General features: G+C 39.8%; 3 protein-coding genes and 2 long non-coding RNA genes across 5 annotated transcripts; 3 read left to right on the top strand and 2 right to left on the bottom strand.

Annotated features, from left to right (window-relative positions):
- Positions 1–5,377: 5,377 nt before the first annotated feature.
- On the top strand, positions 5,378–28,669 carry NUCB2 (nucleobindin 2). Its single transcript, XM_068685189.1, has 13 exons — positions 5,378–5,589; positions 11,603–11,746; positions 13,171–13,278; positions 14,565–14,691; positions 17,385–17,488; positions 18,237–18,422; positions 19,075–19,165; positions 20,701–20,759; positions 22,313–22,405; positions 23,417–23,506; positions 24,049–24,219; positions 25,453–25,534; positions 27,434–28,669. Exons 2-13 carry the CDS (start codon positions 11,603–11,605, stop codon positions 27,544–27,546), a joined length of 1,368 nt encoding a protein of 455 aa, XP_068541290.1. The 5' UTR covers positions 5,378–5,589; the 3' UTR covers positions 27,547–28,669.
- Positions 28,670–39,517: 10,848 nt separating this feature from the next.
- LOC137857944 (uncharacterized) lies at positions 39,518–41,505 on the top strand. Its single transcript, XR_011097409.1, has 2 exons — positions 39,518–39,683; positions 40,007–41,505. It is a non-coding gene; the product is annotated as an uncharacterized lncRNA (long non-coding RNA).
- A 2,470-nt stretch (positions 41,506–43,975) lies between these two features.
- Positions 43,976–45,979, bottom strand: KCNJ11 (potassium inwardly rectifying channel subfamily J member 11). Its single transcript, XM_068685190.1, has one exon. It carries the CDS (start codon positions 45,853–45,855, stop codon positions 44,659–44,661), a length of 1,197 nt encoding a protein of 398 aa, XP_068541291.1. The 5' UTR covers positions 45,856–45,979; the 3' UTR covers positions 43,976–44,658.
- A 183-nt stretch (positions 45,980–46,162) lies between these two features.
- Positions 46,163–63,127, top strand: LOC137857942 (uncharacterized). The gene is made up of 6 exons (XR_011097401.1): positions 46,163–46,324; positions 46,634–46,699; positions 47,211–47,308; positions 51,736–51,882; positions 57,743–58,716; positions 59,355–63,127. It is a non-coding gene; the product is annotated as an uncharacterized lncRNA (long non-coding RNA).
- On the bottom strand, positions 50,493–124,268 carry ABCC8 (ATP binding cassette subfamily C member 8). The gene is made up of 39 exons (XM_068685171.1): positions 123,983–124,268; positions 123,378–123,519; positions 120,680–120,801; positions 115,839–116,005; positions 113,612–113,854; positions 112,597–112,785; positions 107,125–107,289; positions 105,374–105,529; positions 100,505–100,639; positions 98,852–99,014; positions 93,580–93,620; positions 93,126–93,271; positions 88,602–88,707; positions 88,273–88,383; positions 86,502–86,577; positions 86,306–86,411; positions 82,514–82,549; positions 81,333–81,368; positions 78,234–78,332; positions 77,285–77,369; positions 76,002–76,082; positions 74,033–74,170; positions 71,486–71,611; positions 70,688–70,787; positions 69,858–70,105; positions 68,705–68,865; positions 67,502–67,571; positions 66,754–66,911; positions 65,413–65,505; positions 61,773–61,875; positions 60,446–60,559; positions 59,701–59,821; positions 59,415–59,545; positions 58,609–58,687; positions 57,757–57,865; positions 56,249–56,352; positions 55,317–55,450; positions 53,893–53,955; positions 50,493–51,117 (listed from the first exon to the last, which is right to left on the bottom strand). The coding sequence occupies exons 1-39, from the start codon at positions 124,170–124,172 to the stop codon at positions 50,980–50,982; spliced, it is 4,785 nt and encodes a 1,594-aa protein (XP_068541272.1). The 5' UTR covers positions 124,173–124,268; the 3' UTR covers positions 50,493–50,979.
- Positions 124,269–124,551: the final 283 nt, after the last annotated feature.

Genomic DNA, 124,551 nt, shown 5'->3' with positions numbered 1-124,551 from the left:
TTAATCTCAAGTTTATTAAAAATACGTAAATACAACAAGAAACCTAAACACCATGAGCATAAAGCCCTCTATTTAGCCCTGATGTTTCCTGCAATAACAACAATAATTACAAGCATGTAATTACAACAGGAAAAAAAGTAGATACAATTTTAAAGAACAGTTTTTTTTTTTTTTTAATGACTGCCACAATCTAATAAATATCTGGAATAATGCCAGCTTTTTTCTGATTTTCAGGTGTTACTCATATTCATTATGACTAGAAAGGCAATATATAAACCTCAGGTGACTTGAAAAATACATAATAAAATGCTGATTTACCTGGGAAATAAAATAAAGACTGTATCATGAATAAAGAAGATTTTCTTTTAATGAGACATTTAATGAGACTATTACCATAGTACTTCTTGCTCAACATGAAACTGTTATGAGATGCATGCTTTACCACAAACCCTTTCTTCTACTTTTTAGTCTATCCCTTGATGGAAATGGGAACCCCATAAAGTGGTGTAAGCAACACACGTGTTCCTGCAACCACAGTACCCTGCCATTTACTTCTTGTTTCTCTTACAATTTATGTTATTTCCAAGCCTCCCCCATTTGAGCTTTTACAAGCTAGGAGGTCTTACCTCCTTCTTAAACAAGATATCATTCCTCATCTTTTTGCAACATTCCCATGTTGATGCAATCTCAAGTTATCCTCATGCGCTGTACCAGTATTCATTTGATTTTCCCTCCACCTTAAAGAGTGAAACTTTTTTTTGAAACTAAGCTATCTTCCTCAACTCTCTCTGTCCTTCCTTCGAGAACACATTATAGCTCTTGCCTCAGCTATAAATATTTAGGCGGCAAGATTGCACCTGTTTCTCTGACCACATTCCCTTCTTTGTTTCTAGAATACCCTGCATTTTTACCAGATTTTGTTAAACATGCATGTAAAGCTTCCTCTACACAGAGAAAACCGTCTTTGTCAATTTAAAACTAAAATTACTCAAGAAGGCTTCCTCCCCCTATTTCTAACTGTAAGCCCTGAGTCACTGGCTTGCTTGTTTTGAAAAATATGTTTTAAGTTTCAGAGAAACAAAGAGATATTTACAAAAAAAGCAGTCCTAGATCTAAACAAATGCTTGAATGTTTTGCTGCACTGTAACCTATATATTCCTGTTTTCAGATTAAGTTATTTGGCTGCTAAATTTAAGAGTTGTTGAATTTAAAAGCTGCATCTGGTTAAGCATGTTTACCTCCATAAAACACATCCAACTGCAACAGAATCCTCTTTGATCAGATCAAAAATTATTATTTTTATTCTAGAGGAGCCATCTTATTAAAATTCAGTAAGTTAAATTTTATATTATGAAAGCATTTCTTATCCTCACACTTTTCAACCCTAAGTTCACAGTATTTCGTTTTTCTTTTCCCTGAGAATACACAGAAACATCTGTAACCTTAGATAATCAGTCTAACAATGAACGCATCATTCAGCAAAATCTACAGCAGAAGGCCAACTAGATACATGCTCAAGAAAGGACAGGCAGAAGATGACAGGATAGCTTTGGACTTACAACTTGCACAGACACAGGTTTCTTGTTCTGTGTCTGAACTGTTCAGCACGTAATAGAAAGAGGTCCCAGAGTTCCTACTACTGCAAAATAAATAGCAGTAATAAGGATAACTCTTCTTTATTCTATAATTTTATTTCATTTTGGTCAGTGTGAGAAGATAAATTTCATTTCTACCTCTCTAAATTAACTAGTGTAATGAAATTTTCCTCAAGCAATGCAATAAATACATTCTTGTTATATGTAATGTAATTATAACTAACACCAGAACAGGTCAAAGAGGTATCTAATAGCTAACCAGAACAATCCACCTGTTTTTTTGTTCCAGTTAATCACAGGACATGACCAGAAGCAGACCCACCGGGAGACCAAACTGCAGGCACTCCCAGTCACGAGACAGGCACAGGTCCCAGCCCACGGCTGTGGTTGTGGTGCCAGATGTGTGAGGGGGCATTGGGGCAGCCCCAGGAAACCAAGGATACACCCTACAGTCAAACCCCTCCACCCCTGAGTTAAAGCAGGTTCCAGCCTGAAGTGAAACAGCCACGGTGTGTGAAGAAAAATACTCAGCACAACTAAGCTGAAGTACCTGTCACCTTGTCAAACTGAGCGTGAAAACTATCCTGAAACAGTCAAACCTATGATGGATGCCTTCTCCACTCCAAGCAGCAGGATTTATGACAACACGGGACCTGCAAGAAGAAAAACGAAAGATCTTGTTGTTTCTAGAACCTCAAAAGCTTTCTGCTTTTTTTCCTACTGAGAGCTGAGATCTCAAGCTTTGTGCAGAACAGCTGCCATGATGTGGGCTTCTGGGCAACTTTTAGCAACTTTTGGGCTAGCTCTATCCAAAGCCTTTTGCTCTAGATGTCATTAGTAGCCAAAATTAATATATAATGCTGCTGCTGTTCTGCAGCAGAAAGAGGTATCTTACACCAGTAAATTCACCTCAGTTGTACAGGGATTAATAAATCAGACCTATATATCAACTACCAGGGTAAGACAACTTACATATCCGTTAAAAACAGAAAATCTGGCACACTTTGAGGCAAATATTTCTCCCTGACGAGAAGACAGAATGAGCAATTACAAACAAAAACCCGCAACCCTGTAATTGCACCCTTTTAGAGCCGTGAGGTCCCACTAACAGCCTGAAGGTCACTGAATTTTCACCTAGGAATCCTGCTGAACTCCTCCGTAAATCCATAAGTCCTCTACACCCACATTAGTCAGAACATCCTACCACAGTTTGAATGTAAGGAAGTGATTTTGTTGAGAGAAAGTCTAGCCTTGTTACAGCAGGGGCCAACACTCAACAAAATACGTAACTGGAATGGAGCAAGCATCCAGAAAGCCAGGATCTGGCCATAACTGATCAACTAATTAAGCCAATAACTACATTTAGACACAGACTTTCCAACTGCACACACATATAAATAAACCTGGGTAGTATTAATCACTGAGAACATGAACTGTACTTGTTCAAACTTGGGAAAGATTCGAGGCACACGTTTATCACAGGAAGAAAACGCATGGGCCATACGCTAAGCTAACAGAAACCTCCCCCCCCATTCTAGATAAATTAGGCGTTTAACCATGACACTCTTACATTTACCATCACTACTTCATTGCCATTTCGGGCCTGTGGTTATGTCTCTTAACTCTCTGCTGTTGTGAAACAGAGCAAATTACTTCAGCAGCCGCAGCTCAGTGGCTAGCAGGTACCTGTACACGTCACAGGAAACCACACGCTGTGCTAGCTAAACATGCCTTTCCCAATAACACCACCACCACGGGCAGAAAGGCACGGAGAACAGGCATTACCCCAGCCCTTCATTTCTAGGTGTTTTTTCCCCAGTTCAGTTGGGAAGTGATATGGTTTTAATACAGTTTCTGTCACTACTGCTGCTTGTGGTGGACAGAACTGCGTGGGGAAGAAAAATCCTCAGCACCTACAGTTACTCAGGACAGCCTTGAAGTTACCATCTGACTTTGAGGCCGAAACAGAAACTAGTGCTAAAAAGTTAGCCTTTCTATGCACTTTTACTCTGAAGCAGTAAAACTTTCTGCTGTTAATGGCAAGGGAGACAGCAGAGCAAGGCTCAGGATGCAGAAGTTAGGACTCCTGCATCAGAGACATCTCACTACCTAATGCTCTACCAGTGGGAGTCGTAGTATCAATAACCTTCCACAAGATAATAAAAGAATAACACCAAAAAAGTATCGAGGGCATTCTTGTGTACAGAAGTCCTCTTCAAATTCTCCCTATTTTTACCACCATACGGGAAAACACAACAAACTGATAGCCAAAGACAGTCCTGCTCTGCCATGCTATGTCCAGTGCAAAGAACAGAGTTTCTCAATTTCAGATTAAATCAACTACTTCCCTTGCAATACCGAAATCCTAAGTGGTTTTCAGACCTTGCAGCTTCCTGACTGCTTAAACTGAAGTAACGGTTAAACACCCAAAGGCTATTTCTTAAACCACCTACAACAGCAATTAAAACAGCTTTAGATGATATGTAGCCAACCCCAGGGGAGCTCAGATCTAAACAGACCCCAAAATCCCCCCACCCACAAACCCAAAGGAATTAAATAAAAAGAGAAAAGGTTAAAAAGCAAAAGCCAGAAAAAAGTAGAATTGATCTTAAATGCATTGACATCTTGTAAATTGTAACAGAAGAAGAAACTAAATAGACACAAAGCAGGAAAGCATAACAGAACAAACTTAGTCACTGCATCAGAGCAAAGGAATGTATTTTAATCTCAAAGAATGCACCAAGATGCATTTTCCTGCATTCAGGCACGGCATATCCCATATTGATAAAGTCAGTAGTGATAGGAACCTAGCTGTGCTGTAACACTCAGCCAAGCTGCACAAGGCAAGGACGACTGCGTCCTCAGCAGCTCCACGTCACTCAGGGACACCATGGCAGGGCACCAGAACACGTAACACAAACGCTCCCCACAGCACGCAGGTGACGACACTGGGCCTCTGCCACGGAGTCAGCACCTTTGACCTTTGTGTGTGTGTGTGTATTTATATATATTTAAGCAAGAAAGCAAGAAATCAAAGCTCTCCTCCTGCAGCACTGAGGTATTCCCAGACAGACCAGGGAGCAGCAAGCTTGCGGGTTCTTTTTGCACAGATTTTTGGCACGCTTTCAACTGGACTTTTAAGCGTCATCGTGCGCTTGTTTCAGCTGTGCCATCAAAAAAGGCTGCTTGCATTTTTACAGTAAGTTGCTTGTGATTATTTGTGATGACTGAACTGCTCCCATGACCTCATGCACAGTCGAGTCCAGGGCTTCCAGGTGCCACACCAACGCTCTGCAAGCTAGTGAAGGACATTAACTAACCACAAAACCGTTTCTGAAGTGGAAAACGTTGTGGGAAAACGTAACCTCATAGCATGGAGCAGTAAGTGCTGCCTGGGCAGAGGGGGAAGGCGCGAGCAGCGCCAGCCCGCTTGGTTTCGAGCTCCCTGCCACCACAGTGGCTACCAAGAACCACTCGCGAACTCCTCGAATCCCTACACAGTTTATTTTTCCTCATTTCTACGAAATACTGTGAGAAATTATTAAAAAAAAAAACCACGAAGGGGCTGCGCACCCCTCGCTGCCTGAGGCAGCCATCAGCCCCGCCCCCTCCCCCCCTCGGCTGCGTTCCCGCCTCCCGCCGCCCAGCCCCGCCTCGCGCCGGCCGCCACGTTCCCGCTCCCCCTCCCACCCCCCCTCCCTCCGGATCGCGTTGTCCAATCGGAGCCCTCCGCGACGGCCGGGCCGGGGTCGGGCTCAGCCAATCACCGCGCGCCGAGGGGGCGGGACCTGTGCCCATGGCAACGGGGCCGGTCGGGCCGCCACCCCGCGCCGTGTCGCGCCGTGCCGGGCCTGGCGGTGTCGCGCTCTATCGCGCTCTATCGCGACGTATCGCGCCGTGCCGCGCCGTGCCGCGCCGTGCCGCGCCCCGCAGCTCGTGAGGAGCCTCCCGGGATCCCCCCTGATCACCAGGGAAGCAGCCGGCCTCCTGCAAGGTACCGGGGGGTGGGGTGGGGGCGGGCGGGGGCCTCGGCGCGGGGCAGCTCCTGTCAGGGGCCGCGGGTAACGGCCACAGGTAACGGCCACAGGTAACGGCCGTGCCCAACGGCTCAACGGCCGCGCCTCCCCTCAGGCTGTGCCGGGGCCTCCTGGTGGGGCCGCTGAGGGGCCCTCGGTTCCCCTCGGTTCCCCTCGGCTCCGCCAGGCCGCGTGAGGCGGAGGGCGCCTTCTCCCGGCCTCCTGAAACGGCCCCCGGGCAGGGAGGGGGGGACCCGTGCTCAGCATCGCGGCCCCCCGGCGGCGAGCTCGGCCTGGGGCTTGTTGTGGGGCTGTCGGGCCGCAGGGTGCTGCAGCTGGGAGCAGTGTGAGTCTCGTTGGCCTCTAACCGGGGTAATTGACGTTGAAACGGGAGGTAGCGCAGAGTTTCAAACTAATACCGGCCGCTGGTCTGCTTAAAACTTCATCAGCTGTTAGATGAGCAGGCATCTGGCGTAGGCAGCCGATGTAAACTTGCATGTGGCTTGATGCTGGAACACAGGGCGGCAGGTGGTTATTGTGGCTTGTTCAGAAAAGCCCACTGAGGAAACAGAAACTCTGCAACAACAACAAAAAGATTTGCTTTTGAATAAGAGCCAGAAAAAGTTTCCATAATTTGGCTGTGTGGCAGTGGTGCTGAACGTAAGCTTGTATTTTAAGCGTATTTAAAGTGTACTTAAGTACGCATTTTAAGCGTACTTAAAAGTTTTATTTCAAAAGCTGCCTCCAAGTGATGTGTACATAACTTAACCTGTAATCATGAAAGGGAAAGCGGTAGCTCTCTGAGGTAAGAAAAAATGTAAAATGTTATAACACCGACTCAAATGTCAGAGGTGTGAAAATATTGACCCGTGCTTATAGTGATATACTGACTAAACAAACGTGCTTTAAGAAGGAGAGATAACATCCCTTACTGTTAACTTGAAAGCCTGTATCAGTGTTGCCTTGATCTGAACGCCTTTGCAACAGTGGTGCTTTCCTAGTAAATTATTGTGCTCTCATCCTTTCGTTTGCTCAGTGAGCAGAAGAGATCTCTGTGAAGCTGCTGTAAGATGCGTACCGGACACAAGCCTTCCAGATGGGGTTATGCTTATCTGTAGCTGAAACCACTGCCAGCTACTTAAGCCAAATCAAAGCAAATTACAGGCAAAATTCACGTTAGTTTCAACAAGGACAGTTCTTGTTCTGCAGTAGGCATGGTTTGGCAGTTGGAAGAATGAAAGAAATTGCATCCTATTAGAACAGTTGTAAATATTTGTCTTCCTCATAGGTAATTCAGGCAATGTATAGTCTATTTTTGTGATTCCATTTCTTGTGCTTTATGTTCTTTATAATATGAGTGAGATGTTTTTGTACATTTGTGCTTCTAAAAGTGTAGAAATCAACGTGAATTAGGTTATGGAAATAAATCTCATTAGGCAATTATCATTAAGTGCCCAAACATTTTTAAATCTGGCTCCATACTATTAGATGTAAATTTATTCCTGTTAGCCATATTCTGTGCTCTTACCAAGGGGGGGAAAAAAAGGCTATTGAGGTCCTGATGCAATCAAGGCTTACTCTAGCATGGTCATCTCTTGCTGACTAGAGCAAAATGTGTACAAGTGGGTGATCACATAGAATAACTGAAATAACTTTTGAAGTTAGAGTAAAAGCAGACTTTTACAAGCAATCTTTCTGTTGCAGGTCGTAGCATGTTTGAAATGAGGTTGGTTTTTATGTCAGCAGTGACGAAATTGTTGCTTGCACTTATCCAAAATGAATTTGTGAGATTCCAGGTTTGCTGTCGTATTTGTTCCATATATGTAGTTGTAGTATGGGAAGCTACGTTTTATACTGTTTCTCGATTTCAAATATGCCTTTTAAGCTGATAAGAATTTTTATCTGATATGTACTGAATTCAATACAAGTTTATGCTTGCATGTTAGTTTCAGAAATCTTTTTTTCTGGGACAACTTTACGTAAAGGATTGATAAAATCAACCAAGTTTTAAAAACAAGACTAACACTCGGTATTCTTCAGTTTGTAACATGTCTTTATAGACACTGATATTTAGTTTTCTAAAACAATGATGTTAGCTTCTTGGAGACGGGTGTTATATAAATATGCATGTGTATTTGCGTGCACACAGGTTTTTAAATATATTGCCACTAGAATTAAAAACAGTTGTCTTCTCAGGCTTTGCTTCTGACAGAGCTAAGCATGTGTAGGAGCAGTCTGTATATGTTTTGCTTCTGTGCCATCCTTATTTCTGGAGAGAAAACTCTAGTTCCATTGAAAACAGTATGTGGTTCTTTCTCACTTGAACATTCATATTTTGTGTTACTACATAGGATCTCCCAGCATTTCAGTGACTCATTTAATAAAACAGCTGAACAGTATTTTTAGCATTTTTTTTTTTTAAAAAAGGTTCTATCAGCAAATGTTGTACTACACACAGCTGAGGCATGCTGTCTTTTCTGAGAAGCTGAAAAAAGAAGCCGTTCTATCACCCAACTTCTAAATGTAAAAAGGATGAAGCAGGAAAACTTCATTTAGAAGTGAGAAAAATAAATGCAAGAGTCAAAAGAAAAGAATTTAAGTAAGCATGGTGAGAAGGAAGGACTCCCCTGTCTTTATGTACTTAAATGATATGCAGGTATATCACTCAGAGGTGACAGCTAGCTGAAACTGCTAGGAGCGCTTTGTCTCCTTCAGATATATTTGTAATATAATAATATTCTAGTACTGAGTTCAGAATATTCTTAAAAACACAAGGATTAGTGGATTGGATCAATGGGTTATTGTATCTTTTTTTTTTTAAACTAGCACTTCCTATGAGGATTGTTGACATTTCCAACAATACAGCATTAAAATAGGAAGCCATAGCATAGCTGTGACTGTAGAGAATATTGCAATCATCTTTTATGTATGCGCCATTTCTCACGCAAGTTTAATTACTTCCATATCAGATACAGCAGGCGTGCAGCAGATTTTGTGAATAGGTAGGCTTTTTCTGCAGGTCTGGATTTATGATTATACTACCCATCATGGTACACACTGGTGTGGCAAGTGCAAACCTGCAATGTAACATTTATGGTGCTTATCATCTGCTTCTTATCTGCTGAGTTTCTAGATATACAGGCACTGTACACTGCTATCACTGTGTTTGCCTATTTCAGACTGTGGGCATAACTTCTTAAAACATATTTGTTGCTTTGCCAGGAAAGCAACGGAGATATCAGTACCAGAACTATGCTGTTTCCTGGGCAAGAGTTGTTAGGTGAATGAAAAGTAAATTTTGTAAAAAAGTAGATGTATTATAATCACCCAACAGCTGTGTAAAATAGGTGTGCTAATGCCATGCTTTGCTGCTTGCGTTAATGTGGCTGGAAGTAGCATGTAAAGCTTTAGAAGCTGCATTTTGTACTTCTCTTTCAAAGTTAATAGCTGTTAATGATCCAAATGTCCGATTCTTTTCCACTGGAGTTGATAGGAATTTGTGATTGAATTTAGTGGGAGATCAAGGTTGCTGGCAGACATCCTACTCCTTGTCTTTTCCAGTTGGATTTTTCTGTTCAGACAAGTACATTGGTGGCTCTTTTTCCTGCTCATTACCTCATTCTTTTAGTTCTCACTGAGAGTTTTTTTTTTTTTTTTTTTTGAACGCTTCCTACTCAGAGAAGTTTTTACTTGTTTTTTTGTTTTTTTTTTCCCAAATACTGGCTTTGTTTATAAACTACAGTATTTGTCAGTTCTGGAGCACTACATTTATTGTTAGTTCTTTCTGTCTGTTACAAGTATAAATGTTTGTTTATGTCTTTATCATTTTAGAATTTAGTTAATTTGGAAAGATGAGTTTTCTTGTTTGTGATGCAAGCAGACTAGAGTTTTGCTGCCTTTTAATCTTGGTGGGCTATGTGTCTTTTACTAGAATCACTTAATTTCCAAATGCAAATATAACAATAGCTCTGTCCATTTATCTTTAAGATAGTAACCACTGAATTATTAAAGTCAGCTGGTAAAATTTAAATTTCTCTTAAACTGTGAAATAGCAGTAGGAAGAGTAGCAGTAATGATAGGCCAGAGCAAGGCCACCATGGCCGGGCAGGAAGATCTTTGCTGTGCTTTAAGTACTGCCGATGGCAGTGCCCAAATTGACATCGCTCCCCTTCTGTGCACTGTGATTGGCTGTTGACTTGGTGGCTCCTGGTCCTTGCAGGGGAAACCCCGTCTTTGAGTCAGCATCAGTCATCAGTAGATCTACTCTAAAATGCCGGGAAAGGGATGGGCACCTTGGAATGGGTTTATCAAGAGTCAGGAACTGCTGAAGGTAGTTGATAACAGGCGGGGCCTTGGATGAACTCTTAATAACAAAGTACTTCGGGGAACAAAAAAGAGAGTCCCATTTTTCTCTCATCCTGCCTCTCATCACTTCTCTCTAGTTGCTGAGTTTGAGAATCATGCTCAGTTTTCTCCTGCAGCTGACTTTGCAAGGGGCCTGGTTTCTCTTTACTAGTACGTGTCAGAGTAACGTGTTCAGTGAGTCAGTTTGGACTGTCACTGTGACGGTCTAAAGGTTGACTTGTGTTAGTCACCTGCTTTTATAGAGGTAAGTTTTGATACTTTTTTTATAGTCTTGGACTATAAGATACCTAAATACAGTAACTCTGTCTTCACTAGGTAATTTTTTATTTTAATAAATGTATTTCCAATGTACTCATTATAGCACAGGCTGTATAAACAGGTGGGTTCCTCAAAGTGCTACTGGAAAGCCTGTGTTAGGCAAAGTAGTCTGTAAAGTCAGCTGTGATGATGGAGATGTTTTTGTTTATCCACTTTGTCTTCTCTGCTCTTAATTTTTTATGGTACTTGTAGATTTTTATTTATTTATTTTTGCCTGTTGTATCAATGTGGCAACAATACAAACATCCGATGTACAACCTGAAACAAAATTGCTGGATGGGCAGTAGATAGCCTTTTTTTCCAGAGCAGTGTCTCACATCAAATAGATGTCAAAAACAATTTGTGGTACCATCCAGTCTCTCCAATTACATATAACAGCATGAAGTTACAACGACTGGTATTTTCAAAGAAACCCAAATTGCCTGTAAGCATGAATCCCACTGAAAGCCAGCAGATCCAGTGGCATTCAGTCTGGTTAGTGCTTTTGTTCTATAAGCTCTGTGACTACTGTAGTTTAAGATGATACAGTTCCAGCTGACCATCCTAAATCTCTGTTAGAGGTTACTGATCCCTCATATGAGGGTTGGCAGAACAACATATTTGCTTATTCCTTAGTTTCAGTTTCATTTGAACACGTTACATATCAGTTTTCTTGAGCAGCAAGGGGAAGAATTCCTCAGAACTTGTGTACTCCTCTCATCTTGAACTGCTGATCCCCATCTCCACAATTCACGTGTCCCTAGAAGTCCCTAGGAACGACCTAAACCAAGTTGATCTGACTTTCCAGTGGGGACCTGACAAGCGCTGACATTGAATCCAATACACTCAATGGGGCAGCAACACTAGCTCCTGCCATCCCATCTGGTAGTGATCAGATGTTGTTTTTTTAAATTGAAAGCAACCGGTATGTGCTATAACTGAACAGAATCCATTCACATTCTTTTTGCTGAGGATGTGATTAATAAAAGAGCTTCAGAGAATCCTTGTCATTCTCAAGCCTATAAAACAAAAGCTGGATAAGTAGGTGTATTTTTACCTTCAACTATTGCCTAGTCTCCAATAAAAGAGAGAATATTATCTCTATATTTCCCTTTTATTTTTTTCTTCTTTCATATACTACTTTTATGAATAAAGCATATCAACAATTAACACTGTATCTAATTCTTTGAGTTCCAGCGTTCCCTGAGAGCAGTAGAACACGTGAGAAGAAGGTTATTATAGGTATCTATGTAGGAACGTCAAAGAATTCTAATCAGCACAGTATGATAACATCACTTATGTTATTTTTGTGACTTGGTCTCGTTTCAGATGAAGAGGCTATCTCTCCTGCCCCAGCAATGTATTCTGCTGATGTCATGTCTCTTAGTGGCTTTGGAAGCTGTGCCTATAGACATAGATAAGACAAAAGTCAAAGGAGAAGGCCATGTAGAAGGAGAGAAGATAGAAAATCCAGTAAGTATAATGAAATTAATCTAAGTTCACAGAATCACAGGATTTCTAAGTTGGAAGAGACCTCAAGATCATCGAGTCCAACCTCTGAAGTTGTTTGTACTAATTGTTAGTAATCTGGTTATAGCAGCCCTCTGTCTTGAAATTTAGATGTTTTTTACTTGAGCTATATGCAGGAAAGAAATGAATATTAGCTGATATTTTCAAACAGTCTACCATCTGCTGTAGCGGGGCTCCATTTAAATTTGTTCTCTTTTCTTAGTTATTTTCTGTGAGCTGCTAAAGGTGAGGTAGCAAAGTGAATGAATTCCCCAGTTTACAACAGGAAGCGCTGCTTATTTTTCCACAGAGACTTCTTTCAAAGTGGTGGCTTAGGAAATTCCATTCAATGTTTCCAGTTCAGTGCTTCAAATAGAACAGGAAAATGTTTGATCAGGGGAACACAGTTAGCTTTTGCAAGTATGAAGTTTTTTCAACAACAGACATACTGTGTTTGTAAGTGCTACAAGCGTCTTCAATGAAAACACATTGGAGATCTTGTACTTGCTAAAGTACTTCGCAATGTACTACAGTAATGTACTTGCAGTTTTTTTTTTTTTCCAAGAAACAAATCTCCAGTATCAGCTTTTAATAACTGAACAATACCGTTGTTCCCTGAAAGCCAAATAAACTCTTGTTGAAGCAGATTTTTTTTCCAAAATGAAATTATTGAGTCTAGCAGTTCTATTTCCACTGGATTACCCTTACTGAGAGTGGTTTTTTTTTTTTGTACCACAGCATCACAGGAAAATGCATAAAGAGAGCGCATGCCACAGGAAGATGAACTGACCTAGTGTAAAGTTTACCTAATAGGTTAAGTCCTGGTTGTAGTTCTGGTTCATCTGCCCTCAGCTGTGCAGGTTCAGTAATCTCATACTAACGTTAAATGTTTCCCAGACATAATATCTGCTTACTTTTTGACAGATACGCTGATTAAAGCCAAGTATAACTTCTTGTCGTTGATTCTGGCAGACTGGGGGTGGCTGTCTTTCTAAAAAGATTTCTAGGAAATGCAGCAAATAGTCTCTATTTTCTTTTGCATCTGAGGGAAAAGAATAGGCACTATTCTGAACTGCTCTTGAAATCATGTAATGAATTAATTGCACTGTTTAAAAAAAAGAAAACAATGCTATATTAACATGACAGATGCTTGCATATGACATGGATTGTTAAATATCTTCCTCCTCTGTCATCAGTTACTGACAAATGAATCATAAGAGTAAGTTGCTATAGGGCAACGATGCAGATCAGAAAAGTGAAAGATATTTAGGACAGCTTAATCCCTGTGTAGCTGAGAATTGGAGTTTAGTTTAATAATTGTATTTGAATGAAGTAAGATACTTGGTAGCGTATTCTTTCTTTTCTAACTGTAACCTTCTTTTTTGAAGGATACAGGACTTTATTATGATGAATATCTCAGGCAAGTAATAGATGTCTTGGAAACAGATAAGCATTTCAGGGAAAAACTCCAGACTGCTGACATAGAAGAAATAAAGGTAGGTACATAATGTTAAGTGAGTCTAATTAAATCCGTAATCATGAACTGTGCAAGACAGATGTAATCTTTCTTTGCTTTTTCCTTCATACTCCTCTTAGTTTTTGTGAGCTTAAATTTCCTCTCATTTTTCATTTACTGAGATATTCAGCTCTTGCTAGAGCTTTTCCTTTAGTAAAGAGACAGCAGGTGTTCTATTCCTTCAAGAATATTCCGTAGTATAAAATGAAATCTAGACTTGAATGCATGGTTTCTGCCTTCTGCCTATCCACTAAAAATCCAGTTTCAGACTCCATCCTGGATGTATGTTCATTTACCTCTGCAAGCCTAACTATCACTTGCTTTTTCCTGCTGAGCAATTTGGAACACTAATTCAGACAGGGATTTATATGCCTTCTGAGATTAAGATATTGTCATATTGATTAGTGATACACTGTGGAAGAGAATTAAAAGAAAGTCTGATTTTGAAGTCTGGGGAAGTTGAAGAGTTGTACTAGAGGTAAAGTCATTGTGTGTAAATTCCAGAATAACAGACTTCTGGCATTCTCCACTGCTGTCCTTTCTTCTGTGCCAATTCAAATAGCACTATCTCCAAAACTCCAGTTCATTTTTGTCTTACGGGTTTCAATTTCTAGCTCTAGGTGGTGGTTGTTCTACTTTCCCATTTCTGAGCTAGAAATTCTGCAAGGGACAGGTGGGACATAGTCTGAAGTGACAGACAGAGAGGACTGCTTTCTGCATTTCTTTTAATTTCTCATGGTGCCGTTGGCAGTTCTTGACTCTTCTTTCTTCTGTGCTACATCTAGTGCAGCTCTTGAAGGTTACTAACCATTTCCAGAGACTGATAAATATTCTTGCAGTACATGCTGGCAGCTGTCATTGCGCTTGTATCTTCTCCCAAGTCTTTCAGCTGTTATCAAATGTATGGAGAATACAGCATTGTGTGTTTATCTCACAGCCCTTTTGAACCAATTTGAGAACATTTGATCAAGCAATTTGTCACTGCAGCAGCAATACCTCATCAAGTTGCTGAAAGGTCACACTTCTGCTCTTCAGGGGAGCAAAATGTTTATAAATTCTCTTCTCAGAAAGCTTCTGGGATTCTCTGTTTCTACAACTATAAGCTTAAAAAAATTGAATATGCTCTTTGAAAAGAACTTGAGATTCTAATAGCATGGGCTACAGTACTGGCAAAGACTGACAGTAGTCTGCTGTCTTGCTGATTAATGGGAATTGTGAAGGCTACTTCTAGTTTTAACGATAACTGATAACTTTTTTTTTTGACAGAGTGGAAAACTAAGCAGAGAACTTGACTTAGTGAGCCACCATGTGAGAACACGGCTGGATGAACTGAAACGACAAGAGGTGGCAAGATTAAGAATGTTAATTAAAGCTAAAATGGATTCTGTTCAAGGTAAGAATACAAAATTTAACTAGGTGGGTTAACAGATGAGGTTGCATTGGACAGGTGTCCAAAATGTAACAGCTATGCTTTCTTTGTTGACAACATAACAAACAATCTGAAAGTAAGAGTGTCCTTTCTGACCAGGCCAAGGGACAGTAAATATATATCTTGATAGGAAACTGGAGAAAAAAGCCATCTATTTAAATAAATAACAACTTTATTTTGGCAGTGGATTTTTCAGATACTTCTAATCCTTTCTCAGTCTTTTTTTTTTATAGCACATCAATTTATAGATCACTCACTGAGAACTAGCAACATATACTAACTAGGCTGTTTCAGAATACAAGACAGAATGTTTAATGTTTTTGCAAGGTGGAAAATGATTTTTTTTTTGTAGTCAGTTAATGTTAAGTTTCCATTTTCTCTTTTAAAATCCTTTTTCCACCAATAAGAACTATATTACAGGTTTATAACAGACATTAAACATTTAAATTCAGAAGATGATTTTTCTTGTTTTTGAGGATTTTTTAAGGTTTTGGATGAAAGAAGAACATTTGGGTTGAAAAAATATATATTTTTTTACTTGCTAATGAAATTGCTTGAACATATGCAATGTCTTTTAAAGAATAAAGTATACAGGTTTCTCAAGAATCTGATTGGTGTATGTTTGTTTGAGAAATTGTGCTGTTTTCATTGCTGAAGAATTTTAAAGTTTCCATCTAGAACTAAATCTAAGATTCTTATTGGGTATTACTTTTTGAAGATAATTGGTTGCCCTTAAATAAAGATCATAATGGATTGCATGATCTTGTATCCAAAACTTTTTCACAACGAAGCTTGAATAAATAGGACTTAATTTGTCTGTGCAGATTATTTTCTTGCTCATAAAAAATGCTGTCAAGTAGGAGGAAGGGATCCCACTGAATGGAATAGGTAATGTGTCAATCTAAACTACTGTAAGAAAAAGGATCTGTCTTCTAGGCTAATTCCATTGAGTCAAATTTAGAGATGGTAAATAGGCCAAAAAAGTATGTGTATACAAATTTGTGTCTATGGGGATGTCAGGAAAAAAGTGATTAATTTGGGAAAGAAGGTATTTTTAGAATACTACTACCTTTCCAGTGTTTTTTTTTTTTTTGGTGCAGCTGTAGTACAATTAATGAATAATGATACAGAGTTACTTGAGAGCTTCAGGATAACCTTTGTGTTCTTTGTTTTCTCTTCCTGGAAGTTCTAGTGCAGAGAGTGCAGTCCACCAGTAGCTAGACAGTGCAGACCAGACCTCCACAGGAGTCAGTGCATTGCCTCACGTACCTGTCAGCCCCCATGCTTTGTCATTCTCAGGAGGTCTTTTAGCTGCTGAGAGCTTGGTCTCATGCTCCTATTGCAAGCAAGCAGTCCAGCAACATCATGTTGACAGGGTGAGCTAGTTGACAGCAGCTCATGATACCTAGTTATATTGGTAGTAACTGTATACTTTATTTTTTTAGTGATTTAATCAACTAAGTAGTTCTAGCCCTATTTCCATAAATCAAGAGTAACTAACAGAGCATGCTTTGAAAAATAGTTTTTTCCTACAGCAGATCAAGCATATAAATACATTCTGTTGCCGTGACAGAGTTTACATTTAGAAAGAACAAGAACAGATTATACCAGTTCAAAATATTCAGATGACTACTAATGTGAAAGAACAAGAATGGGAAAATATTTCATGAAGTTTGTAGTGGGCCCTACTACTGTTATAACTATAGTTATAACTACAGTTATACATGATGTGACTACTTCACATCATGCATAACTGTATGCTCAGATTATTTATAAAATACAGCTGTATCTACACACCTATGCAAAAATCTTCTCCATGTAATACCATGTAATATCTTAGCCTTCTATCTGTTAAAATACAAAAAACTTTCTTCTCAGATGGATTAGGTTTAAAAAAAAAAAAATCACAAGACTTGAACATATGCCCTGTCTATGTTGTGTCTTGATCCAGATGTATTTTGAAACATTTGCACCAAGAATTTGCTGAACTGACCAGTACAGGATGCAAGAATGTTAGGGGTTGGGTGACTTTATTCAAGGACAAGTCTTAGATATTACAGTACTGTGGCAAGGAAATGCTCTCAAACAGAATGAGTTGTTTCTCTGTCTTTATAAGGAATGAAGGAAAACAGGTTTTGGGGCTTTTTTTTTAATTAAAAAAAAAAAAAAGCTTAAAATTACACTTCCAGAAAGTGTTTCATAAACAGGCTAAGTTGCATATATTTCAGAAAAAAATATGATCTCACCAGGGAGGAATGATGTTTGAAATATGCCCCAGACAGTGTGGACTGTTTTATGATAATACAAATACAGCACTGAGTGTGAGAGAAACAGTTTACCAAGGGATAACAAGTTCAAAATGATATTTTCCATTTTTTTAAAAAACAAATATTCTTTACTAAGACATCTGGGAAAAGCTTGCCAACATTGTTGCCCAGAACATATCAAAATATATGCTGTTTAAGATAACATTATTATCTAGCTTTACCAGTTAAAAACCTTGGTAGCAGCCACATTTTTATAATGAAAAAATTCAGTCCTCAAGGAGCTTGAGGTACTTACAAAGCACAAGCTCCTTTGTGAATGTATTTAACTTCCTGATCTTGTTTGCTTTCAACCTTATTTTAATGTTTTACATTTGTACCTTGTTCTTTCAGACACTGGCATAGACCATCAGGCTCTCCTTAAACAATTTGAGCACCTGAACCATCAGAATCCTGACACATTTGAACCTAAAGACTTAGATATGCTGATCAAAGCCGTAAGTGCTAGACATCAACTACTCTGGGCTGTTTTTTATTGGTATTGTGTTTTTTCTTCTGTACTACTTTTTTTGTTGGTAAAGGTGATATGCAGTTTTCAGTTTCAGAGAAAAGTCAGTTGTCTCCATTGCACACTTGAAAACTATTGTCAGCGTACATTACACTAGAAAGAGCCTAAATTTTGCATCCTTTAATACCTTGACCTATCTGAAAGTAGTGCAACTCTAAATCCCATACAAGTACTTGTCGGAAGTTCTCCCCTCACTCCTTTCTCTCTATATAAATGGCTTTGTTGATTTAATCTGTAATAAACTACTGCAGAGTAACTCCCATTATTAATGGAGGCACTGTTCTCGTTAAGTTCTAGGGGAAGTTATGAATGTTGTTATGCTGCAGTAAACAAGGACTTAATGATACTACTTGAAGCTGTACTTAATTAGCACATACTTAACTTGAGTTAATTTATTATTAATTGAGAAAGGATACCTTGATGCAAAAGTTGTCTAAGCAATTGAACCTTTGCAAATTAAATGCTGTGAAAGTAATAGAGGGAGTGAAGAGAGATGTTTATGTTTCACTGTTGTGTGAAAGGGGACCACAGACTAGTCTACCTTGTGTTTAAAAGGGAAATGGCAATATTAGCAGCTGTGTCCCAAGACGTGAACAATGCAGGGTTATTACATAATCTTATATAATGTGTTAATGTAATTATGTGGCATAATCATGTGTACATATCTATATTTTTAGGCTACAAGTGACCTGGAGAATTATGATAAAACCCGCCATGAAGAATTCAAGAAATATGAGATGATGAAAGAACACGAGAGGAGAGAGTATTTAAAAACACTGGATGAAGAAAAGAGGCAGCGAGAAGAATCCAAATTTGAAGAGATGAAAAAAAAACATGGAGATCACCCTAAAGTTCACCATCCTGTAAGGCTACAGTCTGTCCTTACATATTTGTAAGGAAGCTTTCCTTTCCAGTAAGAAAAAGCTAGTAACAGGAAGCAAATAACAGGAAAAATCCTCTTTACTCGCAGAATTTTTTTCTTATTGATGTGGGAGCAGAGTGTGGGAAGAGCACCGAAAACATTACAAAACCCACTATGTGTACTTGCTTTTTTTTTCCTATATAGGTAGTCTATTTGCTGTCAGAACTATTATTTACAAAGAAGCTAAAATGTACAAGGAAGAGGCAAGAAGGGTATTCGAAACAGTAGGAATGCCTTCATGATATACTTGGCCTGCAAGGAACTAACTCAGAGCATCATTTTCTCTAGAAATGGCAAACCGATTGAGCCCCCTTGAGCTGTTGCTTGCAGATAAGTCAGTGTGGCCATGGCTAATTATACAAGCATTCCTTTCCCCAGAATATGCACTTTCTTGCCACTTCCCTAGGCCTTTCTGTCTAAAGGAAGTATGTGACCTGTGTAAAAGGAAATTGAAGTAAGTTCCATTAATTCTATTTGGACCATGACTAGTCAGGGAAAAAAAGAGCCTTTCAGAGAAACTGTATTGTAAAGCTAAGGCAGTAAAATTACACTTAATCATCTTTTGAATAGTTTTCTTTGTAACCAATCTACAGGGAAGCAAAGATCAACTGAAAGAGGTATGGGAAGAAGCAGATGGACTAGATCCTAATGAATTCGACCCCAAAACATTCTTCAAATTACATGGTAAGAGGTTTAGTTTAATTTAATTAGCAAATGTTGTCACTGTTATATTCTGCTGAAGATATTTATCCGGCATGTTTGTATTATTATAAGAAGTCTTAAAACTCAAGCAATTTGAATGAATCCAAAATGTATAGAGAAGATAGCTATGTTATTGTGTGAAAGTTTACTGTGGGGTTTAAATGCTGAAAATGAAATCTTGAAGTACTCATAAAAGCATAGAGCAAATAACCAGAAGTAATTGCTCAGGGAATTCTGGGTATTCACAGATCTCTCAATAACTAAAACATTCACACACTGTGCTCTAGGAATAAGTCTTCAGAGGTGCGTTTGGGAAAACCTGCTTTCTCAACACCTCAGCAGATGAGTGCCAGACACCCCTTATCTCTGGAATGGTCATAGAAGCGCCAAACCTCTTAAGTAGTTTCAAGACCTCCCTAAAAAGCACAACTCCAAATGTTCCCTGATACTTGCTCTGCGTTTCTGAGCAGTCTGCTATTAGAACAATGAAATAATAGGAGGGAAAAGTATGCATCTCAATAGGCGTTTTGTTTTAAATATGACTATATAAATTGTAACCTTATATTCTGACCTTGTTAAAGGCTTCATAATAAAGTATCCTTAAGCAGAACCTGCCTGGCACTGGACTCTGAAGGGTTGAACAGTAATTTGACTAATGCCAATGAGAAATTAATTGAAGGAATGGTCTAGCTTGAGTCTAACCTTTTATCTTGTTTTATTTATATATTTATTATATTTAGATATTAAACCTTATTCCTTCTTTCTAGAAAGATCTTGAAATGTAGTTTTTTGAAAAATTTTGCTATTTTATGCAAGTCTTAATAAAACAGCAGTAGGTAAGATAACCTTTTGCCTTAAAGCTGAGTGTATCAAAAACTTTGAAGCAATTAAACAAAAATATTGCATAATAGCACTTACTTGAAATAGACATTCCCTTTCAATTTCAGATAGCAGTAACAATATAGCTATTCAGAGTAGAACATAGCATACAAGGTGGATTGTTGCCAAGTATTCTCCTCTTGGATTGTTCATCAAAACAAACTTTAGTGATCTTTTCTTAAGCACTGCACCTTTATATAAATTTTGCAAAACATTTTGTTGGTTTTTGGAGAGTCCTCCTGCTGGTTAACAGTGCTTATCTACTGACTTATGTTATTCCTGGATCTGTTTACCATTGTAGTTGTAAAATTGGGACAAGTTGTTCTCCGCAATATTTTCTGGCAATTACACTGGTTGCAGTCCTGTTGTGACCTATTTCAGTTTGCTAATCTAACAACTAGGGAGAATGTGCCAGTATTTAACCAATGGTTAACAGTCAGGTATCCAAAACCAGTTCAGACAGTGTCTGATAAAAACCTGAAGAGAAAAACTGACATATGAAAACAGCATCTTGTTAAATGTGATTTTTAATCTATATGGGATGTGTATGGTGATACATATTCAAATCCATAGAGAACTATTAGATATATTACTTTCTGTACATACTCAGTTTGTATTTTCAACACTTCTTATTTTAGATGTCAATAATGATGGCTTCCTGGATGAGCAAGAATTAGAAGCCCTGTTTACTAAAGAGGTAAAAAAAAAAAAAAAAGTACAGGAACTTTACTTGTTTCAAAAAATGCTTGCAAGAATGTCTGTATTTTCCCCAAGTATATATAGGGGCGTTGGACTACAAATTAGAATACTCAGGTTGAAATGTATGAACCCTACATGTTTCTACAGAACTGTAAAAACATATGAGCAGGGAAAATAAAGTAGTTCAAAGAAAGGACTCTGACACCAGAGATGTATTGCTCATGTATTCCTCTGCTACAAGCTTGTTAATTATGAGATTTCATAATTAATCTGCAGAACAGCTGTACCTGTACAGTTTGCAGTGCTGAACTACACATGTGCTTTGGCTAGTTGTAGCCTGGTAGAGGTTCTGAAGCTGAGTAGCTGTGCATGCTCAGTGCTAGTCATAAGCCTATAGAGAGAAAGAGGGTCACACACTTAAATACTTAAGCTGAAATTTTTGACAAAGTTGAAATGAATTCATTTGCCTCATCAGATGTATACATCCATTGAAGGACACTTGTGCACTACAGAAGTGGATACAGGGATTTCACCTCACTTCTGTCTAGCTAGTTTGGAGCACATGGACACCTAATAAAGTAGGCAAGCTGTTAGTGTCTTTAGGCCTTGGTTCCTTCTCTGTAAAAATACAAGTATTAATGGTACTTTGCCTCCCTGAGTAGCAGCAATGTACTGAGATTCTACAGTGATGGGAGCTGCAGGAACAATGTGTGAAAAAAGGTCCTTGGCTTAATTTTTTCAGTAGGTTCTGCAGGAAAAAAAAATCCACAGCTTCCCATTTAGAGATCCATCATTACAGCTGCAACTAACTAAAGATTTTTTTCTAGATTTCACAAATCAGTAAATATAAGTAAGGGAGTAAATATACTATACACTGTATATACAAGGTGATAAATTCAACCTACTCTAAATTGTAGAAGACGTGAAATTTGAAAATACAGATTTCTAATAGTACGCTTCCATAATACTTTTCAATACTACTATATGGTAGTCTTTTTGACCGGTATGCCCCAGCATTTTACAGTGTTGTAATTTAAAAATAAGTAGCCTGGGGACTTACTACTTAGGGCTAGGAAAGATAAGAAATAAGTAGAAGCAAATAAGCATGAACTCACCAGAAGGACAGCGTGCACAAATTAAAATGGACCATTAAGCTAAGCACTCAATATGTCTTGTGATATCCTGAATGCTTACAGTGTGAGTGGCATTCTCCAATTAAAAAAAAGCTTCTCTGCCCTGTTCTCTAAACTCTGCCTGCTTTGAGTCAAATATAGGATGTCTGTGCATACTGAGGTCAATTTTACCGTGACGTCTGAAGCACTGAATTACAACAGACCACATGAATTAACTGAAAACTCAATCCTTAGCAATAACAACAGGCTTACTTGTTGCTTAAATACTATCATAAAAGAGATTTATACCTATAGAGACACTTGGAAAATGGTGAACTCATGTTTTCAGCAGTGTTTCATACTACTGTTCCAAACATGCTCAGTGATTTGAATGAGCAGCCCTTTCTCCAAAGTAATATTTGATACATTTGAATTTCAGCTAGAAAAAGTTTATGACCCGAAAAATGAAGAGGATGACATGGTTGAAATGGAAGAAGAGAGGCTGAGAATGAGAGAACACGTAATGAATGAGGTATGAACTAACACTTAATAGATCTGGTATTTTCCTGCTACACTGAATAGAACTCCTGATGTAACAGGTTGTCTAAGTACAGTGCAAGGACATGAAACTATTGTTGCTAGGATTCACAAAGCTACAGTTCTCAAGTCCTATGCCTAGATGTTGATGTAAATGCTTGCAGATTAGATTTATTTTTATTTAAGAAGTTCCAGAGGAAAAACTGTGCTGTAGCTTCCGTCTTTTGCAGATAAATTAGAATAGAAATTCCTTGTGAATTTTCTCAAACAGCAAACACTCTAAACATGCTCTTACACCTAGCAATAGGGTAAGATTTTGTGGGAAAAAAACAAGTAAAGCAATATCTTCTTTCACATGACTGGCCTTCATCCCTTCAGAAGAGGCCAGAGCGCTAAAAGCATTACTTATGGTAGTGAATACTAGTGTTGGTTCTCTCTCTTTTTAAAGCTCAGGAAACAGAGGAAAGGGAAAAGGATGTTTTGATCTACCGTTTTTTCCACTTGTATTTTTCTCTATTCAACTATATTCCTTAAGGCTGAGGAATGGAGCAAGCCTGGACTCAGATTATTTGTGAAGGGAGTCATTTCCTCCCTTACCCTTAAAGGTTTCTGACATTTGTTTTTATCCTGTCCAACAGTGGAGATTACTCTGACTCAGAATCAAAAAAATTATTACCAGAAAACTACAAACCATTTTCTCAAAAAAAGTCAGACATCCTGCTATTAGTGCTGGGGCTACAACCACACATATATTTCCAATCAATTTTGAAGTAAAATAAGAAAGTCTTATTTCCATTTTTTTAAACCACGTGCGAGTGTGAGGAAAGTTTTTAGAAGTTGTTGTAGGCATTCGTTTGAAAATTGGACAGTTTAAAAATAAAATGGTTGTACTTGAAGGTATTTACATAATGATTTTAAATGTGAAGATATTTACATCATGATTTTAGACGTTGTCTCCAGCAAAACTCATCCTTTAGGTTGAGCATGACTTTTTTTCTTCTAATAGGTTGACATCAACAAGGACCGACTAGTGACTTTGGAAGAGTTCCTGCGAGCTACAGAGAAGAAAGAATTCTTGGAGCCAGATAGTTGGGAGGTAATGAGAATGTGTTCCAAGTGCAACATGCTGCATTATTACCATCACTCTAACCAGGAAACCAAATGGCACGTCTGTGACCTTTGCCTTTTTTCAGTCTGGTTTTAGTATGCCTGTGTGGTTTTGCCTTAGCAAAATGTAATGTACAAAATGTAACACACTAATTTAACGCAGATGTAATCTTTGTGGTCCACATACAAAGAGAAAGTCTTGCGCCACCTCGTGGAGTCTAAAAAATTTTCTACTTGCTTTTTCAAACATAAAATGGGCATTTAAGATATGAATCAATCCTGAGGGAGGATTAGAGCTCAGCTGGAAGCAAGATGATCTTTTTCTCCTAACTCTAAATATGTCGTAGAGTTTTTTGAGGAAAATAGCTGAGAAATAACAATTTTTACTGTTTGAGTAAGCATACTAACCCTTTGCATTGTCATTTAGTGACATCCAGTAAGTTATACAATTCAGCTAATAATTTCAGTGATAATGTAATCAAAATAGATGTGCATTCCTGCCTAGGTATTCACGTTTGTATTTTCTTGCAGACACTAGATCAACAGCAGCTTTTCACTGAGGATGAGCTGAAGGAATTTGAAAGTCACATTTCTCAGCAGGAAGATGAACTTAGAAAGAAGGCAGAAGATCTTCAGAAACAGAAGGAAGAGCTACAGAGGCAACATGACCAGCTTCAGGCTCAGAAACAAGAGCTTCAGCAGGTACACTTAGGAGAACAGTTTTTTTTCCCTTTTCTTTATACTTATACAGACACTGTAACAGGTAATGACAATCCCCAGCTCTGGAGCATCCTTTACATTGATTTCTCATATGAATCTCATCTGAATTCTAAAGAACACTGGTACTGCAGCACATCATAGTCTATTATTTCAAATTATAGCAGACTGTAAAAGTAAGTAGTCACTTGCTCAGGCAGGAAGGAAAGGATGCTATCCAGGGGGACCTTGACAGGCTTGAGAGGTAGACCTGTGCCAAGCCTCATGAAGTTCAGCAAGGCCAGGTGCAAGGTCCTGGATCTGGGCTGGGGCAATCCAAAGCACAAGTACTTTGTGGGCAGAGAATGGACTGAGAACAGCCCTGAGGAGGAGGACCTGGGGGCATTGGTTGAGGAGAAGCTTGACATGAGCCAGCAATGTGTGCTTGCAGCCCAGGAAGCCAACCACATCCTGGGCTGCATCAAAAGCAACACTGGCAGCAGGGCAAGGGAGGAGATGCCCTGCAAGGCAAGGGAGGAGATGCAAAAGGAGGAGAGACAAGTGAGACCCCACCTATAGTACTGCATCCAGCTCTGAGGCCCCCAGCACAAGAAGGACAGGGATGTATTAGAACAAGTTCAGTGGAGAGCCACAGAGGTAATCAAAGGGCTGGAGTGCTTCTCCTATGAAGATAGGCTGAGGGAGTTGGGATTGTTCAGCCTGGAGAAGAGAAGGCTCCAGGGAGACCTCAGTGTAGCCTTCCAGTACCTAAAGGGGGCCTACAAGAAAGCAGGAAAGGGACTCTTTGTCAGGGCATGTAGTGATAGGATGAGGAGTAATGGTTTTAAACTGAAAAAAAAGGGTAGATTTAGATGAGATATTGCAAAGAAATTCTTTAATACAAGGACAGTGGGGCACGTAAACAGGTTACCCAGAGAAGCTGTGGATACCCCGTTCCTGTGTTTAAGGCCAGGCTAGATGGTGCTTTGAGCAGCCTGGTCAATGGGAAGGCATCCCTGCCCATGGCAGATGGATTGGAATTAGATGATCTTTAAGATCCCTTCTAATCCAAACCCTTCTGTGAAACAGTACAAGTGTCTCACCTCAGTAGTTTGCCCATTAACCAAGATTTTACATGACGACTGTGCATATTTCTCTGAAGTGTAAATCACTTATGTCACATCAGAGAAAATGATGTCAGAGTGAAGTTTTTAACTCTGTTTTGTATTTTTTCACCAGGTTGTAAAGCAGATGGAACAAAAGAAACTACAGCAAGGAAATCCACCTGCAGGACCAGCTGGAGAACTGAAGTTCCAGCCCCGTATGTATCTTTCTATGCAGACACACAAAATTTAAGATCTCCAATATGAGTCATTAAGAAAATTTATTTTCTGTTGAAGCTCAGTATACTGAGTTTTAATGATCTGCATCGGGAGATTCATTAAACTGTCTTTAAGGGGGAAACTGCTTTACAGCAGTTTTAATTAACAGCATAAAATGGACAGAGAGGAAGGATTGCAGTTCACTGGAGTGTTTTGCCTGTTAGTTATCCTAGATAATGTTATTTTTAGGCTAAGATTTGAGTGTGCAGAGGAGAATAGGGACACGAAAATGACCAAGTCTGTCTGATATCCCATAGCTGCATTACCAGTGCAGAAATAGGTGTGTTAAAGGTAGTTCGCCTTGTGTATGCCACTCAAATCAAGTATATTACAGCATGCAAGAATGTGAAGTTACAGTGATTTAAGTTCCATTGTTGTTGTACAACCCTGCTGTTGATCTTGGATGTTTACACAAGAACTGATGTTGATGCAGCTATCATTTCATGGCTATCTAGTTAGGCAGCCAGATGAAAGCTGCCTGCTCTTCTGCTAGCTCTTGAAATTTGAGATTGTAATCCAGAATTGCAATCCCAGGCTAAGCCTGCAGGGAAAAAAAAAAAAGCATTTAAATGCTTTCAATCTGTCTTCTGTGGTCAATTTAGCTGCAGTTGGGCACAATATGACACAACAAGTTTTAGATAGCATGAGCAACCAATTACTTAAACACCTATAGAGGATGATAAAGTCATAAATCATTGCATACAATCATGGATGACTAAAAAAGAGGTCAGGTATATTTCAACACTTCTTATCCTCTGCTTTCGTACGCGTTCTAACTTTTTCCTCCCCCTCAAGAAAGGTTGAAAATAACATCTTTTTGGCTTCCGTGTTCATATGTTAATATTGTAAGTACAGCTCAAGGAATTAACAGTCATCTCAAACATAAGGCTTTGGGTTATATCCAGACAGCCTTTTGAATACTGGATGGTCTTAACTGGTCCTGCAGGGCCAACAGTGAGACTTAAAACCTTAAATGCTACATTCAGTGATTACAGCTCACTTGGCCGAATACCCTGAAATTCTACCCCTAAGTTACCCAGTTTTGTGAGCAGAGCAAGAAATAATTGAGTTTGAGTACCAATTCCATTTTATCTTGATTTGTTTCAAAGCTGCCTGTGGCTAATTTCAATTTATGACCCTTAGTTATGAGAACCTCTCATCCCTTTGCCTCCCTTTCGTTAACATTTCACTGTGTAATAGCAGATGCCCAGGGACTTCCTATAGTGATAAAGCTTAAAAAAAGGGCAGTATTGTAACAGATACTGTTCTTAATACCTGTATTATTTTATGTAAAAACTTTTTGCAGAGACATTTAGTTAGGTATCCTAAGCTTTCATTGCCTTAGCCAGAACTAGTCAGTACACATTCACTGAATTAAGGAAATCCATACTATGAAAGTTAGCCTTATTCCAAGGTGGGCAAAAGGTGAAAATTGTAAGGATTGTCAGTGTCATGATGGGTAAAATATAGGAACGAGTCATTTATATTTTTTCCCAAGCTTCCAACGTTGGGAATAAAGGTTTCATAAACATGTAACGTTTTAGAAATAACAAATTAATCTCCCAAAAGCTGAAGCATTATGCAAATATAAGCACTTTACAGAAAATAGAAACAACTACCTATTTAAGAGTAAACTGAATATTGTAATTTTGCAGTCTATTGTGTAATCTCAATCTGATTTTGTTTTAAGTCACATACAAAATTCTGGCTTCCATTTACAAACAAAAAATAAGGTTTTATTTGATTGTTACAATACTAGAAACATTTTCTTTGATACTTTCAACATATGGGGCCAGTTTAATTGAAGAGTTGTAAGTAGTTTTATTCTTGTTTTACAGCTGGGGAGCACAAAGTTGGAGATGCACCAAAACACCCTGCAGGAGATGATCAGCCTTTACCACCAGGACATGTTCAAGAACCAGCTGCTAGAACTGATCAAGTTCACCCTTAACCACTCGTGCCTCAACTTTATAGCATCTTTATTATTTTGGGGGGAGGGTAAAAGGTAGGGAGGGAGGGGAAAAATAATCAGTGAAACAAACTCCATTTTCTTCCCCAGATTATAAAGTCATTAGGAATATTATAGGTTAAATATCAATCAGACTTGAATCATAAATTAAACTAATTTTCTTCCTGATCCATCAGTGAGAAAGGCAACAATGGGATCCTTCAGAGGATATAATGGAGGAGGAAACAATTTTAAAGGTTTTTGTGACCAAGAGAGCTGTTGCACTCTTCTCTTAAAAAAGGAGATACCTGCCATTGTGTGTTTAGACACAAATCAGAACCTTTTCAGAGAAGAAACAGGAATTGGGCTGAAATCAAGCTAAGTCTTGTTTTATGTAGAAACTCCTTCCAGAAATGCTGAGAAGCAAAGTAGGGAGAAACAGAGACCATAGGTGAAGGTCTACCATTTCCAGTACTACCAACTACTTTCTTGAGACCAAATAAAAATCAAACTTACGCCTAACCTTTAGAAAACTTGCACTTTCTAAAATCCAACCACCACAAAAATGCATGGAATACTGAATATTTTTCATGTTTACAGAAGCCTGAAAATTTCACTGTAAGCCTTCAAAAGAAATATTCAACTTTGGGTGTATTGGTCTGAACCGTCCTTGTTAAGATTAATTCTGTGTGGCAGTTGTATACTGAACTGGCTCTCGGGACAGTGCTTTTGTCCCTGTTTCTTTCATCAGGTGCCAGCTGATCTCAAAATTTTGCATGCTATTAAATAAGCTTTTTATGTTGATGGAAATATTGTGCAAAACAGAAGACGACTTACTGTCTTCTTCTGTACAGATTATCCTACCTCCTATGATAATACCAGATTTTTTCAGAATGCACCATATGCTTCAAAAAGCTCTTCTCAGACATGAATTTTTGACTTGTTAAGAGTCTCACTATTATCGCTTATTAGTCTTTAAGCAGTTAGCTGATGTAAGTTTATGAAACGTCCTGAACCAAGGGTGCTACTAGATTGTATGATTTTGGTATTGAACCAGGATAGCTCCCTCATATTGTAAGCCAGAATTTTTCAAAAACCAACAAAAAAACAACAACAAAAAAAACCATGCCACTACAAAACCACTGTAAAAGTTGATTTACCTGGGGGTTTTACTATAATGTTGAAAAGCTGTGCGATTGTCCTTATTTGTCATCTGTTGAGACTACCCTAAGGTATAAACCCTGTCTTTTTTTAAAACATGAATTGTTCTGATTGTATAACGCTGGCTTTGAACTCATGTACACAAACTTAAGCAAGCGTCCTTTGAATTCCCTTCCTGTTAACAGCAAGTGTCGGTCAAAGAGATCATTGGGGTTTTGAGCAAAGAAGCAGAGGCCAAGCCTGTGATATGAAAACTATGAAGAGATGTTCCTTTCAGAATAAGACTCAAACATTTTAAGCAAACTCAAAAGAGATGGGCAGCAATTACTAACATTTTGTATTGTCATTTGAGAAGTTTTTCACTAAAGAGTTGTGACTGATAGAGGCTAGTCATGTTCCATACACATTTAATGCTTCCATCAGGATTGAGCACATTCATGATTTTCACACAATGTAATAGAACTCACTGCTAGAATAGATTAGGTTTCTTTATCTGGTTCATCTTAATTGTTATGTCACATTTCCTTTATTTATACCACTCAAGCAATTAGATTTAACTTTTTTTTTGCTGTTGTTCTATTTGCAAGTAGTTCACATTTTAATTTAGTTTAAAAAACAAACAAAACACCATCTCCACAGTTTGTTACTTCCATGTAATTCTAATACCAGTTTAATTATGTCTTTGCCAGGAGACTGAAATACCTTTCAACAACTTTATCTGTTTGCTAAGAGGCCCAGATACAGTTACAGCTATAGCCAGAGTAACAGCGCTTCTCAGTGCAGGGCCCTGGCTTTGGGGTTGTAGCCCGACAGTTAGGAGCAGCGCAAGGAAGGAAAAAAAGGGTGAGTTACTCAAACATCATGGAAAAGGTGAAGGGAATTTTTTCTTCCTGTCCCACATGGAAGTTCACAAAGGAAGAGTGATACAGCCACAGACGTTTGTAGAGAATGAAGGACTAAAAACTTTGATCTGAGACCATTTCTACCATACAAATTATTCCTTCATGTTACAACTGCCTCATAAATGAAGGCGGCTATATGTGATGCAGTATATGCTCTCAAGTGCTTGCCACAGCTCAGGCTTCAATTTCAGCATATCTGTATCTGTTACATTTCTATCATTAAAAACTTGACTCTCCCTGATACAGGAGAAGAGCATTATATCCCCCTTACCCTGTTTATTTTGAAACATCCAGAGAGCTTTGCCCAGAACCATTGTAACATGGGTGCTGAACTCATCTGCTTGCTGCAGTGTTGTGTTGGTGGGGATTGAACCAGCTGCTTACGAGAAGCCAGAGCTTTCATTTGTCATTTCATGAGTTAGTGAGTTTCTGGTTTTACATTTCAACTAACCACAGAGGTGCATTCAGCACAAAGCAATGCTCACCTTTCCTTCAACTGCTGTCTGGTACCTAAATGTTCAGAAATGTTCTTATCAGTGTTAATTTTAGTAATAGGCTTGCATTTTATCAAAACGTACTCTTTCTCCTTGTTTTTTTTTTTTTTAGAAGTAGAAGCAGTCCATTTTTTAAACTTTAGAATTCTTGATTGGATTTATCTCTAACAATAATCAAAGTTCTAGTCCAACTATTTGCCCTAAAATTATGTGGAAGTCAACGCCTTAGTCCTCAATAGCACTTACATGACTTAACTCCTAACTGAATAGACTTTAATTTTGCTGCCTAGATGGTTATGAGATGAGAGCCCAAATTACAGCTTCATGTTTGTTTGCCCAATTCGGAGTTTCATATGCATTGTTACCTCTTCCACAGGTCTGCATAGATAGCAAGAACTGAGTGGACATCCTCTCAGAAGATGGTCCACCAGGTCTGCTCTATCAGCAGCCAAGCTTGACCTGATACTGCCTATCTAGTCCTCCTGTGTGAAGGAAGGACATCATTTTTCAGGCCCAAGCTAAAATGTGTCTCTGGTTGAGCACAATACAGTCAAACTGGTTTTGTGGATTCATTCTGAAATACAGTTTAACTAAAAGTTATCTCACTGTAAGGAACATCTGCCATAGAGGTTATGCAGTGTGTTAAAGTCACACCTACACACAAAATGTTTAACTGATTTGATGCTTTTTAAAATGTCTTGTTTTCAATGATGATTTCTTTTAATTAGGTTCTCTCTTTTATGAAAGAGACTAAAAGTGTTGTATTATTCACTTAAAGCATGTTTCTGCCATGGTACTGATTTCTCAGGAGCTGTTTAAAGTTAAAAAAAAAAAAATACAGTGAAGTCAGGAAATAGAAAGCTATAATCACGGAAACAAGGGACTGGAATACCTTGGGCACCAGCGCTTTCACCTGTACTCTACTTTTCATTTAGGAGGTGATTAGAAGAAAACTGAATGTAACTTCATACAGGCACCAGTTCCAAGACAAAGATGCAAAGAGTTGGTTTTGTACTTGGCTGGGATTTCACTAGGAGGATGAAGGGGTAAGATTTAGTCAGTGGTGTACAAATTCATATTTTTCAGTGCAATATATGTAGAAAAAAGCCCCACTCAATACTTTGTATTGATTAGTTTTTAACTGGATTAAACTGAAACTCAGCGCAGTGACAGACGTCTAATGTTTTATTTTCAAAGGGTGAGAAATGGGCATCTGCTGCTGGGCAGGTGGTGACCAGGACAGGGAGCACTCTGCCCTGCCTCCTCCTATGGGGTAAAAGGGTTTGGGGACCAGGGAGGGGCTGTGCCAGCCCCATTCCCGCTTGGGGAAATCTGCCAATGCAGGACTTGAGACAGTCCCAACACTGTTCCCAAGGGAAAACAGGTAGTGGTTCAAGGTGCTGACACTGTGCATGGTTTCCCTTTCCTGTTACAGGGTTTGTGTAGGGGGTGAGCACGTCCAGCCAGGCAGCTGTGGCTGGACAGGCTTTGGTCTGTGGGCAATGGTACAAAGTCTTTTGGTGGCTTAGATCTTGCCTGTATGATCAACTTGCCTTTCCTGCTTGTCCCACATTTTCCTTTCTGGAAAGATGTAAAAAAGATTTTATAAGAAGTTAAGTACTTTTTGTTCTTACGGGTACCAGCTGTGTCACTGCAATATCTATTCACTCACTGATTACGTATTTAAATGCTCAATTTTCTATATTCATACAAACAGAAAACCAACAAGTAAAACTAACGTCATGAGAAACTCTAGCTATGAACACCTCACACATCTGACTTGTTCCAGAGAAAACCCAGAGAAGTTCAAATGTTTAGGAGCAGATTTTGTTGTAGATTTTTTTCTTTGCTGTCACATTTTGCTTTCAAAGCCAGGTGTCAGCCATTTCAGGATGCCAGAATGGCTGTAGCAATGTGTATTTTGGGGAGATGCCTGGGACACAATGCTACACGCAACCATACGAAACTTCCATTCTGTAAATGTATTTTGAATAATAATAATAATAAAAAAAAGCAGGGTGGCATTCTTCAAGGAAGTGAAGTTCTGAGCTAAGGACTGTCCTTTTGTAATATATGGAAAAAGTAGGTAGCAGATAACAGGAACTGTCATCAAGGTTGGCCCTAGAGGTACGTTTTTGTTTGCATTCTCAATATCTGCTACTTACTGAAATTAAGAGGCAGTCGTATCATAACAGTTGAGTTAGTCCCATCTGAAAATAGAGTAAGTAGCCAAATTATGGTGTTTTCTAAAAATGAACTTGCTACAACTACAAAATGGGGAACTAGCTTGAGTCCCATAATTTACGCATCCACAGATAGCAACTACCAAAACAATTTACAGTTACCCCTATGTTTTTAATGCCTTAAAAGTGATACTTGTCAGAATCCCTTTGTGTTCAATAGTAACTTTGAAATTACAGTATCTGATGTTGTGTTCAACAGCCTGCATGCTTGCTTGTGTGGTAAAGTAAAACAATAATGACGAAAAGGACTTTTTTCCCTCCACAAAAATACTAGTACATTTTTCAGTGACAAATACGGAGAGGGAGCAGTACTACAGTGCTGACCTCTCCACTCTTTGCACCTTCTCCATTATTTCAAGAGGCTGTCAGTCTGAATGCCTACACAGTGCCTGCTGTTCAGCCTCCATTTCAAACAGCTTCTGTTCATTCAGGTATGCATTCCTTTAACACACAATAGCTCACAGGAGTTATCTTCTAGGAATCTGCCTATGGAGCCATTTCTGTGTTACAGGAAGTGACAGTGGGTATAAGATTTTCCTCTCTAATACCTCGTTTCACACCTTCCCATTAGCCTAGAACCGTTGTCAGTAGAGCACTAAGAAGAGGACTTCAGTTTCTGTGCTCCATAACACCGATGACACTGGAAAAAGTAGGCTGGAGATGCAGGCAGCCCTCCACCCTGTGCATCATACCAGGAAACCCTGCTGCGTGAATTCAGAGCCCATCTAGCAGGAGAGGATGAATTATTCAGCCATGGCATAGAACTCTACACAAACCTGTATGTATGGATATTTCCACAGCCACACAGAGACACTAGGTACTTCAGTAGCAATGAGTGAAGCTCCTGAGCCTGCATCTATACTAGAGAGTGCACAGACCTTGCCAGTGCATTTAGTGCCAGGGGGAAGTGCCACAACATCTGTTAGAAAGCAGAACGCTTTCTCACATGATCAGTGCTTACAGTTGCACACCATTTCCTCGCTAGAGGGAGTCTAAGACAAGGATTACTGAGCACTCCTAAAAACAAGCTGTAGAGCAGACTGGTGGCATAATAAAATAGGATGTTGAGAACTGAATGATCCCTCAAGAGCCAAATAAATAATGCTGCGTTTCTAAAGGGCTTTTTGTTTTGCCCTTTTCTGAGGATGCATCTCTTACAATATGCTATTTCCTTTACGAAGAGCCCCTGAAAGTGGAAATGAGCACGGAGATAATGATGTTCTTCCTGAAAATAGACATCTCCATGCTGTGCTTGATCTCCAAGTGCAGTACACCATAGCTGGATATCAACAATATGAGAGTCACTTGGTGTTTTAGACACCCCAAGAGAGCAGCCAGGAGAAGATACTGTTTACATTTACAGCTAAAAACCGGAGTCCTTCCAGAGGAGAAGCCTACACATCAGACAGTGCAATATAAAGAACAATCAATGCTGCACTGTTTCTGCCAAAAATACAGCTGGAGTAAACAGATGCCAAGTCATTGTCACTCCTGATGCTGCTTAAGGAACAGCTTTGGAGGTAGTTGGTAAGGTTTTTATTTCTCTCCATATTGGCTTTTGTTTTTCCCTTCAGGAATTCTGAACTTAAGAACTGTATATATCAGAGCCAGCTAGTTCATTCAGGCTCAGAAGCTCCCATGGAAGAACAGTTACCAGCGGGCAGCAAAGCCAACCAGTAAAATCATGATGTTAAATATAAGAACTGGGATAGAAGAGTAGGCTGTTGTGATCAAAGCCTGCCTTTTGTTTATGATCAGTTTTCCTGTTGCTCTAGTTTAATCGTCTCTGGTTAGTGTTGTGCTACTTAGTACACATAAGACTACAGCTCATTTTCAACTACAATTGTTTTACATTTATCTAAGTGCACTCTATGCATTTTTTTTTAGCAAGGAAGAAGGAAAACCTGCTGTAAGTGTTCACTTATTCATATTGACCGAGCATTACAAAATTATCAAGAACTTAATTGCATATGCTATTTATAGTCTTAGTGTGTATTTTTTGCTATGTTCTCACATATAAGAAAGTGTTAAATGTAAAAACTCCTACGTCATCATTGCATGAACCCAAGATTCAGTTAGCATATGCACACATCTACAGACCACTAATGCAACAAAAACACCACCTGCCCGTGAAGAGGAACAGGCTCACTGACTCTTATTTCCATGCAACTCGGCCATAACAAGGAAGTCACAACAGAGAGCAGCAAGGTGACCTTGACATGCAAAGTCAGAAAATACTAGCCACGTTCACCTGACTTCAGGGGGATTAAGGTTTCCAGGTTTCCAAGGACAGTCAGGTTACAACTGTGACAGGAGAAAATATCTCCCGAGAGGCCTCTCAGCAAGTTAAGGGTTCAGCTGTCTTTGCAAAACAGCAGCAGTGTTTATTAGAGGTGGTGCAAGCCACAGCACTGACTAATAGCATGCTGCTGGCTGCTACCTTGACAGCCATGGGTATTCCCACTCCCCAGTGCTGCTCCCCACACCTTCTGCTATTCACATACACAACTCAGCTGTTAGGAAGCCAAACCATTTAAGTGCATCTATGTCAGCCTGGATGTCCTTCCCCAAAGGGCTGATGTTCCAGACAAGCTGGAGAGCCGGTGCCACAGCAGTCCTTGTGGGGGGCATGGCTTAACAGCAAACCTGCCAGAACATACTTCCTTTTTTCTGCCCACAGCTAGAGAAATTGTAGAAGGCAAGGACTGACATGCAGCCGTCTGTTTCTTATGGAATATAGCACTTAAAAAAAAAAAGAAAAGATGGCTGAAGTGAGAAAAATTACGCTGAGCAAGTAGAGAACTTTTAGGACGCTTTTGCCTTGGCTTGTAACAACTTCATTTCCTCACTGATAAGCCATGTTGTCTTCACAGTGTTTATGGATACTTAAGATTTCTGTTGATTTAGACCTCGCTTCAGTTCCCAAGCCCTGCCAGCAGCATGCAGAGTGCAGGTAGCTCCTGTGGAGAGGGACAACACTGAGCCTTTATCTCTCTTTGCTATTCATTGTAATAGCATGTGCATCTAGAAATAAATGGCTTTCTTCTTCCCCTCAATCCCCTTACAGTTACTCCAAAAACAGTAGCATTCAAAGGAAGTGTAGAAATGAAGCATTTGGAAGAAGCTGCTTTGAATTTCCAGATTTTGGGCTTTCATCCTAAACAAGTAAGTAATTTTATGAAAAGTTATCCCCGAGAGAGAAAGGCGCAGGGTTTCTTTCCGAGTAACATGCAATGTAATGCTGAAAAGAGCAGCAGCAGTTCTGCTAAAAGAGCAGAAGGATCCACAGGTACTTCAGTTTCAGGTACATGTGGAAGAGATCATTTAATTTCTGGAAGACAGTAGCTATCTGGATTTACAAATTGGTAGGACTACAGCTTGTGTTAAAACAAGTTTTTTTCCTGCCCCATAGTCCACTTTAGGACTCCCAAATTTTTATCTTGCTGTGACAAGGGTGGGTGTTTCTTCAGCCCAGAGTTGTGACAATCCTTTCTTCTACCTCAGACACCCTCACACGAATACACAACTGCACCCGTGTGATCACACAGGATAGCTCCTAGTAACACTAGGAATTTTTCTACATGATCATCACAGCACACACACTCAGTTCTCTAACAGCTGATCATTTTCCTCAGAGGCCCTCAGAAACTAAGAGGATGCAAAACATTTTGGTAGATGCTATTTAAGACATTTGGAAACCACTTCCCCAGAGAAGGTGGCTATGTCCTGGCCATCCAGCTTTACGTCCATAGAAGCACAGAGAGTTTTAAGATGGCTGATGCTAAGGAAGAGCAAAAGCGCTACTCCTGGTGAAGTTTCACAGGCTTTGTCACAAGCTATCTTAATTAAGCGTTAAAAAATAAAAAGTCATCCCACCCAGGTCTGATTCACATTTTCTCCCGATTTGAAACACCTACACAGCTCCGCACTTGCAAGCCAATGCATGCAAAAATAAATAAATAAATAAAATCCAGATGCATATTTAAATCTAGCTGGAGGTCCAGATTGAGTTTGTGAACTAGAGCTAGCATGGGAATTTCAAGTGTCTGCAGTATCTGTGTTTCCCCTTGAAATCACGGAGCCAGATCCCTTCACCAGACTTGAAAGGATTTAAGAGTTTTTAAGAAACTTACAAAATACGGGAAAGGCGTAGTTATTGGAGTTTATGAAGTATTTTCCTGAGGAGATATTTTGAATAGTGTGACACTGATACTTTACCAGAAAGTAGATTGTTTGCAGAGAAAGTGCTCACACTCCATAATTCAGCACCTTTTCAGTTGTGCTGGTGTAGCTGCTTGGGGGACCGTGAGAAGGACTAGCTGACAAATGTCATAAGTCAGATTAATTTCCAAGGAAAACATGTAATTACACATTTTGTTACAGAAGCCCTCTAGCTGTTTAGTTACTAAATTACACATACACTTTCTTATATAGAGGACTAGACGTTAGTATTTAAGCTGTCTAAAGAACATCACATCTCATGCTTATTGTATTCCTCAGTGAGACCGCAACGTGCTTCCTGTATAAATACTCAAATATATAAACACCAAGGCTGTGAAGAGCTTGATAAATGAGTTTGACCTCCTTTTCACATTCTTATCTGCTTATCTAGCACTAGCAAACACTGTATCTGGTTCTTTTGATTATGTAGGTTTTCTAAAAGCCACAGATACTGTTCTTAGGCTGAGTGAGCCAGAGTCCAAAAACCACCTGTCTTTGTGAAGTGATTCAAACCCAGCGGTTACTGGAGGAGGATATAATCAAGGATAACGTCAGCCAAGTTTGCAGGTAAGCTGTTTTATTATTTGCTATCTTTCAAAGGTTAGTTTAAATCTAGATTCTAGTTTGCAAATACTTAAACTTCTTTTAAAGCAGTTGGATAAGGGGATGAAGCGCTCCCTAGAGTTATTAAAGGTATTGGAGTCTTACTTAAAAAAGACCACATTTTCAAGTATTTCTATAATGTCATAATAATGTGGAAATCATTGAACTTTCCATCTCACAGTTATGTACCGAATTATCTAGAGCCACTCCTTAAACTTCAAGGAATGAACTGATGGAGCTTTTCCCCTATAGCTCATAAAGGATCAAATCAAACCTCTCCATTAATGCCTATCGGTATTGGTTTCACTTAAGCCCTTTCAGAAAATGAATGAATTGCAAGTGCCAGCACACCATTTTAAGCAGGCATTCTCTGAACTGCATCCAGGTTTTTAGTCAGTAGACATCTGTTGAATTTAACATACTTTAGCATAGTTTCTCTGTGAGTCTATGTGAAAAACAGTGATGACTGAGAACTGGGGAATGAGAACATACTATTCAATATTTTGTGGCCTGGTGGTAATTTGGCACTACTTTTTAAAGCATGATTGGAGATTTTTCTATGAACACATTAACTCCCTTTACGATAGCTCAGTAAGAGACTATTGCTACTGTAAATCATTACAGTTCCTCCTGCTTTGTAGAAGCACTTAAAAGGTTCTTAACAAGCTACTAATAAACTATCTCTGATTGCGGATCAGGGTCACACTGAGCATGTAAAGAACAAGTATTAGCTTTAAAATGGAACAAAGTTTGAAAAGGCCATTTCAATAAGATCAGTCCAGAGCATGATTTTCTTCTCACAAGGCAAATACTACCACAGACACAAGAGATAAGACAAAATATTCCTTTTTTCTTGATTGCCTTTCCCCCCCCCCCCCAAGTTCTCTTATTCCCCTCCTTCCCCCCTTTCTTAAAAAAGGGATTAGAAAAACATAAATTCTGGTCCTTCTAGCCAAGAAGCATCAAGCACTTCAGAGATACCATATGTCATTACATATCCAAAGGCTGGTGAGTGTATTACACTGCAGCGCTACATATCTGGCAGGAACAGAAACAGCATGGGTTTTGGTAGCTGGTTTAAGGAGCCATTCCCAACTCAGAAGGAAGTAACAAATAAGGACTATGAGGACAGATCTAGTTTCATCTCCTGGGCAATTTTCACAGCAAAAAAGCAGAGCAAGAGATATACATGTAGTCTCAAATATGACGTTTTTACTGATGATCAAGCTTTTGATGAAGTCTATATATAAAGTTGACTATCTCCACTTAACAAAGGAAGCAGACTCCCTCCAACAAAGAATTTCTTTACCGAAAGGGTTGTTAGACACTGGAACAGGCTGCCCAGGGAAGTGGTGAAGTCACCATCCCTGGAAGTCTTTAAAAGACGTTCAGATGTAGAGCTCAGTGATATGGTTTAGTGGGGACTGTTAGCGTTAGGTCAGAGGTTGGACTTGATGATCTTGAGGTCTCTTCCAACCTAGAAATTCTGTGATACTGTTGTAGGAAGACCTGTGATACCACAGAAATATCTTGAATGGTAGTATCGTCCAAGTTCTGACTGCAGGCCACAGGCCTACGACACACCTTGGAACTTGTTTTTTCCCCCCCTTAAGCTATTCAAGAACACAGCAGAAATGACATACTTTGTAGGTCCATACAGTAATGAACAAAATAAGTAGAAAAATCAAACCGAGGAATAAGAATTTATCAAGAATAATAATAAATAAAAAACAAGAATGTTTTTCCCCTCAAATTTTAAGGCTAAAATAGAGCTACCAACAGCTGAAAAGAACATCAGGGGAAAAAGCAAGATGTTGAAAAAACTGTTCCCATTACCCAACCTCTCTGGGAGACAGCAGGAGCTCAACAACCAGATCTCAGACCAGGTCATGAGCATTCAAATACCTCAACAAACAGACTTATACAAGCGGTATAATATCCATATTTTCTCACATTAGAAAAAAAGAAATAAAAAAAATATATATTTTTTTTACTTACAAGACACAGCAAGAAGACCTCAGGAGCTTCTGGATGGGAAGCAAACTTTTAACCCAGACCCTGGGGAACAGCACAGCTGTAGCAATAGAAACACCATCAAGGCTTGTTTGGGTCAGCTGCATACTCCCACCAATTTAATAGTGCTCAACACCAAGAAGGAAATCCTGGTGCTAATGAACTCCCTGACAAACTCTTTTGGATTTAAAGGCTCAGGATGTAACAGGGGAGCCTGATTTGAGACTTCCTCAAGTCAAGGACTCATACTGCTACCACTGGTAGTCAGTGGCCCTCTCTATGCCTTGGCTGTGCTCAATAAGTGGTTATTATAGCAACACTTATACATTGTGCCAACCCTTTCTTTGCCAACTACAGGAAAATGGAGATCTCCTGCTGTAGGGCTACTGTTTTGAGGCCTCTGGCTCCACTCTAGTTCATATGGGGTTGCTGGTTTAGGTCTGCTACAGTAGAGGAGCTGATTAGAAAACCTCTCATGGAGCTGCAATCAGTATTTAAACTCAGTAAGTCAGGGATGTTAAGCTGCAGGAGTTTTAGTATTTGGAAGAAAACTTTTAAATTGAGTCATTCCCCTGTGCTGATCGTTTAAAGTTACATTATACATCCAAATAGCAGCATCAGTCAGAAAAACATGCAGTGTCCTGTCCTCCACGTGCACCGAGCAGGGCTGTGAGCAGGATGGATGCAGCGATATCTTCAGCCTCTCAAGAATGTCTTCTGCTCTTTTAATAGTTCTTCTTGGGGGGGGGGGGTGTGTGGAGGTTTGTATCACGTATCTTTCTCCCGTTGCTGAATCAAAAATAGTACACTGAGTCATTTGTTACAGGCAGCTAGAAAGCCACCAGCCACGCCAAGCACACGTCCCACCAACCGCCCTGCTCCAGCTTACCCAAGGCCTCCTTACACAAGGGTCTCCTCACCTCTACAGCAACTTTGTCTGAGTGAGGTCTGCAGTACTGACTAAATCCACCTTGCTGCTGCGGCGCGTGCTTTTAGCAGATCAGCAGATTACAGCCTTTGACCCAAAAACCCACTGTTTTTCTATTACCTGCCAGGAGCTTTGGGTCAGGGCTGTTGAGTTTGAGATGCTGGCTTGGAATGTGGCAGCTGGCCCTGGATGAACGCAGGGCAGCACAGCAGCATCAACTGCAAAGAGCATCGATCCTTCTTCCCCTTTCAGTGGCGACACCAGTGTTACTCTGAGGGCGGGAAGAGGGAAAGGTGTGTGCCATCAGTAGCCAGGAAGCCTAAAATGCAGCATTTCTGAATCTTCTTCCATCTTTTTGATTTCAAGATTTCTGAACCTTCTCCTCAAAAGCAATTGGTGCCAGCTGGCCTGCAAGCATTATCAAGTAGGGGTGCCTGACATGAAGAGTGGAAGAGGAAGGAAAACATGAAGAAACAAACTGAACTTTCAGAGGACAATTAATTACTCATTAGTTTGATATTATTAACTGTTAATAAGTAACTAACCACAAGGATCGGGCACCAGATCGGTCACCAGAAGGGCTGTGGCGTGGCTGGTCCCTTGCCTGACACACAGCAATATTTACCCACCAGCTTGAGCAATGCCCATCGTGCCCGGCCTGCACTCTTGCCTTACAGGGCAGCCTGAATTTTGACATTGACCCTGATGCCTGGTATGGAAGCCCTGGTCTTGTTAAACACTTTTATATGAGCCTCCCACATCTACCTTTTAGGTCTCTGCCGTCTTCCCACCACGTCACTGGTGGATTTCAGGTGTATTTACTTTGTGTCCCTGACCCTCCTTTGCCTCAGTTTGCAGCCCGCTGAGTTCGCTTCTGGTTTTCATCTGTTTTGCAGCGAGGCTTTCCTGCTGAAATGCACTGCTGTAATACTGTATTTATCATACGCCTTGGGGGATAAAGAGCGCAAATCAGCCCTTGTTATCCTCTAATTTCCTACACGTATGTTGCTTCATTTCATTAGGAAATGCTACATGAAACTGATAAGCTCAGTGGCTATGTTCTCACCAGAAGTCACTGCATATATGTTAAAACTATGGCAAATAACATCAGTGTTCTTCAGCCTCTATTTCTCATTAATGAGCTCTGTGATCCTTTTGTCCATCCAAACACCTTATCAGCCTCCAATCCGAATGCACCAAACAGTGTGAACTGTGAGTATAAACTGATAACAGTCTCCAGACTGCAGAGCACATAAAAAGCAATTTTTATGGACACAGTTGGCTTCACCAAACCCTAAATAAGGGACCAGTGAGTCTAGGAGAGTGAATTCACAAGCACTCACTTTGAACTTCACCTACAGAAAATGAAGCATTCACTCACAGCTAAGAATGAGGGTTTTTCCACGTCAAAAGCTAGCAAGTTCTTCAGAACACTTCCCACAGAGCTTGTGGGTGGTCAGCATAAATGCAACTTTAAGAAAATTTTCAGATTCCCAAATGCTTTGTAAATGGCAAAACGAAGGGTACAAAGAAGTACCATTCCCTTTTCTTCTTTGTTCTGCCCCTGAAATACTTTTGAATATTGAAATGATGAAGGAATGGAATTTTTTGTCAATTTAAAATGACAAGAATCCTGAGATTCAAAGTCACCAACAAACTGACTGAGATAATTAGCTACCATGATGTTAACAGAACAAACCCTGCCTTCTTCATAATATTGCGGTGCCTTTTTATTGCAAGACTTCAGAAAATTAGGCAGATTCTTGTCAAAGAAGTGACTTAAAAGGTAGTCCTGAAACCAGCCCAACGAATACAGGCTGTTTCCTTCCATCTTTCCCCTTCCCATCTCACAGTGAGCAAAAATTGTCTACCTCTCTGTAGCACAGATCTCCCTCAGGGAAAAGGAGGCTTGCATCAGTTCCTGAAAATAGTCGCGTGGCAGTGCTGCTGAAATTGCTTCACATATAGGTCAAATCTTGAAGAGAGCTTTAAAACACTACCAGATCTGAAGAGGTTTTAGGTGACAACATCGAACATATCTTACACACTGATAGAAGGCACTAATGAGATTAAGGAGAAGCCAATGATTTCAAGTCCTTGGAAAGCTAACTCTAAAATTTTATCTATGATGACTGTAAGAACAGAACAGTAGTATTGTGACAGCTGATAAAGAACAACGAACTTTCAGAAGAACAAAGGTGTCTAGGAGAAGCAATTAGCTCTACTTTAAGTGCTCCTTGGGTGGGTGATGGAACAGAGGCAGAAAAAGGGAAAGCTGGAAAATAATGTGTCAATTGGACTCAGAAAAGAAATTTAGTAATCAAAGGCATTGCATAATTCCTTATTTTTTTTTTTTAAAAGGATTTTTTACTATTACAAATGTAAAATATGCCTTTCCCCATTTTCCGTGCTAACTACTTGCTAATGCCAGTTTCAGTGCCCTTCTGCTGTGAAACACAGAGCACATTTTAAGAGCTGTACACAGAATAGCACCTTGGGCATTTGGAAACCAAACAGACATTTCTTCACTTAACTGGCAGCCTGATAATGCTGACACAGGCCTTCATAAAACTGAAATAGGTAAATATTGACAATATAACTGCTATTTTATCATTTCAAAACAATCTGTAATTTTACCCCAATATTCATTTGATTATAGATGCCTGTAAATATTCTATAGTCAGAAAGGATTTTTGTGACTTTTTTGAATGTTTGTTGTATTTTTACACTGATGAGGCATTAAATAAGCATCCATATTATTGCTCCTACAAACCAGGAGTGTGTTATGAACTGCTTAACACACAAGAATTTGATACTAGGAACTACTTAAATAAATGCAGTTCAGTGGTGATTTGGTGACCATCTCTGCACAACTTGTGTAACCAGGTGTTAGATCAGTTCTGTAAAGCTTATTTAGGTTTTATTTGGACAGCATCTTTTTTTACCTGAGTGGCAGCTTGCCCTGTTAATAGCATAATGTAGGTAAGGCTGCTGCTGTCCCCTAATAACACAGAAATACAATTGCTGCTGTTACAAACATCCCCAGATAGAGGATTTCACAGAATCACAGAATCATCTAGGTTGGAAGAGGCCTCCAAGATAACTGAGTCCAACCTCTGACCTACCACTAACCAGCCCTCCACTAAACCATATCACTGAGCTCTACATTGAAACATCTTTTAAAGTCCTGCAGGGATGGTGACTCCACCACTTCCCAGGGCAGCCCGTTCCAATGCCTCACAACCCTTTTGGTAAAGAAGTTCTTCCTAATATCCAACCTAATTTTTTTTGCTGTAGTTTGTTAAGGGCAATCACTCTTATTGCCCTAGTGGAACTGATGGGCTGAACATGGCTCTTTTACCTTTGCCAGTAATCACCTGCTCTTGAATTCAACTAAAAACCACGGCAGGCACCAGCTGTGTAGAGGTCAGGATGTTAAATGAGGAAAACATTTCCTCTGCAGTAGTTTTTTGTGACACAGCATCTCTGAAGTGACCACGTTGTCTTGCACATCCCTCCTGTCCCTAAGCAGCAAACCTCTGCTTCTTTCACAAAAGGGAAAGGACACAGCAGTTTTGCTACTGAATGCAGCTATATTCCAGCATACAGCTCTGCCCTTTCAGCTAAAATATCTATTTATATTCCCTGATTATCTAACAGAACTCACTCTGACCTAAAGCAGAGATTAATTTTTTTACTGGGTATCCTACTGCTGTGTGGCTCGGTGTGTGGAAGGAGGGGACATTCCTCCTCTCCCTTTAGGCAATTACAATACAGATTTTTTCCTATTTATAATTAATCTCAGTTCTGCTGCTCTTTTTAAAGGCAACTCATTGCTTCCTATCAGAAATATACAGTCCAGAAAGGTATTCTTGAATGTTTTATTCGGGAAGTGTAAAGGGTTTTAAAATAAACAAAATGAAATATTCAAATACATTTCATATTGCATGTGGTAGGAGTGGCTCCATACAATACAATATGGATGAAGCAAATCCGGCACTTAATTTCTTTAAGACATAGAGTGTAATAGCACGATCATTCCTAGATCTGGTCTTATGTCATACATAGCACTGCCTGACCTTTTTGTTGTCATTTAAATTCAGCTGACTTTATTAATTATTTTATTTTGCTATATTGATTGTTCAAGTTAGAAAAATACAGTTGAAATCTACCGACTGTAGGACATACACTGCAAGACCCTAAGTACTGCAATCTCCAAGAATAAATATACATTTATTTTTTGAGAAAATGTGTAATTACCCACAGATAAATCAATACAAAATGATCGTGCAACTGAATATGACAGTCTGAACTGAAATTTAAAGCTGCAGATCATGATTTTCCTACTCATACAGTGCTGCTTGAAATCTCTTGCACCTTTAAAAAAATATAATTAGCTTTAGATTTATCCCGCAATAAATAACACCAGAACATACCTTGTTCTACCAACCTGAATTTTAAAAAAAGCAACAGAGGCCACCTCAGTGTTTTGAGTTTATGAGATCTTTCAGACACAAAGCCCTAACAGAGTTTCCCAGTCACAAGAGGCATCAGGAAGGCTCGTCGGTGATGGTGAACTTGGGCTTTAGCTTGACGGACCTCTTCCTTATGGTGCCTTTCGGGGATAACGGCATGGTGTCCATAATGCTCCTGTCCTCCTCCAGCTGCCTGGCCGTGCACGAAGGGGTGGGCACTTTCACCGTGTTGCCAAATTTAGAATAGTCCACGGAGTATCGCCCATCTTCCTCCGCCACTATGGGCACGAACCTTTGGCCCCAGAGGATTTCGTCCGCCAGGTAGGAGGTTCTGGCTTGCGTGGTGATGCCGGTGGTCTCCACCACCCCTTCCAAGATGACGATGATCTCCAGATCCTCATGGTGGTGCAGGTTCACCGGGGAGATGTCGTAGAGGGGGCTGTTCTTGTCTATCACGTGGTAGATGATGAGTGGGGAGACGAGGAAGATGCTGTTGCCCCCCACGGGGTTCTCCATCTGGATGTCGATCTGGTTGAGGGGCACCACCTCCCCCTCCAGGCTGGCCGTCTTCTTCACCACCTGCATGCGGATGGTGGCGCTGATGATCATGCTCTTGCGGAGGTCGCCCACCCGCAGCATGAAGCAGAGCTTGCCCTCCCGCAGGGCGATGACCGCGTGCTTGCTGAAGATGAGGGTCTCGGCGCGGCGGTGCGCCTGCGAGGTCTTCATGAAGATGCAGCCCAGCATGATGGCGTTGATCACCAGCCCCACGATGTTCTGCACGATCAGCACCAGGATGGCGGCCGGGCACTCCTCCGTCACCATGCGGCCCCCGAAGCCGATGGTCACCTGCACCTCGATGGAGAAGAGGAAGGCGGAGGTGAAGGAGTGGATGCTGGTCACGCAGGGCACGAAGCCGTCCGACGCCCCCTCCCTGGCCGGGTCCCGCTGCAGCCGGGTGCTGTGGTCCAGGTCCCCGTGGGCGAAGGCGATGAGCCACCAGACCATGCCGAAGAGCAGCCAGCTGCAGAGGAACGACATGGTGAAGATGAGCAGCGTGTGCGGCCACTTGAGGTCTACCAGCGTGGTGAAGACGTCCTGCAGGAACCTGCCCTGCTCGCGGATGTTCTTGTGGGCCACGTTGCAGGCTCCGTTCTTCCCCACGAAGCGCGCCCGCCGCTCCCGGGCTCGGTAGCGGGCGTGCTCCGGCACATCCTCGGCCAGCCGGGTCAGCACGTACTCCTCGGGGATGATCCCCTTCCTCGACAGCATGGCTCCCGCAGCGCCCAGCCGCCGCTCGGCGCCTCCCCGGCCCCGGCCCCGCTCCCGCAGCCGCCGGGGGCGGGGGACGAACGGGCTCGCACGGCGCCGCCGCAGCGGGGAGGGCAGCGGGGCCGCCAGGCGGCGCCCCCGAGGCCGCCACCGGCCGAGCCCGGCCCCACACGCCGAGGGGACCTCGGCGTGTGGGGCCGGGCTCGACCGGTGGCGGCCTCGGGGGCGCCCCCCGCCAGTTTTTACCTCAGGTTTACCTCAGGTTTACCTCAGGGAAGGGCGGCGCGGGCGGTGCCCCCCCCCAAAGCCGTTTCTGTCAGTGTTTGCCTCAGCGCGCCGCGATGGCGGGTCGGGAGCGGGAGCTGAGGGGGGAAGGGGTTTGGGGGAGGCTCTGTGAGGTGAAATCTTCTTCAGAAAGGGAAAAAAAAAAAAGGTCTGGGGTTCCTGCGGTTTGCCCATGCGTTGTGCGGTGAGCTTCTGGCTAATGAGAGATTCGGGCAGGGAGTGGGAAGAAACTTGCCTGAAGGGGCCGAGGCTGGGGGTGTAATGGTTAAAGAGACCTGGGGGTAAAGGGCTCGTTCCCACTCATGAAATCTGCTGTTCAGCCCTACTAAGGACAGATTTTTCCGAACCAAAGAGCTGATGGACTGACGTGATACGTCTTCGGGTCAAGATCGTTTATCTAAAAACACTCCGATGTTGTTGTCGTGCTGTTTAAATATCAATATTCTCCATCATGTTTACTTACTCTAATTTAAGTATTTTCTTTCTATTTCAGCCTAGGCACCAAAGCTGTAGGTTTGCTAAAGCATCCTAGCATATTCTGGATAACGTTTTTAGCCAGGTGAGGAGGTTGGAATCAACTTTCACCACCACCAGCTGCGAACTGTAGCCTACCTAAGGGATATCAGAATTAGTGTTTTCTACATAATCATTCTGAGGTCTCTAAGCAGGCGTTGTAGGGCTTGTAATTAATTGATCACTGTTATTTGAGGCTATTTCCACTACTACTATTTGCTATGACTAGTTGCGTGTCCTTGGACACAACGTTCTTTCTGACAGGATTGATTTCCCAATACTCCACTTTTTCTCTTGTTCTGGGTCACCTTTCTTGCTGCTTTGATAAATAATACTGAAATGACAACAAGGTGTCCTGGAACCTGGCTGCCAGGCTGCTGAACTTGCCCAAAGGTACTTCTCTGTATTGTCTTCTCTGCTAGACCCTGTGTGTGTTCTTGCTGTGAATATGCCACCTGCACCAAACAAAACAAAAGGCTAAAATTTAAATGCTCCAAGTACATGGTTTGTATATACAATTTAACTTTAAAGATGATCTTTTGTACTTTAATTTTTAGAAAGAAATCTGAAACGTTACTTCTGAAAAGTGCAGTTCTCCACCTGAGGGCAGCTCCAGCATTTCCAAAGTGATCATAAAGAGGCTCTGCACCATCAGGTAGTAGTACTTGCTGGTAGCACGTCATTCTATTACAGAGATGGAAATAGACATGCCTTTGCTGCAATTTTTTTCTTACTTTTCTCTCGATGTTGTCTTATTCTGTACCTCTTCCTCCAGAGGGCGGCAACTACGTGAGTGTAGAATGAAAAAAATGCATTAAGGTGGCAGTGTGTTTTAAAGCACATGTGTCAGGAAGGTGAATTGCCTCCTAGGCTGGTGCTAGGAATGACCTGTGCAGCCTACTGCAGCAAGGAGTGCTGCATGAACATGTTCACCCTGATGGTTTTAGGAATCCTGAACTCTATAGTGCTAGAAGGGTGTTTCCTTGTTTCCCCTTCTGTTCTTTATTGGGGCTGTCATCTTCCATTTACCTTCTTTTCCTTTGCCATTTCCTATCCAGCAGTTGTTAGCTTAGATAGAACAGGAAAGCAAGTGGCTTCTGCTGGAGGATTTCTAAAGCAGAACAAAAAGAAGCCCTGTCTTTGTGGATCAAGTGACAGATACTTAAAGGAGAAAAGTGACAGATCTTTGGTGTGAGCCAACATATTTGTGTTAAGAGCTGCTGAGCAAATTGGGCTCACAGGAACAAACCCACACTTGAAGGCTGTAGTGTGGAATCATGCAGGGTACATTTTGTCCACCCATGAAATAGTTTTTACATTTCAAAACTTTTTTTCTTCTGCTTTTCCCTAATTTAAAGACTACCAAGAAGATATTACTATAGCTATGAATTTAAAATTTGTTTGGCACCTGTGTGAGTAGACCTTTGTTTCAAGGGTTATGTAGTGCTAGCCTAACCTGAGCTAAGCCTCTCAAATGCCCTCGCTGTATGAGCAGGGAAACAGAGCAGAGATCAGAGCTGGCCAGTCAGAATCGCAGGGGAAGGCATGAGCAGAGCTGGAAGAGGGCTAACGTAGCAGGCACACTGTGCTTCTTGGCCTTCCAAGAAAACAGCACTCCCGTAGAAATGAGTGCACCAGGATGAAGTGGCTGTGGTGAGACAAGGGGATAAAGACAAAAAGATGTTTGTGTAGTGGAAGCCTTTATAGAAGGCAGCAGGGTGCAACAAGCCCTGGTTGCATTGCCAGGGGCAGCCTATCCTGCCTACATCCTGGGGACTGAGCCAAGCCCTGTGCTAGAGGAGAAATGGGTCTGGATGTGACAGCTCCCCATCCTCACGTGGCTGCTCTTGGGCTGTCTTCTTCTCATCTAGTGCAACACTTTGCTTAGTAACGTGGTATTGCCATGCTGTGTATGTTCGTGAGCCTGATTCAACAGGGACTTCTGGACCAGCCAACCCGAAGTAGCAGGTTTAATGACTCAGGAACAGCAGCGAGCCTTCCACCTTCTCTGACTTTACAGCTCCCGCCACTGAATAATCTTTTTAGATATGGCTTCTGCTCCCTGTTGAGACGCCAAGCCTTTGGAGTTAGGGAGCACAAACTCTCTGGGATTTGGCCCCATATAAACAGATAAAAATACACCGAGGAAACATAAATGTCTTCTGTCCAAGTGGCAGCTAAGAGGCCTCTGCGTTCACACATTTATCTGGTGGTGTGATGCCGTGAAAAAGATGTATAATCTTTGGCTACCAACCAACTCTCATACCCTGCTGTCCTGCAGTGATGCCTTATGAAATGTAAGCCCCATTTACAATGGAAACCTACCTCCAATTACAGTCACTTGCGCTTTGCAATCATGTTTTATAACTTCAAGATCTAATATGGTCTTCCAAAAATCATGATGCGCTGTGTCTTTTGCTCCCTTGCAACCCTTTCCAGGTAAGTCCTGTGGAGTGGTGATTTCCTAAGTCTTTATGGGATGAGTACTTGCATTAGGCTGGTGCTGGGCAGCTAGGAGGCAGCACACGCAGTGGCTGCAGTAGGAACCTATTCGGCGCTCACTGTGCCCTTCTGCTGCCCTGGAAGGATACAGTCACCTGTGTCCAATTTCTCCTTTCCTAGCTTTCACAAGATGCCTGGTGTCTCAGGGTGAACATACACTGATACTGGGGCAGCTATTTTTTCTTTAAAGCTACTCAGCAAAACAATTCCCAGATGTCTCCAGCTACCCCTTTTCTTTCTTTAGCTGGCCATGACAAGCGTTTATGCATTTTATCTGCATGAACAGATTTTCCGTCTGCACTTTAAGCAGGAGTGTAGCACGAGCTACACTCTCCTGGTGGTCAAACGCTCTCTGGCCCAAGTTTAATGCCCTTAGGTGTTGTGCAAGTGACAGCATCACAGAATCATCTGGGTTGGAAAAGGCCTTCAAGGTCACCGAGCCCAACCTGACCTACTCAGTCCCATCACTAAACTGTTTCCCCCCCGGAGAAGTGGTAACACTGCTTAAACAGCAGCAGTTCTTCTCTCCTCTGCTTTCTGCTGCAGTGCTAGAAGAGAAGTAACGCATTAAAAATATCTGGTACCCCATGAGAACATGGAGATGTCTGCCTCTACGAACTAAACTCTTAAAAATAGATTTCAAATTAATTTAGCTGGCTAAAGAGAGGAGAAAAAAAAAAAAACACCACAAAGTACTTTCCCCAAATGCTTTGAGTTCTTCAAATAGGGGAAGGCAAAAAGGGATGTGAAAGAAAATGCTATAAAAAGAATACCAGTGAAAAATTGATCTTAATCTTCCACTGGGTCACTGACGTTCTCACTGCTTAGTCATTAATTACTCCTAGAATGATTGCCACAGTTAAGTGATTGGACGGGAATAAGTAGTTGTCCAGCTAAATTAGGATAATTTCAGTGCTTAAAAGTTCTCTTGAGTATATGTGGGTGAGGATCACAGTGAATCTAGAAACAGTGTGACAGTGGGTGAATTATGTCAAATTAGGAGAGAATGAGTCGAGGCCCCGTGGCTCTGAGCTACAGGACAAGGTTTAATACCTTTTGTTTACCAGCCTTGGAAGGATAATTTCTAGATGAATTGTTGTTGTCTGCAACGCTTTGGAAATAGTGTGCATTAAATACTGATACCTTATCACAGCCTCCGGCCTCTTCCCTTCCTCACTATGTGGGAGGGAGTCTGGCCCTTGGGAATCAATACGTGATTCAGCTGGGGGAGAGGCAAGGCAGCCTAAGAAAGACTAAGGGAGTTAGGGTGCGATTAATTTCTTAGAGGTATTAAAGAAGAGACCAAGAGACACAAGCAGTATCAATAAACTGCAATAAAAAGTTTTATAGACTTTATATTTAGATATTAAAGCTTTACATAGTCATATGATTAAAAGAGATACAGGCTTTCCAGAAATACCTTTGGTATATAATTTCTTTCTGCATTAGTCAGTAATAAGCATTATCCACAGCAGGGCTACGATGCGTAAAAAATAACATGGTAATAAAATGACAAGAGAGATTTATGAGTTACACAGAAAGTCCGTGCTGGCTAGGTTTTTGTTTGACGTGTATCCTCTCGTATTTCATCCATGAGGTTCTGTTAACCATATTTCAGGATTCTTTGGCAGCAAAATAAAAAAAAATAGTACTATACAAAAGAGGAGAGTACATGGATAATTCATTAATACTTTAGATGGAGAAATAGCTCATTTTATTAAAAAAGGAAAACCTCTGTTTTATTATGAAATAGTATTTATTTACAGGTATTTTACACTTTTAGAAAATAGGTAATACAATTTTACTTTAAAATGCTTATTTTTATTACTTATCTGCTTGTACAAAAGAAGCAAATACACTGTCTTCTCGTTCTAGCAGAACCTCAGGCTTGTCGTATTCCAAAATAACCCCTCTCTTCATGACAATAACCAAATCTGCATTCAGGATCGTGTGCACGCGGTGCTGAAAACAAATAAAATGCCAGTTCAGTGTACCTACCACATGCACATTTCAGGATAAGACAGCCTTCCAGAAATTAATCTTCCCATCAAGTTTGATTAAGATGACTTTATCCTGCCTTACATCCTGATTTACTATGCAAATATTGCAGCCAAATACAAAGATCAAGATCCATGTAGATATTCAAATACACATATAAGGCAGCCAGGAGGAGTGGGAACAGGGCAAGCGTATGGGTTACTGCTCTCAAGTACTCTCCCAGTCCCAGAGTGCTTCTAGATCAAGGGTTTTCCTGAGCCTGGAGTGATTTGTCCATTTGTAAAGCTGAAGGGATGTCTCTCCTAAGACCTTGCCCATGTTTCCCCTTGAATTTTCATAAAGATTTTCCATCCACATCCCCTGGAAAGATTTTCCATCCACATCCCTGCCCTGCCACCCCCATAGTAAAGAGGAGCTTCCTACGTCCAGACAACCTCTCCTGCCCTTTGCAGTTGGTGCCCATTGCCTCTGGTTCTGGCACTGGGCACCACTGAAAAGAGCCTGGAAAAAAGTCATGCCCCCTCCTGCCTCACTGTTTTGCAGACCTCTCTCTTACATTTCCTTATATTGTCCTTTTTCCAGACAGAAGAGGCCTGGTCTACTCAGCTGCTCCCCTTCAGGAGCAGCTCCACACCTCTGATCATCCCTGCTGCTGCAATTCTCAACGTTATTCAGTTGCAATGTGTCGATCTGAGGATGAAGGGGCTGGAACTACAAACAGTATTCAAGGTATGTGCAAACTATGAATTTATACAGCGTATGATATTTTCCCTTTTTTTTTTTTTCTTTACCCTTTTTCAAGTAAGCCCTAACATTTGATTAACTTACTTGATTGGGAAGAAACCTCCCCAGTTTCTTCCACAGTGAATACTACAAATAATTCGTTTAGTTTTTCTGCAATATCTTTCTCTTTCCCATGTGTTCCTTTCATGTACTCAACATCAAATGGCCCTACAAACCAATGGGTTTCTTGCTCCTGACGTGCTTAAGGGATTCGCTATCATTTTTAATGCCTTCTTGCTTTCACATGCTTTTTTTTTTTGTTGGCCTGCCTTATTGCAATTGCTATGTACTGTTATCTGTTATGTAATATGCTTTTGATCATTTCTGTTTTCTTCATTTGGCTAGGAGTTCAGGTTTTACAAGAATGTCTCCTTGGTTCTCATAGCCTTCTTTATTTGTTTAGCCATATCTGCTTCTTTCTACCCTTACTCAAGCCTTTCCTAATTAAAAGCATGCATTGGCTCTAGGAGTTTTGAAGAAAATCCTTCAGTAATTTTCATGATCCCCATCATATCATTTGCTTCCTTTTTTTCTTTTTTTTTTTTTTAAAAAAAAGTAAATTATAGCAAGCCTCCTCATTTTACAGAATTCCACTTTTTAAAGGTGAGTGTAACTGCACTGCATTTCTTGGTCTGTATTACTCCTGCAGGGATACTTAATCTCAGAATGCTATGGTGCCTGTTACACAATAACTCTTCACCCATAAGGTTCTCAATCTGATTTTGGGCACTCTCAGGATCAAAACAAGTCTTCCATTTCCTTCTGTGGCTTTCTAGCCAGGTGTTCTATAAAATAATCACTGATGGCATCTACAAGTCACATGGCTGCTGCAGTCTCTATGTGACATTTATCCAGACCACAGGCAGGGGGAGGGGACCGAAATGTCACATTCCTGTTATACTCACTGCCCTTGTCTGAGCACAATCAGTGCTGCCATCCTGGTAAAGTAACATAGATGGTGACATAGACCCAATACTACTTTTCTTCCTAAGCACAAACAACACATTATGTTTCTACCAAAGAACATTTCAAATACAAACCCACCTTCTGCATTTCAATTTTACTCCAAAATGCTGTTTGCTTGAATTGTGTGGTTTAAAACTAAGAGAATGAAAGGCTAATAAACAAAACTTCCTCAGCCCATCCCTAAACAAAAAGATACGCAAATGCAAAATGCAGTGCAACTCAGTATTTTCATGCAGAGAAACAAGGAAATTTTGTGCTTATTATTCCTTTGCTTTTCTTGCAAAGACACAATGAATGGATACCATGAGGTAAATCAGGTTTTCTGTTAGACTGCTGCTAAGTGTAAAGGAAAAGATGCTGTACTATTCTTGACCATATATTTTTGGCATTATGCTTGATCTTTAAATAGTAAGAAGCAAAATTACTGTGTTTCAGCTCCCTGAGATGTGTATTTTTACAAAATAGAGGACAAAGAGATGTATTACTTCTGACATATCTGTCAAGCCAACTGCTTTGATTCAGGTCAATAAACAGTTTTATTTATAAATACTTGAGATCTTTGTGTTACCATTTCAAGAACATGAAAACCTAAACTTAGTCACTGTCAACAGGGATGGAGTGGTTTTTACAAGTCAGTAAAATTCTCCTTCATTTGTTTAAATACTGAAACAAAATTGCTCTATCCTGTGACAAACTAATCACGTAATTTTACTCTTTCTTAGTTAAATCATTATTTTAGCTTGAGAAAACTTACATTTCACAATAGTCAAAGTTGCGTTATATTAGAAATTAGCCTAAAATGGGTAAATGAAAATAGAGCACAAACTCGTATGCCTTTGCAGGTAATCAGAATTAGCACCCAGCAACACATTTAGGAAACTGTTGTTATGTATCTTTAAATAAGAAAGTAGTTTAGAATGGAAAAGAAAGCTTAAACACTGCAATGAAAAAAAAAAGATTAATGGCCATATTCACAGAGACTGTACTTACTGCTATTGTAACCACAGTACGGTCAGCAAACGCAGTCATGACTACCTTCTGGAGGATGTTCTCCTACAAAAAGGAAACCATTTGTTGCTTTTCATAGAACAGAAGTTACCCAGTAGGCACACAGATACTCTGAAGAAGGCTTAAATAACCACCGATTATTACATCCTTTGTTGCAGAAATGAAAAACCAACCCCATGTCAGAACTTAAGTCAGTGGTCCCCAGTTAGCCCTGCTTGCTCCTGCCACCTGCGTTGCCTCTGGGCTTCTGTGCCATTGTGTTGCGTGCTCATGAGCTGCACTCTGGCTCCCAAAGCCCCACTATCCTGATCTCAGTTTTACAGTGTAGTAAATTAAAGACAAATTCAGGGAGCTGCCAGGCTGCATGCTTGCTGACACCTCTGCAGTACATTCTTCACTCTGCTGGAAGCCCAGGCATGTCCCTGCACACTGGGGACTGCTAATCCCATGGGGTGGCAGGGATAAGCATGGGAGTGTGCTGATCCTGGCATATTTAACAGCGAAGGACATTTTATGATAGTTTTAACGTGTAGTTCTCACTCAAGCAGTACTCATCCATTCCTGTTTAGGAAACATGTTGTGTACCAGACTGCTTACAAGCCACTAGCACAGACACCTTCGTTTGCTATCATCTGTTCTTTAGACACATATCCCAAGGGATGAACCATATCCTTACTACATCAAAATTCAAAATGCGTTTTAACTGGGCTGTGTACAGTGTAATTCCCAACTGTGCTGACATTTACCACACTAACATTTTACAGAATTAAAAATCATAACTGTTTTAATAACTGCCCTCCAATTACATTATTCACTCATAGGCTACTGTCATCACGAAGAACACCGAAACATTTCTCATAACAACATAACCAAGTGAAAAATCCTAAGAACGTACTGTTCTGTTTGGCTAAAATCCAGGCAGTGTGCTATTATTGTGTGGTTTAACCTCTGTCTAGCAATTTCAGGCAATTAATGCAATAAACCAGTATGTCTTTGTTTATGTCTTTGACCCTGCTTTCAAGACTTCCAACTTCCTGACTTGTCCTGTCCACCATGCTGGGCAAACTTGTCAGCTTGCCAATTTACCCTTCAGTGACCATTGCAGCTGACCTTCCAAAGCTTTGTTTGCTTTAGGAAATCAAACTGCCAATGAAAATAACGCACTTCATTTTCCTAAAGCAAACAATGCCGTAATAACTTTTAATTTTTTTTTTTTTCTGGGAATTTAAGAGCACTTTAGACTAGTTTGCAATGATGCACAACTACTTGGACTTACAAACAAGTCTACAATAAATATTGTATAAGCGTGTTACAGCACAGACAATCATCTTCTCCATTTTTCTTTTCCTATTAACATTTGTCTCCCCCTCAAAGAAAAAAAGAAATTGGAAACATTCCAAACTCACCGTTGCCATGTCAATGGATGCTGTGGCTTCATCCATGATGAAGATGCTGGTCTTCCGCACAAAGGCCCTTGCTAAGCAGAAGAGCTGCCTTTGGCCCTGGCTAAAATTTTCACCCCCTTCTGTGACGATAGCGTCTGGAAAGGATACAGCAAAAGCATCATTTGTGAGGTGTGGATGAGAGGGATGGATCAGAGCGGAGCATGTCTCTCGCCTTCAGCATAAAGATTTTCAAAGTAACCCTCTGAAGCTGCTGATGGCCCAGTTTTGTCTCCTTATATCTGCTGCTCAAAATAACCAGTAATTCTCTCGCTATGTTCTTTATACCTACTAGACATCAAAGTACCTAAGGATGTTTAAGAGCGAGTGTCTCTGAGGTGCGTGCAGTCTAGGGCACTGCATCACCGTCCAAGGGGCAGCCATCATTTCTTTACTCTCAGGCTTTCTAACTTAGCATTTTAAGGGTCTGTGGTTTTCGGTTTTGTGTGTGTGCATCTTTATTGGCAAGTTTTTGCTTGCTTTTGCATAACCAAATAATTCATACCTTTAAACTTTCATTCCCCCTTTGAATTCCTCTCTATGCAATAGAATATTGTAAAATGCAGAAGAACATATTCTAGATAACACCTGACTTGCTGACGTCTTATCTGAGTTCACCAGACTCACGAGCCACAATAAATCATAGCAAAGACATACTGAAGTAAAACCATTTTACCATTAATTTGAAACAGAAACAGGATTATGCCCTGCGGGTGCAGTTGGTAAGGGAATTCGATGGATCTAGCGCCTTTGCCTGCAGGCAAGCACTTTTTGTCACCTCCCATAAACCTCAGAGGGTTTCCCTTCAGCAACTGCCTTTTAATAGATAGGCAGTGTGAAACGCTGTTCTGTTGTGAACAGCAGATGCGGTCTTCGCAAGAAGGAAGTCTCATTACCTAGGCCCCCAGGTAGCGCTTTCACCACATGCTTGAGCTGTGCTATTTCCAGTGCTTCCCACAGCATGCTGTCAGTGCACTTCTTCTCCGGGTCCAAGTTAAACCTACAGTTAGATGCAATTCAAGACAATTAATTAGTATCAACCTCTGCAATGTATTTCTTCTTTTGGTGTGCCCAGAAACAAACCCACTAATAACAGGAATCATACACTAATGACCTGCCATCTCTTCCTGGTATAAATCCACTGAATTTAGCAGACTTGGGCAGCGTTTAACATCTCTCATTCTGCCATCTCTCCTTTTAAATCCACTGTGTCCCTTTGCCCCTTAGTGACAAGGAAGTGCTAAACAGAAGAGTCAAGCTTCACAATGATTTATGAAATTCAAGTCTTCACTACGACTGAACAGATCTTGGATTTATGAACAGATGAATGTTATTTGTGCTTGCTGGGGCCCCAAATTGATAGCAATGAATCTCATATCATATTAATATACAGAATGATAATCAGAAATAAAAGATTCAGTGGTATGGGACACAGTTTTTAATGCTTACTGCTACTGTATGTGCTCTGAGTAACCAATGATGGCCCTGAAATAAATTTTTGAATAGGTAAATTATTAAAACAAAGGCACACAGTCACCTTGTCATCTGACATAAATGAATCATGCTTTATTCAGGGAAGTTCAGGAGATAATCTTGGGATCTGTATTAGTTTCAAGTCAGCAAACTGCAGAAACCTCTATCATTTTCAGTGAACTCTAATGACTTTTCTTATAAAAACTATAGCTGCGGGTGATGAGACTGTACTGAGGACTACACATGTACTGTTCCTTTCTAAGGTAAGTGACACTGAGATAGGGAGTGACATTTATTGGAAACCATGGAGCTTTTTTCCATGGTTTTTACTGCATCATCTTCTCAAAGAAGAAGGAAGAGGTGGAAACAAAAAGTAAAGCATAAACGAGGCGTTTGATCTCATAGATGAAAGAATATCTCAAAGACTAGAAAAGCAACAGAGGATAGAGGCTCCAAGATAAAACACCCTAGAAGTCCTGCAGTACTTCTCATGTAGTTCTGCTGCTTCCTCTTTTTCTACTTTTTTAATTTTTATTTATTTTATTCATTATTATTTTGAGTCTGCATTTTCTCCATCTCGTTTTTTAAGGCAGACAGAAGCAAAAACACATAGGAGAAAAAAGGTTTCAGTAAGTGCAGAGAGGTTACGGGTGCTTGATGGGGTGTTTGTTGGTGGGCTAAACCGACGACCCAGTCCTGACGCAGTGGTTCTGCTCCCTGGTTCCTTCTGCCGACAGCGTGCTGCCCAGGTGCAGGCACTGGGAAGGAGCACCCCACTAGTGGCAGGTGGAAAGCACAGACAGAAAGCAGCGGTCCTGCCTACTCCAACTGAGGCAACCAAAACCAAACAGTTTGCATCAGCAGTTTTGTAAAAGTCATGACGTGGGATGGCGCAGATAGTATTTTTCTATTGCTAGGGCTCAGTGCTTACCGGATTGTTCCGCTGAATAAAATAGGATCTTGGAGAATGATTGACAGCCTGGATCTCAACGTCTGTAAGGGGAGCTTGGCGATATCTATACCATCAATGATAATTCTTCCTATTCAAAAGAAAAGGGAGAGTCTGTTGGACTCCAGTGAGCTGGACATGGCTCACTTTCAGCTTGCAATACATTACAGCAGGAACAGGCCTTGAATTGCAAATCCCTTTATTCACTAATGAAACAAGTTTTGGTTAAGCAGCATGCACAATTCTCCAAAGACTAAGACTCAGCTGTGACGAATGTGAGGTAGACCTGTACTACGTTAAGGAATGGTTAGACACACCACTTATCTGCTTGACCATTCATAAAAATGTAGCAAACAACAAGGTAAGAGGTTACTTTGATTAAGGACTTGTTACCAAGGGAAACGGTCATTTCAGAAAGCCAAATTACTATTGAGCACTTCGAAAGTTTATCTTCGAGTACAACTGTCTGGCTTTGTAATCCCCAGTGGAGGAGTCTTCCAGACCCACTGAATCCTCTCTATGCCTTGTGTGCAGATCCTTGCTTATCCTTGAACGCTTTTCTCCTTTTATACTTTGCTCCTACTGCTGTGATTTAGCAGCACAAAAGGCTGTCTCCTGTCACTCCTGAACTCTTGCTTCTGTTATGTAGAGTGAGAATTTTTATTGATCCAGCGAGTCAATAGCACAGCTGTTAGATGACACCGTACTTAAACAAGGCCAGAGAGCATCTCTCCGATTCAAGAAGTGCACTTCAAAGCTGCTGCTATTCAGGAAAGGAATATCAATGCACCTTCAGGAGCTAAGCTTGACCAACACAAAAAAGTGTAATCTTACCCTCAAAAGTGTCAACCATTCTGAAAAATGCAAGAGAGAAGGAGGATTTTCCACTGCCTGTTCGGCCGCAGATCCCAATCTGTGACACAGAAAGAAGATGAACATCAGGTGAGTGGAAATGGACAGTGCCTGTATTCGACATTTAGGATGGAGATACTTTTCAAATCTACGCGATCATCCCGCACTCCTGACAGTTCAGTCAAACTGTACTGGCCGTAACAGCATCCCGAATTACAGTCTTTGTCTTTAAAGGTCTGAGCATTTAGGGATAAATCAAGGCCAGTCCTATGTACAGAAACAAGTAGAGAGTGACACGGAGGAGCAGGAGGGCTGGCCAGTGCGGTCAGCAAAGCTTAGGATCTGGAGTTGGCCTTGTTGAGCAGGAAGGACACAGGCAAACAGGATTAGGGAGGAGAAAAACAACTGATAGAACAGAGACACAACCAGGCAGAAGAGCAAAGATGGGAATAACTGCAGGGGAGCCACATGGGAATGATGGAAAGTAGATCTAACATAAGGGGTCATTGTCACTTCTTTCATCACTGCGTGCTGACAGTAGTGTGCTGGGATACTAGGAAGTGGTGTGTAGTTCTAACTTCACATTGTAACAGACTCCTAAGCACAACAAACTAAAAAACCCACAGATCCCTCTCCACTGCACTGCATTCTTTTAGAGAAAAAAAATCTGTAATTCAGTCATTAAAACATAGTTTGTTTTTTTTTTTTAATTATTTTTTTTCCCCAAGTCTGTGGTTTCTATGATAAGCTAGTCTATAAAGCTTTTCAAAATCAATTCAGTTATTTACCTTTTGTCCTGGAGAAATGTGGGCATTGACATGCTTCAGCACTGGCTTTAAGTTGCTGTCATATCGGACACTCAGGTTCTGGATTTGGATCTCGCCTCTGTCCGGCCAGTTCTGGGGAATCTGCGAGGAAGCTGTACCAGGAGCACAGGGGAACAAATACAACCACCCTCTCATGATGAATTCATCATCTCATTAAGTAATTTACTGAGTTATTCATGGTAATAGACTGCAAAATCATTAGTATTTCAGCAAGCTCTCTCTGCATGCTGCACAAAACTGCACTTACAAAGGAGCCCTTCATAATTTTCAGCTTCTGTTTTGAGAAGGCCATGGATTCTTTTCACTGCACCCAGCTGGATCTCCATATCAGCCAGGTTACGAACCATCCAATTCAGATAGTTAGACACCTGATGTAAAGCAAACAAACTCCTAAATTCCAGATTTTTAGCAGTTTGCATCATTCGACCAGCATGCACCTTACATTCCCAAACACTTGTTCAGCCTTAGTAAGCTGAAGTCATGAAAGAACTGCGTGGTACACATCAACAGGGTGACAGCAATGGCTTCAGGTTACATTTCCTGACTGCAAAGCACAGAGAGATTGATACTATGGAGATCTACCAACAGCAAAGAGGAAAGAAAACAGTAAAGACAAGCAGAAAGACATCATTTGGTAACTAAAAAGGTTTGACAATCTGGAATGATGTATTTGGTCATAATTACGACTGATGCACGGAAACAATATTGTTATTCACAATGGAAGACATTATAAAAATATGATACAACTTGGCAATATTTGGATGACATAGTTGAACTACTGCTTCTGTGAATACTTTATCTAGCAAATGAAAAAGAGTACTCTCAAATATGTCAACCACTGAATGGAAATTGAAGTTAACACTTGGTTTCAGTGATGTTACAGTACCCATGGATAGATATACAGACACCTTCGATCTTCTTGTTCATCTTTGCACCCTGAAGAATTACAAAAAAATGTTTGGAAGAGACAAGAAGGGTCCTGAGATTCTTACCATAAGAGCATAGGTTAGTCCCAAGCCTACAAGTCCTGAAGAGAGTTTTTTATACAGGCAACTGGTAATAGAAGTGACAGCTGCTATGAGTACCACACATGCTCCAATGTACTCCTGAAGGAATATGAACAAGCTCCATCACTGTAAGTCTACAAATGATCAAAATGTTCTCATAACTTTGCATACCAAAACCCAAACCCATTGCACAGTTTGAAAATAGAGGCAGAAGACACTACATAACTCCTCTGACCCTGCAGTTGCTTCTGGGTGGCTCCCATCACATTTATTCAGACAAGCTGCTCTTGCACAGCACGTAACTATTAGTTGGATTGTGTCTACTAAGGATGGACTTTTGTCACTTTAATTAAAATCTTTAGTGATTTGACTTCTCAAAGACAAGACTTTGAGTAAACTTATGTAACAGACTAGAAAATGAACTTTGTTGGAGGGAAGTTGTTATTCTTCTATGTTTGTACTGTTTCGTGACACAGGTATTAGAGACAGAATTTGAGACTTCAGATCATCTGTGACTGAACATGTAAGACTAGTAAAATCTGATTATACTCACTAGCAGAATTCAAGTAGCAAAAGACATCAGCTAACACGGAGTCCAAAATGAGGTGGAGTAACACAAACTGTGACTTACTCTGAGCGCACATAAAAAGAGCCCACATTACCATTAGCAGCAGTACTGCACCTGTAGCTATCAAAGCCTGGTACAAACGTCATCATCTACAAGATAAAACTCTTCGACTGAATTTCAAATAATTATATTTAATAAATATTATTTTATGCCAGTCCACTTTTCTAAGCATTCTGAGGAAATGAGCAACTGAGTATGTTTAGCATCCTTCAGATGACCCAAAACAGGCAAAAACCTGTCTGCATCCTTCTGCTTATTAAGGGAGCTTCTGCGATGTTGAAATGTTCCTGGGGGACTGACAACGCAAAGGCCTGCAGTGGCCAACAGTCTCACAAATGCATTCTGGCTGGCAACACAGCCAGAGCAACTCTCTGATCACTCCTCCATGCACAAAGGAAGAAACATGACCTTTAATAATTATTCCTGTCTTGGAGGAACAGTTGCAGGCTACAGGAAAAATTCATACTCCATTCAGTTTTCTGGATGGTTTGGGCATATGATCAGTACAGATATCTATCTATCTATCTATCTATCTATCCATCCATCCATCCATCTATGGCAAAGGTATAGCCTCAGAACACAGATGAGGCTGGATAACTATGGGTAAATTCATCAGATTGCTTGGAATGAAGTTAAATCAATTCACAGTGTATACAAAAAAAAAATAAAAATAATAATACTTGCCATGCGAACTTCTAGCCATCGATTAGCAGCTGTAAGGAAAAGGGAAGCAATGTTGTTGGAATCTGTGTATTCAAGAAGCTTTTGTCGAAATTTAGCTTCATACCTGAAAGAAGAAAAACAAACAAACAAAAACAACAGAAAACAGTCAGGCCTTAGAGTATTGGAAAAATAATATTTAATTCTGGGGGGCCTGTGTTCATGGGGAGTTTGACACAGGTTTAAGTCAGCCTGTCAGTAGTTCGGAGTGACATTGCTCACAGATTTGTATTAGACACATGTAAAGTGCCCTCAGAAGTAAAAGGAAGTTATTGTGCTGATGAAACTCTGTGTAGGACTTCTGATTCACAGGGGGCAGTTTCTAATTGCCTTTTACTACGTACTAACTGTAAGAAAGACAAATAAAACCAAACCAAACCAAAAACCAAGAGAAGCAACACATGCGTGTACTTGTGAAAAGAAGTATTAGCACGTGCAGAATGTAGTTCCTCTTCTCAGTTCATCATATAAGCTAAGGTTTTAAAATGTATACTACCGTAGTGCCTAGAAATTGTAACCATTTTAAAAGCATAAACTCAGAGTACCTCTGGTAATGGCAGCCCTAGTGTTAATTACATGTTTGTCCTTCTTACTAATGACTGGAGCCCTTTGGAAAACAAAAGGCCAAGCATACGGTGCAACAAAAAGTAACAGAGTGGAAAGAACCATTTTTTTTTTCTTCACAAATGAGCTAGCCACAAAACACAACATAAGATTAATGGTAAAAAGTTCTGTTTACAGTTTATTATAGAGGATCTGCACCCACTTATACTCATGATAAAAACTGCATGAATGAATTCTGCCTTGAACATAACAGATAAGGAAAGTGATTCCCAGCTACATGTACTTAGACTGAGATCTTGGCAGGCATACAAGTCACTCCTTTAGCTGAGCCTATTTATTTGTACAGGTGTGAATTAATGTGATGTTAATAAAGTGTGTCAATAATTATGCCTAATAATAAAGGAGAAGGGTGGCACAGAAACCTTTTTCAGGGTAGCAACAGAAGCTCGAAGGCCTGAAGATCTAATTTATGCACCCAGAAGCTTGCCCTTTCCCCCCCTCTATTACGTTAGAAAATTTAAAAGAACTTGTTAACCTCTCTATAAACTTTGCCCTACTTACATCCTTTGATATTGCGCTTGCAGCAAGCAGTACTTATTTATAAACTCAGCTCCCTGTATACTGGCATGAAAGAAAGATGTGACGATGTTTTAATATGAACTACGCGGCTTAGAGGTGCTTTCCGATTTGTCCACTACAAAGTATCTTAATCCCTCTTTTGAGTACAGTATAATAAAGTTCTGACATAAATCATTTATGCTTTTCAGAAGAGGAAGTGCAACTTTGTGGAAATAATTTAGCTGCTGACAACTCAGTTATGTGCCAAGACATAACAGACAATAGAAAATGGCTCTGAGAAGCCAGGGCTGGCTCCGACCATGCTGGTGTGTTTGCACGTCGTAGAATGGTTGCTCCTGAAAGTGATGCACTAGCATCACCCAGTGCAGAGCTAGCGATCCCTGCCTTTCCTCAGGACTAATTACTCTCCCATGTAGAAATGGCTGTACTGCTTCCAGAACCCATTCGGTCATGTTTAGCTTTGGTATCTCCACACCATGAGACGTGACATGGTGTAGGTATGCCCTAAAGGATGCGAGGTATGTGCTATGAGTCAGGCATGAGTATGCACGTGGAAAGGCAGTGCAGAGTTACCACCGTTGGGGGGGTGCTGCAGAAATATCAGCGTTTCTCTTCAGAAAACACCCCCAGATTACCAGTCTCTCAGCATACAACCCAGTCTGTGCAGAAACTTGCACATCTACATTTATCAATTACTTGGCACCAACCAGTACTTTCTGAAATGCCACAGAGCACCTGCAAACTATAAATCAGGCCTGGGCATCTGCGTGAGGTGTATTTATAGCTGCAGCAGTAGCTGTCTTTCTGATCTCCCTCTGGATTTTTTGGTACATTTCTTCCCTCATGCATTCTGAGTAAGTGCAGGATGGAGAATTGCCAAGAGTAAGGACACTTCAGGAACAACTGGCACCTCCTAACTGTACGACTAGATTCCTGAATTAGTGTTATTTTTAGGGATGCTCAAGCTAGCAAGTCTGAACTCCACTCCTGCTAATATGTTAGGCAGCTCAAAAGCTTCACAGTCCTAAAAATAGCTGGGTTACCAGCTGATGCAGGAGGCTGGCAGGCAGATGGAATACAGAACCTACTGAAAGCACGTAGCTGTTTGGGTGAGACGCATGGCTTAGTGCAGGGTTTAAGAAAAAAAGAGGCACTGAATACAATTCTTTGACAGAGGAATTCATCTGAAGGTGACAGGAAGAATCAAGAGGTTCAAATGGCTGAAAATATTAACTAGATAGCATTAAGTATAACTTATTATATTAAAAATTGAAAATATAGAGCCGTAATACCCTAAAGATCCTTTTGATAAAGTAAAAGCTTATATGGGTAAATGAGAAAAGCAACAATTAAAATATAAATTAAGTATCTTTAAAAGTGAACACAGACATAGCTGCAAACTAGAGAATAATGTTGGCACTTAAGTTAAATGTATAATAACAGCAATTAAAATTGGAATTTTGCTGTTCTACCACTCTTTAAGCAGCTATCTTCAGCCAAAAAGAAACAAGATTTTACACTATTTCTTTTATTGAGCTCCCGATATCCCAGTTAGAATTGTTTACAAGTAGTATAACTTTGTGCATGACTTCTATTATAAAATAAGATCTATAGGTTAAGAAGAATAAATATTCCTGTTTCACAGAGAGAACAGTAACAGAATTAACTGGCAGAATGTGTAGACATCTAGATGAGATGGGTGTGGAAGACAGTTGACTGCATTTGAGTCAACTGGAACAGACAAGAATAGCACTAGTGCAAGGAAAGCATCTGGTTAGCTCAGCAGTACTGGTGTCAGTGTGACTGCCGTTTTTGTAACTCAGATCTACAACCCAGGCATGTCATCGGGTATTCGTAGGCTGCTCCTGTGATCTTATGTAGACAGAAAAATGAATCAAAACGGGTGATAAAAGACTGTGTCTCCGAGTCACATATTTTCAAAACCGATATAAACAACCACATTTTCAGCTAGCAACCTGGAAAATAACTTAAGGTGTGCCTGTAGCTTCTGAAGTTGCTAGCCTGCACAGTTTATCTTACCAGGACATCGACCCATACACAAATTATTCTGGCATAACACGTTGCTGCATATTAGTTGTTCCATGGAAACTGTCCAAACACAAGGTCTGCCACACCGCATGCTGCGGTAATTGCAAGCCAATTTAGCTTCTTAAATCACATTTGCCCACAAAGTTTTTTTCAGGCTGCGTGCGACTGTGTGGAGATTTACTGCAGGGCAGCTGACACACATTAGTTTGTTGTCCTACAGTAACTCCTCTACATGCAAAATGCTTAGTGGTAAAGGTCCTTAGCGTTTCACAGTTTCCATTACTAGTGCTTTTGGGACTGTGGATTTCCAGATGATCCAAATGACAGATTCTTGTAGCTACACACTCGCAGAACAGCATCAGAGATGGATATTCAGAAGTGAGGTGATAGATGTTTTCTTATACAACTATACCTGAAGGCTCGGATGGTGGTCAGGCCTTCAACAGTCTCTGAGAAATGGGAGAGTAATGGTAGCTGAGTGCTGTCATCCAGCTGCTGCAGATCCCTGCAAAGGGTTATGAAAATAATTTTGTAAAAATCAGTCTTGTTGTGCAGTTATTCTCCTGGAGCAGTTTCAGAAAGTGAAAGGGAACAACATCAGCACTATAATTATATATGTAACACTCAGATGCTTTGAAGGAAAGTGCTACAGGTCTCAGCAGGAAATGAAGTCCCCAGGAGGACTTTTCTGTTTAAATTTTAATGCACATGACCCTGGAGTTCTGAACAGGTCTTTTCCTTCACCGCCTTCCCTCCTTTCTCCTATATTACTATGTCTTACATTCAGTTGTTTATTCATTTAAACACGATTCTGGTTCTACGCTGAATATGAATTTAATGGGACAGCTCCAGTTAAGAAGAAGGCAGAATGCAAATTCCTCGCTGTTCCTTCTCTGTCCTCAAATGACAGCACAACTTCACACTGAGCTAACAACAGAACTTACACACTCAGTAAATAAGAACCTGCACTGAACTTGCTCCTCAATTTCATGTTTTTCCATCAAATCACTGGAAGCACATGTTGGGTGAAATTCTATTTGGTCTCAAGTCCTTCTAGCAGCAAGTAGAATTGGTTGCAAAGACTCCCTCTTGATCAATGCAGAGATGAAGGAAAAAACGCAGTGTTGCTGCAAAGGCTTGTTGAGCACTACCATGTGGGGAGTAGCACAACCATAGGAGGAGAAACTCACAGATATGTCAGAAAATTTTCAACTTGTTAAAAACTCAAAGACTCCAAGAACAAGTGAGGATGTTCCTACATGCAGGAGCCACTGGGAACCATGGGCAGTACTACTAGCAGGGTAAGGTAATGCTCCATTCTCCAGCCTCTCTCCCTGGCTCTACAGACCTCTGTTTCCACCTGGATGGGCAGGTGGAACACCACGTTCTCTGCTCTGTCACCACATTTCCTTGGACATGTCCATCATGCAGCCCTTGGGGAGGACAGAATATGCTGTATTTTTTGTTTCGTTATTTTTTGTTTGTTTTGTGTTCCATGAAATCTAAGAAACTTTGATCATGGACGAAGACCCTGCCCCTGCCTACCAGAAGGTTTGCTTGAAGAGCTGCAGACAGAAGGCACTTGTACAATGACACGTTTTCACTACAGTGGATTTGGCTTGTATTCAGACAGGGCCATGTCTTTGACAGGACCAAGTGTAAAAATACATGTAAGGTTCCTTAGCACTGCAATTCTGCAACTGTGCATTGCAGACGTTTCAGTTCCCAGAAGGACAATGGTCTGTGCCCTTACCGTGATGCGACTCGGAAGTACTTCTGGATGAAGTAACACATAATTGCAAGGGGAACCAGGGCAATGAGAAACATCGGTGTGACGTATGAAATTACAGCAAGAGCAGATACACACAGCAAGGTGGAGCGACTCAAGCACTCCAGGGTAGCAGGGATATGCTAGATAGATAAAGAAGCACACAGAGAAATAAACGCATAACATATCAAGATATCAACTAACATTATTTCATGTACTGGTCTCCTAATAACACAAGGAAAAAAAAGGAACTGAAACACTAAACATACAGGTCTGCTTCTGAATTGACTGCTGGCTTTGGGAAAGCAGTGCAGTCTGCGGTAAATATGGGCAATTAGAATTTTACTCATTAATATTTCAGACCTTTTTCTCATTTCATTTTCTCATATGTATCAAATTAATATGTTTACCCACTCATTAAAAAAGTAGATGCTCTTAATTTGGGGATATTAATATTGATCTACTTTCTCTTCCCTCTTCACTGAGATTGAAAAAAATTAAGCAAGGCCCCTGCAGGGCATCTTAATCAAATAAGTGTTTTTTCCACTTATTATGTGCATTTAAAGATGAGGAATTCATCCTGAACCTAGAAAGTTGTGATGCAAACTGATATAATATTAAAAATTACAGATTGTTAGTAAACTTCACTTCAACAGCGTAAGAAATGAAAATCCAGTCTTTCAAACTGAGAAAAATAAGATACCTTGGGAGCTTTAATTTGTTTATTCAGTACCTGGTCTATGGTGTTGCAATCAGCTGAAAATCTGTTCAGTATACTTCCCAGAGGTGTTGTTTCAAAAAACCTGAAATGAGACAATGAATGGGAAAGGTTACAGTACTGACATGAAAATATTTTTTTTCTCTCTTTTAAGCTGTGCACTGTGCCACAGACACAATCAATCAATCAGTAAAGTTACTTATTTTCGATGTTAACCATGGGTTTCCAATAAAATGGCAGTTTTACTGTACCCCAACAACAGCAAACATCTCCTCAGCTCCCTTTACTGCCTAAGAGCTGTAATCGTGTGATTTGCATAGAACAGAATACTTTCAGATTTGCAATCTGACAACTCTTCAGTTCATGAAAAGCACAAGCAAAATTCAATTGCAAGTCTTGCATTTTTCTGGGAACAGAAATGCATAAGAACAACTCCTGGCATAATACATTAAAAGGCCTTTCCTTTACATTTGCATATGCAAACCACAAACTTCATTATTGCTCTATAGTTAACTGTCCAATAGCTTATACTGAATCTGAAGTTTGAAAAAAAAAAAAAAAAAAGGAAGGTTTTTAAAAAAGCAATAAAATTCTCCATATTTATACTTCCTTCATGAATTCTGGGTCAAATATTGGTAGCTTAAAAATAAGAAGGTATTTTTCCTAATGTTCAGTAACAGTTGCAAGTTTGAATCAAGCTAAAACTTTAATGTGACAGCATTAGAAATAAAACTTATGCAGGACAACAAAGGCCTTTACTGCTATCTGTGCAATCCCAGCGTACACTACTGATGCCTGTGATGACACTTGTCTAGCTCATTATCTTTCATGGGCTTGCACAATCATTGCCTGGCAGTAAATATTTCCAGTGATTAAGATTATGACGCACACTCCGTGTGAACTGTACAACATATTCATCAATAATTGCGTTTTCTCCTTAATTAAAAACAGCAAAGAGAAATGAAAGATGCTAGGAAATTAGTATCTGAAGTCACAGTCAGACAGGAGAGGCACTTGACTTATTGTCCAGGAACTTGAGCAGCCTGGGAACCATTTTCCAAAAGTGCTCCGTAGTTTGGTACCTGGTGATTATCAATGATGCATTATAACATGTGATTCAGAGTCGCTTCATACTAAAAATGGTGCTTAGAAAGACTGCCTTGAACTAAGGAATACAGAATGTCTACAATACAGTTTGTATTACAATCAGAAGAATACCTCATTGGTGCCAAAATGATCTTATTTAGTAAAGAAGAGTGCAGCTTTTTGGTGACTTTCAAGCCAGTCCACTCCACTGCTATGGATGTGACAAGACATAGTACAATTCCAAGACAACAGAGAATGCTGAAAATTTTTGAATAAGGAGAATGGTTGAAAATCTAAAAAACAAAGAAAGAACTACCAATTATTCAATGTAAATTATGCTTTAAAATTACTGTAAAAACACAAATGCAGAACTGAAAAATAATGCAAGCAGTAAAACCTTCTACCTTCCCCAAATCCTCCCTAAATTAAGTTGCCAATGATTTTCACCCATGTTACACCACAATTTGTTAATCCTTCAGAGAGGGGAGCGCTTGAATGAAAAATGAGAGAAATTAGAAATTTAAAATCACAGAATACTATAAAAAAGATTGAGATTTTTTTTGGTAATTTCATCTGAAGGAACAAAACACATCTTCGAAGCATTTATTACAGCTTGGGGATTGGGTCTCATCTTTGAAAGAAAATAGAATACAATAGGTTTTATTTTGAAATATTAATTTCATATTCAAACCCAACATCAATAAAACATCTTTTAGAGATGAAAAGAATGATTCCAGTGAAATCAAACAAAAACCTCCAAACATTCATGCGAGATTACTGGAGGCACTAATTTCCTGTAAACAAAGCAATCCCAGTTCTAATAAAAACCCTCTGCTATTACTTTGTAAATACAGAGTACCCTGCTAGGTAACACCAGAATCAGTTCCATGTGAAATTCACACAAAGAATAACCAAAATAGTGTGCTCATCATAAAAATCTGGTTTACCATATATTCCAAAACTCGAATAGCAGGGAGAATGCTGCAGTACAGGAGAAAGATAAAAGAGCTGCAATATCAAAATCACTTTAGAGTCCAAGGTCTAGGCAAATCAGTCAAATGATGAAAACGTAGGAGAACAGAAGAACAACAATGAACAAAACTTAATTGTTAGCTTTATTGCACTGTGTTCCCAAACATGCATTAACCTTCAAAATGATTTTGAGCAATAAAGCCACTCCAGTGTGGAATATAGCGTGTTGCATACAAACCTTGGAGTAGATTCTGACAGTGGGAGATCACCACTGGTTAAGTCACAGAAGAAAGGTGAAAGAGACTTGACATACCTCACACTGAGAGCAGTTTTTCATCTCTGGGTTCTTTTCCTCAGAAATGGCGTCTGAGGTCCATTGTGCCAGGCAGTAGTCAATGGCCACCATCACCGTGTGCTTCAGCAGCTGGGACAGAACCAGCAGTGGCAGAAGGAGGATTCCAGCTGCACTGAGGTATTTTCCACAGGCTCTCCAGGGCATCTTTGCTCTCTGATGAAGCACAGAGGACAGGTTGTCTTCATCATCACTTTCTGTTACTTCTTCTGCAACATGCCGGGAAAAAAAGTACAACCTCACTTATTTACTCTCACAGACCTTTCATTGGAACTGGCAAGTGGCAGCCACAGAAGATGAGTTATAATAAAAGATAAAGAATGGCTTAAAATGAAATTATTTACTCAGGCAAATACATATGATTTTGCTAAAGTTAGTAGTAATACATGGTAACAAGACACAAAAAAACGTTTTTTCAGTTTAAAACTGTTAACTTGATTAAAGAAATGCATTTTCTTTTTCTAGGTAAAACCTTAAACAAGTGTGCTCAGCTACTGATAGGTTTGATGCTCACCCAACATACCAACATAAATTATTCAACGTTAATTCATCTCGTTACCAAATTGTGTTCAAGTACAATAAAAAACCCTCAGAAGTTTGACAGAAGCTACAACTTCTGAATGTTCAAAACATTGTAGTCTAGACGTAAACTCAATGGATACAGCACTCTTACAATTCATGACCCACCTAAAAAACAGTTCTCTTGCCAGTTTACAAGTTGTTAATTCATTCTAATATAATTTAACTGTAAAACAGTAACGAATTGGTACTGGGCCTAAATGGCCTTTTACCTTCATCTTCTTCATCGTCTTTCAGCAGAGCTTCCCGGGAATACATAGTCCTCCTGAGATTCGTTCTTTCCAGAACAGTTTTGCTTTCAATTATAGTCTCCTAAAAAAGGAAGGGCTAGTGTGCTTTCAACCAGAGAATTAATCAAAAAATTACTAACCGTGAAAAAGCTTTTCAATCAGAACATCAGCTAAAAGTAGTGAGAATCTTACAGAAGGCAGTCATAAGTGACTGATATCCCACCACTACGTAAAACCAAAGGGCATAAATTATATAACTGACATTAATTTCACGTTGTCAGTCCCAGCACTCTCAGAGTCTTGGGTTCCTAACTTGGACAGATATCCCTGCATTAAAAGAACTAAGATGAACATCTAATTAATTTTGTGTTGTAGTGTTAAAGAGATTTGGGATTTGGAGGGCCTATTACAAGCACATCTGGAAAAATTTCACCTAATAACATAAATTCAAGTGTATTTTATAGAAACAGTTGTCAGTATCACACATTACCAATGCTTTTCCCCTAAAATAGCCCAATTTAATATTCCTTAGACAGGAATATTTTGATAGGACTTCACTATAAGAATAGGCCAGAGTCAAAAATATCAAGGAAGTGTGAGAAGTCCAGATGCAAGAATTTTATCTTACTAAATAAAAGATAAAGGAAATGGTAACAGTAATAGTACATTCATACTAAGTTAGAAACCACACACAGAATGTCAATCCTGACTAATGTTTTCAACCTAAAAAAAAACTGTCACATTTTTTCACAAATGTTAATTGCCTAGCTCATCAAAAACCTTCTCCAGCTCTTGGTCTTGCCGATTCATTAGTGTCTTCCAGTGTTCAAAAAGCTCAGTCTCAGATTTCTGAATGTCCTTGAGTGTTCCTTCTCTCTGGATGTTGCCATCCTTCATTGCAATGATCTAAAAAGTTAAAAACAGAAGTTGTGGAGTCACATATATCTCTATTTCTTTTAAGGATATGTTGTGCATGGACAGAGTTTCTCTTTTATAAGAATACTTCTATGAACAAATTAGTCTTTTAAAAACAGATAGTTATCTTTCAACTTTATCCCTTTTACTTAAGGTGCTGCAAAACCAGAAGCTTCCTGCGCTCCAGACTTTCTGAAAGGAAGGTTGCTTTTAAGTAAGAAAAAAGAAGAATGGTGTCCTCTTCAGCAGACAGGAGAATCCATTACTCTTTCTAAATACAAGTCATTAGCAAGATAAGATTTTAGAGTTCTCTTACCTCCTAAAAGGAAAAGGCTTTTAGCAACACACTGTGTGCAATAAATTTTGCCCTCGTTCAGGCAATTAGATATGAGCATGCTGGCTCCACCGTCTGTTTGATATCATGGACTTGATAAGGAAAAGCTAGGGATTTTGAATCCCTAAAGCTTTTAAAAGCATAAACGGTAGACACAGTCTGAAAAAAAAATAATTATATATGCAAGACAAAGTCTGAAGGGTGTGGTTTCCAGGTTTATATCAGTGCAACCACATTATACACGTAATGTAACTGACTTAACTTTAGATCTGACAAGGAGAATTGGAAAATGAGGCGTGTGGATTGTAAACTCATGTGACATCATTAGAAAATGTTTAATACAGTGTTTATTTTTCTCTCTCCCTGGAAACTCAGAAATTTCAATGGAAGAAAAAAAAAAAAGGAAATATATTCCATTTATTGCTGAGAATTTGCACCAGAGGAAAGGAAGAAAAGCAAATGGATCTTTTTGTGGTCTGTTTATTCAGGAACCCCCTGATTGAATAGGACCCTAAATTCTTCTGAGGATTTTGCTATGAAGCTTTAGGGAGGCCATCACACATATTTCAGATGATATTTTTATTTAGAATTCCTTAAAATAAAACAGAATAAATTATTCCTCCTGCACCACATTGCGTAAAACTTTCTAAGGCTTAATGAGACCTTTGCTTTGGAAAAAAAACACCGAACTCTCTCTTAATAAGCAATTATTAATTATAAACTTGATTACTGCAAACCTTTCCTATCCTACAAGCTGTTTGGAACAGTTTATTTCGTAACACATTAACTGAAACCCAGTTAGAAGATACAACAACATTCTCATTGAGTATATCATATAACAAGAGCACCTAGAAATAAATCTGACATTTGGAAAAGAAAATGAAAAAGATTATGCTGACACAATACCCCAGTTGTGCATATTGAAAAAAAGAATGCTGACAATTAAAAAAGAGGAAGCTAAGCCAGAACCTGAAATGCAGGGGAGGAAGACAGAAAATTCCTTTATTCTGAGAGATGCTAACAGCAAAAGCAGAACTGTGTTGAGAACAGCAGTAATTCTTACAGGGAATTCTCATTCTGAGGGACAAGGTCACAGAAGACACCATAAAGGATAAATGCTTCCCACCAAAAACATGACGAGAGCAAGATTAATGTCTATCTGCAACTTTACAGCAAGCCAATACGAAGAACAGAAAGCAGCTGAAATATGATTATTGCTTGAGACAGAATAACTGCTGCTATAGTCTGTGCAAGCTGCAGATGACAGACAATCCTTGCTAGGAGGCATAACTGCAGTAATCAATCCTTGTGGGCAAGAAAACCTCTGATACGGGCTAGATAACTGCAGGGGAAGTAAGTACAAGGCCAGTGTGAACCAAAGAACTAAAAAAAAAATCCAACAAACCAAACAGCCTTATCCTATCTGATTTACTTCATCTTAGACATTTGCAACAGCAAAGTGTTAAGAAAGCATACCCTCATTTTTTTCTGTAAACTACAACATACGACAAAGAAACCTAACAGAACACCTGAGGAATAACCATTTCTTAAAAGTTTGTCAACATACAAAAAGGAAAGTAGTCGTTACTGTTATCTACTGCTACCAAATGCATGGAAGTACTCTTTTTCCTTGAATTTCCCTAACAGCACACCGACCATCAGAGCACCTTTTTCTGTGACACCGCAGACAACTTCATAGTAACATCGCAGCCAGAGGCAGTTCATTATGTTACTACAACATTTCACCGTTTTGAGATGAAAAGTTTTCCAATATAAGAATTGCTTTTGGATACTTGATGTATTTTAAATGTGGCCCGTTTTCAGGAGATTATTAAGTATCAATTCGAGGAAAATCAGACCTGTTTAGGCGTTCTGTAAAATGGGAATTCCAAAATTATGGCACCCCAACCCCCCTGGCTAACTTTCAAAAGACCTGGGTTATACCAAGACATCTTCTCACTAAACTACCACTTGGTAGAAAGTGGAAGTGAGAGCCTTGTGTGTAGCAGAACACATATTTGTGACACTTTCCTGCCTCCTAAAAAGAAAAAAAAAAAAAAAAGGAAAAGCATTCTTACCCAGTCAGCGTGGGGCAAGTACTGCAGCTTGTGAGTTACTAGCACGACAGTGCGCTTGTCTTCCCGTAGCATTTTCAGGATCCCTTCTTGCATGAGATGGTCACTCAGGTGGATATCCAGTGCAGAAAATGGATCATCCTGTCATGAGGAAAACAGGCCAGCTTTTGGAGTCAACGTTTATAGGATTTAAGGGATCTTATGGCTTTTAATATCAGTAAAACCAGTTAGATCAATATAGAAAATTTTAAGAGGTTATCAAAAGATCAAAACTGTTCTTTGGAGCAGTTTTCTTAAGATACCTAACAACAGACCTTGAGCTGTCCTTTTCACAGCAAGTACTGCACAATGACATACAGTAATGTTAGCTGTGTAAATGCCATGATTTCCTGAGCCTTTCTGGGAACTACTCCTCTCAAATGCCCACGTAACTGCAGTATGTGATTTCTGTTAGACTGAAGACAATGGATGATCAGGACAATGCCCTGATATTACCCAAACTGCTTCAGGGACAGTGACAAACAGCAGATTTTTATTTTCTTTATACGTTATTTCCTTCTGATTACTTTTTTTTTTTTTAAATCCATATAATTGAAATCTATTAACAAAGCATCGCAAAAGGAAAAACCTTGGTCTCTTTGATGATCCTGCTCAGATACTTGATTTCTGCCTATATTACCCTCATCTTATTAAAGCAATGAATATGCAATTAATTTAGGAATAAACGAATCTGTACTACATTTTGTGAAACTTTTTTTTTTTTTACTTAATCCTATTTATATGAAATTATAAAGACATTGTTTCTGCTTGCACTACTGATAATGGCTGTAGGATTTACTTAGCATTAGTATTTCATGTTATGTTAATACTAAAATTTATTAAAAATCAATTGTTGTTTTCTTTTGTCCAGGTATTTGTTGAAAATGTAGGGTTGAATTTGGATAAGTTCTTTCTTTGACTGACATCATCAAAATGATGATGACTTAAAATAACTAGATGTTTTTAAGTACTAATATACAGGATTCCTGATTATTTTTGAACAATTAACTGGAAAAATAAGCTTCTTTGTAAATGCTTTTATATTGTCAAACCATCAGAGAGTCTGCTACTATGATATTATTGAGTGTCCTGTACAGAAGTTCTGTTGTAATGTAACAATGGAAAAAAACAAGTTAGGGTCCAATGCCAGCCCTTGCAGCACCCAGCTGCTCTCTGCCTCTGCGTTCTCATCACTGCCTGAAATGCCCTGCCTGTGAAACACCACATCATGATCAGCCCAATTACAGGGAAAGCTCTGTCTAAGTAACCTCCCAGACTTTTAGGTATGACTTCAAATGTGCATGGCTTTTCTAACTAATCCCATGTAACTCTCATGTCTGGTTGTCATAAAAGCTGGATTCAAAGCTCCTTGAAAACAGTGTTTAAGAAGGAAGTCTTAATTGGAAAGCCAGCAAGCTCACTAGTAGTGACTGCATAGGATGCATCTGTTTTCCTACCTACCTTTTAGAGACTGCTCTCACTCCTTTTTCCCTAGTACTTCTATTGAAGTTTGGGCAGGATATACGAAGAGCAGTTCAGGGTGGGAATAAAGCTTAGTTTGTTGCAGAAAGGAAACACCTTTGACACAGGCCAACATTAATTTACGCCTGAGACAGTTTAGGAATTTTATAAATACTGCTGAGACTACTAAATTTTTGGTAACAAAAAATAAGCACAAGGCTCAAAAAGAAACTTCAACAGACTGAGAGGGAAAGCATCAACATTTCAATTTATATGATAATATCCACCTGTCTGCAGCATTTACAAAATTCTTCTTACCTGCAGTCTAGCTAACAACGGCTATAAAATAAACAGGGGGCATTTAGCTCAGCTCAGTGAAGCACAATGTTCAGTGTGTGTTATCCATGAAATACTCTAAATGCTTACATCTTGTGCTTCTGTTTGCAGCATAAGCATACTGGCACCTACTCACCAAGAACACAACATTTGTCTGCTGGTAAAGTGCTCTCGCTACACTGATACGTTGGCGCTGCCCTCCAGACAGATTAATTCCCTGGTGATAAGCAAGAAAAAAAACACACAATCAATCAATTATAAAAACATCAACAAAATTTTCATATTCTGATTGAATTATCTAGGAAAAAAGAAGATTTTTTTTCAGAAATGTGGGCCTGCAATTCAGCTAGGAGCACAGTACACTAATTGTTAGAGAAGCCAGAGGACTGCGAGCTCCATACATAACAGGGGGTGGGAAATGTGTAATGGCTTGCGGTGACACAATGGTGTAGGCAGCATAGATATTCTGTAGGCAGTCTAAACTAACCTTCTACTCAAAAGTTCCAGTCTGAAGTCTGACTAACCTATTTTTATTTTATGCTTCTATTTCACCACACTGTATTAGTTCCATTGTATACCGTATGTGTACCACGGCTACTATAGCCAGTCATTGTGAGCTGTGAGATCAGGCCACGCTGCGATGAACATTATGTGCTTGCTACTGCACTTGTTTTGTGCCCTTAGTCCTGCTACCACCCTGCTAAAAGTTACTTATCCCTCCTATGATCCGGGTGCAGCTTCACAAGAACCTTAAGCCCTCATAAGCCAATACTGTTGCTAAAGAAGCTACCACCCCTGCTCCCTGCCTCTTTTTCTCACCCCTCTACTTTACCCTTTTTGCCAAAACCCACATTTGTTTAGTGACACAATTAATTTGTTAGAACTAAGGCAGATCAACATGGTAGCCAGTGTGGAGATTACTCATGGAAACGTATCCTTGGTGGTTGCTGTTGGTTTGGTTTGGTTCTGTGTGTGTGCAAGTGCCGCTAAATGTTAGAGCACATTGCTTATGGAATTGTAACTTCTGGTTCCCTTCTCGTCACGCTCTAGTTTCCCCAACGCGATAAGGCTTGGTTTGCTCTTTATTAAACAATTTGCCATTTTTAAAATGAAGGTGCACTAAAAAATCGATGAATTATTTATTTTTAGGTTATTCACAAAGAAACCAAAATATGCACTGTCTGCAGAACTAGTCAAACATTCTGATAGCAGCACATTTAAATCATGGCATCTCACATAAATGACAGTGTTTCTATGTTTACCAAGCAACAAGCTTTCAGACTAATGACCCAAACGTACACTTAGCTAAAAGATTACCTTTGTTGCCAAATAACCGGTAAGATTTTAAGAACATGACAAAATAATAAAAAAACTCTACATATTTAAAACAAAAATAGAAGCCCGTAGTTGTTTACTGACCCTCTCTCCAATCTGGGTTTGGTCTCCGTGAGGGAGAATGTCAATATCAGGCTGGAGGGAACAAGCATCAATTACTGCTTTGTACCTGCGGAAACAAAAAAGGTAACACAAAATCCACACAGATACTGCTAAAGAAGCACATTTCCTACCTGCAAAGGAACAAAAATTAACCAGCTGGAAAAATCACACAGTGGAAAACGTGTTTGTTAGCCACTAATTGTTCTAATGGGATCTCTTTCAATCACAGGCAAGTAAATACCATTTCGGCTAAGAAAAAGCATCTTAGGTCAGCTTCCCAGCTGAATACATTTAATAGCTAAACCCAGGCAAAACAAGAACAACTTCTCCCATAGTGAATTTTTATTGTTTAGCATTTAACTTTCTTTCTGCCCAGAGCCTTTCTTGCTTCTATGTCCAAGGACGACAGAAACAAACAAAAATGTGCGTAGGATGTGAATACACAGTAACCAACTTCTTTCTAGGGTGGTGGGTGGGGGCACGGAATGGAATACCAGCAAGAACTTTTGAATCCTTTAGAATGGTTTTGGTCAATTACAAATAAAAAGATAACCCATCAGTCCTTCGTGATACACCAGATGTAGAAATCTTAAGGAACAATATTCCCACTCTCACACCATTAATATTCTTCTAAGTTAAAATTTGTCAATTTGGGATAAAAAGAAAATACTGCATGCTGCACAAACATGTAAATGAAAACACTTCCACGCTTAAGGTCAAGTGAGTCTCAACCCTCTCTCTTGTGTCCTTTAAGAAAAGCACAGTCAAAGGGGGGACCACCCAGGCCTCAGGGTCTTCTGTTGTGTTCCAGCAGGTGGATTATGTTTGATGCTGGAGTGAGACGGAGACCCACGTGTGAATGGAGGAGTATGCAACATCATTATTTAGCTAAAAGAAAAGTAAAGCACATAACAGTGCTGAAACCTGTTACCTCTGTTTGTTAAAAGAGCTTTCAAATGTGATATTCTCTTCCACTGTTGCGTTGAGCAACCAAGGCTTCTGTGATGCATACGCTACCGATCCTCGTTTCCTGGAAAAACAAACAAACCAGGAGTTCCCAGCTTAACAGTGCAGTAGGGGTAATTAGAAACCATTCTTCTTGTAAAGGAAGAAATTTGTACTAAATCTTTAAAAACGCTGCCTTTCTGTTCTGTTCTTTAGGACAATTTTGAACAGAATACTGCAATTGTTCACCTATCTCAAGAGTTGGTTCTTTTGAATTTCAGTTTGTTCCCCCATTTTCTGCTCTGAAGTGGGCTTTGCAGAGGCCAGCTCCATAAACCTGCTTCTTGAGCAATGCAGATGGCAGGACAAAAAAAATAAATCCCAGCTCTTTTTGGATAGACTAATAAAAATCACTACTTAGGCAACACCTTTCAGGAGAAGTATTTAAAAAAAGATATTTTAAGGTATTTAAAAAAATATAACAACTCCACACATACGCAAAGGCAATTCTCCCCCAAAACACATTTCTTTTCCCCACTACAAGGAGAACTTGAGTCAGAAGGATTCCACGCACAACACTTTTCTATGTCTATGTGAAGACAAGTAAAGAGAGCACAGGAAAAAAAATATTTGCTATTTACCCTTGTAGAATTGCCCCCATCATGTACCATGAAAAGGAACAACTTACCAGAGAATGGCCAACAGGATCTCTCCATGAATGTTTTATTTCATATATATTATTCTTATTGCTACTTAGGAAGTATCTGCCTACTCCTGAGGTAGCAGTGCTTTTGTGGCTATCTATGCTACCAAGGACCTCTAACGGCAGAGCTGGGAGAAAGGCGTGATTTTTTAATTAGACCAACTGATACTGGTGGACAAAATGGACAAACCCATTGGCATATCACTGTTTCTCAAATAAATGGGCCAAAAGAGGGATCATATGCCTTAAAGTGTATCCCGTTTCTTTCCAGCTATATCAGCTAATCCAATAAAAGATACGACCTCTCACCCAAACATAGCCTTTGTCTGCTAGACAGCCATTAATTACAGCAGCCTCTGTCTAGTTGGACCAGAATGCAATTCAAACAAGGAGCTGACAAAACAAATTGGGTGCTTTATCTTTTTTTTTTTTTTTTTTTTTTTTTTTTAAATCAGGAGTTGAGGTCACTCGCCCTGCTCATTTTTTCAGGTTTTCACCAAGTTTGCTTAGAAACCATTATAGGATCCAATTTTCTTTGATGACCTGAAAGAACACATAGTTATGCTATCCTGGTAGCGTGCTTCCAAGTTCAAATATCCGATCACTCATTAGAATTTAATTATGCTTTATAAATTCTCTTACTGGAGAACGAAACACAAACAAACAAACAAAAATCCCCTATGCAGCCCAGCCTGTAGTCTCAAAATCTAATTCAAAGAGCATTCATTTCTGCCCCAGGAGGAAAGCATTTTTTCAATTAGTATGAAATTCTCATCTCAGTGATTGAGAAAAAATTGCTTTGAGCATTCCAAGACGAACAAGTATTCCCTTGTCCTTCTTTTTATTGCTTGAAACTGTGCCTTTGCTACTATTAATTCTCAAAGTGATTGAAAAGTTACATCTAATTTATTTTTTTCGAAAAATATTAGCAAAGTTTTGAGGAAAAAGTTTTTAAAGTTTTGTAAAATGTGTTCCTCCTTTCAGCAAAGATACAGGTACTACCTGTAAGATGCACTCCCTGCTGAGAACCAGCACAATGGCTGGGAACATCATTCACACTTTGGCTAAAATTCTGCTTTTAGGCAATCAGTGAGAATTAATTATTGTTAGGAATTTGGGAACAAGCAATGAACTTGCCAAAATTTGTTTAAAAATTTAGAATTTAGTAAACCTATCTAGCATAACCTTAGGTGCAAATTGGATGATCAGGGCAGGTCATATTTTGGCATAAATAGGGAGCTTGCAAGTGCTTGGTTGTATAAGGAATACACAGCACATTTACAGTGCTTCGTACAGTAAACAGGCAGCCAAACAATATTTCTAGTGAAACAGTACGATAAACAGTGTCAAACGTCCAGAGAACAAAACATTCTGAAATGGAGTGTGCAACACTTTCTCTGAAAGCCTACCATGAATCTACCAAAGATTTTGCGCTCAGAAGACTTCATGCAAATAAATGGCTTAGCAGACAAAGACTTACAAGGAATTTATTATGCGGGTGCAAGTAATTGTCTCTTACCTCTGGGCTGCATAAACAAACATATTTTTAATCAGTGGACTGTAATTGTTCTCCTTTGATAACAAATGATAAAATGACCATAGCCTCTTAATTATCACAAAGAGACGGATGGCAAAATCCAACCTTAGAATAAGCAAGGAAACCTTCCCTAAGCTCCCTGGAGAATTAGTGTTTTGATGGGATCAACCCAGTTCATTAATTTAGAACCAGAGACAACATTGTTAAGGTTGCTTGTTTGAAGCTACTGATCTATCTTCACATTTCACTTTGTAAGTCCAGGAGGCTCAGTATGTATTCAAGATCACTGAAAAAAGACTAGTAATTGGACATTTGGGTGCGTATCTTGGTGCCTCAATAAACCTAGCAACGAGGCTGAAATGTTGGTAATTTCTAAAGGAAAACAGACACACTTCAATGAAGTTATAATGATGGAGGAAATAGTACACTGCAAAGCCATTCCTATGTGTGCTGGATTGATGACTACAGTTTTATCATGATTATTTTGCACAGTTCATGAATTTCTGGTATCAAACAATGACTCAAAATCGACTTTCTCCAAACACAAGAGAAACATGTCCTATACTACTATTGCATCTACATAAACCAAAAAACATGATTCCATTATTTTCAGCCTGATGGTAGGTAATGACGCATTCTTATGTTGGCATGCCTGACTATTGAGGAGAATATGTTTTTGCCAGTATTAAATGGCAAGGGTCACCTGCTTGTTTTTACTTCTCCCAAATCTCATGGCAGCTGCGTACACAGAGACAGAGACAAACCATTTGGCTTCTAAAGAGGAGCAACTCATTACAAGCAGACACTTTTGAAGACTATTCACATTAGTTTTTAAAGAGTTATACCTGAATTCCATCTCAACAGGAGATTCTTTCTCTGGGCTACAGAAGACAAACACAGGTTATTATTGCTGTAAGTAAAAATACAACAATATAACTGCGTAACAAAAATAAAGCTCTGCTAAGTATGATGAAGCTCTGTACTACGTGATATTGATCTAAAACCAGCATAGTTAAAGCTCCAGTTTTGACAAGTGTTTTAAACAATACTGCAGCAAGTATTCAACACCTATGAGAAAATGCTCCAAACCTCACAACATTTTGGCTTGAAATACTCTATTCTGAGGGCACCAAAAATATTCTATAGGATGCTAGTGCAGCAAAACCACTATCCTAGTGCATATAACAAACATGACTAAGACTCCCAGAATCTATGATAATGCAAGCAATTGTTTCATATAGTCTGATATTTCCTTTCTTTTTTTTTAAAATATGATTACCACACTGTTTTCTATGTTATCTTACTGTTTGCTGTATATCCTCATAATGTTTTCATGTGAATGTCTAATTCTGATCATATTCCTTTTGTAGCTTAATGGGTTCAAACAGTTTCACTTTTACTCAGCCCATGGACTGTAGTCTCTCTTATGCAGGAAGAACCATGAGATTTCCAAGAACCCTTTACCATGACATTTTGCTGTTAGGCATATGAAAGTCCCTCTGTCTACAGGCAGATGGGAACATAAATTTTGCAGGACTCAGTCTGACAGCCAGGTAACAAATCTGAAAAGCATGCTAAGCAGGACAGAAGAGATGATAAATCCAAAGAAAAGGCAGTAAAATAGTTGGTGCTTCACAAGAAAATATTCTGGCCAGTAGAAGACATGCACTTTAGCATCAAGTTAATAAAAAGGCCACCAGATGACATTTTTTCCTCTCCTGATTTCAGTAGGGGAAATGGTTTGAAACTAAAAGAGGGGAGGCTGAGATTAGATGTTAAGAGGAAAGTCTTTAATCTGGGGCACTGGCACAGGTTGCACAAAGTTGCTGTGGATGCCCCATCCCTGAAGATGTTCAAGGCCAGGTTGGATGGGACTTTGAGCAATGTGATCTAGTGGAAGGCATCCCTTCCCATGGCAGGGGGTTGGAAATGGATGAGTTTTAAGGTCCCTTCCAACCCAAACCATTCTATGATTCTACCGTGATTGACTTAGTAGAAAGCCCAATAATTGCATATAATACCATACCTGACATCTTCCCCCGTCTCGCTGTCAGAAGTACAGCTGCATCACAAACAGAAAGCAAAGATTGTTTACTTAAGTAAGCAAAAGCAATCTGCCCCTGAAAGAAAAACTATTATATTCCACTTAGTGCACAGACTGCAAACAGTATTTATCACAGAGCTGCAGCACAGCATCTGTTCCTTTTTCAGAAATTGCCTTGATTTTAGCAGTCAAAAACTTGGCAGATTTTTTTCCTTATAAACTTGTTAACTTGACTCAACAAATAAAATCACCTCTAGAAGTGCTTTCCTAGAAGTGCTAACAGACCTGAAAAATTCAAACGTGATAAGAATGGAGTTCCATTAAAAAAGATGACATTTTCAAGTAAAACCAACAGATACTTTGTGATACTGTTTTTCCATGACAGTAGCTGCACCTTTGCAGTTCCTATAACAGGTTAGTTTGAAACCCAAATCAGATGACTTCAGCATGCTGCATGCTGAAGCAGCACTAGTCTTTGGAGCTGTGTCTGTGTGAGGAAGCGTGGGCAGGTCTGAGGGATGAACAGTTTTTGGTTTTGCTGCTTTTCAGCATGTGCCAAGATGCTCACAGACGGAGCTGTTTGACAGGATGACTGACCATCCTTATTACTGAAGCTAAAATCGCTTCCATTGAAAAAGAATGAAAAATCTGTCTTGAATGATATAAACAAAATGAGGAGGAGCACAGCTCTTTATGCTTTAAAGGGAACAGTCTCATTAACTTTATGCTAGCACTACTTGCTCATAAATCCCCAGGCAGGAGAACTATACCCACAGTTTAAAAGGTCAGTTTGAGACACTTCCAAAAAGTTAATGCATAGTAAAGCAGTGACTGTATCTAAATTCAATCCGCTGTAGAATATGAGAGCCAGCTCACACTAGTACCTTTGCTCTGAAGGTTAGAGTACTGAACAAAGCTATTCATTTAAATAAAATCAAATTAAGTTTTTGAAAACGCCAACAGATGCATCTTTATAAAAATCTATGTACTTTTTAGGCATCAAGATCACTTCAATATGTTGTCATTTGATGGAAACAGTCAACTCCACATCGAGTACAGAAGGAAGAAAATCTACTGTGAACAACCTTGATGAATCTACTACTTCCTTCACATTATAAGGACTCCAGATTCACTTGAGTGCATATGTTTTGTTTAGAAACAAATGACATAACGTTGAGCAAAATATTTCTCCCTTAGGTCCACCTTCTGATATTATTTACTCCAAAAAGTCTAGTATCTTATACTACTCGAACTAGCACTATTTAAAGTGTGACACTACCCAGAAGAAATCAGCATGGGGTACACTACTATTTACTCAGTAACCAGTCAAATCGATACTATTTACTATGCGTTCAGAATGTAAATAATGATTTCTCTATTTTTATGATCTCTAGCAGTATTATAAAATATTTATGCCACAGATGCTCTCAGCCTGCTTTGGAAAGTGGGCAGTAATCTGAGTTGGATCTTCTAGGCACACACTACAATTCAAATAACTAAATACAATAAAAAATGAGCCACTGCTAACTTTCAATTAGCCAATTCCTAGTCCAGAAACAAATTATTACTGTAATTTTTAAAGGTTTTGAAATAAACCATTTTACAGGAAGCAAATAAAGATGATATACAGTTAATCCTATTTTATCGATAGAGCATGGAAGCACAGAGGAGGGAAATGACTTGTCCAAGGTTATCCATTAGACCAAGGGAAGGGCCAGGAATAGAACCCAGATTTCCTGAGCACTGAGTGACATGTCAGCAGGATATATCCTTCACATTCATAGCTGTGACCTTGGAGGAAAGGAAGGGGAAGGAAATGTGAAATGAAATAATTTGGGACTATTCTGTAACATCTAAGCATTTATCTCATCCTGAGGAAATAAACATAACAAAGATTTTACTGATTTTGGTGATACATGTTACTGGATGAGCTAAGGCTAGAAGGTTTGGTGATTACTTGATAAAATCACTCGCCTTGGATCTGGGATAATGTTGCATGTACCTGGTCAGGCATTAGTATTTTCTTATCAAATTAGGGAGCTCTCATCTGGCAGCTTTACAACACAGGTGCGCAGCCTACACTGAATACATCCATCACTCTGATTAGACCACTACACATCACAGCAGCTCTGCAAAGTGACAAAAATAATCTGTCCCAGTGCAGCCAGCAGTTACAGTGCTCAGATTGTTTCAGCTGCAAGCCCCTTTACACTTATCTGACAGATAGCAAAGCAAATGTGATAAGAACTGAATTTTACCTTGTGATACTTTGGCACACACAGAAGATAGGAAAACCCATTCTGACCTTTACGCTGTTGTGAAACACATGCTTCTAAACAAATGCTATTTAAAAACACAGTCTGATCAGAACTATCATGTCATCTGTTTTAGTTTAGCATCAGACATTCAAATTACACTTCTTAATCATGTTATGTCATCTATAAAAAATTGCAGCCTTGCTGAAATGAAATTAGTTCACTTAATAAGGCTGCAGGGATTCTGTACTGTTCCTAGCCATATTCTGATTTTCTGTTTAGGGATGTTTGTTTTAATGGGTACATCTCCCTATTCCAGAACTTTGGCATCTGTTCTTCTCTCTTTCGCAAGCCACAGGGGTCACCTTCCTACATTTCATTTCCCCCACCTATAAAACGGGGGACCCTCCTCCCTTGTACTAGTAAACTGTGCGTAGTTCTGAGCTGGGTGACTGACTTAGCCATGAAGGCTGAATATAAATAATATCTTTACAAGCATTCAAGGAATTTTTTGAGAATTGTTTCAAAATCAGTGCAGAAAACATTAGGTGACAATACCCCTCTGTCCATCAGAGTAACTATGGGTTGTATTGTTGCCATTCCTTCTTTCCCATTCATTTTGAAATAAAATTCGTTTTCTAGATTCTTCTGCACCTCGCCAAGCTTTACCAACAAATAATTGCCGATTACCCATAAATTTCAGATTATTCAAGCAGATTATGTCAAGCTTTATCAACAAATAATTGTATCCCAAAAGGTAAAGATCAGACAATGGGCTAGAGATGGCAGCAATTACCAGAAAATACATACAGGAGTTGCAATACATTATACAATCTGCCATTTAGTGTAAGGGTTAAAAGAGCAAGCCCTAGCAGCACAGCTGTTGGAGTTTAGTCGCATTTTTCCTCCCTTCATGGTCAGGACAAAAGTTAGACAGAAGTACAGCCTATATCTGCCTGTTGCAGCACAGCTGCTGTGTCCCCTTGAGGAAGGAGAGAAGGACGTGACCATCTCCCTCTTGTCAAATTAAGCAGGATGATCCTGTGGGGGGTATATCCTGAGATCACTGCCACTTATAAAATGTTCTCCATTTCTCACGTATTAGACCTGTGCTGGGATGGAGCACACATCTAGAGGCACAGCCAAGGACCTCTCCTAGTGAGGAGGTGCCTCTTAACAGTGCTGTTCAAAATCTTGCTGCTCAAGCCTTAAAGTAGAAATGCCATTCTGTAGCAGCACAACATTTCAGATACTTAATTCTGTTTCTGAAGTATGATTTCATGCACGTAACATTGCTGGAGTGCCAAATGCGCATCTATTCCACCAAGAGGAATGGGTGGCTCATTTGAGCCTGGCTGGGGGTTCTTTCTGATGTGCTCTCCTACTATTAGGGTAAGTTTTTTTCCTCTTGCCTGTGCACCTATAAAATCCTGGATCCCCAAACCAGGTTCCCAGGACAGAATTTTGGTCTTTTGTGCATTACTACTCAACTCAAGTTTGAATTTTTAAATAGTACTACCTGCTCCAGAATATGTTGCCAGAGATCTTCTGCATCTCACCAAGTATGGCTAGCAAGAGAGATGACTTACCACAGCCAACCTGTCCTACAATCATTGTTAGCTGACCTGCAAGAGAAGGGAACACACATAAGCTTCGGATTTTCCAAATGCTTGTGAAAAAGCATCTTACTCTGTATATCTGATGTCATTTTGTACCTTGGGGGATTCGGATATCAATGTTGGACAATGCTGGAGGACCTTCAGGCGTCCAAGTGAAAAATCCATTTGTGATCTATGCCAAGATGGAGAGAAATAAGAAACAGAAAACCAGCGTTAGACTGACTTTTTTTTTCTTTTAGTAAAGGTATAAAGACACATCTAGTATGAGCATCAGAACAGTTAGCCTTTACTCAGTGAAGGAGACAGGTTTTCAAGTGACTGATTTTCTAGAGGTCCGTATTCTGTGCAACAATCTCTGAACTCAAGAAAGCACAGCAATAAGATAATTGTGGAAAAGGGGGAAAAAGTTGATCTTTAGGGTTTTTTTTGTCATTCATAAGGTGGGCACATAAAATAAGTGAAATGATGACTAAATTACATACAGGACCACGGTTTGCACTCTGCAAAGCACTGAATGTCAGTCTAGACACATCGCAGCATATAACACAATTATATGGTCTGCATTCTGAGTTGATTTGCAGAATTGTCCTCAAAAATTGCATGTTGTTGCCTATTACAATATTTTCCTTTATATTTCTGATACGATTCTCAGATGATGTAGTATTCTTTGGATATAAGCCATCTTTTTATTTAAAAAGACTACCAACAAGGCACAGGTCTGTTCAGGATTTTAACTGGAGATTTCCACTGGATACTGTGAAAAATGGGAGAGGAGACAATTTTACAGATCTGTATTTATACAGCATTCTCTTCTCTCACTTTTTCAGAAGCACTGAAGCTCTCAAAGCCTTCCAGCAACATAAGGTACAACATTTTTTGACATGAGAAAAGAGTGGAATGGGACACTTCTATCCTACCCTGGAGCTAACTTCCACTGGAGAAAAAATGATGGCTTTATCTTGGAAAAAATAAACAAACAAACAGACTTGAAAGAATAAGCAGAAGAAAATATTGCACTGCTCCGTCTAGATTAACAAAACCAGCCAGAGAATCCCCTCTCAAAAAGTGCCCCCTCAGGGGCAATAAGCTGCAGACAGACAGCACCCAATAACTGCAGAATTGCTGGCCCCAAGTGCAGCCGGTGACAATGATGTCAGCAGATGGAGCCAAAGATTATATCTGGTCCTCAGATATTCAAGGTCTTAAAAATACCATCCTCTCAGAACTTACTGGTCTGGCCCTCCTTTGTCATCACTCCAGGCTGATCTTCTGATCTACCTGTCCATTCCTTCTCCCCACCCAACGTCAATAGCCCTTACACTTTCCCGCACCAAGCAGGATGTTAGACAACAGCCTCCAAAGAACCCTGGAAGCACTAACCACTTGTCCCACTTAGACCCACGAAACTGAATTATTCATTCTTTTGTGCCAGAAATGCAAATGTAATAGTAGACTTCCTAAATAAACAGCATCATCTGTATAACAGCCATCAGGATTTTTATTATTTCTGGCCATTTCTACAGATAATCAAAAATATCAGCCTTCCAACTGGCATCGACAATTTTCACTTTTCCTCAAAGAAGCTGGAAATTCTTGTCATGAAAACACGGCTAATAATGTGAACATTGCCAGTGTAAATTTGCTGAGTGAAATCTAGAGGGATATACATAACTAATCACAATATAAAGGCCAGCAGGCAGTTCTGAGAATGGAAAGCATAGAAAGAAAGGCGAGATTAATCTTTGGTACAAGCATCTGACAGCTTCACATCAGAAGTTGCTTCTTGAATTTGAAACTCGGCTATCAGAATACAAAAGTGACTATTAATGAGCCATAGTAACTGTTATTAGAGTGACCTTCATATCACCTTTACACAAAAATCATCTGCTTCTGTGATATTAATTGGTCTTCTCGTATGAGAGCTGTAACTGTTCCAGTCCTCCCTGGCAGGCCTCTTGCGGTTAACAACTTTGAGTGGCTGTGAAAAAACAGAAAGACAAAAATACACAGTAAGTGGTGGCGGTACCAGCAAAGTGCCCTAAACATAAGCAATCATGTTATCACCTATGTAGTACAGGGTACTGAAATGAGTTTTTGCAATTGCATAAAATAATCAGAAGGAAGTAGAAAAGCAGAAAAACTACTCTGGGTACAAACGACTACCCACTTCACCTGCAATTAGACATTATTACTTACCACTGCCTGGTATTTGCTGTGATTATCTGCACTTCTTAGCTCTGGACATTTATCATGCTCTTCTCCAATCTCTTCACTTGACAGGAATTCACTCAGTTTCTGCACACTGAGAGGGAAACAGAATTACAGCTCAATCCAGAATGCAAAACTTTTGTTCACTCTAATGTTTATTGCAGAGAATCCCTTCAAGTACTTCAGCCATTGTCTGCTGTGTGGTTCATCTGTTTCCATTTTGTTACAGGCCTATGAAAATGTTTCATGAGATGTTACTGCATGGAAGTTGACAAAACATGTTCTGTTGCCTACTAAGGACTATGATTCTTCAATGGTTTATGCAAGTGCTTCTCAGGTCTTTCCTCTTCTGATGCCACCAGATAAATTACACAAGATTTTGTCAGGTATTTGGTGTGACAAAGACTAGCCTCAGCCAAAGCTGGTTTTGAAGAAGTGGAGTGCAATGGATGTGCAGAAGTAGAATTGATGTCATTTATGTTACCAAAGTACTGCACAGCCATTTCTCCTGAACAAACACTAGGAATCTGAAGAAATCTGTATGCCATGAGCTGAAATCAATCCTTTACAAGGAATATGAAGTGTATGAGATAACATGAAAAAGGAGCATACCTTAACAGAAGAGTATTCAACACATGAGATAGAAAAGGAATGCTAACAGCAGCCCCAAAGAGAATGTACAAAATCTTCCCAAGCTGTTTAACATTTAATTAACTAAGAGATAATGTGCCTTTTTAATGATATTTAACAGAGTATAACATCACTTTCATCTCTTTACCCGACTATATAAAATTTATGTCTAATCTACTCACAGGGCAAGCAAATGAAATTTGTAAAGTGGATTGAACACTGAACTTAGTGTCAAAGAGGCTCAATTAGCTGCAAATAAGTTAACTATCAGTATTCAAAACTATAAAGTGATGGAAGGCCCAGAATTTTAAAGAATAAATTTATAGAGGATGACTGAAATAACTGATTTCAATATTTAGCCTTTGGCTAATTGGAGAGCAACAGGCAGCCTATGCCACCGCAGCACAGTGCAATCTGCCTACCTGTCTGTATGCAAGTTAAAAAATAATAGTTAATAATCAGCATTTATTTTCCTCTACTGGGAATTCCTTCTTCAGAAGGAGATTTAATTTCTTTTGAGAGCCTCACGGGATGCTCTGCTGGTGCAAAAGCAGTGCTTGGACCACAGCACTGTAAGCAGAGACTGAGGGCAGCAAGGGCCTTCCTGGGGAAGAATTCGTTCATCAGATTTTCTGTCCCACCCACTGCGGGTGGATTTGCTGAGAATGAATTACAATCTAAGCAAATAAAGAAGGGGAGTAACTATTTGAGATGGGATGAGAGGAGGAGTAAGTAATTCAGGTCCAATGTTGGACCACAAATTCTTAATGTTAAGGTCTGTTAAAAGAAGAAATGAGAAGCCTCAGAGATACTCTTACCTATTTGCACAAAGCTCTAGGACATGGGGCTAGGAATGATCTTGACTTTCTTTGTTCAACGAGACAGACATTTAACAGAACATTTTGAGTGTCTTTAAATGGACCAAATGATGGTTAACTATTGCCTACATGGGATTGGGATGCAGCTGCACCTACTTTCTTTACAGGCAAACTACATTGACATTTGAATAATTGCTCTAAAGTTGTAAAGATCAGATACAAAAGCCCTCTCTGTATCTGCTCCAGGATCTAGAAAAGGAAGAAGAAAAGACATCCAACATATTCTTGCAACATGTGTACCTAAACACCTTTATAACACCTTAATAAATACCTTTATTAAGCCGCAGGATAGTTTGATTTGTGCAGCAAGGTGGCTGTACTCAAAATGCCAAGACTTTTCCCTGCAAGCACTCTGCCTAATTCTCTGCTTAAATCCAATATTGCTGCTCCTGTAGCTATCACTGAAGGAATACAGTGACTTACAGCTGCGAGAGAGAACTGTTTGTTAGAGGCACCAGCTCGCACTTCAGGGTGTCACACCGTTCTACACTCTTACAGAATAATAATTAAAAAACAAGCATGTTCTCTGCAGAACTCTAGCTGACACAGCAGTTTCACCAGAATTCCAATATCTCCACTGAGGAACTTATTTTTAACTCACCCACTAGAGGTATTGATTAAAACACAGTTATTTGCACAGCTGACTGAAAAAGCAGCTTCATATTAAAGCCAGTAAAATATATAATGCCACTCTCGCTACTTGACCTTTGCTGATGGGAAATTGTACACTGTAGTCTTTGTCCTTGAAGACCTCACATTTAAGAAATACATCAATTGGCTGCTGAAATTTTCAGTAGCACAAATATGTATTAAAAGTACTTTTCAGAGAGAACAGAATTTCTTACCTTTATAAAGGCTTTTCAGCAGTTCCCTCTCTCAACAGAAGTGAACACCCTAACCCCATAACTTGGAAATTTTGTAGTGACCCTATGTAGAACATAAGCTTTAAGTCTCTTCTATCACTGGAAAGAATCCCAGTGTTGTTCCAATAGTGTCAGTGGCAATCCATGATGATGCTTTTCAATTGGGCACATATGTATGGATAAAAAGACACTGACAAGTTTATTTGTAGAGATTCTTCTCTTTATGAGCAGCTGGCATCAGAGATTCTGGCCAACGGTAACAGAGCAGTGATTGTGAAGTGCCTGAGATGCAAAGCCAGTAACACACTCTCAACATCCTTTTGCATGTGGGTTCCACTTCTGGTTCATCTCCTGCTTCACTTAGTTGCTTCCTTTCTGTCAGCACAGGGTAAGTTGTCTTGAACGCTTGCTAAAACCAATTAGAATATCTCAGCCTAACAAAAGCTCAATTATGGCTTTGTAAAGTTAGATTACCTTTATCTGATCCGATTGATCAGCTAGTTATTAGCAGCAAGGTGTAACAACAGGTATAACATTAATTGTACTCAACTGGCCCAAACACAGCTTTTTAGTATCTGTTTGCTTTTTCACATTTCCCCAGCTATTTAAGCAAGCACGTGTTTGCACAGGTTGAAAGTATCTGACACGTGCTTCCAAAGGACTGCACCAAAGGTTGGGGTATGCAGAAGACCCATGCAGAGCAGCACCAGTAGCACTTGGGAGCAATGCACTCTGAACACTAAGTGAACTACTCAGGTACAGATAGCCAAGAAGACAGGGCTCGTGTCAGCTTTGTCACACAAATTCAACTAGGGGGCTCCTGCCTGCATTCCAAATGCCAGGGCAATAGCCTGCTTACAAGAAACTAAGTGCAGAATCACTCATGGCTAGCAACGATTAATACTTGATTGATACTAATTGTTCTAGCATTGATACTGTGGCATTAACAGGCACAGAACTGGTTGACAAAAAAAAATAAATCCTTACACAAGCCAAAATAAATGCCCATTACCAGTATTGGCCCCCAGATACTTTACTGGCTGCAATCTTTGCCTGACAATTTGCCATGGCTCTAGGGACAACCATGGTGCCTGCAAAATGTTTCCTGCCAGCCACTGATGCTCTCAGGTTTCACACGTGTTATGAGAGAGGATGCAGCTGTGACTTTGCACCATCAGGGAATTTCTAGACAGTGAGGGCAATATCAGCTTCCTGCTGTAGTCTCCTTTACATCTCCAAAGTGACACAAACGCAATTAAGCTAGGCAATTAATACAGCTATCTGCCCCATACTTTGGACAAGCTATATCTGAGATCACAAGTAGGTATAATAAAGTAAGAAGCCCATACTCTCTCCTCATTCCTTATCAGTTGTGTAGGGTTACACTGAATAAGGAAAGTATTGGATTTTTTTTTCTTTTTTAAACACAGATTTGCTGATATTCAAAGAAAAACTCCCAGTGAAACATGAGTTCTACCAAAAAAAAAGACTCAAGTACTGGTTATTATTTCAGGTTTTGAATGCGCAGGCTAATGTGCTCATAAGAGAGTCAAAATTCATCCAGTCTGGAAGAGACATTTAGTCATCAGCTTACTCCTACACTTAACATTGAAATTTTTGTGTCTACAGCATTGTGGCTTGGCTTCTGTTGTTTTTGTTTTTTAAGCCTAACTCTTGACCAAGAGGCCATCTCTCACATAGACAGTTGGTGGGAGAGCACTGCTGAACACTGAAATATAGGTTCTTCTAGGATTATCTTTTTTCCTTTCTGCATGCTTCGTGTGGGTGGAAACATTTGGGAAAGTTACAAAATGAAACCTTCAGTAAGCTTTCACCTCCTTTTTGGTTACCACATACTCATTGCATGTGGTACCGGCACATCTCAGCCTGTTCCACGTAACGAAGCAGTAGCCATAGGCCATAAAACATTGGTTGTGACAACTGCACCAGCAAAAGAAACCAGCCTGCATGCTACAACCAAGGGCAACGCACATGGCAAAAGCTAGGGAAGCAAATTACAAAACCCACTGATAAATAGGTGCCATGTTATTTCTAAATTTTTAATTGGATGACGGAACAATAGCCATAGCTTCAAAAGTCAAGAGAGATGGGAACAAAGACATTCATTTTACAGTTCTCACCTTACTAATGCTTTGACAGTGGATCTGACCACACTGGAGAGCAGGAACAACGGAGACACAAGAATGTGAAACAGGGAGATAGAGGCAAATGCCACAGCTGGGGTGAAGTCAGCCTTTCTTGTCAGATGAGCATGGACCACAAATGTCTACAAAGATACAGACGTTATCATCAGCATTTAGCCATAAAGGAAATGCACAAAGACCTTGCATTTCACAAGCATTTCATTCAATGCCTCTTATTTAAGCACTGCAATTTTTGTTCTCTTAACAGTCTGGAGAAGCACTTCATGCTCCTTGCTGTTACTGGTTGCAGACAGGCTTTTTCCATTCTCTCCCAGAGGAATTGCAAACGTGCAGGAGCTTTGCATCCCTTCCTTCTTCTTCCTCATTTCCACATCACTTACACTTGGAAGCATGGTTGTAAATAAAGTTACTTAGAAAAGTCCATACTTACTATAAGTACAGCTGCAATTGGTATTGCTGCATTCATAAAGACTGTGAAGGAAAACATGTAGGAACATTTAGACACAATTCCCATTCAGCCAAGATAAAGATTAAAATACTACTAACACTGTCTTATAATGATATTTTCTATGCTTAACATAGCAAAAATGCACAACTATTTACACACAGCATTCTTTTAAATACCTACAGTTTGATTCTCCAGTTACCTCAAAACCCAACTGCTCTTCAGTTACTCAGAACCCAGCAATGCACCCTAGAAGAGACGACCAACCTATGCGTTTTAAAGTGTGCTCAGCTCACATAGAGATCAGGCGTGGGGCACTCACAAGTCTCTGTCTCACGGCGGACAAAAATGCTGAGCTGATACGAGGTCTGGCAGACAACTTGGACTGTTTATTCCAGAAGAGAAAATGGATCCACAGCTACAGAGATGGAGCTAGAGTCCAGTTCAGCTAAGGAACAGAAGATGGGCTTGTGGTAAGGGCAAAGCTGCAGGGGCTTGCACATCAGTCTCCACCAAGTTATTTTTTGACCTTGTGCGCGTGACTTATTTTGTTAGAAGGACCTAACAGATTGTGAGATAGCCACATTTAGGCTGGTTTTAAGGTAGCTAATTCAAGCTGCTAACTAGGTATCAGTCTGAGCACGTTAGCTCAGAAAGCTGAAACTCCGAGCACACTTCAAGCTGGAAACCTGTGCAGGACCTTGTGCTTCTACACACTGAGGCTATAGAGAGTTGAACTAGGTGGTTTATTCCATTTAGTTAGGCATAATTACACTTGCTTTGTCAGGCTTGGCTACTTAGATTATTAATATCTTCATGAGACTGATACAGGTTCTAACTCTAAGCGTGACAGAGCTTTGATTTCGATTTCAGCTGGGCCTTGTGTTATTAAAATGCAGACAACGAGCCATTTTCCTCCCTGACCTTGAACAGCAGTTGTTACAGTGCCCTGGATTCACTACTATAGCTCTTCATACACTATTGCATTTCAAGTTTATTAAACAGATGGAGGGGGAGAAGGAAGCAAATAAAATTTGTGTACAGGGATCTCTTTGAGATGGGGCAGGAATATGGGATGATAATACAATAATAAACAGCTCCCCCAGTAGAAGCCTGACTCAGAACCCGAATCATGGTCTTGCCCCACACTGCTGTCCACTCAGTCACATCGTGAGAATATTATCTAACCATCCACCCTTTCATTTTGACCTTTGCTCAATTTTATTACGCGAAGTGAACGATACAGAGAAAGACTACGGAATATATAGATAAGACAGAATTAAAAGATCAGTACATGTTTAACAGAAAAGAAAGAGACTAGTCGCTTTTTAAAACAAACAAACCACCTTTGCCTGTTCTTCTTTTGCTGTCAGATATAGCCAAAGGTCAGGCAGGAAAAGCACTTGCTGGTTTCTTCATCTGAAGTGGAGTGCCATCACTTGGCCCACAAATACTTCTAGTGGAATGTATGACCACCCTTCTCTGGGCACAAACTCCACAAATAACTTAACATACTGTCAGAGACTCCTCCTTCCTACGTTTAGAATATTATTAATAAATCCTGTACTGTAGTTGTAAACTCAATTCAAGCATAAATACAATAGGTGTGTTATTTCATGTAGCTCTAATTCCTTGACAGATGGGACTGAAAACACAGGTGTATTTATACGTAGGTTCCTGAGGTAAGAGCTTACCTTTTGAAAACTTTTAAGGTTGGGAGATCTGGGGATGTTCAGCCTGGAGAAGAGAAGGCTCTGAGGAGACCCCATTGTGACCTTTCAATACTTAAAGGGGTCTTATAAAAAAGATGTAGAACGACTCTTTAATCAGGTATATAATGATATGACAAGGGTGAATGATCTTAAACTAAAAGAGGATAGAATTAGAGTAGATATTAGGAGGAAATTCTTCACTGTAAGAGTAGTGAGGCACTGGAACGGGTTGCCCAGAGAAGATGTGGATGCCCCATCCTGGAGATGTTCAAGCCCAGGGAGGGTGGGTCCCTGGCCAACCTGACTAGTGGGTGGCATCCCTGCCCATGGCAGGGGGCTTGGAGTTAGATGACCTTTAAGGTTCTTCCAACCTGAGCCATTCTATGAATGACAAACATGTATTAAAGCCTAAAAATTCATAGTTTACTACCCACCTTAGAAAAATGTTAATAATTTTCTGAGAAAAATGTTCTTTTCTGTGTTGGAATACAAAGCAGCTTCTCCTGCAGAGTTGTCACACATCGTATAAACTTTAAGTAGTTACAGCATGGGAAGATTGGAAAATAAAAACTCGCTGCCTGTACCTGTGGAATTCTTAATTCTACTAAATCCTTGCATTTGTGGTTTGCCTTTGAGGCTGCTGCAGTACATGATTTCTCTTTTATGTGTGTATCAAATAAGAGAAAACCCCAAAGCTGATAAACTTGTCAAGAGAAGGACCCTGCTCTTCTGCTGGCAGTATGAGATTATACCTTCCAAAGATGAAGTTGGAGGGATTAAACATACCGTAGGGCTGGCAAAGACTGCTGTGGTTATGACAGCATGGGTCAGTTGGTGGCTCCCCAGAAGCTGATCTGAATTTTGCTGTTATGTGAGATCACAGGCACATCCAAGGACATCTTATTTTAAGTAAACAAACACTGACTGAGCCACTGGAATTTCTGGTTTATAAGTTAGTTTTTTGTTTGTTTGTTTTCAATTATGGAAGTGTCTAGTATAATAAAATCGTTTCTAAAATGGATTGATTTTGCAGCTAAATTTTTTTTCCCCAATTAGATTCTGTCCAAAGTACTTTGTTATTAGAAAAGGCAGATAGAAAACTAGAAAAAAATCTGTAAGATATGTGAACCATTTAGAATAGTAACTACTGTCAATTTCCTGTGAGAAAGCCTGGATTTCCTTACTTTCTGACAGATTAGACAAAAATTTACAGAAATAGGAAAACCATTCCTTGCTTTCTCTGCCTTTCCTGAATATATACCCTTACACATAAACCTACAGAGCTGAACATAAGATAATCTTAATAATAACTGCAAAAAAAAAATGAAAGTCTTCTTGGCCACAGTTAAAGAATACACTGTTGAAACTCAAGAGGTTATCACTATCAATTTTGTAATCCGGTTTTGATTCCGATGGGTACATTTCATTAAAATGACTGCAAATTTCTATAACAGCTCTTTTAGTACATATGAACAATTTATACACCTACAATCTCTATTCAGGCACAAGGGCGAGGCAGATGAGATCCAAATTTCATGCTGTCTTGAAATGGAATTTTCTTGTGGTCTAGCCAACACTGCTCTGAAATTTGTAGGTATATTTTCAGTAATTCAATGCAAATCTGTTCCTCATGAATAGAAGCAGATCCAACCACATTCTTCCATTCATGCTAATAGCTAAATATACTTAAAAAGATTTCCAGAGCCCATTCAAAATGGCACTTAAAAATACATAAAGTTCTCCTGTTTTCTTACTCTTCTAGGACGTCTGCCTTCCTGCAAAATCTTGGTCACCTTCTGGCATTATCTTAATCACAACAAAGAAATCTTAAATTTACTATTATATCAACAAGCACACATTGTGCTGATTATGCCTATCATTCCATTTATACTTATGATAATAACAACAGCACATTCTCCTGTATTTACGATCTCTACACTAATCTGCTACCATGCAAGTTTGTAAGCACCAGTGAATCTTCTGCTACAGACAAAAGGGTGCAAAGAACTCCTAGGCTGACATTAGAGAAAACCTTTAAAAGCCAAAATGATGTGCATATGATGAAGTAGTACCGGTTTACCCCAGCTGAAAAACTAATCTGCGGTGTCTTACAGACACGTAAATATTGCAAATAAAAATGCAAATGTAAACGTAGAATGTTTCAATAGTTTCAGATAGTATGTATTCAGAATTGTGTGGAATAATACAGTTTCTTATTTATCATGTCACTATTTCTTTACAGAATATTCAGTACAGTTAGGATAAATATGCCTTTTCCTAGCTGTTACAAATGAAACTCTGAGGATTTAAAAAACAAATAAGACTGTACAGCTCCTTCGGTCCTACAGCTGAACCTGTGGCTTTGACTATAAATAGGATTTAATGCAATGTGAAGCCCTGCAAACAAAAGGAGCCCATGTACCCTGCTCTGGGTGTAGAACATAGTTTACCATCATACATGTATAATCTACTTCAGCTAAATTCTCTTTTATGCTGAAATACTCTACAAGCACAGAAAGCTCAGGTTCCCCAGAGAGAAAATCTGGTCTCAGAAGTCAATGAAAACCTCAACTTATTCTCAGTCAAATTCAGCAGGTACAGGATCTTGCCCTCAGAGTACATTACTCATGTGACTGTTTGGCAGGAAAGGAAGTCAGCTACATACCTCTTGGGTGAATGTAATCAAATAATACTAACCAGACTGGAAGTTACTTTTCTAAGGAAAAATCTCCTTTATTAGTCTAGAAGGTATTTGTACAGGTAGCTTATAGCATTTGATACTTCTTGTTAAAGTTTCCAGTGCATTAGTAACTTATAGAAGATATCAAGAGTGTTCTTCAGTATGACTTGACTAATTATTTCTGAAGTACTACAATAGAAACTATAGAGGTATTGCATTTGATCTGCTGAATTACAGAGTTCAACTGGCCTTAGATGTTTTTAAAAGGGAAGATAAATGCCTTGAAGCAGCTTGAAATTAGACAAAGGAAGAAATCTAGTTTTGGAAAGATGAAATTGCCAGCATTGTCATATTTTCCTTTCTAGTACATAGTAATGGCCTTAAGAATCACTTGTTTTCATAAGAAATCCAAATTTTGAGTAATAAGTTGTAAGTACCATCTGCTGGAGCTTCAACACAAAGACATTTTCTATCACATGATTTTGTGCTATATAGTATGGTGCAAAATGCAGGAGGAAGGTAAAAAGATAAATATCAGCAAAGGCTTCTTCCTGAATGCTTTGTTATAGAGGAGAAGATTGCTGGGTGGAGCTAGCCTGTAAAACACTTGTTCCTTAAAAGCTTCTCTTGAGAAAGCTAATACTATGAAACATTAATCTGACCTTCTCTTTTAGGCATATTTCCCATACAGGCAAAATTCTACTGAATTAAATGGAGCGTCTGACTAAATGGAAAGTGAGGAGTATGGAATCAGAGCCTAGAGCAACTGAAACAATCGCAACAGAGAAATGGTAAACTCATTAGCACCTAATAATGCAGTGGCACTTCAGCTGAGCAGTGGATTAGAAAGAGGGAGGAGACTTACTGGATATGGAGGTATAAAGGGCAAACGACTTTAGGCTAGTCATTTCTTTTTGTCTGGTTTCTTCTACACTGCTGTGAAAGATGTGTTCCCAAGCATAGAGTTTAAGGAGCTTAATGCCTCGGAGCATCTCGTTTGTTTTCTTCAGTCTCTCATTGGAGTACTCCTGCAACATTTACATACACATTTAGTTGAAGAGCACCTGGCCCTTAAACATAAGGATCACACAAAAATTGCATGCAGCCCCTTGTAATCAGTCAAGTGTTCTCTACTATGGAGAGATGCTCTGTCCATTCAAGATGCTTTGATGTTTTTTGCAAGGGTTAGACTTCTTTGGTGAATCTCACCTTGCAAAGGCAGGAGGCTGAGTGAAAAGCCAGTTGGTCTGTAATCACCTCCTTCTAAATCACATACCTTATACCGAAAATTTTATTCCTGTCAGCTTTCTGATCACTTGCAAAGAAGCCTCTTGTGACTTCTACTGCTCAGCACATTGATTTTTAATAGGCACACTCAATATGTACAGAGGAGATCAGAACAAGCAGACAAGGTACAACTGGACACACTGCTCTACCCCAGTCACCATGATGTGGAAACAATGGTGTCAGGCTCCAAAGCAGCAAGGCTGCAATAGCAAGAAACTGGGATCCTATAAGGAGCCTCGACTGCGCAGGGCCAGTTGGCTCTGGCACTACAGAGCACTGGTGAAGTGATCCTCCTTCCAGTTTTCAGGTTAATGCAATGATCTTTGTGCTGTGCTTTCCTGCAGAGCAGAGACAGTCCAACCAAAATGCACTGCTCCCATCTACAGGAATTTCTAGGTGATGCTGACTGTCTGCTTGGATGCTACAAGGATGAATGCTGTCTAAATGCCTAGAAGGGTGTATACTGTTGATGTGAAGGCAATACTTTCCCCCCAGGATGGTGTACAAATTTCACATTGCCACCCATGATCTATTTAAGAAGAGATTTCAGCAAGCAAAACCTGTTGTCCAGCATCATTACAGGTTTGTACAGCTTCCTGGGCAGTGCAACAATTGCTGAGCATGAGGAAAAGGTTCGGAGCAGCTGGACAAGGCAACTTTCTCAGCACTGCTACAGGCAATTCTACAAGTTACAGACAAGTCAAGTGAGGGATCAAGGAACAGCTCATGACTTAGTGGACCTCAAAGTTCACCAGCATGCTGTGGGAGAGCTAGGACTGTCCAGAGTTATTAAACGAGCCACTTCCATAGATATCCACATCTGTGACGTATCTGTGATCTGAGGTCAGATGCAGCTTTTCTGCTTCATACTTACTTGGACAGACTGCCCTGCATGACTCATTTATTTCTGCATCATTTGGCTGCACATGGCCATTTCAGTCAATGATTACTGACCATTTACACTTGTAAGTTAGAAAGATCTTAAGTTTTTTCCTATTAAGGAAACAAACTGGCTGAAAAATATAAACCCCAAGACAAATTGGATCTTTACTGCTTAAGCTTACCATGTTTACACATTCTTTCATTTGACATTCTTGAGCATCATCAAGCATTTGAGAATCAGTTTTTGGCTTTGTAATTTGGCTTTTATATCATTTCAATTCTAAACACAGGCCAACGCATAAATATCAGAGGTGATGTTAATATCATGTGTGAGTGTGAAGACACTTACCAATGTGCTTCTTTGGGCCTGTGAGAGTTTTGTCGCTACGAAGTACTGAACAGGTGCAAGTACTATGATTACTGCTGCTCCAATTAAGGCACTGATTCCTAGAAGATAGTAGAGCAGAAGAACTCCTACAATTATCTGTTGGGAGAAAAAGTGAGAGGAAGACTTGGGATGACTTCACTTTGTGTATGCACCACAAAAAGCAATCACAGGGTAACTGTGCAGCACATTCAAGAACAACCACTGCAGCCAACCCTACCCCAAAACCTCATATGCTCTGCATCACTGCCACAGTGTGGTTTGATCAGCCAGGATATTCTGTCAAAGGATCAAATACACCTAGAGTGTTCCTCCTCATCTTGTGGATTCTGTGACTTGAATCACACTGCAAGAGATTTAGAGAACTGCTAGCTGGGATTTTCTGTTTCATGGAATCCCCATGACGATGAATAGCAGACAAGGGTGTACAGGTTCGTATACACCCTTCTATTTACCTTCAATAACAACTCCCACAACTAAGTAAAGTAACTTTATTTTAAAAATAAGTATATTTATAAGAAAACTTGAAATAAAATTTATTTTTAAGATGCTTCCAAGTAAGCCATTGGGCTACTCCTTCCGCAGCTGCTATTAAATATTCTTCCCCATTGACCAGATGACATTGCATGCATTTGCTTTGATTTGTTTTATTCCCTTCTTTGACATTTAAGTATTTTTACACCAAGACAAGCAAATACCTCTCCCAGTTTGATCAGAACACACTTGTCTACAACACACTGGAATTCCACAGAGGAATGTTCTTTGCTTACTACAAAAATTGATATGAAATACCATTAGAAATGCAACTGATATTTTGTAAATGTTAACTTTCTTCAACGTTCATGACATTATTGTGGAGGAGAAAAAAAAAAAGGAACATCATAATTATATCAGTAAGAACCTCCACTTCAAATAAACACCAACAAACTCAAAAGAAACGGTTTCAAGGACACACAGTACCAGACAGGCAATGAATGTTAAAGAAGGCTAGAGAAGCAGTTTAAGAAAAAAAATTTTGACTTTGAATACATAATTTAGACAGCAGGTCAGAGCCTGGGTGGAAAGAGTGAATATAAGCAGCAAACAAGATGTGCAAACTACTGATGTTAACTATTCTAACATCTGACTCCTGAATGACCTAAAGCATTGACACTATTATGTAAAATATAAGCTAATAAATTAGACAAGATACAGCAATAGAAAACTAATTTCATATATTGTTTCCCTTAAGTTAATTAAAAATAATGTAAGTTACAGAATTTCCTTAAAGTATTATCTACTACTCTTGCTACATTTGCATACTCACATACCACTCCCAGAAACACTACCTTCCGTCATCAAGTTCAGCAGTCACCCATTCCCACAGATGTTCATGGGAACTGCGTGCTTCCATGAAGAAAACCAGAGTCCATAGTTTACCCGCTTCTATGTCAACATTTTTGTGAATTCAAAAAGAACAGAGAAAGCTATTTTTTCTTAACAATCCTTTGATGACTATCTGCAGATGAACTAAACTGAAATGTGACTCTTACAATGAGTCACAGTATTTATTTAGGAAATATGAGGCATCACGAAAGCAAAGTCCTATTGTACATACAGCGCAGATCTAGGAAGAGCAAAGGTTAAACGGTAATTTAAAGATCCCTTTGTAACGAGTGAGTGAGCAATCTGCTTCCACATGAAGTTAGGAAATTCATGAATGTGTAAAGCCAACGAACACATGCAAGGCCTCCACCAGAGAGCCCTGGCAGAGCTCCCCTCCAGAACAGGAATTGTCTTTACAGATCAAGATACTCATTCCCAACTGCTTTGCCACGGGCAAACAACTCAGGCACTCAAAATTCAGGAAAGCACTGAACAGTGTGCAGCTAACAGATGCTCAAAAACACAAAGTCAACATGGAACAGTGACTCTCTGCTTTACTGCTACCCCACTGCTGGTTGATTGCCAAGGTCATTATGGGACACACTAGCTGTTTCAACAGAGAGTCTCAGCTTCTCACAAAAACAAGGATAAAGCTACTCTGGCAACTGGATTTGGAGGGACTTGCTAGCACTTGGCTTTAGTTTTCTCCATCCTGGCTATTGAAAGGATCAATCTTTGCAATAAAAAATCCGTTCTCAATAGCTTATAAATGATCGCATTTGCATCTTTTTTCATATAGTGAAAAGGGAAAGCCTTTGTAATATATTCATCATGTGTGGGACAAAAATGTATTCTCAACAGAAGTACACAGATAGAAATATCTGAAAATTGCCAAAACCTATAAACATTTCTGCAAGTGATTCCGTATTTGTCAGATGCACACAGCAGTCAAGAATAACCAGTAAGTGGTAATATTCTAACTGCTAGAGGACAGTAACTGACAGATGGGAAGGCTCTAAATTAATATTTCTGAGAAGGTAATGACTGTATTTTTAAACAACTGTGCAATTAAACATTTTGCTTCCTTTTCATCAAAATCCCAAATGCTCTTATCTGCCAGAAATATATCTGGAACAAGAAACTCACTGATACCTGTTTGTTGTTAAAAATAAAAAAGTCACTAGACAGTAGATTTTTGTTTAATTGAAGATGGCAAATACTGTCAGACAAACTGCTTTGTGGCCAGTTTTGACAGATGTCCTTTCATTACCACTGTGCATTGTCCCTGCCAATGAACCCAAGACATCAGAACATTGGACCTTTAAAAAAATGATCACAATCGAATCAAACACAGGTGTTTATAAAATGGAGAGGGGAAAAGCCTTTACAGTGCCTCATTTTGCTCTCAGGGTTTGAGCCAAGCCTAACGAGGACATCTTTCAATTCATAGGCATCCCCGGGCCCCTTTTCATTGATTTCAATGACCTTCAAACAGAAACTTAAGGCAATGATCAAGTTCCTATTGACTCCAGTCACGGCAAAGATGGGATTCAAATTATCTGGACTGCATAGAAATGTGATCAATGACTAAGTCTTCTAGTCAAGGACAAATACAAAATTCACACCAGATGATGAAATACTAATAGGTGATGAGCTACAAAACCATTTTAAGTCTGTTTTAAATAATACTGAAGCTTGTTCAACTTTTTATTTACCATCTATGAAATATCCAGTAATTCCAGTAATTTCACTGCCTCATGAAACAGGGTACTGAATGAATGCTGCAGAAGTGTGTTTGGGAGAAAACTTTGCAAACAACATGACTCATTGATTTGTATCTTGCAATGCATATGCCATCCGCAAAACAGGAGCGTACTCTGACACTGATTATCTTGATCTGCTGAAGAGCATTGCAGGGTGAATTTTAATGCGAATATAATCATATTTTCACAAGACTGTCATGAAATCTTTATGAGTCCGTGACTTCTGGCACATTAGAGCAAAATGTTGTTAGAGAATATGCAATGAAACTGGCTTAATTCTCAGTTACACTGAAGCTCTCCCTGCACTGAACTGCTAGTGATCTTGGAAGAAGCCCATATGACACTGGTACCTCCCATATAGGTTGTTTGATTAACATCTTTACAAGGGATACAAAGCACAGGGGATAACTGGACACTAAATATTACCTTTAAAGGGGTGGACCTCCTAGCATTTTTTCAGTATATACATGTAACTCACCGACTTCTTACTGCATTGGACTTATAGTAAAAGGACAAAAAATAGCCTGATAACAAGATTAGTACTAACAAGCTGTCAGCTTGTAGCCACATTTCATATCAGTTTCTTTTCATTATACTTGTCTTCTCTTTTGCAATTAGAAATTAATATTAGCATATGTTACTTGAATATCGCTTTTTTTCCACTCACTTCCCCACTGTAAAATAAACTGGTTCCTTTTATTTTTTTTTCCCCTTCATGATTTCGGGGAAAGCATCCTGATGCTAAAAACCTAGATCAAATATCTTTCTGAGAAACATCTGCTGGTAATTGCTATATTCATCGGCCTCTTTCAACTCTAGAAAGTCAAACGTTCTGAACTGCCGTATTAAAAAAAAAATATGAGTGTCTCCAGGTCTATGCCCCAACGCAGTTAATTCTGCACAAGAAAGAAAAATACATGCATTTATTGTATAAATGCAGGCACACTATGACTTGTAAAAATATGACTGTAATCTGAATCTTCTACTCTAATGGGTATAGTGATATATAGCTCACACATGTAGAGTGAATGCAAACTGTAGGCTAAAAAAGCACAGTTTAAAAAGAAGTCATTGTCTAGTACTTCCAGGTGGAAAGAGGACACTATCTGGTTTTGCAGAGAATACTCTCCAAAGATTGAAGCTACACAAAAGAAAATGACATGTTCAAAAACTCAGTCACTGACGATGAAGAAGGTCCTGTTTTGCCACTTACCCTGCGTTTTCCTCATTAAGGAAAAAGCCAAATCCAGGGAAAATAATTAAAAGAGGTTGTTGCGTTGTGTTTTTTTTTTTTTTTTTCTTCTTCCACTTGGTCCAAAGGACCATCTCTAAATGATCCTATCTTTAAATCTACTACTGTTTCTGTTACCTCTTCTACTGGGATTCAGAGGACAAACAACTGTAATATATTCCAGTTAACTCCTCTGAGCAAATGAAGCAAAATGAACTGGAATAATATGAACTATTATAAATTCCTGTTAAAAATGTAAACTATGTTTGGCAGCAGTCAAGATCAGTACTGTAATACAATCTTAAATACTTAGAGTTCTGTCAAAAATACGAAGTTTGTTGCATGTGTTTCTAGATATTTATATCTGTTCTTTAAGTTCTCTGATATATTTACTTTCCTAAAATTCTTAAGCAAACCATCATTACAGATTTATACACATTAACAACAAAAAGGTACACCGCTCAGTCTCCTTACCTGTACTGGCATAGCCCAAAGGTTAGGGCAGAGGAAAAAGAACCACATCAGCTGGTTGGTGTCTATGGCAACCAGGTTACAGATCTGGCCTGCAGTCATCTCCCCCATAGACATGTTTGAAGTTGAAAGCTGCATAATTTTGTTGTATATTTTCGTCTGGAAGATGAATCAAAAATTGTTAGTATAGTGACTTTATTCCCCAATTGGCCCAAGAACAATACCCATAACTTATGCCACAGAGTGCACTTGCTGTAACTAGTGTTAATAAAATAACATTATATAATTATATTCAATATTTAATAGTCAATATATTATAATCCTTTTTATTTTTCTCTGGCAATTGATTTAGGCCTCATCCAACTTCAAAACTATATTCCTGGCTGAGAGTGTTGTAACATTTTGGCTAGAAAGCCCAGTCCCATTGCAAATATTAATTCACAGGCAAATAACGTTAACAGCACTGATTTTATACTGAATTACTTACCTCAGTACAGAACAGGCACCATGTAAAAAAATAACTTAATTACACAATATGCAATAATGAAGGGGTGCCATTACCAGCTTGTTTGGGAAAAGGCTGCCCAGCAATGCTTTACAGTCATGAGACAACTGATAGGAGGCACCCTGATTAAGAGTCTTCTGGTAAATATCAACCAGCCCTCACGATGCATAAAGTCATATTGGGCACATGGAAAAGGTGCAGGTGTATACAAGGGGATAAAACAGGTAAAAGGTTTAAAGAAAACTGAAAAAAATTAGGAAGAAAGAATTTGCCTATAAATGCTGGCGCTAAGACTGCTATTAACATTAATTCTTCTGCTTAGAATGATGGCTAGAAATTTTCTGATTTGAATGGTACAACCGAGCCTCTATCTAATACACAGGGCACAGAACACACAGCTTTGCCTAAGCAAAACTGATGGGAATGTAACACCATTTTCTTGCAATTCCCCTTTTACCATTTTCTAGTTGCTGTGGTCCATGTATTTTTCAGTTAGTTGCAGCACTTCTGCTTGATATGTTTTGTGCTGTGTATATCTTAGTTCAAATTTTTATTTCTTTAGAAATTTTCTACCTCAGTCTAATAGAGGCAATCAATGGACATAATTTAGAAGTCTGGCAGCTGACAACTGTTTCCAAGCGTATGATCAAAAGATGATTAAATAATGATGCTATTGGAAGCATCCAGCCATCTCAAGACTCTCACAGGATTTATGCAGTTCAGAGGGTAAACCCTGCTAACATGCGGCTAGCTTTCAAGCTGTCAAAGGATAGATTTCAGCCAGTGCACTTGGCAGTACTGCATTATAACCTAACACCTAATTCTCTTATTTATTCATCTTTCAGGCACAGATCTTTGTATACTACATACTTTGATCTGTTTGTGGTTGGGGAAGAATTACAGGCTCCATTTTACCAATCTTACATTCTGTAATTACAAACTCTTCAGTGCCTGGTTATTCTAGGGCATGACCCATAGAACAAGTCACTACTCCAAGCACTCAAAATTCAACCTATCCTTTGCCCAAAGTACAGTTAAATATTAGTAAGTAATTACAAAAACATCAAATAAGATTCATATGAAAGAGAAATTAGGTCTACATTAATGCAATCTTTAATGATAATGTCTACATTGAATTTATTTCAGGAGAACTCTTCCAGTTTCTGTAACAGAATTGAACTACTACAGTTATATATTCACAAATACACGTGTGAGCGTAAGAAAACTGGCTAGTTAATATATTGGCTACCTGTATTGCACCTCTCAAGTTGATTCCTGTTTCAATAGCAACATAGTACGATGCTTGGAGAAATGTCCTTTGCAACAGAAGGGCAAAAAATAGGAGTACAGCCAAAACATATGCATTGGACAGGAACTCTTGAGATGAAATAAAGAAAACACCAAGAATTTTAGTCTAAAAAAAAAAAAAAAAAAGAGAGAAAAATTAGGATTACATGCAATTGTAATTTAATTACCAGTTTTGCATAATTAATAAACAGCGACAACCACAGTTTATTACTTTGAAAACACTCCCAAACGTGATCTGAAACCTCACCATTTATCAGTTCAATGAGACAGCCATATAATGTGCCAACTCGGTAAGCTTCATTTAAATGTGAAATTACATTTATAGGATTTTTGATATCCTTCCAAAATTCTAGGTCACTGAGTAACTCGGTATCATCATTTGCTAATGCCATGCACTGCCAATTGTCAGAAAGGACTAGTTAACATTCATTCAGGGAAATCTGTCTCCTTATTTTTACATCTCAAGATACAGAACACTAAAATGACCTTCACAGCTTGGTGGAAAACTCATCCTTCCATTCTTCTGGAAATACACACATTGTTTTGGTTTGCAGCATCTAACAGGTTTGTTCAGCATTGGTTTATTTGTGGTCTTTACCTCCTAGGAAGTTCATGAGATCGCTGGAGTGCATTTTGAAGCATGTCAATAGTTCCCTAGGACAGCAATGCATTTATTCCAAGTTATATTTAACAAGCAGACACCTTCAGTGCAACAATTAGTTCAGAGTCTGGCTCACCTGGGGAAGCTTTCTGAAATAAAAAGGTCTCTACCTTCCCCTTTATCCACTTGGTTCCTTCAAAACTTTGTTTGCTTATGCTGCCATTAAAGGCAAAAGGTGTAAGCCATCTCTTTCTATTCCCTCTCAGAGGGCTTCTTTGCAATTTACTTTCCTGCTGAGCACACTTCTAGCCTAGACAGTTTCTTTGCTGTTGAATGTTTTAAGACTGCTATAACATTTAATAGATCACATTTCACAAACACTCACTGCCTGTACATTTTATCAGAACCGACCTTGCTATCAACTCTTTATAGAAATCCCACATGACAAATTAATACAGAGGCTAAACCTAGTTTTAAAAGTTGTGGTTTTGCAAGATGAGGTGAGCCAGCTGAAAGAGAAATGGGCTTCTCCTTACCCTTAACTGCACCTGGGTTGCTCCAGGCTGCACACTTCTGTTGCTTACTGTTTGCTAGCTTGGGAGCTTATTGGATCTATCCCAGAGCCAATTCAAATTACTGACAGGAAAATCAGTCCAGAAAAACAAAACAACACAACAAAAAAGCATGCACTGCTAGCTTTTAGTTTAATGGGCCAAGTCAGACCACAAGTGTCTGGTGGGTGCCAGAGCTAAATCAAAGGAGGGAATGGGAGCAGGGCAAATGACAAACGTAAAAGGAGGAAGGGCAAGTTCTTTTTGCAGTGGTAACACAACAGATCACTTCATCTTCCTCAGAAGACAGAGCTTTAGGGTACTTTTTCCATGTCTTTTTACTCCATCTTTTGACATTCGTGATGGCTGCTGCCATTGCTGCAAGACAGACACTATCTATCCCCTTGACAACAGTATGGTAATTGACAGTCTTAAAAGAAGAGAAATGTATGCTTGCCTTTGCAACAAGTAAATGAGATAATAAACAAAACAGTTTTTAGAAAGATCCCTTGTTTTTCCTCTGCGAGAAGAGTGCACACTTTAAAGAACACAATCAGCACAAATTTCCTGACGGTGTCTCCCACCTCACACAAGAATATCACTTCTCATAAGAACAAACTACTCTGACCTGTCTCCACATCACCTTAATGGCCTGCTGAGGTGCATAGGAGATCATCCATGGACACCAAGCAGTCCCTCTCCATGAACATCTGGGCACTTCAAAATGAACTGCAGTCAACTCTTATAACACTGGAGAAACTAAAAAGTTATTAAGGGACTTCTATTATGCAGCACAGATGTGTGTAGTATCTATTTTCCTGGTTATGTGCTATTTGTTACAAACTGCTGAGATTCAGACCAAAGCTGTACACAAAATGAAGCAAGTAATTATGACTGCATTTCTGTCTTTCTTCATGCAAATGCTTCCTATTTACATTAGGAGGCATCTTGATGGCTGTATACTGCATGATTTCAAAAGCCACCTGTTGTTTCTTGTGCAGCATGTAGATACTGAAAGACAAAACATAACTGCAAAGTCAAGAGTTTTTGGGGAAAAAAAAAAAAAGGACATTAGGGATTAACATGACATCATTTGCATTCATGATGTAAATTTATGCCTGGGGCCACATCGTATCTTAACTTTCAACAGTGAGAATCTCTCCTCTGAGTTACCCTTTCTCAGGCCAACTATTATTTCAGTTGTCCTTCACTGGGATTTCTTTATAATTCAACACAGGCTCATCGAGGAGAGTGGCATACAACATAAGAACAACATATATCACTGCAACACTGGAAGACTGTCAAAGATATCCTCTCTCTTTGCTGTCATATTAGTAAGTGTAGTAGTAAGTGTGGTATTGTATCAAGGGCAGAGACTAACCCAGCACAATTTTAATGCTGTCCTACATATACATGTAGCTAGTACTGCTAATTACTTCAGCTAATACTGCCTTTTTTTTACTGTATATTAAAAAAACATTTTTTATATGATCAGATTTTGACAAAACATGTTCTTCTAGCAGTGAGATTTTGGTGCAGTGCTGATTCACACTAAAACATTACACAATAAAGGAGCAGGGATGAAAATTGAAACGAACTTGTTATCCTAGTATACAGCTTGAAAGAAAATGAAGACTGGCACATATACACATAAGCATCACACAGGCAGGGACACATTTCCCCAAGACATCTATAACGTTTCACATGCAGTATTAGGCCATTATAGTCTACAAAATCAATGAACATTTTGTGACTAGGCTACAGTAACAGGCTAAGCACACTTGCAGCAAACAGAAGGAGATAACAGATCATCTACTGAACCTTTCAAACAGAAGACAAAGAACACAAGAAGTTGATGGAACTACATTTTGTTTTCAAAAAAATGGTTTTGGGGACATTTAGTATCCCACCTTCCTGATGACTTCAGGACAATATCACTTCTTAAAGTACCAGCAGGCTCTAGCCAGTAAACGGCTGAGTGAAGGCCACTATTATAAATACTTACAGACCCTTCATTCCCACAGTCTAAAGTGTTGATACACTGGGACCTATGCCTTCTAGAGCTTTTTAAATGATTCTGCAGGTTTGTTGTATCATTTGAATCTGTTATGTCAGCAGATACCTAATGCTAAAATGACCAATCCTAACACTGTGACATGGAAGATGTTACCAGCAAAACGTAATCATTCTGTCAGTCTCTTATTCGGTGTGAAATGGTTGACACTCAGAAATTAATGCCATGGGAATGTTCCAGGGGTGGCCATAAATATTGATACCAGAGTTATAAATATACATGAAGAGAGTGACAGAATTTAAGATGCTGTCGTGCTCTGACTAATTGTGGCACTAACTAAAGCAGTTAATACTGCCTGCGACACCCACATGATCTGAGTTCCAGCTCCATGACAGTTTTTATCTGTCACAAAGGACCCGAAGGATAAAACAAATATATCTTATGATTTATCTCTTTGCCTTCAGTTTCATAGGCAGAATTTCTGTTTGAGAGACACAAATTCATTATGACTTCTCTCCACTCGATTTACAAGCAGTTCAAATAGAAAGCCTCTGCAAATTACAGAAAGATATTTCATCTAATTCAACAAAGCCTTTCAGGTATAAAATTGTATTAGCCTTTTAACAGAAAAATGTTGTATGTAAGTCAGGTCAAAACAGAAGAAAATGCCTTTCCAGAGTCCTCCTATCCAAAGGAAAATACACCCTTAACTGTCACTCAGGGACTGTCACCACCACCAAATACTGTTAAGCGATCCCCAAATGGTATCAATTACAACAACCATGAGGCTACCACTTAGCTAGACATGGTGGCAATGCCACAGCAGGATGAGACTCCTTTCAGGGCCTATCTGGACCGGACCTGAGCATTTCTAACAGGGGAACACTAGCTGATGCTTCAATAGAAAAATTTAACAGGGTAATCTGTTAGTAGAGATTTGGTACAAATTCATTTGAAACAATAAGCATTGCAAACAAATTATTAAGAAGCAGCTCAAAAGTTTCCGTAGTACTTTGCCACAGTGTAGCCTCTAGCCTACAGAGTCTTTTTTTTTTTTTTTAATTTCCTGCTTTAACTAGTTTCCATAAGATCTACTTGTTATATTGAAGTCTCCAAATATTAGGATAAAGATTGCAAAATGTATAAGTAATTCATTTCAGCTTGAAGCTTTTGTTAATTTTTCTGCAATGTATTCAACACCTTTCAATATTTACTTCAATGGACCTCACCCAAAGTGTACCTGGGTGAATGGGCATCTTTCCACTGGTGTCAACAGACTTCAGAGATCAATCTTACATCAAACAATAAGTGAGTTGCAAAAATAAAGTGATAATTTTCATAAAAATGAGGCCTGAGTGACTTTACCTTTTGAGAAGAGGCTTCCTGAACTTTTTTTTAAATGCTTTTAATTTGTTATTAATCAAGAAGTTTCTTGTGGAGCCTTCAATTAAATAGCACCTTTATAATAATTGTTTCAGTTGATCTTTTGAAACCAATCTGCCCAGAGACACAAGTGGAAATTCTTTGTCCAGGCTAAATCAGTATCATGATAATAAAAGCCTACTTTAATCCTCTTAGACATCCCTCATTTCTGGAAATGAAAAGCCAAGCCTCTTAAAAATACACTTTTCCTTTTTTGAAAAGCACTTACTCACATATTTTATTAAATCTCTAGTCACAGCTGTACCTAAACTACTTATGATACTAGTGAGATTCTGAACATGTTTCACCACTACCTTGAACAAGGTTATATTCCTGAATAACCCCAAGCCTGACCAGATGCGTAGGTAACACATTTTGTTCATCACCCAGGTACGACTGTCAGCAGTAGGTGACACACATGCTATCTCTTCCAGCATTCAAAAATACATTGCAGTTGCTTTCTTTCTTTACTGAGGAAAGATAATACATAGTTTTAGTACTGCTTCTTTTGACTCCTTTTGTAACAGCATTTTGACAGTGTGGTGGTTTCATACAGACAACTAAGCTCTACCAGATCATTCTCACTACCCCCCCCACAAAAGAACAGAGGGGAAAAAATGATGAAAAAAGGCTCATGGGTTGAGATAAGGGCATGTGGAAGCAAAAGGAGGAAACGGTTAATCTTGCCACTATGGCAGCACTGCTCAATGTCTATTATTAGTGTGATATCAGTGCTGTTCTAGCTACAAGTGCAAAGCACAGCACTATAGGAGCCGCTGTGGGGAAAGTTAACTCTGTCTCATCCAGACCCAGTACAGACAGTACCTGTGGGCGGATGGTGTTGTTTTCTTTCCCAACATTGTGAACAATCCCAGAGATGCAGAGGGGACCAGCAAATCCAAGCAAGTCAGCAAGAATACGGAACGTGCTGCTGAGAAGTAAGGGTCTTCCAAAAGCACAGCAAAGAGCACGCCAAATTGATCTGGATCCTTGTGGAGATGGTGACCTTTTGTTCTGTCCAGAATACAAAAAGCAGATATAGTAAAAGGATTATATTATGTATAAACCTCAGGTATGAGAAATTATTTTTCCCTTGCTTTGGTTCATTGACAGTAATTGCAATCTTTGAGCTAGAACTCAGGAACTACAATTTTTCTTCCATTTGTTTTTATAGAGTCAGAACAAAGCATTAGTTTGTACTCTCCTCCATTTCACAAGAAGAAACTGTTACTTCTTTCCTATCCTTAGTAGGGATCAAGTTAAGTGTGTTGTTTGTGGTTTGCTGGGGGAACAAGAAAAAAAAAAAGGAAGGGAACTGACTGATTTTGTTTTCTTTTGAACACGGAGACTGAAAAGCTATACTCTTTTAGATAGGCTGCAAAAGGCTTCTCACTAAGTTCCTACCTGAAAACTAAGCAGAATCTGAGCTGAAGTAGTTTCAGACCTTGAATTCTCTTACGGACAAACTGTAACTGAAATAACATTGAAAAATAGTCCTGCGAGACCTCATTAATATTGACTCCGTAATTGAACGGTTCCAGGGTCTTATTAGGAAGAATGATAATGGTGTTTAGTGAGTACAGTCCATAATTACTTTCCACATCATAATAGAGACCATATGGATTTTACATGCCTTTAACTAGTAATGTGTTTGATCTGCATGCTTAGAGAAAATTCATTATTTGTAAAATGGTTTGATCTCTTTGTGGAAAACTCTGTTACTGGTTACTTGGTTTGCATATCTGCTTGCTCAATTTTATATCACGCTCATAGTGTAAAGAAGCAATGAAAAATGTAAATAGTGAGAAAACAGAGTGACATAATTCCATGCTTTGCATACCTTCTGTGCTTCAAAAGCCTCATTAAGGCGAATATAATTGGTCAGAGCTCTCATGGCAATGGGAAGCTTGCCTATGGTTTTCAAGTCTATTGGTTTTTTATGGGCAGTCTTGATGAATGTATTCATCCACCAATATGTTCCTTTGGATAACAGGTTCACAAACGGCTGTAGGAATCGAACACCAAGGTCCTGGAGATCCTCAGGAGGTTTAACTTCTTTAGGACTTTTGAAGAAAACATATCTCTGAAATTCAGAAAAATCCCCCAAAAGAATCACACTAAACATGTAGAAAAGTCCACAAAGTATAGATAAGAGATAAGGACACAGCAGATAATCAATGAATGGAGAACTGCTCTCTCAGAAGTACTCAAGGAATTTCAGCATTCAAATTTGACTAATACAGCAATCCAGTTTCCTGAGGTACTGGGGGATAAGAAGCATCCAGCATAAAAATATATAATCCTAAACGTTTCATATCATTTTGTTTAAGGGCACAAACTTTTATACTTCAGGAAAAAAAAAAAAAATCACCTTACGTTTTGCATAGTACTGACCCTGCCTCTCGTTCTGTGCCAGACAGCACAACACAGGACATAAAATCAGAGAACAGTTTGGGTTGGAAAGGGGCTTAAAGATCACCTATAGTTCCAACCCCACTGCAAGGACACTACCTACTAGACCAGGTTGCTCAATGCCTCATCCACAATCTATTCCCTGATCTTGCTGGGCACAGAGGTGAGGCTCAGTCACATACTTCACTCAAGGTCTACCCATACTGATATTAGTAAGATTTCTGGATATACTTCAACGCTATCTTCCCTCCAGCCATAGCTGGAGAAATAGTTCTCGTATCCTAGGAAAAACAGTGATGTGTTTGGGAACAAACATTTAGAGGAACAAGGGACGGAAAGGAGAAAGCAGAGCTGGAACTCAGAGTCACATAAATCAGTCTGATTTATGAAAAAAAAAAAAAGCTAAGGCCAATGTCTTCCATTTCTGCTGCATAGAGGCCTTCCCCTTTATTTTCTTTTACTTTTTCCCCCAACTCTGCCTCTTCCCCCACCTATCACAGCAGTGGCCAGCTCTCCATTCATCCCAGTCCCTTACAGTAGCAGCTGAAGCAACAAGCCTGTGTCTCCTAAGTCTGGCACAGACACAAGATGCAGGAAAAAAATCCATACTTCTGGCTATTTTATTTTATGCACCGAAGACATCCTTTAAGAATTAAATCCAAACAAACAGAAAATAAGAAAGATGACAGTAGGCACTGAGCTTTTTTATTCTTCTTTGTGGCCTATAACTCCACAATGGTCTAACCTCATTTAATTTTGCAGTTTTATTATAAGGAGGTTTATGAGCAATTCTCTGGGATGCTGTATTTGTTTCACTTTTCCCACAAGACAATCCACTGTTCTTCATTTATGAGACAAATACTGAACTTCCAGCACTGAGGCTTCTACTGTACTTATTTCAAAAGTATTATAGCAAAAAAAAAAAAAAAAAAAAAGCTGCTATTAGCCCTATTTTTGTCCTAAGTTACCAAATAAACATACAGGCACAAACACACACAAAAATCACAAAAGAACAAGTATATGACACATGCAATTTATGTCTCTTAATGCATCACTGGAAAGAAATCATATACTACTATCAAGAAAGGAGCAATAAGGTTTACATGGAAAAAATTATTTCCCTCCTGAGACTAAGTTTAATTTACGCACACAATTAAGCAAGGGACAGGCGAAGGCAAGAACTTGGACAATTATATATCCAGCAGGTTCCAAAGCCACCTCTCAGTCTGGATTATGACTAAAGGCACTGTAGAGGCAGAAGTGTACATAGCTGGGAGGCTAAAAAGCAATCCTATTTGCTCCAGTAAATCAGTTACTGTGATTGTCTCCTGGAAAATGAGAGATGCTATTTGTGTTTAAGACTATCTCTTTGAGCAGATGATTACTTTCACCCAGTCTTTCCTTGCTTCAAAAACACTAATTTCTGATGACTGAAACTGTGAATCATAACAGACATTTAAAAACACATGTAATTCATCTTAATTTATCTACAGTGGAGTCTGACATTCTTAAGTTATGACCTAAGAAAATTAGGTTAATCTTTAATTCTCAAATATATTTCTAATTGGATTTTCTCCCTCTCCTTTAGAGATGAATTTCATACTAAGTACCCAGTAAGATGAAAAAAAGAACAGGGACTTACAGTACTAACTTACCCTCACTCTGATGACATTTATTTCTACAGCTAGTAGCATTCCGTATAGAACAACCAGGAGTCCTGTGAGGCAAAATCGAAGCTGAGAAAATCCAACCCCATTATCACAGAACTTTACAAATTTGATGGTTTTAGTTATGAAAGCTAAAGTCCAGTAGAATAACAATGCTGTAAGGAGGGAAAAAAAAAAGTCAATCAGCTCCACAGTTGCACAAATATACAATAGTGATATTTATTAAATAGTCATTCAAAAAGAATGCAACATGAATATATAGAACTAGAGTGGCCTTTCTCTTGTCAAAACAGAAGCCTAATTCAATTCTGCCGACACAAAAACATTACGACAATGTTTGTTCCAAATTCCTTTCCCATTAGATTCGGTGATCTTTGGTAAGTTTCACAAAGTGCTATCTGCTGAAGGAAATTTCCATCTGTTGTAAACACGCATCCACATGATGAGTTCATGGGAGAGAGCTGTCTCGCAAGGGAAGGTGGGTCTGAATGATGTTCTTCAATTCAAACTGGGTTAACACTACAAGACTGCTGCAAATTTGGCTTGAGGGAAAATCGACCTTATTCCCCCTACAGACCTCTGGTGTGTATGCAGGAACAGACATACAAATATCTTCTCCAAACTACTGCTGCTCTTCATTTCTATTGTACCACAAAAACTCCATATATGCAATTTATAATGCAGATACAAAAGCACAAGGAAGAAGTCATGTTCTTAAAATTCTACCTTTTTATAGTGCCTCCTAGAGTGGTTTGGGTTGGAAGGGATCTTAAAGACCATCTACTTCCAACCCCCCTGCCACAGCCAGGAACCCCTTCAACCAGACCAGGCTGCGCAAAGCCCCATCCAGCCTGGCCTTGAGCACTTCTGAGGATGGGGCATCCACAGCTTCTCTGGGCAGGCTCTTCCAGGGCCTCACCACCCTCTGAGTGAAGATTTTTTTTTCCTTATGAGTAGTCTAAATATACCCTTTTAGTTTAAAGCCATCTACCCCTTCTCCTATCACTACACCCCATGACAAAGAGTCCCTCCCCAGCTTTCTTGAAGGTCCCCTTTATTTATGATTGCGATAGGTCTCCCTGCAGTCTTCTCTTCTCCAGGCTGAACATTAACTCTGCCAGCCTGTCATCACAGGAGAGGTGCTCTAGCCCTCTGATCATCCTCGTGGACCTCCTCTGGTCCACGAGGTCCAACAGGTCCATGTTCTCCTTATGTTCGAGGTCCTAGAGCTGAATGCAGTACTCTTAGACAAGAAGTTCAGTGGAGGCCTAGAAGTGCTCGTGCTACTGTCAGTTATAGATAAGTTATCCCTGCAGCAAGCTCTGGTGATTGGGAACGCATTCCATGTCATCCACCACACTGTAAGCCACCTCACGTTCCCAGTTCTTAAGGAAATAGCTTATAGGGTTATGCTCTTTCACATGAATTTTTTGTTACTGCTGTACTTGCCATGGCGCTACAGCTGGAATGTGCTCCAACTGCCAAGAAAAACATTGATATGCTTTCTCAGTGTCTTGCTGCAACACCAGGGAAAGTCTTCAGCCAAGACACTAGCAATTACAAGTCTAAATTACAAATTTGGATAACTGTCAACAGCCTGCACAACCCCAAATGATGTGTGGTGTTCCAGCTACTCTAAGGTACCCTAGGAAGCCCTGTGGGGATGTAGGGCAGGGCTACCCTTTCCAAGCCAAACCAAATTCAGCATGGACAGTCCTCATGGGATTTGGGTTGCGGGGGGTCTTCTAATTCTGTTTCTATGGAAATCTGTTGCAAAACTCTCGCTTAAATGAGGACAGTAAAAGGAACAGTACTGGAGTTCCTGTTGGGTATTACTTGTACAAATGCTAAAAATTTGCACCAGCGGAGGATACCTAAAAACCAATCAGGCCAAGTGATTCCAACGTAGAGTTCTTAGATGAAGAAGTAAGAACTAGCAGATCCATTCTCCCATTTGGAATTTAAATAAGTGTCTGTATGACCAAGGGTTTTGATTAGAGAATTCATTTAGAAATGACTACTTGTCTAATCAGTGTTGGAAGGTGCCAAATGCAACATCCTTGGGTGACAACAGATCTCCCACTGTCCTACCTCCTAAAAGCATTTGGCCCTAACTACCTTCTCTGTTTCAACTGTAGGTACGTACAACCCAACGTGGTGAATGTTCACAGGCTCTTCAAGATAAGGTTCCTCCAAAAATATACGTATGGCATCACTTTCTTTTAAGCTGGGTTTTTATCATCTCACTGATGCATGCGTATTGGCTGAGAGTTCCTAAAAATTGTCACTGATAACTTCCACTGACCCACGCTACCTAGAGATCAGCACACGGGGTATACTTCAGTTTATTTCATCAAGTTGGATCTATTATAGATGTCTGCAGCCTAAAGGACCTTGCTTTTTCTTGGACTCTGTAAGTGACCTCAACCCACACCACCCGTTTGAAGGTTCTCACCCGGGTGCCAGATTGCCAAAAACCTGGCAATGTAGAACTCACTGTTTTATACCTTTATTGGATTAAGCCCAAGATGTGGAAAATCCCACGTGGGATTTGCTAACTAATCTTCGTGTATGTTCAGAGAAAAATTTTGTGCACTGAGCATTATAACACAAAGTTCCACTTTAAACAGATTCCAAAGGAATTCACTATAATACTAAGATGCATTTAAATTAGAAAACTAGATTACCGTCATGAATGTTGAGTCAGTGCTCTAATTAAAATTGGTAAAAAAAAAAAAAAAAAAAAAAGTAGTGTTCCCACACTACTATCCCTGTCAGCTTAAAAACTCAGTCCCGTTGTTATTTCATAGTTTAAAACCGTACAGAGAAAACCTGACTCAGATCATATCAACTGTGTTCCAGTAGTTGGAATGGACACTCAGTTGGGATCCTGGACTCAATCATTCATTTCAAAGCATAACTCTAACCCTTGACAACTTTTCTGATATGAGATAATGAGAATGACTACTTCAAAATAGCCAACAGCCTGGGCATAAATTTGCGAGGTGGGATCAGCATAGGAACTGTGCGCCCTTTTCTCACATACCCCAAAGGAACGTTCTAATCCCCAAAGTTGTTATGGTATCTGTCCCTTGCTTGTTTATGAAGAGTTACAAATGGTCTTGATTTTTTTAAGACAGAGAGTGAAAAAGATTTCAAAAACAAACAAAAAATACAAAAGTTTCACGGGATCAGAAACTTTATACTGACTAAAGTTACTGAACAGACCTATGAGGACCTTCTGCATTGCATCAACAAAGAGTTTCTCCACTGAATTTAGTAATTTTTGGATGAGGCTTGTTTGTCAAAGAGCCTTAGTTTTATGCCGCTTCCAGTTAGCCTGCTGCTTTATACTGCTACCATCTGCAGCTGTAGGCATCAATCCTCCAGCTGAGGCACGTGATGCCCTGCAATTAGGTGGAACTTCACTAATGCTTGAAGCAGCAGCAGATGCCACACCAGGTCATTTTCTGTGTGGGTGTGGAATATTAGATCTCTGCAATATTTTACTAAGGAAGAAACCTCTTTCAGTTTCCTTAAACTTTTCCTCATGATTTCCACTTACTTTATTCATATTAGGCTCTATGAGAAAGCTACTTCAGGGCTAAGCTGCACTCGAGTCACTTAATAGCCGAGAATAATTGAAACTATCTCATTCTGGACTAATTTATGTAAAGTTGTCATTGCCTGGTCTCAACTGTCAACACAAAGTAGTTGCAATTAACACTGAAAGATGGTGATCCTCAGGGTTACACAACAAAAATTTGTACAGTCCAGAAAAGACAATGGAGACTTAAAAGCATGCTTGTTCAGTATTCTCACAAACAAATGACAGTGAAAAGCAAAAAAAAAAATAATTAAGACCCTCATCTTATGAGGACCCTGGATTAAATTTCAAATCAGATTAACTAAATAGTAAATAATGTAGTTAGATTTCTTTTTTGCCTAAGAGTAAACTACTAAGATTAGATTTTCTAAAGGAGTCTATTCCTTGGAAATTCTTGCAAAATGAAAATTCCTAACGATTAACTTTAGTACCATAGTTACATAGCACCAATAACACCTGAGTGTTAGTATTCATTGGTATATCTGATTATTATTCCAACCTTGTCCAGAGCTCATCCAGCATCAGCACTCTAAATAAAGAACAGAATTATCACAAGAGAGATCTCTAAAGGGAAGAGATTATGTAAAAAGGGGTAATCAACTACCAATTCTACATTTGCGCTACTCTTCACAGTGATCTAACAGCAGGAATGCGACACTAAATTATTAAACACTGCATTATACATCTGAAACAAACAAAAAAAAAACACCACAAAACACAACAGCAAACCCTGCTTTCTTTCTGTACTTAACTGTAACATGCTAGCAAGGTTTCCCTGAAAAGTAACATCTAAAGCTTTGATAAGGCATTAAATGGGCTCTGCTGACTAATCAAAACATGACTGTATAACCCCACTTGGTCATAAAAGACAAAAAGGATGCTACTTAAGAGAAAAGTGCAAGGAAAAAAAGTCTCCAATGAGAAACCACAAAAGTTGCTACACCTGCGTAGAAATCGTTTTTCTTGTAGTTGTGTTATTCGTTATCAACTAAATCAGACCACTCTATAAGAAGCTAGAAGCACTGTAAATAATGAGCTGCTTCAGGAAATCTCAATTATTAACCAGAACTGAGTCTGGCCATGGCAATTAGCAGGCCAGCACACAGATGTAGCTTTTCCCCATACAAGTTAGTGCCGAGACCGCAGTGAGCTGTCACAGAATGAAGACATGCACAACACCACCACAGTCACACTTCCACATCTAGTAAGTTGCAAAACGTACCAATCAATAACTTTGGGAAATTGGATGTTTCGATATTGTGGTAATAGACAACAGACGTGATGGCTGCCAAGAATGCCATCCCAGCTGGCATGTACAGGTGTAAATGACGGGACTCCGAAACCCTTAAAGAAGAAAAAAAAAGTGAACATCAATTGAAATCAAGTATTTGCTACTTAAATGTCTACCTTTTAATTTATTATTTTTTTCCTGTATGCAGCACTGAGATCGGATTTTCTAAAATGTTTTAGGGAAGTTCTCCAATTTTCAATGAGATTTAAGCTCTTAAATCACCTACTTAAATATTGAATTCTTCCCCTGTGCTAAAAATGAAAAGTGCATACTCTTATTTCCTACTGAAATCAACTGGAACATTGTTTAAATTAGAATAAGCAGCCCAGCTCCAAAATGAGGAAAGTTAATTTCAGCTAAACTAGTTTGGGAGCTGTCCATCAAAATACATAGATGACACAACCAACAGCAGAGCTCAAGATTTTCTATAGAAACATTTGGTGAAAATGTTTTTCTTTTTCCAGTTTAGGGAAAAAACAGCACAACAGCAAGGAACTTACAGTGAGTTCTGTTTTCAGTAACTACTAGCCAACAAATAAAACCTACAACAAAAATCATATACCTTGAAGTTTTATCCTATAAAGCAAAACCTCTGACATTTTTTTCCAGGAAGCAATGGATGGGACCTTTCCAACTAAGCCCTTTGGGGATACTCTTTGCCAGTGTTGTTGGATTAGGCAAGAAATAAAAAAGTTTGGGGGATAAAAATGATGCTTTCTTCCTCTTCCCTCCTCCCATTTTCCACCTTTCACAAAATTAATAGAGCGTCTTGTGCTATCAAGAGGTACAATTTCTTCCATCTCCCATCCATCTCAGGGAGAAGAAGCACCAAGAGGAAGTCTGCAGGGCACAAACACCTGGGGAAATTCACACCTTGTCCTCTGAGCCTGATGGAAAATAGATTAGCATCCCTGCCTAAGCTCGTGCTGCAGCAAAAGCTGCTTTTGTGTAGCCTGTAAAGATAAAATGGGCTGTGCAGTCAGGGAGCTGGAGACCATCACAGCACTTCACCTGACTTACAGCTGAATATCCCAAACATCAAATCCACTGGAGCTGTGTCTGTACCACCTCCTGTGTCTGTACCTAGGAAAGGGAAGACTTTCCTCACGTGAACACTAGAGTGAATTCCACACAGTTGGCTGGAGCCATGCTGACAACCTGTGGCATAAACACTTAACTCCTCTTATTAACAGTGAGGATTGACTTAACGAGGATACAGAAAAATGAGGAAAGACTCTCCAGTCTCTGAATTCCTAGTAACGACAGGTTTCTTTGTACAACAGAGTTGAATTCTTGGCAGGCAAAAACAAGTAACAAGAACAGCTCAGACACCCTAGGCTTCAGAAGGTAACACTGCAGGAGTGGGAGGTGTTTTGCTGTTGTTGTTTTGGTTTAGTTTTAAATTTATTTCACAGACAAGAATTAAGTTGCTAGAGTTCCCCTATATGAGCTTATCTGCAGCAGACTGCATGTATTCCTGCAAAAAGACTTTTGCAGAGGTGCAAAAGACTTTGACAACCAGTCACTGTCAAAAGGTCTTACCAACATGACACATTTTGGTCTTAGAAAGCTGGCGAGTCTCAAAACCTGTTTTTATCCACTGCTGCACTTGCTAGCCTGCTGAGTGCTCGGGAAGCACAATTGTGGGTTGGCACTCCCCCTGTATAGCTAGGAGCTTTGATTCTTGTCAGGTGACACTTAACAGCAGTGTTCTGAGCCAATTTAAATAGCAAATAAACATAATGTGAGAGTTTGCTAAAGAACAAAATAAAACAGAAAACTCAAGGCAGGAGATGCTGCTTTGAGCCTCCCACACCCTGATAATCCCAAATAAGCATGAGAAAAACTCTTAAAAACCTGGCACTGAGAAACATTCTATTTATATATATTTAAGATAAGTCATAATAATGATATCAGGTTCTACGACAGAATTCTGCAGTGCCGCTCACACTGGTTGGTGGATACTTGTTATATAGGTGGCTTAACAGAGAGATTTTGTTCTATATAATGAAGAGCTTCAACTTTATAACTCAAATCAAGCCACCATCAGTACTGACCAGAGCCATTGAAGGCTCTAACACATTTTAATTCTTGGGTAGCCAAATCTTTTCCATCAAAACCGTGAGCTGCCCGGCTTGAAATTACAGACTAGATGTACTGCACAAACATCAATGGTACCTCAGAAGAAACTATCAGGTGAGACGATGATACCCATCAAATCTACTCCTTTTTGTAAGAGGGGCAGAGCTGAACTTGCAGGGAAATGTCACGACCTACTGTGCACATGGGAGTTCTGCCTGAGTAAGGACTGTGGGACTGGGTCCTTGGACATGAAACGTATCATGAAAATGTCACCATCTGCTTGAGTTGTTAGGATTTAACTCTGATTACTCTTTGGAAAGATATTGTCATTAAGCTGAACTAAAAATGATTAAGGTCAATTGTGCGTACTTGGCAAGGTCTGTGGAATTTTTGATACAAGGTCAGTAGGTTAATCACCAGAAATACAGAATACATGTTTATAGCCACAAGGAATATAGCCGAGACGGCAATTTAAACAAGGAAACAATACCCAGACTGAAATCATTTTGAAATGCTCAGTAATATTGGAAAGCAGACATGCACTCACCCATCAGACACTATGCCCTCTGCGATCTCACACACCAGCACAAACAAGAGGATAAAAGTTAGTATCCAGCGGAGGTTGTGGCCGGGAAAATGCAGCCACGTGCTGTGATGGATGTGCACTTTGGAACTCTGGCTTCCCCATCCTAAACGGGAACAGAAAATTAGTGAGAGCTGCCTTTACAACAAAACCGACACACGCAGGAAAACCAGGTGTAACAAAGGAGCGTGCCGCGTTGTTACACACAGTTGTTATATCCTTTCAGAGCCGTGTCCCTGCTGCTTCGCTGCCACACAGAGCGAAGCCAACAAACCAGGGGACAACCTTAAATTCCTCCACCCCCCGTGAAGCTGTGGCACGGGCTGAGCGAAGCCCACAGGCGGCTGCAGGATGCATTAACCCACGGGGCCACCTACCGGCAGCCCCAGTTTCGGGCTCCCAAGCCGAACCCACTGCAGGCAGCGAGCCCCAGCAGCCGGCCAGCCTCCCTCAGCCCCGCTCCGCCTCCCCGGGAGCCGCAGCGGGGATTTGCCGAGCATCTCCTCCCTCTCCCCCGGCTCCTGCTGAAGATTCGCCCTGCGCCCCCCCGGGCGGGTTTCGGCACTCACCGATGAAGAGGATGGGGAAGGTGATGAAGAGCAGGAAGACGTGAGGCACCACGTTGAGCGCGTCCACGAAGCAGCCGTTGTTGAGCACGCCGTGGTCCACGTTGTAGGCGGTGGAGTTGCCCTCGTCGCCGCAGAAAGCCAGGGCCATGGCGGGACCCTGCGCGCAGCCCAGCGCCGCCTCCGCGCACATCCAGCCGGGGCCGGCGGGGGCTGCCCGGCCGCGGCTCTGCCCGCACCTGGCGGCGGCCGCCCAGCGGCCCCAGCCCGGCCCTGCCCTCACGGCCCGGCCCGCCCCGGCCCCGCCCCGCCGCCATCGCCCCTCCTCGCCTGGGAGGGCTCGGAGGACGCCGGCTTTCACCTCCGGGCTTTCCCCTCAGGGCTGTCCCCTCAGGCTCGGTGCCCCTCTGGGCAGAGCCCTCCGAGGGCTGGAGCCGCGTCCGAGCGGGCGCTGCCTCAGGGCTGACAGAAACCGCGGGCTGCGAGGAGCAGATCTGGTTTTAAGCCTCGTCAGCTCGGCCTTTTCCTCATTATGGTGAAGATGTTATCGGATTAAGTCTTGTAAAGAGCTG

This window comes from Anas acuta, chromosome 5, assembly GCF_963932015.1.
Source record: "Anas acuta chromosome 5, bAnaAcu1.1, whole genome shotgun sequence".
NCBI lineage: Eukaryota > Metazoa > Chordata > Aves > Anseriformes > Anatidae > Anas > Anas acuta.
This window is presented reverse-complemented; position numbering and strand designations above follow the sequence as displayed.

Excerpts from the sequence above, each read along its gene's own strand:
- KCNJ11 (XM_068685190.1), bottom strand. The coding sequence starts at position 45,855 with ATGCTGTCGAGGAAGGGGATCATCCCCGAGGAGTACGTGCTGACCCGG.
- NUCB2 (XM_068685189.1), top strand. The coding sequence starts at position 11,603 with ATGAAGAGGCTATCTCTCCTGCCCCAGCAATGTATTCTGCTGATGTCA. Across the intron at positions 22,406-23,416 it reads GAGAACACGTAATGAATGAG|GTTGACATCAACAAGGACCG; the intron begins GTATGAACTAAC and ends TTCTTCTAATAG. Across the intron at positions 24,220-25,452 it reads AGAAACAAGAGCTTCAGCAG|GTTGTAAAGCAGATGGAACA; the intron begins GTACACTTAGGA and ends TTTTTTCACCAG.
- ABCC8 (XM_068685171.1), bottom strand. The coding sequence starts at position 124,172 with ATGTGCGCGGAGGCGGCGCTGGGCTGCGCGCAGGGTCCCGCCATGGCC. Across the intron at positions 123,520-123,982 it reads CTTCCCCATCCTCTTCATCG|GATGGGGAAGCCAGAGTTCC; the intron begins GTGAGTGCCGAA and ends GTTCCCGTTTAG. Across the intron at positions 59,822-60,445 it reads GACTAACCTATGCTCTTATG|GTGTCTAACTATCTGAATTG; the intron begins GTAAGAATCTCA and ends GCTTTACATCAG.